Here is a 144,179-nt window from a genome sequence, read left to right as displayed (position 1 = left end):
AACGGATCTGCTATATTCAGGTCCGTATGTACTTTACAAATCTCTATGTCTCCATTTTGAACATTTTCACGAATGGAGTTGAAGCGACGCTTTATGTGCCTTGTCTTCTTGTGAAACCTGGGCTCCTTGGCAAGTGCAATAGCTCCAGTGTTGTCACAAAAGAGTTTGATTGGCCCCGACGCATTGGGTATGACTCCTAGGTCGGTGATGAACTCCTTCACCCATATTGCTTCATGTGCTGCCTCCGAGGCTGCCATGTACTCCGCTTCACATGTAGATCCCGCCACGACGCTCTGCTTGCACCTGCACCAGCTCACTGCTCCACCATTCAATATATACACGTATCCGGTTTGTGACTTAGAGTCATCCAGATCTGTGTCGAAGCTAGCGTCGACGTAACCCTTTACGACGAGCTCTTCGTCACCTCCATAAACGAGAAACATTTCCTTAGTCCTTTTTAGGTACTTCAGGATATTCTTGACCGCTGTCCAGTGTTCCTTGCCAGGATTACTTTGGTACCTTCCTACCAAACTTACGGCAAGGTTTACATCAGGTCTGGTACACAGCATGGCATACATAATAGAACCTATGGCTGAGGCATAGGGGATGACACTCATCTCTTCTATATCTTCTGCAGTGGTCGGGCATTGAGCCAAGCTCAATCTCACACCTTGCAAAACAGGCAAGAACCCTTTCTTGGACTGATCCATTTTGAATTTCTTCAAAAGCTTATCAAGGTATGTGCTTTGTGAAAGACCTATGAGGCGTCTCGATCTATCTCTATAGATCTTGATGCCTAATATATAAGCAGCTTCTCTAAGGTCCTTCATTGAAAAACTCTTATTCAAGTAGGCCTTGATGCTGTCCAAGAGTTCTATATCATTTCCCATCATGAGTATGTCATCTACATATAGTATGAGAAATGCTACAGAGCTCCCACTCACTTTCTTGTAAACGCAGGCTTCTCCATAAGTCTGTGTAAACCTAAACGCTTTGATCATCTCATCAAAGCGAATGTTCCAACTCCGAGATGCTTGCACCAGCCCATAAATCGAGCGTTGGAGCTTGCACACCTTGTCAGCATTCTTAGGATCGACAAAACCTTCCGGCTGCATCATATACAATTCTTCCTTAAGGAAACCATTAAGGAATGCCGTTTTGACGTCCATTTGCCATATTTCATAATCGTAGAATGCGGCAATTGCTAACATGATTCGGACGGACTTCAGCTTCGCCACCGGTGAGCAAGTCTCATCGTAGTCAACCCCTTGAACTTGTCGATAACCCTTAGCGACAAGCCTAGCTTTATAGATGGTCACATTACCATCCGCGTCTGTCTTCTTCTTAAAGATCCATTTATTTTCTATGGCTCGCCGTTCAACGGGCAAGTTAGTCAAAGTCCATACTTAGTTTTCATACATGGATCCTATCTCGGATTTCATGGCTTCCAACCATTTGTCGGAATCCGGACCCGCCATCGCTTCTTCATAGTTCGAAGGTTCACCGTTGTCTAACAACATGATTTCCAAGACAAGGTTGCCGTACCACTCTGGTGCGGAACGTGTCCTTGTGGACCTTCGAATTTCAGTAGGAGCTTGATCAGAAGTATCTTGATCATTATCATTAACTTCCTCTCTAGTCGGTGCAGGCACCTCAGGAACATTTTCTTGAGTTGCGCCATTTTCCGGTTCAAGAGGCAATACTTCATCAAGTTCTACATTCCTCCCACTTACTTCCTTCGAGAGAAACTCTTTCTCTAGAAAGAGTCCGTCTTTGGCAACAAAGATCTTGCCTTCGGATCTTAGGTAGAAGGTATACCCAATAGTTTCTTTAGGGTATCCTATGAAGACGCATTTTTCCGACTTGGGTTCGAGCTTTTCAGGTTGAAGTTTCTTGACATAAGCATCGCATCCCCAAACTTTTAGAAACGACAGCTTAGGTTTCTTGCCAAACCATAATTCATACGGTGTCGTCTCAACGGATTTAGACGGAGCCCTATTTAAAGTGAATGTAGCTGTCTCTAGAGCGTATCCCCAAAATGATAGCGGTAATCGGTAAGAGACATCATAGACCGCACCATATCCAATAGAGTGCGATTACGACGTTCGGACACACCGTTACGCTGAGGTGTTCCAGGCGGCTTGAGTTGTGAAACGATTCCACATTTTCTTAAGTGTGTGCCAAATTCGTGACTCAAGTATTCTCCTCCACGATCTGATCATAGAAACTTGATTTTCCTGTCACTGTTATTCTGAACCTCACTCTGAAATTCCTTGAACTTTTCAAAGGTTTCAGACTTGTGTTTCATCAAGTAGACATACCCATATCTACTCAAGTCATCAGTGAGGGTGAGAACATAACGACAGCCACCGCGAGCCTCAACACTCATTGGACCACACACATCAGTATGTATGATTTCCAATAAGTTGGTTGCTCGCTCCATTGTTCCTGAGAACGGAGTCTTGGTCGTTTTTCCCATGAGGCATGGTTCGCACGTGTCAAATGATTCATAATCAAGAGACTCTAAAAGTCCATCTGCATGGAGCTTCTTCATGCGTTTGACACCTATGTGACCAAGGCGGCAGTGCCACAAGTATGTGGGACTATCATAATCAACCTTACATCTTTTGGTACTCACACTATGAACATGTGTAGTAATACGCTCGAGATTCATTAAGAATAAACCATTGACTATCGGAGCATGACCATAAAACATATCTCTCATATAAATAGAACAACCATTATTCTCGGATTTAAATGAGTAGCCATCTCGTATTAAACAAGATCCTGATACAATGTTCATGCTCAAACATGGCACTAAATAACAATTATTGAGGTTTATAACTAATCCCGTAGGTAAATGTAGAGGTAGCGTGCCGACGGCGATCACATCGACCTTGGAACCATTCCCGACGCGCATCGTCACCTCGTCCTTCTCCAGTTTCCGTTTATTCCGCAGCTCCTGTGGTGAGTTACAAATATGAGCAACGGCACCGGTATCAAATACTCAGGAGTTACTACGAGTACTGGTAAGGTAGACATCAATTACATGTATATCAAATATACCTTTGGTGTTGCCGGCCTTCTTGTCCGCTAAGTATTTGGGGCAGTTCCGCTTCCAGTGACCCTTCCCTTTGCAATAAAAACACTCTGTCTCAGGCTTGGGTCCATTCTTTGACTTCTTCCCAGCAGCTTGCTTGCCGGGCGCAGAAACTTCCTTGCCGTCCTTCTTGAAGTTCTTTTTACCCTTGCCCTTCTTGAACTTAGTGGTTTTATTCATCATCAACACTTGATGTTCCTTCTTGACTTCTACCTCTGCTGATTTCAGCATAGCAAATACTTCAGGAATGGTCTTTACCATCCCCTGCATATTGAAGTTCATCACAAAACTCTTGTAGCTTGGTGGAAGCGACTGGAGGATTCTGTCAATGACCGCGTCATCCGGGAGATTAACTCCCAGCTGGGTCAAGCGGTTATGTAACCCAGACATAGTGAGTATGTGCTCACTGACAGAACTATTTTCCTCCATCTTACAGCTGAAGAACTTATGGGAGACTTCATATCTCTCGATCCGGGCATGAGCTTGAAAAACCATTTTCAGCTCTTCGAACATCTCATATGCTCCATGTCTCTCAAAACGCTTTTGGAGCCCCGGATCTAAGCTGTAAAGCATGCCGCACTGAACGAGGGAGTAGTCATCAGTACGTGTCTGCCAAGCGTTCATAGCGTCTTGGTTCTGTGGGATGGGTGGATCACCTAGCGGTGCTTGTAGGACATAATCTTTCTTAGCAGCTATGAGGATCATCCTTAGGTTCCGGACCCAGTCCGTATAGTTGCTGCCATCGTCTTTCAGCTTGGTTTTCTCTAGGAACGCGTTGAAATTGAATACAACGTTGGCCATTTGATCTACAGGACATATTGTAAAGATTTTAGACTAAGTTCATGATAATTAAGTTCATCTAATCAAATTATTAATGAACTCCCACTCAGATTAGACATCCCTCTAGTCATCTAACTATTACATGATCCGAGTGAACTAGACCATGTCCGATCATCACGTGAGACGGACTAGTCAACGTCGATGAACATCTTCATGTTGATCGTATCTTCTATACGACTCATGCTCGACCTTTCGGTCTTCTGTGTTCCGAGGCCATGTCTGTACATGCTATTCTCGTCAAGTTAACCCTAAGAGTTTTTGCATGTGTAAAACTGTCTTACACCCGTTGTATGTGAACGTAAGGATCTATCACACCCGATCATCACGGCGTGCTTCGAAACGACGAACTGTAGCAACGGTGCATAGTTAGGGGAGAACACTTCTTGAAATTGTTGTAAGGGATCATCTTATTTACTACCGTCGTTTTAAGTAAACAAGATGCAAAACATGATAAACATCACATGCAATCAAATAATAATAGTGACATGATATGGCCAATATCACATAGCTCCTTTGATCTCCATCTTGGGGCTCCATGATCATCCTGTCACCGTCATACTCATCGACATGTAAGTCGTGATTCCTATTACAAGAACATGATCAATCTCATACATCACATATATCATTCATCACATCCTTTTGGCCATATCACATCACATAGCATACCCTGCAAAAACAAGTTAGACGTCCTCTAATTGTTGTTTGCATGTTTTACGTGGCTGCTATGGGTTTCTAGCAGGAACGTTTCTTACCTACGCAAAGACCACAACGTGATATGCCAATTGCTATTTACCCTTCATAAGGACCCTTTTCATCGAATCCGATCCGACTGAAGTAAGAGAGACAGACACCCGCTAGCCACCTTATGCAACTAGTGCATGTCAGTCGGTGGAACCTGTCTCACGTAAGAGTACGTGTAAGGTCGGTCCGGGCCGCTTCATCCCACGATGCCGCCGAATCAAGATAGGACTAGTAACGGCAAGCATATTGAACAAAATCAACGCCCACAACTACTTTGTGTTCTACTCGTGCAAGTGAACTACGCATAGACCTAGCTCATGATGCCACTGTTGGTTAACCTTGCACAAAACAAAAATTTTCCTACTCGTTTCACCAAGATCCATCTAGGAGTTCATCTAGCAATGAGTGATTAGATGCATCTACGTACCTTGTAGATCGCGAGCGGAAGCGTTCAAAGAACGGGGATGAATTAGTCGAACACGACGTGATCCAAATCACCGATGATCTTAGCACCGAACGGACGGTGCCTCCCTGTTCAACACACGTACAGAACGGATGACGTCTCCTCCTTTCTTGATCCAGCAAGGGGGGAAGAGAGGTTGATGAAGATCCAGCAGCACGACGGCGTGCTGGTGGATGCAGGGCGTCACAGTAGCAGGGCTTCGCCTATACTACGAGAGAGAGACGTAACAGGGGAGAGGGAAGCACCAAAGGCTGAGGTATGAAGTCCTCCCTCTCCTCAACTATATATAGGAGGGCCAAGGGGGGGTGGTGCGCCAGCCTAGGAGATCCAATCTCCTAGGTGCGGCGGCCAGGGAAGGTTTCCCTCCCCCCCAAGGCACTCAGGGGTGCCTTCCACTAGTGGGACTCCTCCCCCATGGAAACCCTAGGCGCATGGGCCTATAGGGGCTGGTGCCCTTGGCCCATATAGGCCAAGGCACACCCCCTACAGCCCATGTGCCCCCCCGGGACAGGTGGCCCCACCCGGTGGGCCCCCGGGACCCCTCCGGTGGTCCCGGTACAGTACCGATAACCCCGAAACTTGTCCCGATGGCCGAAACAGCACTTCCTATATATAATTCTTTACCTCCGGACCATTCCGGAACTCCTCGTGACGTCCGGGATCTCATCCGGGACTCCGAACAACATTCGGGTTACTGCATATACATATCTTCACAACCCTAGCGTCACCGATCCTTAAGTGTGTAGACCCTACGGGTTCGGGAGACAAGCAGACATGACCGAGACGACTCTCCGGTCAATAACCAACAGCGGGATCTGGATACCCATTTTGGCTCCCACATGCTCCACGATGATCTCATCGGATGAACCACGATGTCGAGGATTTAATCAACCCCGTATACAATTCCCTTTGTCAATCGGTGTGTTACTTGCCCGAGACTCGATCCTTGGTATCCCAATACCTTGTTCAATCTCGTTACCGGCAAGTCACTTTACTCGTACCGTAATGCATGATCCCGTGATCAACCACTTGGTCACCTTGAGCTCATAATGATGATGTATTACCGAGTGGGCCCAGTGATACCTCTCCGTTATATGGAGTGACAAATCCCAGTCTCGATCCGTGTCAACCCAACAGACACTTTCGGAAATACCTGTAGTGCACCTTTATAGTCACCCAGTTACGTTGTGACGTTTGATACACCCAAAGCACTCTTATGGTATCCGGGAGTTACACGATCTCATGGTCAAAGGAAAAGATACTTGACATTGGAAAAGCTCTAGCAAACGAACTACACGATCTTGTGCTATGCTTAGGATTAGGTCTTGTCCATCACATCATTCTCCTAATGATGTGATCCCATTATCAATGACATCCAATGTCCATAGCCAGGAAATCATGACTATCTGTTGATCAACGAGCTAGTCAACTAGAGGCTTACTAGGGACATATTATGGTCTATGTATTCACACGTGTATTACGATTTCCGGATAATACAGTTATAGCATGAATAAAGACAATTATCATGAACAAAGAAATATAATAATAATGCTTTTATTATTGCCTCTAGGGCATATTTCCAAAAGTGCCATCATATGATTCGATGTTCACGGGTTTGAAACCCTCAGGGATTTTATGATCCATTACTTCATCTGTGAAGCATAGTGGGTGTGCAGCGCCTTTGTATTGGGCTATATCACGATGTAGCTCGAACGAGCTTTGTCTATTGTGTTCGGCCCGGCCGGAATTATTATATCCGGAGTGACGATCCCCGTCACGTGCCGTGGGGCACCCACATGATCCGTAGATCGATCTTGTTTGCCCTGCCTTGTCCTCCAGTATCTGTCGCAGGTCTGGCGCATTTTCCCGTGCCTTAGTATGTTTTGAGCGGCGCCAGGGCACGGCTTGAGTAGAGGGCCGAGAGGCCTCTCCGTCACGGCCACGAGGTGGTCGGTCGGCCATGTCATGCGCTAGTGATGTAGGTTTAGGTGCTTCCTCCTCTAATCGGGGTAGAAGCCTGCGCTTTGGGTTACTCTTGGAGGGGCGTTCGAGTTCATACTCTTCGGCAGCGAGGACTTCAGTCCATCTGTCGGCTAGCAAATCTTCATCAGCTCTAAGCTGTTGCTGCTTTTTCTTGAGGCTGCTTGCCGTGGCCATAAGCCTGCGTTTAAAATGCTCTTGTTCGACGGGATCCTCTGGCATGATGCATTCGTCATCGTCGAGGCTTGCCTCGTCTTCGGAGGGAGGCATATAATTATCATCCTCCACCTCTCTGTCTGCCGCTCTCTCATGAGGGCTGGCTTCTCCGTCCTCCTGTGCTGAATCTTGCTGGAGGGGGTGTTCTTAGGCGCTATCCGGAGTATTATTATCTCCTGTGCCGGAATCACCGTTTTTGCTTTGGCGGGATTTAGAGCGGCGGCGCTGACGCCGGCGCTTGGGCTGTTTCTTGGAGGGGTCATCCTCCGCTGTTCCATCGCCTTCTTTTGGGGTGTCCACCATGAATATGTCATATGATGAGGTGGCTTTCTAGTGCCCTATAGGTGTTGGTTCTTGGTCGTCTCCTGCATCGTCGTCCATACTGTCGATGTCTTCGGAGTCGTAGTCGAGCATGTCGGTTAAGTCACCGACAGTGGCTACGAAGTGGGTGGTGGGTGGGCTTTGAATTTCTTCATCGTCCGTATCCCAACCTTGCTGACCGTAGTCCGGCCAGGGCTCTCCTGATAAAGAGAGAGACTTTAGTGACTTCAGGATGTCGCCGAAGGGCGAGTGTTGAAAGATGTCCGCAGCGATGAACTCCATAATCGGCGCCCAATCGGATTCGATCGGCAGGCGCGCGGAGGGCTCGGAGTCCGGAGAGGAATCCAGCCCCTCAGAGTCACGGGCCTTGCGGAGTGCGGGGCTGGTGTTCGGCTCGATCGCCTTTGAGATCACAGCCCCCGAGGCAGCGTCCAACCACTCATCCTCGATCGGCGCAGTAGGCTCCGAATTAAGGGTCGGATCCGATGCGTGTGCGGCCTCCAGGGCACTATTCGGCGACAGAGCTAGATCATGCCCATCGAGACAGTGCGGCGCGCCCGGCTGTGGCTCGAATCCGTCGAAGATCAAATCTCCACGGATATCAGCCGTGTAGTTTAATCTTCCAAACTTGACCTGATGGCCAGGGGCGTAGCTTTCGATCTGCTCCAGATGGCCAAACGAGTTGGCCCGCAGTGCGAAGCCGCCGAAGACGAAGATCTGTCGGGGGAGAAAAGTCTCACCCAGGACAGCCTTGCTGTTGATGATCGTAGGAGCCATCGGGCCTAAAAGTGATGACACAGAGGAACTCTCAATGAAAGCACCAATGTCGGTGTCAAAACCGGCGGATCTCGGGTAGGGGGTCCCGAACTGTGCGTCTAGGCGGATGGTAACAGGAGACAAGGGACACGAAGTTTTACCCAGGTTCGAGCCCTCTTGATGAAGGTAAAACCCTACGTCCGGCTTGATTAATATTGATGATATGGGTAGTACAAGAGTAGATCTACCACGAGATCAAGGAGGCTAAACCCTAGAAGCTAGCCTATGGTATGATTGTTGTATGTTGTCTTGTCCTACGGACTAAAACTCTCCGGTTTATATAGACACCGGAGAGGGTTAGGGTTACACAAAGTCGGTTACAATGGTAGGAGATCTAAATATCCGCATCACCAAGCTTGCCTTCCACGCCAAGGAAAGTCCCTTCCAGACACGGGACGGAGTCTTCAATCTTGTATCTTCATAGTCCAGGAGTCTGGTTGATGGTATAGTCCGGCCATCCGGACACCCCCTAATCCAGGACTCCCTCAGCGGGAGCACCTCATACTCTCCCGTGCGAGAAAACATAAGGTGCTATCGCAGCTTGGATGCTACGGTGATACGAGCTTGGAGGTCATTTGATCTGAGATCCAATGGCATCTGAGCAATCTTTGTGCTTGTATGCAGTGGCCGAACTCTTTTGGAGCTTTTCTGCAAAAAACCATTCAAACCAGCGAGGAGGTGTTGGGACACAAATCCAACGCCTCCGAAGAGCTTGTATCACCAAAGCATCTAAGGTGTGGTAGCACATGATATTCTTACATACAGGAGAATATGATGTCCTCCTTCATCTTAGATGCTACGGTGATACGAGCTTCGAGGTCGTTAGATATGGGATCAAAGGGCATCTAAGTAGTTTTTTTACAAATTGTGTGCAATTCTCAAACTCATCAAGGTTTCCTGCAGAAATATTCTCAGATCTACAAGCTCCAAGCAACTCGTATCGGCATATAGCATCTAAGATATGGGGGCACATGATATTCTCCCGGGGAGGAGGGGTGGGGGTGCACAACCAATCGGTTGCTGGGAGGGTGGGGACAAATATAATCTAAACAACCCTAAACAGAGCTCCACAATTTTATCTAAGGTCGAGGGGTTGACCCCCGACAATCATAGCTCCGCCTAAAGAGAACATTTGCATGTACTGTAGTAATAGACTTAATATTCATGTTTCAGTTTCATGTTCACTTTAAATATTGAACTGAGGACCATGGATGTCTTACATTTTACTCCCTTCGTTCCCAAATATTAGTCTTTTTAGAGGCTTCAAATGGAGTGGCACATATGGATGTATATAGACATATTTTAGAGTCTAGATTCACTCATTTTGCTTCGTATGTAGTCACTTGTTGAACTCTCTAAAAGACTAATATTTAGGAATACAAGGAGCATTTTTGAATTCGTGTCATACATGCATGGTTTGGAAAAATAGATGCACTATAGTTATTGGATTGTTGTTGTGTTCGTGCGTGTGTGTCTTTGTGTGTGTGTGTGTGTGGTCATATGCTTGATACATACAAAGGTTTCTCACCTCCATATTGTTCATCTTTTCAATTTGAATTTGCATTGGAAAACTTACTAGGGATACCATGAAATGTGAAATCCAGGTTGAGATCACTATATCACAAACTCACTCTAATTCAACAACTCGTCATAAATCAATTACCATGTTGAGATTAGTATTTGCAAGGAAAATACGGGTATTGTAATACACATAGATTCGTTCGGCAATTTAAAAGGTTCCTTTCGTATTCTCGAATGGTAGGACCCAACGGCGTACCAGCTAGACCTTGGCTCATGTTGATCCTAAAAAAGCGGGCTCGTGTCCTTCGGTGGCGTGCGTGGTACGCACATTGGGCAACCCCATTACCCCTACCAGTCGAGCCTCAGCGTTTCAAGTCAAAATATCTGGCGGCCAGAATTCCAGCCCTAGGAAATTCCCCTCATGTCCCTGGTCCATAATGACTACCGATGAACAACGGAGGGATGCTTTAGTAACTAGACAATGTTACCTAGCGTGCCGAGCACGGTTCAATTCCCTCGGTCGCCGCTCGTCAAGGTCACCCGTCAACTGCATTGCCTCGTACTACTACTACTACTACACCAGGATGAGCACAGAATTGAGCCCGTTTGTTCGTGCCTAGTACTTGAGTTAATATATTAGGCAATGCACTGGTACGGAGGGATTATCCTTTTACTCTACATATATAACTTGTCTGAAGTCTAACTAAGAAAAATGTTTGACCAAATCCTTTCTTAAGAAATACAACAGGACAGATGTACGGCTTCAAAATTTATTGCATGATTCAGGTTATGATATTGTTTCGAATCCTGGATCTTAAATTTCAGAAAATCCAAAAGTGAGCATAAATTCTTGAAACTAAGCATGGTCACGTGATATGGCACAAATATTACTTCGTAAGTTTTTTCTTCAATTTGAGACAAGCTGCTTATGACAAGTTGCACAAATGAAGAGCCAAGGTATTTTGGAAGAAAGACCTGTCACGTTAAGGCGAACGCTTTCACTATTGAAACCGTGAGCGTTTACGTGCCGCCACGAGTCCCTGCTTCTCATCGGCAATCGGCAGGTGCCGTTCGAGCAAGCGTGTGAGTCGACGGGAGGCGTGTGAGCAGACCGATGCGCCGGCTGTCAGGGAGGCGTGCGAGCAGACCGCTGTGCAGGCTCACCGGGAGGCGAGCCCTTTGACCAGGCTCCGCCGCCCACCGTCGTCCCAACTGCTCCCACTTTTAATGTCGCTTGGGCCGCAGTTTAAAATCAACCCCGCACTACCCGGTACTCCCTCCTTTCTGGTTTATAGGGCTTATCTCAAAATATTAGTTTTTCCATTTTATAAGGCTCAATTTTGTTGTTTCCCATCACATGTTCAGATTCCAAGGTAAATTAAATCATTGCATGCAAGTATTAAGAGAAAATTGACCAACGCATGTAATTTATGCATGCATGCATTGCAATTAATGCATTGGTAAACATATTTTTTTAAGAAAAACAAGAGCATTAATTGGGTGCTTTTGCAAACTACAAAAAGTATTCCACCACTCACCATCTACCTTGGTTGGTGAGATTTTTGAATTGAGCCTTATAAACCGAAAAGGAGGGAGTATCGCTACAATCCTCTCTCTTCCTCTCCGATTCTCTTGTCGTCTACCTCCAACTAGCCTGACCTAAATGTACGCCATGCCGCATCACGATGGTCTGCCCTTAGTGTTCCAGTTTCCTGAGGAAGACACCCAGCCGGAGTCTCACGAACATAAGGCGCTTTGGGAGGAGATTGAAATGGCCTTGCGGGAAGACGCCGTGCCTGTCCCCGCTCCCGTTCCAGCTCCCGTCGCCCCGACTGCGCCAGCGCCCATCCCCGTGGCATTGATGGGCTGGGAGCCGCACATTGTCACCAAGCTTGATCCCACGGGGTTCCACGAGGTGCCCGCCGACTTTCACGCTCCCGTGCACCTGCCAGCGCATGCGCCTGCGCGTGCACTGACGCGCACGCCCGTGTCGGTGCCCGTGCACCTGCCAGCGCATGCGCCTGCATGTGCACTGACGTGCGCGCCCATGCCGGTGCCCGTGCACACGAATGTCTCCGCCGCGCCGTTGACAGCGCCTATCCCCGCGCGGGTGCCAGTGCCCCCCTCAGCGGCATGGATGGCCGCTGTCGACTGCTTCCTTGCACCAACGCCAGTCGCCTATCCCGCCAGTCGACTCGCTCCGAAGTCCAGAACATTTTGGCCTTCCTTGAAGCTAGGCCAACATCCAGGAGTATGCCAACAACGGCTCAAGACGCCGCCGTCGCCGTCGGTCAGTGGCCCGACGACACACAAAGCACGGCAGAGGAGCCGCTTCCCACCGCGAGACGCCCCCGCCGCCGCCACGTAATCTAAATTTGCCATGAAAAACGTTCGGATTGCCATGCTTAAAATCCGAACGTTTATCATTTCCGTTTATTTTATATCGATCGTCGTATAATTTAAAGTCGGAGTCAGACTGAACGAAATGTATGGTTTGATCGATTGAATGTTCTGCTAGAGCCGTATCAAATTAAATATAAAACGTCATCAAGCCACATGTATTCCTTGTCATCCAACGACCTAGACTGCTTCAATGTCGAGTGTTCAACATGTTTAGCGTGCAGTTAATTCCATGCCAAAAATAGTGCTAATCACATGACAACACGCAAATAATATCCTAGTAGTTAATATCTGCATGCACATAATATACATCCAAATTAACGTGCATTGCACGTACACACTGACTAGTGCTGCTAGTACGTGAAACTGGTGTCGTGAGTTATGAACACGTCCAGATATGGTCAACGACAACATCGCCCGCGAGTTCTTCCTGTTTGCCCGTGCATCTAAACGCAGAAGGGGAGGAGAGAGAGAGAGCACACATGGAACCCACCAGTAAGTGAAGGCGAATAGTACTAAAAATAATATTACATGTTATCCATTAATTAGGCTGTGGTAATATAAAAACATTATGTGAACAAAGGGGGTACAACAAACATTGCTATTCTACATATGTTGCCTACTCACTGGTAGAAAAAGGGCCTATAGTCCCGGTTCGTAAGGGCCTATAGTCCCGGTTCCGGAACCGGGACTAAAGTGTTGGTACTAATACCTCCCCCCTTTAGTCCCGGTTCAATCCAGAACCGGGACTAAAGGCCCTCCACGTGGGCAGTGCGCAGAGCCCAGTCAGGAGACCCTTTGGTCCCGGTTGGTGGCACCAACCGGGACCAATAGGCATTCACGCGTCAGCACTTCTGTGGCTGGGGTTTTTGTTTTTTTTTGAAAGGGGGGGGTTGGGGGTTTTGGGGGGTTAATTTAGGTGTTTCATATATTGTGTTAGCTAGTTGTAATTAATAGAGAGAAGTGTCCTCTCTTATGTCCGTGCTTGGTCGACGCTACGTACTATACATACGTATATAGAGAGGACTAGACACGCTAGCTAGCTAGTAAGCAAACGAAGGAAACAGAAGATCGTCATGAACATATATGCATATATACAGAGAGAAGTGATATCGACCACCTCTCCTTCTCCGAGAGATTGGTCGAACAACAAGTTCTCGTATATCTATCTGACACTACCGGCTACATATATACAATAATTATCTCTTACAAATATAATCATACGGACTCAGGGTCCACATAGAATTCTCCGTCTTCAGGGATCACGTGGTCAAGAAAGAATGCCGCCAATTCCTCTTGAATTGCTCGCATGCGAGCTGGTGCTAGGAGTTCATCCCGCTTCCGAAACATCTAATTTGAAGAAGGGGGTCAATACATATATATATATAAATGAATGAAACTCAACACAAATGATGGTAATAAAATAAAATTGTGAATGTTGTTATTTACGTACTTCATATTGTTCGTTAGAGTACCCGCCCCGCTCACAGGTCGTGTGGCGGATGGACTCGCAGATGTAGTATCCACAGAAATCATTCCCTTGTTCCTGCCACAACCACTTTACAAGAAATAGAGGTCAATCAAACTGATAAGCAAGAATGCTAAATGGTATTGATGAAACTAGCGCTTGAATCACTAGGAGATGCGCGGAACATGCTACTATAGTACTTACTTTCGGGTGTCTAAATTCCAGCTCCTTCGGCAGTCCCGGAACTGTTTTGGTGAATTTTCTCCAAACCCTGCCGGACAAAGAAAACAATTACTTGATATCAGGAAATGAACAAAGTTGCTGATATGCATATCATTGACATAAGACACCCCAGGGTCTTCTGTAGCCGGCTTAAACCATTGCTGGATGCTTATCGGGATCTTGTCCCTAACCAGAACCCCGCACTGAGCAACAAATGCGCTCTTTGTCCGGAGGGGTTCAATAGGTTGGCCGTCGGGCGCGATTGCTATGATCTCAAACTTTTCATCCGAGCTCAACTTTTTCTTCGGGCCTCGTCTCTTTACCGAAGTTGTGCTCGATTCGGAGGGCTAGAAAAAAGAACAAAGACTTAATTAATATGTGTACATACCAAAACAATGAATGCATCAATCAGCTAGTCAGCATAGGCTTAACTAATATATATACCTGGCCGGACTCGGCTCGGTCACCGGAGCTGTCATCATGGTCTCCTTCTTGCATCGGCATTGGGTCACCGGAGCCGTCCTCATGTTCTTCTTCTTGCACCGGCATTAGGTCACCGTAGCCAGCTTGTTCACCCTCTCCTTCCAGACCATCGGTTTCGTTGAGAAACAACGAGATGGCATCACTTCCTTCTGCGATTATGTCCCTCAACAACGCTTCTTTTGTTGCTTCGTCTAGGGCGGTGTCCATAGTTTCTACAAATATTTACAACATGGCAATTATTATTCAAACATGACAGATGGATATATTAGGATATATTAGTGCCAAACGTAGAACTAGCTACCTAATCATAGTAAGCTATCGGGAGGGGGTATATATCGACAACGACGACACTACATCTATGTCCCTCGACGACCCTTGTTCCCGATAAAAAAAAGAGGAAGAAGAAGAAAAAAAAGAGGAGAAGAAAGAATAGAGGAGATCTTCTCCTCTATTCTTTCTTCTCCTCTTATTTTTCTTCTTCCTCTTCTTTTTTTATCCTCTTCTTCCTCTCATGTTCGATAGGATCGCCGAGGGGTCGGGAGGTTGCCTAGTGTCAAGGGATTCAACAAAACCATGTCTTCATCATTAGGCGAAAGTAACATGTACATGATGGTACGAAGCTCTTCAAAGTTGTTCTGGAACGGAGTCCCAGATAGGATAATTCGCTTTTTGGTACAAAGTTTAGCAAGAGCCTTCCGAATATCGCTATTTGGAAGGCCTTTGCTAAATTCGTACCAAAAGGCGGATTATTCTATCCGGGACTCCATTCCAGAATAACTTTGCAGAACTTCGTACCAACATGCCCTGGTTACTTCCGGCTAATGATGAAGGCATGGATTTCTTCAATACTTTGACACTAGGAAACCTCTCTCTACTTCGGGCTAATAAGAAGAAGAAGAAGAAGAAGAAGAAAAGAAGAAAAAAAAAGAGGAGAAGAAGAAAGGAATAGTGGAGAAAAGAGAAAATAGAATATATTCTATTTTCTCTTCTTCTCCACTATTCCTTTCTTCTTCTCCTCTTCTTTTTCTTCTTTTTTCTTCTTCTTATTTATTTCTCCTCTTCTTTTCGGTAGAGGAAACCCTAAATAGCTAGCAAGTATCGTGGGTGTGAGATACATGTGGCCTTCGGTGTCGGACACTACATCCACGTCCCACAAGTGACGTGGGCGTCGAAGCCCGCGCCACTTGTGGGATGTGGGTGTAGTGTCCAACACCGACGGTACATGTATCTCACACCGACGATACTGTCTATTTAGGGTTTCTCCTCTACTGCTCCTCGACCTCTCGACGACCCTCGTTGCCGATAAAATAAAGAGGAAGAAGAAGAAAAAAAAGAGAAGAAAGATTAGAGGAGAGGACTTCCACTTCTTCCTCTCCTCTTCTTCTCCCTCTTCTTCCCCTTCTTCCTCGCCTCTCTCATGAATGTCCGGCGTTCTCGACCCCCCCCCCACGTGTCGAAGAAAAAAAAGAAGAAGAAAAATGAGGAGAAGAAGAAAGGAATAGAGGAGAAAAGAGAAAATAGAATATATTCTATTTTCTCTTCTTCTCCACTATTCCTTTATTCTTCTCCTCTTCTTTTTCTTCTTTTTTCTTCTTCTTATTTATTTCTCCTCTTCTTTTCCTCTCCTCTTCTTCTTTCTTTCCTCTTCTTATTTTCTTCTTTCCTATCCTTCTTTTTCTAAAATTGTAACTTTTGCATATATAAAACTTTTCTAAAATTGTAACTTTCTATATAAAACTTTCCTATCAGGAGGGGGAGAAGATCAAAGAAAAAAAAGAAGAAAAAAAGAGGAGAAGAAGAAAGGAATAGAGGAGAAGAAGAAAAAATAGAAAAAAACTTCTATTTTTTCTTCTTCTCCTCTATTCCTTTCTTCTTCTCCTCTTCCTTTTCTTCCTCTCCTCTTCTTCTCCTTTTTCCTCTTCTTATTTTCCTTTTTCCTCTCCTAAATATATAAAACTTTTCTAAAAATGAAACTAACCTAAAATGTACTAAATCAGAGAACATATATAGATAATCCTTTTCTAAATATTTAAACCTAACTTTTGCATATATGAACATATATACAAAGAGAACATAAAAACATATATACATTTTTATAAAAAAGCAAATACAAGCATATAATATATACACAGAGAACATACAAACATATATAAATATATATATAATCTGAAGCAAAAACAAGCATATAATATATGAAAAAGCAAAAAGCAAAACATATATACATATATACACAGAGAACATACAAACATATATACATATATATATAATCTGAAAAAAACAAGCATATGAAAAAACAGGGGAGGGGCGGCGCCGGCCGGACCAAGGGAGGGGCAGGGGTGCGGGTTCGGCGGCGAGGACGGCGACGGGGCAGGGGGCGCGCGTTCGGCGGCGAGGAATGGGGCGGGGCAGGGCGACGGCGATGACGGGGGCGCGCGGGCCGGGGCCGGAGATGGCGCACGCAGCGATGAGGAGGAGGCCGGCGACGGCGCAAGCAGCGACGGGAACAAGGCCTGCGGCGGCACGGGGCGACGGCGACGGGGAGCGGGGGGCGGCGACGACGACGACGAAGGGCCTAGGGGCGTCGGGGCGAATGGGAGCGGTTGGCCAAAATTTCGCAAGTGTTGGCTTATATAGCCAGAGCAATGGTCCCGGTTCGCGGCACGAACCGTGACCAATGCCCCCCTTTGGTCCCGGTTGGTGCCACGAACCGGGACCAAAGGCCAATTTTCAGCAGCCCAAAGGGCGGGAAGCGGCGGCCTTTGGTCCCGGTTGGTGGCACCAACCGGGACTAAAGGTGGGCATTGGTCCCGGTTGGTGCCACCAACCGTGACCAATGCCCCCTTTAGTCCCCGTTGGTGCCACCAACCGGGACCAATGGACTTTGCTGCCCCGCGCCCAAAAGTTTAGTCCCACATCGCTAGCTAAAGGGCACCGGCACTGGTTTATAAGCGCGGGTGTGCCTCCCCATTCGAGCTCCTCTCTAATGCAGGCTTTCGGGCCTAAACTTGCTACTGCCTGTGGGCCTATTGGGCCTTCTGCGGGCCTGAATCCTGGCCCATGTAGGGTTTCTAGTCATATTCAGGTCGTGGAGGCCCAGTAGGAGGCATTTTTTTTGGTTTTTTCTTTTTTATTTTTACATTTTTTTGGTTTTTTATTTTTTTATTTCTACTTACAACTAAATACTTACAGTTTTTTAGTGATTTCTTTTTCCTTTTAGGTCACAAAAATTATAAACTTTCTGTTAGTGCCATTAGTTTTAAATTTTGAATAGTTTAAATTTGAATTTTTAAAAATTTGTGTGAATCACTAGTTTATGAATAACTTTACTAGAAAAATAGAATTTTTTTCTATTTATTTTTTATTTATACTTACAACTAAATACTTATAGTTTTTTAGTGATTTCTTTTTGATTTTAGGTCACAAAAATTATAAACTTTCTGTTAGTGCCATTAGTTTTAAATTTTGAATAGTTTAAATTTGAATTTTTAAAAATTTGTGTGAATCACTAGTTTATGAATAACTTTACTATAAAAATAGAATTTTTTTTCTTCCTTGCTATTTATTTTTTATTTATACTTACAATTAAATACTTATAGTTTGATTTTAGGTCACAAAAATTAAATACTATAAAAATTCTTTTTGCTATTGAAGAATATTGTAGTTTTATTTTAGTTGATCATAACATAATATTTTAATTGATTGTTTTTATTTTCATAAAAGTTTTGTAGTTCATTCTGTTTGCTATTAATTCATTCTTTGAGCTAAATGACTCTGAAATTGGAAAGCATTTCAAAATGAACTCTGAAAAGGTTGAAAGTTGGCATGGTATCATCATTTCACCCACATAGCATGTTCCAAAAAGTAGAGAGGGTTACGACAAAAACTTGATGCACTTCGTGTACAAAATGGACAATCACTTTCGAAGTATCAAAGTTTCTAACCATAAGACATGAAAGCATTTCAAATGAACTCTGAAAAAGTTGAAAGTTGGGATGGTATCATAATTTCACCCACATAGCATGTGCATGTACAAAACGGACAATGGTAGCATGTTCGTCTGTTACAAATTTGGCATGGTATCATCATAATAGTTGCGGGAGAAAGTCTTCACTTTTTCTTCGCTTGTGTCATTTGCTTATTGCGCCGTAACCATGGATAATCTTCATTGTTTATCAGGATGCTTGTGTCAGCCTTGACATTGAAGGGAGGAATTTCATGAAACTTTTCATAATCTTCAGACATGTCTGTCTTGCCGTCCACTCCCAGGATGTCCCTTTTTCCTGAAAGAACTATGTGGCGCTTTGGCTCATCGTATGATGTATTCTCTTCCTTATCTTTTCTTTTTCTCGGTTTGGTAGACATGTCATTCACATAGATAACCTGTGCCACATCATTGGCTAGGACGAACGGTTCGTCAGTGTACCCAAGATTTTTCAGATCCACTGTTGTCATTCCGTACTGTGGGTCTACCTGTACCCCGCCGCCTAACAGATTGACCCATTTGCAGTTAAACAAAGGGACCTTAAAATCAGGTCTGTAGTCAAGTTCCCATATGTCCACTATGTAACCATAATATGTATCCTTTCCGCTCTCGGTTGCTGCATCAAAGCGGACACCGCTGTTTTGGTTGGTGCTCTTTTGATCTTGGGCAATCATGTAAAATGTATTCCCATTTATCTCGTATCCTTTATAAGTCAATACAGTCAAAGATGGTCCCCTCGACAACAAGTACAACTCATCACAAACAGTGTTGTCACCTCTGAGACGTGTTTCCAACCAACTGCTGAAAGTCCTGATGTGTTCACATGTAATCCAGTCGTCGCACTGCTCTGGGTGTTTGGAGCGCAGACTGTTCTTGTGTTCATCGACATACGGGGTCACCAAGGTAGAGTTCTGTAGAACTGTGTAGTGTGCTTGAGACCAAGAATATCCGTCCCTGCATATTATTGAGTCTCTTCCAAGAGTGCCTTTTCCAGTCAGTCTCCCCTCATACCGCGATTTAGGGAGACCTATCTTGTTAAGGCCAGGAATGAAGTCAACACAAAACCCGATAACATCCTTTGTTTGATGGCCCATGGAGATGCTTCCTTCTGGCCTAGCGCGGTTACGGACATATTTCTTTAGGACTCCCATGAACCTCTCAAAGGGGAACATATTGTGTAGAAATACGGGCCCCAGGATGACAATCTCGTCGACTAGATGAACTAGGACGTGCGTCATGATATTGAAGAAGGATGGTGGGAACACTAGCTCGAAACTGACAAGACATTGCGCCACATCACTCCTTAGCCTTGGTACGATTTCTGGATCGATCACCTTCTGAGAGATTGCATTGAGGAATGCACATAGCTTCACAATGGCTAATCGGACATTTTTCGGTAGAAGCCCCCTCAATGCAACCGGAAGCAGTTGTGCCATAATCACGTGGCAGTCATGAGACTTTAGGTTCTGAAACTTTTTCTCTGGCATATTTATTATTCCCTTTATATTTGACGAGAAGCCAGTCGTGACCTTCATACTGACCAGGCATTCAAAGAAGATTTCTTTCTCTTCTTTCGTAAGAGCGTAGCTGGCAGGACCTTTATACTGCTTCGGAGGCATGCCGTCTTTTTCGTGCAAACGTTGCAGGTCCTCTCGTGCCTCAGGTGTATCTTTTGTCTTCCCATACACGCCCAAGAAGCCTAGCAGGTTCACGCAAAGGTTCTTCGTCACGTGCATCACGTCGATTGAGGAGCGGACCTCTAGGTCTTTCCAGTAGGGTAGGTCCGAAAATATAGATTTCTTCTTCCACATGGGTGCGTGTCCCTCAGCGTCATTTGGAACAGCTAGTCCACCGGGACCCTTTCCAAAGATTACTTAGTGTAAATCAGTGACCATAGCAAGCACGTGATCACTGGTGCGCATGGCGGGCTTCTTCCGGTGATCTGCCTCGCCTTTGAAATGCTTGCCTTTCTTTCGACATTGATGGTTGGTCGGAAGAAATCGACGATGGCCCAGGTACACATTCTTCCTGCATTTGTCCAGGTATATACTTTCAGTGTCATCTAAACAGTGCGTGCATGCGTGGTATCCTTTGTTTGTCTGTCCTGAAAGGTTACTGAGAGCAGGCCAATCGTTGATGGTCACGAACAGCAACGCCTTAAGGTTAAATTCCTCCTGTCTGTGCTCATCCCACGTACGTACACCATTTCCATTCCACAGCTGTAAAAGTTCTTCAACTAATGGCCTTAGGTACACATCAATTTCGTTGCCGGGTTGCTTAGGGCCTTGGATGAGAACTGGCATCATAATGAACTTCCGCTTCATGCACATCCAAGGAGGAAGGTTATACATACATAGAGTCACGGGCTAGGTGCTGTGATTGCTGCTCTTTTCCCCGAAAGGATTAATGCCATCCGCTCTTAAAGCAAACCATACATTCCTTGGGTCCTTTGCAAACTCATCCCAGTACTTTCTCTCGATTTTTCTCCACTGCGACCCGTCAGCGGGTGCTCTCAACTTCCCATCTTTCTTTCGGTTCTCACTGTGCCATCGCATCAACTTGGCATGCTCTTCGTTTCTGAATAGACGTTTCAACCGTGGTATTATAGGAGCATACCACATCACCTTCGCAGGAACCCTCTTCCTGAGGGGCCCGCCGTCAACATCACCAGGGTCATCTCGTCTGATCTTATACCGCAATGCACCGCATACCGGGCATGCGTTCAGATCCTTGTATGCACTGCGGTAGAGGATGCAGTAATTAGGGCATGCATGTATCTTCTCCACCTCCAATCCTAGAGGGCATACGACCTTCTTTGCTGCGTATGTACTGTCGGGCAATTCGTTATCCTTTGGAAGCTTCTTCTTCAATATTTTCAGTAGCTTCTCAAATCCTTTGTCAGCCACAGCATTCTCTGCCTTCCACTGCAGCAATTCCAGTATGGTACCGAGCTTTGTGTTGCCATCTTCGCAATTGGGGTATAACCCTTTTTTGTGATCCTCTAACATGTGATCGAACTTCAGCTTCTCCTTTTGACTAATGCATTGCGTCCTTGCATCGACAATGACCCGGCGAAGATCATCATCATCGGGCACATCGTCTGGTTCCTCTTGATCTTCAGCAGCTTCACCCGTGGCAGCATCATTGGGCACATCGTATGGTTCCTCTTGATCTTCACCAGCTCCCCCCATTGCAGCATCACCGTATTCAGGGGGCACATAGTTGTCATCGTACTCTTCTTCTTCGCCGTCTTCCATCATAACCCCTATTTCTCCGTGCCTCGTCCAAACATTATAGTGTGGCATGAAACCCTTGTAAAGCAGGTGGGAGTGAAGGATTTTCCGGTTAGAGTAAGACCTCGTATTCCCACATTCAGTGCATGGACAACACATAAAACCATTCTGCTTGTTTGCCTCAGCCGCATCGAGAAACTCATGCACGCCCTTAATATACTCGCGGGTGTGACTGTCACCGTACATCCATTGCCGGTTCATCTGCGTGCATTATATATAATTAAGTGTCCAAATTAATAGAAGTGTACAAATCTCGAGGAAAATGGAGCTTGGAGGTCGAGCTTCGAGAGGAGAAAGCTTAAGTAGTGTGGCTCGGGCATTCCATCGAACACCTCATGTGCATAGGAGGTGAGCTAGAGCACCACAAAGCCCTCTCCCCCTTGGCCAGAAAAAATAGAGCACTGTGCTCTGCTCTTGCGCGAGGGGGTATATATAGGAACCTCATTGGTCCCGGTTGGTGGCATGAACCGGGACTAAAGGGGAGCCTTTGGTCCCGGTTCAAGCCACCAACCGGGACCAATGGTGGTGGGCCAGGAGCGAGGCCCATTGGTCCCGGTTCGTCCCACCAACCGGGACCAAAAGGTCCAGACGAACCGGGACCAATGGCCCACGTGGCCCGGCCGGCCCCCTGGGCTCATGAACTGGGACCAATGCCCACATTGGTCCCGGTTCTACACTGAACCGGGACTAATGGGCTGAGCCGGCCTGGACCATAGCCCTGTTTTCTACTAGTGACTCTTGACGTGCGGCTTGAAGGCCTGGTCGCATGTTTGATCTTCGTCCTTTATTTTTTAATTTGTATATGGGTCCAAATTTGTTTCATGACATGTGGGCCCCTTGGTGTGTAGTTTGTACCACTTTAATTTGTGGGTCGAAATTTGTTCCATTCCAAGTGGACTATCTGTGTGTAGTTTTGTAGCTTATTTATAGTAATTAAAGATAACAACATAGTTTTTTCAATAATACCATGGTGCGACGTTGAAGGCGAGAAAGGATGTGCGAGAGAGCGATGACCGAGACAGAGGGAAATCAACTAGGGCAGTTGCGTGGGTTACAACGGTGTTTGGAGTAGTTGTGGGCCGAATGCTACGAAAATATAATCTAAACCGACCGGAATAAATGCCTACACAAATTAATCCAAGGTTGGAGTGCCCCTCGCAATGTAAATAGCTCCGGCTTTGTGAGGGATGGAGAGGTAGTAGCTTCAACGCGTGGAAGATACGGTGTGAGAAAGCGAGGTCAATCGAGAGACATATAGATAGAGAGACAATGTGAGTGTGGTCCGACATTCATTGAACAAATATATATGCTCTTGAGAGATATTGTCCGATTGAGCTTTTTGGCAAGGGTGAGGGCTGTAAGATAGAGCTTGAGAGATGATCCGGTCACAGACGTGTAGATATATTTTGTGCGTGGGAGGAAGCAAGGTCAACTGATCACATAGGGTCGTCGTGCGATCGAAAGAGTGAGACGGGTTGGAGATAGTGACCTAGATATACGATGTGTGTGAGAGAGTATACAATGTGAATAGGTCGAATTGGGCTCAAACATGGTGATATATCGTTTTTGTCCGATAAAGAGCGAGGTCAATCGAGACATACGGAGAGAGAGAGAGAGAGAGAGAGATTGAGTGAGCGTGGCCCACCATGAGGTCGAAAGAGTGGTGGCGGCTTGGATGGACTGACTTAGATAGACAATCTGCGTGAGAGAGTATAGAGTGTGACGATCGAGGCCTGAACAGGGAGATATATCATTTGTGTGTGAAAGAAAACGAGGTTAAACGAGACTCGGATAAAGAGAGCGAGATTGAGCGAGTGTGGCCCGCCGTGCGGAAGAAAGAATGAGACGGTCTCGAGGGAGTGACCCAGATATACAACGTGCGTGCGTGCGCATGCACGAGAGGTTGGGGGCTAGATAGGCAATGCATGTATTTAGCGCAAGAGGGTGAGAGGGAGAGGGGGGGGGAGAGAGAGAGCTCGGCATGGGGTGCAATGGCGGGTGTGTGAGGTAAATACATTTGGTAACAGAGTGGGAAAAGGGGTTGTGTAGTTGAGAGACTTAGAGATCGAAACATGGAGAAAAAGAATGAACGTGTGTTGGAAACCGATAGCTTCCTAAGGTGGTTAGGAGAGGAAGATTGACCGATACAGGAAGTATGTAACGTTTGTGCGGGGGGGCTAAAAACAACATTTGAATATACATAGTACAAGAGTTAATATCAATGCTTTAATTCGGTGTACATTGTAAGATTTGAACCGAGGACCAGGCATACGGGTAATTATTTCGAATTCGTGCCATACTAAGTTTCGAAAAGTTGACATTGACTCAGTTTGTTGTGCTATTTTGTAGGTCATACGTTTGAATGCATCCAAAAGTTTTCTCACTACCATGGTGTTCATCATATACATATGAATTTGTATTAAAAAAGTAGCATGGATACAGTGAAATGCGAAATCCACGTTAGAATTGGAGATTGCTACGTGACACACACTCTAATTCAAATAACTAACAACGTGACACACACTCTAATTCAAATAACTAATTATGTGAGACACACTCTAATCCACATTAGCGTGGGTACCATTTTGATTTTTTTTTCAAATAACTCCTCATTAATTAATTTATAGTACTCCCTCTGTTCACTTTTATAAGACCTTGAAGACATTTCAGACAATGTGCAAAACAGTTCATTTTAAGTTGTTTGAAACGACTTACAAAAGTGAATGGATGGAGTATCTCGTTTCGAATGACTAATTATTGCAAGGAAAACACGGGCATGGTAATACATATAGATTCGTTTGCAAATGAAAGAAGATTCGTTTGCATTCTCAAACATAGGCGCACCAGGCAAACCAGGGTCGTGTCGGGGTGGACGTTGCTTCGGTGCCTTAAAGGCAACTGCCTTTGGGTCACTGACATGTGGGCCAGCCACCTGTTGGGCCCATATGTCATGGACAGAATGGCAGGTGCATCACCCTCAACGGCTCTGAAGTGACCCGCACTCTAGCTAGGCGAGCATGCCCAAACGCCGACCCGAACTAGGTATCCATACATCACTCCCTTGTGCACTATTCCGACAATGCTTGGATATCCTTTCACTGCTCTCTTAGCTTACATGCCTATGCAACTCTGACCTTAACTCTTATTTCTTCTGGAGATATCATCTGAAACAAGCAAATCCATATTTTAGTGAAGCATGACGGCGCTACAGTATCTGGTACACATCCTGCACACCCATATAACCTTGTAAGTATTTGTCCTCCAGTACAACATCAAGGTCGATTCCTCTTATTTGATCAACCATTCACCGCGTGAAAAATGTAGAGGGGGATGCAAGGAGCACAAGGCCCGCACATCCAAGCAAGTGGTAACATGGACTTGTACATGGAACATCCCAAGCGCAAGCAGAGCTGCAGTGAGCCTGTACAATGAGCTAGCGTAAGTCCCTGCATTTCATTTAATTCATACTGGAATTCATGTATGATTTGTGTGCAGTGGCTGATCCACGAATTCAAGTTACCAGGGGCGAACATTTAACTTAAAAAATACGAAGGCACTTGCACTCCGGAAATCAACATAACTTGAGAAATGTGAAGCTACATGCACTTTGAAAACCAGCTAATGATCCAAAGTAGTTCAGATTATAAACACTAAATGATGCAAGCACCAAAAAACACAAAATGCAACATGGTGTACAAGGACTACAAACATGGTCTGTACCTGCTTGAATTATTCGTTCTCTGGCTGAAAATATCAAAGTGTAATTGCACGTATAACCAGTGCGCAAACTGCATATCAATATATCTATCCTGCACAAGTATGCCAATAGTTTCAAACAACAGATTAGAAAAGTATTTATGCTATGTTTTCATGATACGGGGACATTCTGGAAGATGGCCTCGACGTTTCCTCAGGCTATGAAAATGCACTATAATTTGCTTGTCATCAATGCCTGCAAATCTCTGTCTCTCTCAACATAGTAGATCATCATTAGACACTAAATCCTTCAATGAGCTTGCAAAATGCTTGCATTAGATCCCTCATTAGACACTATATGTTCATCACCAGGAGCATGTAAAATGTTTGCATCAAATCCTTCATTAGCAGTATGTTCATTAGACACTTTAGGCTCAAGAACAACATGAGCTTGTATGTTTGCACCAGAAACTTGATTAGATACATCAGATTCAGTCAGTTCAGTATTGATTGGGGGAGTTATAAAATAAGTATAAATTGGTTTCATTTTCTCATAGATTTCATACATACAGGCAGTTTTACAACACCATCAGGTTTAACTATTGGCCAGAAACTGAAGAGTTGAATTAGATATAATCAGGGATGTGATGTAACTGCTTGTTGCACATGCTACTCTTGCAATTAGCGACTGTCCGTTTGCGCCAGCTCGATGCCGCCGCTACCTCCCACGCAGGCTACACCCAGGTTTGGATCTTCATCTTCTTGTCCTTCCGTTCGCTTGAAGCCTGGCGATAGTCCTCCAACGAGGGCGCGAGGAAGTGCTGTGTCGGTCTGTCCAGCGGCGGCTAGGTTAGGAGTGAACCAGACTTGAGGCTGGAGCAAATGAATTGGGATTTTTCCTGCTGTCGATCGATATGGGAGGCGCTCGTTTGGGCCGCGAGCCTACTATAGGGCCTGCCTTAAACTTATGTTATTGGCCCATCCAAATTGAAACATTTTTCTTCATTTTTTACATTGCCTGCTCGTGCGTTGGGACGAACAAAAACTAGCGCGGGCCAACCTGGGCGACTCAAACTAGGTGCACACTTTCCAGCCACCTGAGGCAGCCTCCCATACCAAGCCCCTATCGTGGCGTCGCCCCTTTTTGCGTGTATGATTGGATAGTGAAAAATATTCCAGTGGCGCTTTTGATTTACCAACAGAATGGTTGAATTGCTTGTTTCTATGAACTGAGTTCGCCAATAATGTGAAGGATGCCAGTCTTTTCATCCTATTGTAGATTGCTTAGAACTCGATATGCCAAAAGTAATCGCATGAAATATACAGTAAAAGCCAGTGTGATGTGTTTGGATACTACTAGTCTGACTACACGTCCTCATATAACATATAAAGGACGCACCATCTTACCAGATTAACCATTTGACTTACCCATGCAGTGTGGGAAGAAAGAAGTATTGGGACTGCATATCCAAGCAATTGATGCCATGGACTCCTTCGTACAACCTTGTAAGCGAAAAAGAAGTTGCAGTGTGCCTGTACAAAGAACTAGCATAAGTTCAGTTACCTGCTTCTCGGAATTTTAGTTAGCCACTTATTGCAAAATTGTTCAATTACGTTGCTTGGCTTAATTTAGTTTGCTACTGATTACATAATGGCACAGCCTATTAATCATATTGTAGACTGCGCCTATCTATGTGTTTGATACTTACTGTTAGAATTACCTGTTTGCCTTAACTTAAATATCTACTTGTTTGTTTAACTGCTTTGCTGCTGCAACAGCGGGTTACAATGATGTTAATAACTACTTTTCAGCATCCAATTGAAACTCTTTAATTCCTTGTTTGTTTAACTAGTTTGCTGTTATAACTCCCAGTTGAGATGTTTTGCTAACTTCAACTTTTCTGAATCCAATCGGAACTTTAATGGCAAAACAGGTTAGCCCAAGATCAAAGAGCAAGGTCCCCAAGGACATTGCATCATCCCACAGTAGTGGTACCGGCCCAATCGTGCATTATGAATTGCCAACTGCTGATGCTCTAGAGGCTAAACTAGTGGTAGAAAGAGATTCTGCTTCTGCATTAGAGATGAAGTTGACATGTTGAGGAAGCAAACAGCACAATCACAAGCAGTACTCAAGACAACCATTAAATATTTGGTGGATTTCAAAACGAAGCAAGCTGGGACTGACCAGATTGTTAAGGTCCTGAAGGAAAAAAGGAAATTAAATTCCTACTTGGTAAATCATAGGTGAAATGTTCTTTCCATAGTTGAATAACCTTTGTGTTGTCAGTTCATGTAATCAATCAAACCATTTGTTTTAGAGATCATGTAATAATTGTTTTTTTTGTTTGTAATTTTATTTGAGCACAAGTCTGTATTAATTGATAAGACTCGGAGACATTTCATTTGGATTGATGTGCCGGACCTACAAATATGCCAATCGGGCTGAATGTGCATTCAGCAATAGTAGTATAGATAGACCATAAGTGGCACGCATCGGAAAGGGCCAAGATGCTGGCTAAAAAAAGGATGCTGTTGTAGCCAAAAAAAAGTACAGCGGCCTGGCTTATGTATGTTAGTTGATATTATTGATCCATATACTCTATAAGTGTTTATATGTCCGTTAGTTGCGTACATTCTTGGTTGATTGACTCGGTATTTGAATCTTGATACATTGCTTGTGTACATATCTAAATGGGAGTACACATTATGCTGCATGTGACATTTGAGTTGGACATGAAGTGTTCCAAATATTCGAATTCACCTTAAACTAGACTCTAGTTTCTGAATTTGAGTATCGGCATTTGTAAACCATATTCATATATGACAGTGGAATACATCTTTGTCATCCTTTTGAAGATATATAAAAACACATAGAATGATTTATAAAGATTCATATAGGAATACAAAATGGATTCGAATTTAGTTGCCAGGGTAAATGTGGATGCTTATTGTCCCAAAATTCGAAAGAAATAGCAAAATGTCCACTCCCACATCGGCTGCCCGAAGCCAAGTGTTTGGGAGATGGAAATTACTGTCTACCCATTACACGGACAATCCATCGGCCCGATTTCCACTACTCTAAATAGGGGTAGGTTAGTAACTTCAATTAGACGTGACACGACCGCCTCTGAGCCCATTCCGACACAGTGGGCGTCAAACATGGGCGGCAAAACTCATTTGATTCAAGCTCGTCCGAAAGACCTCTGTTTCTCCCTCCATTCCCCATTCATACACGGTGGGCGCCAACCCTGGGCGGCAAAACAAACTCTCCTCGTCCGAAATAGATGTAGGCTAATATTTTAAATAGGGGCAGATGTGTAACTTCTATCAGACGTGACACAACCGCCCTACCTGTCAGCCCCGTTCATACACCGTGGGCGCCAACCGTGGGCGGCAAAACACCCTCTCCTTGCCCGAAATAGTTACCGGCAAATATTTGGGAGATGTGAGATTACCGTCCTATCCCCAACCGACAAGACGTCCAAATTTGAAACGGGGGATAAGTTCGTAACTTTCCCATATTTCAGACATGCGCGTCCCAAAAACATGGTTCCCCGTACCTCTCCCTCCATTTTCCCATTCATACACCATCCGCACTAGAATACCCCATTCCCACACCAGCCTCCTTCCGCCGCCCCATCCATCGTCGCCATCCTCCACCACATCCATCGCCACCGTCCTCCACCATGCCGGAGCGCCTACCAAGACCGCGTCGTCCACTGCTAGAGATGGACGTTTCTCATCCACGGCGATGGACCAATAGCCTTGCATCGCGTCCTCTTGCTTCATCGGCGTCGTCGTCCTCTTTGCCGGGGCCGCTCACACGACCTTCTCTTCCACCGCAATGGGACTTATCCCCGATGCACCCGTCTACCGTCACAGGTCTGCTTCAACACCACCGACAGCCATCGCACCCCCGATGCCTACACGGTGCCACAAGAGAGGTGGTACTTCATATCTCCTCAACTTTTTGATCTCAACCAGAAAATAGATCTTAACTTGGTTACTCTACTTTCTTTTCAGCCTTAGAATTTAGTTCTTAGTTCGAAGCAAACAATGGATGCTAAATATCATTTCTCCGGTTTGCAGCTTCAAATCTGCCATGGCACAGCCATAATACGGTTTAATTGATCATGCTTAGGGTTTAATTGACCATGTTGGTTCCGTGGTGGTTTCTTTAATAGAAATCAGAGGGGAAACCCTCTTTTGCTAAAAAATATATGCTTAGAGTTTCCCCCTTTTATGATCACTATATGATCAGAATACGTGCTTCGTGTCATAATAACACTGCTCCACCCATCAAGCTAAACAAGCTTAGTTGTTCAAATACGAATCTGATATTATTAAAACAGAGTTGTTTAATTGGTCAGCTAAATGTTCCTAAATTAGTTTCGAAAATGCATGTTCACCGCTCAGGTGTGTATCTCTGTGTGTGGTCTGGTCAGCATGGTTGGGGATGTGAACTTTGCATATGCAGGGGTTTATAGGGAGACACTCTCCGAGTTGAAACCGCAATGCATTCCATAGATAATCTGACTACTTTTTATGTTTTCATGAATCTCAGATTCTGAACAGCATCATAATGATTATGAGCTTGCGCGCATGAAAAGAATAAAGCAGAACAATGCCATGGCTGTCAAACTTGGCATTAAGGGACTGAAATCAAGTCTGGATGCAATGCAATGCAAACACTCTCCACCTACAGATTCATGCTCAGAATATGATCCTAACAGTGATTCTGAGCTAGAGGGAGACCTAAGTCAATGTAGCTCCCTAGTGGGGGAGTCAGAGGAAGATGCCCTATCTTATTCACCCATCAAGGTACTTGCTCTAACTTTCCAAGGTTACATTGCTCACACATATCTTGCAACTGATGCTTTGCATTGCTTCTACTTTGTTGAACTGCCATTAGCTTAGTTTACACATCGTGTATGTGAATACGCTCTGCCTATCCATTTTCAATACATATTCCATCTGTCATCATAACATATTTATCCATTCAAATGACGTTCTTGCGTATCAGACATTCAAAAGGAAGAGGGCGATAGCTGATCATGAAAGAGCACAAGCAAAGTATTTGGAAAAGGTAGTGGCACCTGATAAATCAAATAGCCCATTAGGTGTAGTTGCAATATCACCTGACCCACAAAATACCGCAACTCTAGCAGACTCTAGCCCTACTACACTGGTCATTTCTGATGCCCCAACTTAGCAGACCCCAACTGCAGCAAACAGTATGATTATGCCAGTTGACATAGCACCAGCTGTACGATGCAAAACCCTCATTCCAGCAAAGAGTACACCAAATCCAGTTGCCAAATCCCTTTTTGAACCAGAGAGAGCCCCAATTGCAGCAAATAGGACCCCTGTTCCATTTCTTCCCAGTTTAGAAGATGAAGTTTATGTTGTTGTCAGGAACTTTTTGTGCATCTTTCCTTCAGGCGTAAGTAATGTACTAATGTTATTCATGGTCATTACTGCATATGTTTCTGCTGACAGAACACACAAGATTTCATTCTTTTAAATAGGCGAGGCGCAAAGTGGATTGTGATGACGAGCAAGGGTTGGTTGCGCTTTTCAAGCACTCGTTGATGAAGTATCATTCCTACCTGAGGCAAGCGCACTTCAATGACAAGGCTCTGAACGAAATTTCTGTAAAGTCTCCGGTGCTACATTTATCCGACGGTGACTGGAATAATCTTGTTACACATTGGTCTCGGCTGCAGCGTAAGGTACTGTCTATGATAAGACATCACAATTTGAACTACATTTCTGCATTTGCCTTAATGGCTCACTTGTATGAAAACTGTTAGCAGAAGAACATTCGTTCTCAAGGGACCACAGAATCTTGCAACTATACTACACACTGCATTGCTCTTGTGAGTACCTCTTGCCCTGTATGACCATACTTGCTTTCATAGCTGTTTGATTACGTAGCATCACTGCACATGTTAGCCTCGTAATCGTCCATTTGGTGGACATTATAAGATCCGTATGGACTCTTACATAAATTTAGAATCAACCCAATGCTTTTAAAGATGTTTAGCTCTACAGTCCTCTTGTAAGGACTGAACGTGGTCTATCACTGTACTTACATTAACAGCTACTCCCTCCGTCCCATAATATAAGAACGTTTTGTACAGTACACCAGTGTTCAAAACACTCTTGTATTATGGGAAGAGGGATTGGTTCATTTTGTAGCATTCTGCATCTTATCTCCCTCGCCCACCATTTACTAAAAAAAGATTAGATCTATATTTAATCTTACCAACAAGTAGAATACACAGACAATGACAGTGCAGAAGTGTAGCCCATTTCTCTTGTCAGTACATTTTGTCCTGTAACGCTTTTACTTCCAGGGATTGGTAGTTGATTATGTAGCATCAGTCTGCATCTTATCTTCATTATCCTCTATCCCTTCCAGTATTACCATATCTATAATTACTCTCTACAAAATGTAGAGTACAGGCAATGCTTATGAAGAAGATTTTGTGCTGAAATTCTTGAGTTATCCTTCCCTTGACATGGAGAAGGGCATTATAAATCCGGTGTTAACTGTTAATGTAAGTCAGTCCTTCTAAAGCCTTTATCCTCAACTGCTGTTTAATTTGCTCATACTCCCTATCGTTTACTGATGTTTAGTTTGCTGTTTCTACCAAAATGCATGTTTGTAAGAACCGTAAGTTCTAAGTTTTACTTGTAAAACCAAATTCCTTATTCATACCATGCACATTACTTAATACAACCTATATGTATGCTTGTTTTTGTGGATCTATAATCCAGTGTGTGGTGAAGCAGCCCACGTTTGCACCTTGTCATCTCCTATTTTATCTTACTGATGTGGCTGATGATATGAACAACATGCCATGCACATTATCCAAAATAGATATAATGATTTTCTTTGCCCTTCATCTATGCTTGTTATGTTGACATGGTAATCTAGTAGTGTGGTGAAGCTCCCCGCATTATGAACAATGCCAAATTATGCTATTGATATTTTGAACATACTCTTTATTTTCTAATTTGAAATTGGATAGAATTGACAGAACAGTTATCATCTTTGTTTATACACGTGGAAAACCTGTCATCTCTCTGCTTTGTTTCAGGGTGATATGCCTGATGGCATGCACAAGTCTGCTGAAGGCTGTGAGACAAACCCAACATATATTGCAGCAATGAAGACAAAACATCTTGAAGATAGCGAGACAACCCCAAAGTCCTGTCTTGATGCAGTGTTCAAGTTACTTGAGGCTAACATTCCGACAAGCTCACAAAATTCGTTGTCTGAATCAGTTCGACTTCTTCAGTCCCAAGTTCTAGCAAAAAGGCATTCTGCAACTCAACTTTGACTTGAAGTCCTATCTCTAGGAAAGATTGCGGAGAACACCAATGAGAACCTCATCGCTAAACAGCTACACCTGGAAGCTATGATCGACATGCTAGGCTGGTCTCACAGCCTTGCTCAGCAGCTTGCGCAGCAGTTCCCCGCAAGGCTAACCTTTCTTGAACTGTCTTGGAAGTGGTCTCGGTTCAGTATTATTTTGTTACGCTGCAATGGTGCCCAGTTTTTGTAATCTGCTTCTTCGTTGCGCTTTATGATCACTGGTGGCGAACTTCGATGCCCAGTGGATGTAATATACCGTAAACCCTTTATTGTATAGTGTAGGTTTATTCTAAGTTACTATGCCGTACTTTCTTTATTGTATAGAGTAGGTTTGTTCTTAATTCATACTAGTTACGCAGCAGCCCGAAATGAACCCCGGCCCATGATTGTGCGAATCAAATCACAGTCTTTTAACAGGCCAAAATTGTCTCGGTCCTTGTTTGGCCCAATCAGATATCGGCTGCGAGCAGGCCGGATGCAAACAGGGTCGTAGTTAGGCCCAACTATATGACGGGCTTTTAAGAGGTCGAAATGTTAAACGGGCCCTTACCAGGCCAAAACTAATATCATGCCGAATTACTAAGTGGGCCTTTAGCAAGTGGGCCCAAAAGCATAGTGTCCAGTTGACGGGCCGAATCTGATATGGGCCATAATTGAGCCCAGAGCCTCTTAAAGGGCCGGACCTGATCTGGGCCGTAATTTGGCCCAGAACGTGGTAGGCTTTTAACGGGCTAGATCTCATATGGGCCACTATTAGGCCCGGAGCATGGCAGGCCGTTAATGGACCAGATCAAATATGGGCCGGCATTTGGCCCAAAACATGGCAGCCAGTTAATGGGCCGGCCTACTAGGGTCCTCAAAATCTTGTGGGCCTATAGCTGGGCCGGCCCATTAATGTCGGTGAAATCTCGTAGGCCTTTAGCTGGGCCGGCCCATTATGACCCGCAAGAATCTTGTGGGCTTTACCTGGGCCGGCCCATTATGGTACAAAAAAATCTTGTGGGCCTTTACCTGGTCCGGCCCATTATGGCCCGCAAAATCTTGTGGGCCTTTAGCTGGGCCAGCCCATTATGGTCCGCAAAATCTCGTGGGCCTTTAGCTGGGCCGGCCCATTATGGTCCGCAAAATCTTGTGGGCCTTCAGTTGGGCCAGGCCATTTAAACTTGATGGGCCGGTCCACGTGTCAAAATATCATAGGCGCGTCCCGCCCATTGGATGAGTTGACACGTGTCTCCTCCAGCCAATGATGATTTTACACATGGAAAATCCCCATTTTTCGGGGCTGTTAACGGGTTATCGGATCCAAAACCCGACCCGATAGCTTAACCGTGTTCCGTTATGGTGGATGCCACGTGTCGGTCACCCTTGACGAAAGCACTTCTGTGACGCGCGATTTATTGTCATGGGAGTGGACACTTCCGTGATGATAATTTTGGTAATGACATGGAACACTTCTACGACAGCACAGGTATGACTATCTTGATTCTGTCATAAATTTCTCATGGATGTACATGCATGACAAAAAAAGCGACCTACTGTGACAAACACGTATCATCACGGAAGTGTATTTTTTTTGTAGTGATGCCACAGTCGGACGTCTGAGCGACATCACATAAAGGGCTTATATCAAAAGTAAATAACAAGAATGCCACAGTCGGACGTCTGAGCGACATCACATAAAGGGCTTATATCAAAAGTAAATGACAAGAATGCCACAGTCGGACGTCTGAGCGACATCACATAAAGGGCTTATATTTCGTCATTCGAATTTAAGTAGCTCATGAATTTAAATCATCCCAAGGAAATACTTAGTACATAATAATAAACCGGTTAGTCCATCCATCGGAATAACATTCAGCCGGGTTTACCATTCTCGGTTTCATGTTCATTCTCCGGAGACTGTCACTGAGACTGATACTGAGACTGACACGGAGACTGACACTGATATGTTGATCAAAGTCCTTGACCATGGACATGGTTACTCGAATGGTTATGACTCTGCAGAGTTTGCACTGTTAATCCACAGCCAACAGATTTCAGTAGTCACAAAGGACTAGTTCCGTTTACGGTATTTTAGTAGAAACACATCTAACCAATACACACCCATTCCACATTCCGTTGCCAGGAATCACCCTAGGCAATGTTCAAGAAAAACTTTAAGACGGGGAGGCCACAACCTCGAATAGCATGGGATCAAATTTATATCGCGTGCTCTAAGGGGTGCCCCCCTCTCGGTCCCAACCGGAAACACCCATGCCCCCTGACCGGATGACGGGCTTTAATCCAAGGCCATGGAACCCTCATCACGGCCCCTCTATTTGGTGTGTACAAGGAGAGAGGTTTGCAACTTACTAAACCGCATTCTTTGCAGAAAACATGTGGTAGCACGGAAGGGGGCGAATGGGAACAAGACTTAATCCACGTTAACAATGGAGTTACACGGTTGACATAAGACTAGCATGCTTCAACAATACCAGCTTACAACCTATCATGCCACCATATGATCAGGTTTTCTTACCATCATATGAACACATCAAACTTCAAAGCTCACCTGTAGCTTGCCTTGCATGCAATATAACATTCACTAATGCTTATATAAACATGCCATGAGAAAACTACTCAAGCAAACATGCAAAACACTCATCATATCAAAGGTTCAAACATGCTTGCCTGGTTCGGAGTAGTCGGAGTCTAGCTCGACGAAGTTTGCGGTTCCGTCACTTCCTTCGGTATCTACGGTATAAAAAAATCGGATACTAACGAGAATACCGTGCGTTCATAAAAATTGCTCCAAATATTTTTCAAATAAATATGATAATAAAGTAGACAGAAAAATAAAGATGACAGAAAAAGAATCAACTCAAAATCATCTTTTGTTTAAAAGTTATGAAAGTTTTAGTCCAGGGACTAATCTATGATGAAACAGAAACTTTCCAGGGGCTAGTTTATAAAAACAGAAAACGCTTCGGTTGGAATACGCCTTCTAGAGGAGAAAACTCACCTGGGCCAAAGGCGCCAACAGAAAATGGTTTGAAATAGAGAGGAGAGGCTGACGAGGGGGTCCCAGCCGTCAGATTTAAAAATCAAAACAGAGCACACCGGCGCCCGAGGACCGCGGTGGTCGCCGGCGTCGATCCACGGCGAGGTAGGGGGAGGGGATGGTACCTACGGACTCACGGTGCTCTCCCGCGCCTGTGGGTGGTGAAGTTGGTCGTCGGCGAGCACCACGTCGACGGCGGCCTCCACTCCGGTGGACGGTGGTTCGGGCGGTGATGGATCTCACCGAGGGGGGTTGCAAATGTCAAATTGGGGCTCGGGATAGAAGAGTGGGTGCACTAGGAGGCTGCTGGCAAGGTTTGGGAGGAGGGGGTGTCCTCACCAGAGAGAACCTTGCCGGAGCCCGAGGCGGATCGGGGCGGCCGGAGTCGGGGAAGAAGGCATCCTCGAGGTCCTCCTAGTGGCTGGGCGCAGTACTGGCGAGGTGGAGGGCTGGTGCTGGGTCGAGAACGAGCTCGAGGCCTCCTTTTATAGCCGGTCCGAGGCGGTTGCCGAGAACGGGATATCTCCGGCGAGTGATTACGGCGAGGCAGTGGTCGGACAGGCGGTTTAGGTGACTGGACAGCTGCGGATTGGTCCACTGGCACCGTCCAACGCCTAACCTTGGTTGGATTTGATCTGCTCCCGTGGTTTCGACGGAACGGCCTCACGGGCTCGGTGGCGGCAGAGAGCCCGCTCTGCGCCTCTCAGGCCATGGCGATGGCTCTTCAGCACGCACAGGGGGAAAGGACGGCCACGCGGAGGCTCCTGGTGGTGTGGGCGGTGCTGGACGGCGCCGTTCTACAGGGCTGGCCCCTGTTGGCCGCCACGGGCGGTTCTGCCACCGCGGAAGACGCCAGCGTTGGCGAGACACGTCGCCACCGACGCTTGCGTCCGTCCAAACGACCGTGCGGCGCACTGGATAAGAAGGAGGAGCAGGGAGCAAGACGCCAGCGTGTGCACTGGCGAGATTGACGCCGCGGTTCTGAAGAAACGACACTGTCGTCTGAACTGAAACACTGAATTTTCTGAACTTGAACAGAAACAGTGCACACCAACTGTTCGACGAAATGATTTGGGCACGTGGAAAAGTTTTCTTGAGCTGGGAATTGGTGAGGTGATCTCTTGATGCATCTAGAGGCTGCCTGATTTATCTCAGATTTTTAGGAAAAGAAAAAGAATGAATTTCACCAAAAATGGCAAATCTGGTCCAAACTTGCAGCAGGAAAAATTTGAAAATTTTGAACTATGGACCAGCAGATCTTGATGGATCTAGGTTGAGGGTACTAAGGACTAGCCAGAGAAGTTTATTTGGGATCAAGATTCAAAGGAAATTTGGTAGTTCCTTTGTAAACCACCATAGTCCAAATAAATGACAGAAAATGATTTTGAGGTTAAAATAAATAGAAATAAAATTTAGAAGAGGTTGAAACTTGCTGGAATTGGATGCTTGGCTTGATCCAAAGTAGGGAGGTGGGTTTTGGAAGAAAATATTTTACATAGGTCATGGCAAGAGGATACTTTTTGAATGGGGAAGAACAAATCCAAAATTTAGGAATTCTTTTTCATAAAAAGAAATTGTAAAAAACCTTCCAACATTATTTGTGTTGAGCCAACACAAGATGAAAAACCCTCAAGACCAAAGATCAAGATTTGGATGAACCCAAAAAAAAATACTTGTCATAAAAGAAATTTTTTTGAAAAGGAGTCTTTTAGAAAAATTTTAAATAACCTCCTTCAAATCAAATAAAGAATTTGATAAAACCAAATCAAAATTTTTGGAGTGTTACAAGGCTCCTCTAGCACCACCTCCCCTCGGCTCGGTGCTCTCGCGGACAACACTTCAGCGTTGTCCATAGGGCGGGGGGTAGAAGCGGTCGGAAGTGAATCGCTCTTCATGTCCGACGAGCCCAAAGAATCACCTGACGAAGATACGTCGATTCGGGCTCTGGGCGGACTGCATAATCATGTTCGTCATGAGGAGAAGCAGCTCAATAAAGCAGACCAATAATCGTTATGATATTCGTATACTTACGACTTTGCCAAGGGCTTGTCCCTAAGCCGCCACTCATCGCCGCTGTCGGCGGCCGTCGTGGAGCAGTCCGGAAGGAGAGTTCTCCCCTTCTTGGACCCTTCGGCCCCCTGGTTGGGGCGGCTTTCCTTTTCTTGTCTCCCCCGGCTGCAGGGGGAGAACCTTCATCTTCCTCCTCCTCGCTTTCACGAGAGGAGTGCGTCTCGGAGTCATCGGGCGATGAGTCCGATACCACCTGACGCCGGGAACTCTTTCGGGTCCCCTTGGCCTTCTTCTTGGCCTCTTCTCCGGCACCTCATAAGGTGCCGGAGTCAACATCTCCGTCAGGAGAGCGTCCGCTGGATCTTCAGGCAAAGGAGCTGCGCAGTCAATCTGCTCTGCCGTCTCCACCCAGTCCTCTTAAAGGCAAGGGTAGCTGAGATCCCGCACATGATTAAACTAGGGAGAATAAATACCTTATAAAGAACTTACCGGTTTTGCGAGGCGCTTCGTGCTAAGTCCATGGTCCTCGGTTAGGAAAGGGGGAACCTCGGCGCCCTTGAACAGCACCTTCCATACATCCTTGTGCGTCGTGTCAAAGAGCTCGCGCAGAGTCTGGTGCCGGGCCGGGTCGAACTCCCATAGATTGAACGCCCGTTTTGACACGGGAATATCGGCGGAAGAGCATGACGTGGACCACGTTAACAAGCTTGATTTTCCTGTTTATCATGTTCTTGATGCAGGTCTAGAGTCCGGTCAGCTCTACCGGGTTACCCCAGGGCAGGCCCTTCTCTTTCCAGGAGGTGAGCCGCATAGGGATTCCGGATCGGAACTCGAGGGCCGCCACCCATTTGGGGTCGCGCGGCTCAGTGATGTAGAACCACCCAGATTGCCACCCCTTTATGGTCTCCACATAGGAGCCCTCGAGCCATGTGACATTGGGCATTTTTCCCACCATGGCGCCTCCGCATTCCGCTTGCTGGCCGCCTACAACCTTCGGCTTGACATTGAAGGTCTTCAGCCACAGGCGAAGTGGGGCCGGATGCGGAGGAAGACCTCGCACACGATGATAAACGCCGAGATGTTGAGGATAAAGTTCGGGGCCAGATCATGAAAGTCCAGCCCGTAGTAGAACATGAGGCCGTGGACGAACAGGTGGAGGGGAAATCCCAGTCCGCGGACGAAGTGGGTAAGGAAAACTACCCTCTCATGGGGCTCTGGAGTGGGGACGATCTGCCCCGCGTTTGGCAGCCGGTGCGCGATGTCCGCGTCCAAGTATCCGGCTCCCCGCAGCTTCTTGATATTATCCTCCGTAATGGAGGATCTCATCCACTTTCCTCCCGCTCCAGACATGATTGGGGCGGTGTGAGGAGAAAGGTGCGAACTTGGGCATTGGAGCTCGAGTGCGCGAGAATGGATAGGCAAAGAGGAAGAAGGCGTGGGTGAAAAAGGCGAACTCTTATCCCTTTATAAGAGTGGATGAAACTATACGCCCCCACTAGCCTGGTTAACTCACTTATTCCCCAAGCGCCGCGATTGATGCCGCGGTTGGGTTACCCACGCCCGTATTGATGAGAATCCCGTGATAAGGGGACATGATCTCTGCTTCGACAGGATGTGCCAAGGAAACCGCCTCGCGATATGCGCCAAGGCTGGTCGAGAAAAACGGTTCGATAATAATCGGGCCATGGCGTGATGTCATGATATCAAATATGTCCGCAGATCGGAAATATTATTCTCTCTACGGTGGTATGTGGAACTTGTTTTACAGAGCCGGACACTATCCTTGTGTTCAAAATCTTTTATGGAGTATTCGGAAGAGGAACCCGCCTTGCAATGTCGAAGACAATTCGCGCGCCGGACTCATCGTCATTGAAGCCTGGTTCAGGGGCTACTGAGGGAGTCCTGGATTAGGGGGTATCCGGACAGCCGGACTATACCCTTTGGCCGGACTGTTGGACTATGAAGATACAAGATTGAAGACTTCGTCTCCTGTACAGATGGGACTCTCCTTGTCGTGGAAGGCAAGCTTGGCGATACGGATATGTAGATCTCCTCCCATTGTAACCGACTCTGTGTAACCCTAGCCCCCTCTGGTGTCTATATAAACAAGAGGGTTTAGTTCATAGGACAACAACAATCATACCATAGGCTAGCTTCTAGGGTTTAGCCTCCACGATCTCGTGGTAGATCAACTCTTGTACTACTCATATCATCAAGATCAATCAAGCAGGAAGTAGGGTATTACCTCCATAGAGAGGGCCCGAACCTGGGTAAACATCGTGTCCCCCTTCCTCCTGTTACCATCCGCCTTAGACGCACAGTTCGGGACCCCCTACCCGAGATCCGCCGGTTTTGACGCCGACAGTTGGCCACAATGCCCGCGGTGGTAGCTTTTAACTTCTTTTTCCTTCACATCCTTGCTTGACTTGATTGATCTTCCACGTCTGCGCATGGTATGAGGAACAGAAGACATCGGAGGCTCTAACACCATGATCGATCAGAGGAGGATTTAATGAGACACGAAGACCGAGGCATATGGAGATGACCGCTGTACTGAGACATAATCGTTGGGGGCGATTATAGACAGTGAAGGACGGGAGAAGCACTTGGGAAGGCCCTTCATGGAGGAGATAGGAGAGGAGAAGGATTAATGAAGGAACACATGAGGCAGCCATGACATGAGGATTGCGCTTATATATTGGATAGATTACGGTACCTAAAACCTAAGGTGGAGAAGACGTGCCTCTTATGGAGTTTCTTTAGGCAGCATGTGAAAACATTTTCCAAAGAGGGATATAAAATTTTTTTTCTTTTATTACAAAGGGATGGGTTAACCTGCGCCGTAATAATTTGATCTCACCAGATTAACGGCTCCTAATTACTGATTATCATGGTAATTTCTAAGGAGTCCCTAATTAGTATAGAAGAAGGTATAGATAGATAGATACACTACTGGAATCTGGCACTTTGCCATCTGCCATGGCAGATGGCAAAGGCATGGTCGGCGGATGGCAAAGGCTTTGCCATCTGCCAGCAGATGGCAAACAGTTTGTCTGAAACCCTGCCAGCAAAGGCTTCTATGCCGTCTGCTGGCTGATGGCAAAGAGCCTGTGGCTTTGCCATCAACTGGCAGATGGCAAAGCCTCTTAACGGGGTTAGCCCCGTTAGAAGGCTAACGGCATACTTTGCCGTCAGCCAGCAGATGGCAAAGGCTGCAGGCTCTTTGCCGTCTGCCAGCAGATGGCAAAGTATGCAGGCTCTTTGCCATGCGCCAGCGGATGGCAAAGGCTGCATGCTTTGCCGTCTGCCAGCACATGGCAAAGAGCTTTGCCATCTGCTGGCAAATGGCAAAGAGCCCAAATAGGCCAGCCCAAATTTTACATGTAGATGACACGTGGCCTCTTTGCCATCTGCCAGCTGATGGCAAAGCTCTTTGCCATCTGCCAGCAGATGGCAAAGTGACTATATTGCCCCATTTAATTTTGGTATTTTCTTATATCAATTCATTTTCACAGAAAATCAAACACAAATATATTTATATGACCAATATAGCATATTCAACACATATTACCAATAGTCATGAACACATATATCCAATACATGTTACCAATAGTAGCAATTTCATCCGTACATATACATAGTTTCATCAATATTACACAGTTTCATCCATAGGTAGCAAGTTTCACAAGGTCAAAACAAAAACTAAATACAAGCACTCCATCAACCCAAGCTTCCGTGATCTTAAGCAAATCTGTAAAATGGGAAAGAAGAAAGTTAGAAGAAGAAGACTAGAAGAAGAAGATTATTATGATGCAACTAAAATGTGAAGATTATTATGATGCAACTTATATCTGTAAAATAGGTCATTTTGGAGCTAAGTAAGGTTATTATGTCATTTTGGAGCTAGTTAAGCATGTGAAGTCATTTAGGAGCTAAAATATGTCATTTCTTAAGCATAATATGTCATTTTGGAGTTAGCTAAGCATATTAAGTCATTTTGGAGGAAAAGATGCTAAGTATAGGTCATTTTAGAGCTATCCTAGGTTAAATAGGTCATTTTGAAGCTAGCTAAGCATATTAAGTTATTTTGAAGAAAAAATGCTAAGTATAGGTCATTTTAGAGATATCCTAGGTTAAATAGGTCATTTTGGAGCTAATTAAGCTTATTATGTAATTTTTGAGCTAGCTAAGCATATTGAGTCATTTTGGAGGAAAAAATGCTAAGTATAGGTCATTTTAGAGCTAGCCTAGGTTAAATATATAGGTCATTTTGGAGCTAAGTAAGGTTATTATGTCATTTTGGAGCTAGCTAAGCATATGAAGTCATTTAGGACCCAAAATATGTAATTTCTTAAGCATATTATATCATTTTCGAGCTAGCTAAGCATATTAAGTCATTTTGGAGGAAAAGATGCTAAGTATAGGTCATTTTAGAGCTATCCTAGGTTAAATATGTCATTTTTAAGATAGCTAAGCATATTAAGTCATTTTGGAGGAAAAATGCTAAGTATAGGTCATTTTAGAGCTATCCTAGGTTAAATATGTCATTTTGGAGCTAATTAAGCTTATTATGTCATTTTTGAGCTAGCTAAGTATATTGAATCATTTTGGAGGAAAAATGCTAAGTATATGATTATGTCACTAGTATCCATATGGCAGAGAACCCGGGCCGACATGACTAGTCATAGAACCAAGGTGGCACAAATGTACAGGGACAGGCATACATGACCCAGCAATGCACGTGTCGGTCATCAGCGAGTGCAACCAAGTCGTAGCAAGCTACAAGGACTTCGGTGATACACCGCGTGACATTTCCCCGTAGGGACAGACACAGGAGCAAAGAAGGACACATGCCGGTCAATCCATGTGTTCCGGAGCAGTAGGGAACTACCATGGCTCAGTGGAAGCACTAGGAGGCATTTCCCTGTATGGAAGGCTACCAAAGGCAGACGACTAGGTGTCGAATCCCACACATACAATACATTTCAAACATACACACATTATGCACGATATGTGTAGATACAACATGGCATCACAACAAAACTCTATTAAGCAAAACATTTGGGAAACTTACCGTCATCACGGAGGTGTAGGTGTAGGTGTAGGTGTAGGACCGGTCGCGCCAGTGGCAGACGGCGAAGGATCGGTCGATGCTTGTCGGGAGTGACGCTGCACCAAAGATTATTTCCAATGTATCGTTAGCATGATGCAACTCAAATGTGAAGACTAGTAACTAATGACCGTTCAAATGAAACTCATAATTCACAAATATATGACCTCGTCGGCCTCTAGAAGGCCGAAGAGCACCTTTTCGGTCAACAGGAGGCCGAAGAGGTGTCGGGTGTCGGGGGTGTCGTGTCTGTGTGTCGTGGACACACCGGTTTGTTCATCCAAATAAGCAGATATTACAAACTGCTTGCCATAGTTTACAATTTTTATGTGTTGTGGCCTTCTTGATTCAGTTTGGCAACCGACATATTTGAATGCCATCCACATGTCCAAAATTGATTACTTCATCTCTGTCCAAACTAAAGTTGTCAATATAGATCATGTCTGTGAGTTCTTTCTACCCTCGACTGTCAACTATTTTGAAACGCAAGGAGTAGCATCTAATTTCATCCTGTAGATGAAACCATGTCAGAAGTCACGATGATGGGTGCAGAGGAAGTCAAGATGCAAGTGGACATGTTCGTGGGGTGTCCACCATCATCCGCACTATTCACGAGGGCTAATGACGGAATTAATTAGCAGGTGCCCACGTACCAGAGTGTTTGCCTGGCCGCAACACCGAAACATGCTACGCAGCCACTCCATTCTTGTTTATTTTTTGCAAATTATAAGAGCTGCTTTTTTTCTTTCATGTACACTCATGGCGAAGCAGAGGCATGAGGCTTGTGGATGCTAATGTTGTCATCTACTCTAGTTAGCACCAACAAACGAAACAAAGCGGGTTTTAGTCTCAATTTGACAACTTTTCTTTTGCTCAATTTGCCAACTTTTCTAGGAGATTGATCACGATAACTATGACGATGGTGACGTACGTGCAGTCATTTTCTTTAATGCGGGTTTTAGTCTATCAATCAACTAAGCCAACCAGTTGTAAGTTGTGTGCTATACGCCGAGTGTAACACTTGGCGTACAGTTCGCCGAGTTTGAAACAGCTTTTGCCGTGTATGAAACATACACAGCTTACAAAGTTTTTCCTGTAGTGAGATTGCTATAATGTATATCCATGTAGTTGCATGAAGCAAACACAACTTCGATGTGCATGTCACTTATTTTCAAATACTTTACTAAATGCGCCATACTGTAGTTGACTTCTTATATAGGGAAAAGATGCGGAAGATCCTCCACGTGATTCCACTGTACGTTTTAACACTAGGTTGAACATGTTGGTTTGGCTGCTTCAGCACATCCACTGACAGGCATAAGCATGACGTGTGTAAACTGAAAATTCAGTCTATCCTCATGCTAAATTAGCATAAGCTTCTAACTTATTAGGACAATGATACTAGGCTTTAACTCAAAAGGTATACGTATAAAGGGTATTTTAATTTTATTGCCTTAAGAAAATAAATTATATATATATATATATGCATGGCATGTCTCTTGCGTAATATTGATTGTACCTTGCTTTTCAGGTGGTATCAAGCTTGATCATGAAATCTTGGAAAGTATAAACACCATTCTTGCATGTGTGTGAACTTACATGCAAACTCACCCAAGGTGCCAGGTACAATTATTTTTCACCAACCAGTTCAACGCCGCCTTCTTGACTGTTATTGGGAGTTTTGGACATATTCAGTACTGAAACCTAGATGAGTTCACATGCAGGTTTTCTTTCAGATTGCTTTGTATGTGTTGACTTCTACCCAGCTGCTGGGATGAACTTCCATCCAAGACATTTCAACTTTTTATAAAGATGCATCAAATATATTTTCCCAAAAAGGTCTACCATCTGCTGCTATTCATACATTAGTAGTAGTCGTAATTTAGTTCACCAACTTACAGGATTTGTGAAGCATTCTAACTAATTCACGAGTGCTCAGCCTTGCTCTGTTTCAATTTTCGAATCAAAAGTGTGTTAAATTTCCATTCCAATTAAGAGACATTTGCATGGATATGGGTAACCAATTGGTATATGTATGACAAGACAAAAACAAATCATATTGTTTGATTCATATAGCTGAATTGTTTTGGAGGGAAGTATTCTGGTGAGTCTGTAATCTGCCTGTGAACATGTTGTTTAGTTATGCATATTTACTCAGATGCGGTAGTACCCTAGGAGATAAAAAAGGAAAGAGATCAGGGCATATGCTGCATTCTTTGATGGATTTGACATTAAGTTGGGCCTATAAATATGAAGTAATCATTGAACTATCACACATGTTGCAAGGTGCTATATTATCCCAGGGAGTCAGGTACGCAAGCTATAGGAAGAGGACATAGATTCATAATGAAATAATCTTCGTGATAACATTATTTGAGAGAGAGAACAAAGTTCAGTCAACAATAACAGGGTGCAATCATCAAGTGTGCTTATGCACCGCTCTGCATGCAGCAATAAAATCTGTTGATTATTCAGCTCAATCGATTCTTGGTTTGTTACAGAACAATAACAATAGCTGCGAAGGATCATAATTTGTATGTACCTCTGGATTTCATATACTGTTGTTGATATTGACATGAACTATGTTCTGTGACGGGGTTTTTTATATTTTTTTGCTACATGAGTTGGTATAAATTTTAAATCAGAACAGTCAGAAGTTAGCAGATGGAGGCAATATAGGTTATTTCTTTCGAGCATGGAGTTTTTGCACAAGAGTTTAAATGCTCCCTCATGTACTGTAAATCAAAATAAATAGTACTAAAAAACAGGAAACACATAATTGTGCACGCCGTGTTCTACTAAACTCTAGAATCTCTCTTATATCAAAAACTATATGAGCAAAAATGGCATGAAACTTATGGATTAATTTTCTTTTTGCATACATGCCGAGCTAGGAGTCATAGGGTATTAAACTGTATAATCCCTCTTATAAGAAAAAATATGAGTTGAAATGTCATGAACCTAATGGATTAATTTTCCTTTTGCATACATGGTGAGCTGAGAGATCATAGGGTCTTATAGGACATTGATTGTTTGTATTCAGTCCAACTAGGACACATTTTTGCCATGTTATGGCCACTACTCACCTTCGCTAGCTCCTTCAAGGATGTTTTGACCTATACTCCTTTGTTATCTACAATGGGGTACTAATCCATCAGAGGCCATTCACTTTCCTTTCAATATATTAAAAGGTGGATCTCACCTTATTTTCAACAAATGTCAAAATAGAGAATCTAAAAATAACTTAGTCAACATGAAAAAAAATGAAAGGGTGCCTCATTCAGGTTTAACTATACTTTGTTGATATTCACACTGAACATTGTTGCCATTTACTTACAGTCTAAACCATCTGAACGATTTGTTGTTGTTAAGGAAAAATAGCTAGCCCGTGCAAGTTGCACGAGAAGAAATAGTGGTATTGGTACTGGTGTGATCATCAATTGTAAGTATAGTTTGGGTTGAAGATTTGTAGCTGATGTAAGTACCTCAAGGAGGAGGTTGCGGGGGAACTGCTTGACGGAGAGCACGTCGGCGACGATGGTGTCGGGGCGGAGCTTGGCGAGGGGGATGGCGCGGATGACGGACTCTGTGGAGAGGATGGAGCTGCAAACCAGTAGCACGTCCGGCTGCTCCTCGCACAGCGCCTCCAAGCTTCTGTTGTTGTCAGCATTTCACAGCATGATCGATCGATCCCCTTGCTGTTGCATCCCGACCGGAATCGAAGAAAGATAGGTTCGTGGGTTGGCATGGCTGGTCACCTGAAGAAGCGAATCCCGTGGGCGGAGCAGTAGTCGGAGTAGTCGAAGCTGGAGGTGGCCAGCACGGCGTGGCCCTCCCGCTGGATGCCCCTGGCGATGAACTGCCCGAAGTTGCCGAACCCGATGATCCCCACGCGCAGCGCCGCGGGATCTTGCGCCTCCGTCGAGGACACCGATGGTGATGGCGGCGGCTCCTCATAGGCGCCGCGCCACGAGGAGGCGAGTTGCTGCTCCTGCTCGGTGGAGGTCGTGGCGTCTCTCGGGGGCTTGGCGCCGGCGGTGGCCGGCCTGACCCATAGTTAGGCCGGGGGAGGCAGGGGCGTAACTACGTACAGCTAGCCGGTGTCACTGGCACCGGGTCCAATCTACACTTGCTTAGGATAATCCATTGATTTAGTGTGTGGGTCATTGCTTTTTTGATGTGTTCTTCTATGTGGACACCGGGTAATTTCCAGTCTGGTTCCGCCCCTGGGGGGAGGGCCGGCGACGGGGCGGGGGAGCGACGCGTCCGGCGACAGGGCGGGGGAGCGACGGGGCCGGCGACAGGGTGGCGGGGGAGGGCTGGCGACGGGGCGGGGGAGGGCCGGCGACGGGGCGGGGGAGTGACGCGACCGGCGACGGGGCGGGGGAGCGACGGGGCCGGCGACAGGGTGGCGGCGGGCAAGCCTAGAGCGCCATCGACGGGGCTGTTCGGTGTGTGGATGAGATGCGAAGGTCGTTTTTTTACCTGGATGGGTGGGGAGAGAGAGGGAGGGGATAACCCCACAGTTTTTTTTACCTGGAAAAAGATAACCCCATCTCTTTGCCATCTGCCAGCAGATGGCAAAGAGGTGGGGCTGGTATGCCGTTACACGCTTGACGGCCACAGGATTTGTCAACCTCTTTGCCATCTGCTGGCAGATGGCAAAGAATCTTTGCCATCCACTAGCATATGGCAAAGAATTGGCTGATGGCAATCATGTTCTTTGCCGTCTGTCAGTTCTTTGCCATCTGTTTTTTATAAGCAGATGGCAAAGGCGTTCTTTGCCATCAGCTGGCAGATGGCAAAGAGCTGGCTGATGGCAAATTCTCTGTTTCCAGTAGTGATAGATATAGATAGATTTTTGGTGTTGCTAATTTGTTTTTTTTGTCAGATGCAAAATCAAAAAGAACAGCTCCGTCTATGCATTGGACTACAGAAATGAAATCTGTAAAATTTATTCCACTAACTTTTATTGAAAAATATATGCATGTTTAAGTGGCAAGGACACTACAACAGCCAGGAACAAATGATGTAAATAATACAAGATCAATCTACTGTACGACAGAAGTATAGAGTGTACAGCACAAACGACAACTCTACATGACTAGTACAATGCCCGTGCGTTGCCACGGGCAAAATACAGGAAAATAAATCAAACTGATGACTAAGTGACATGAGTGAAGTCCTACGAATATATATCATATTTTATGAATTTCATTAGCAGATACTACAAGAGCAACTATGTATCGACCGCATGTTTTTTATCAGTGCTAAAATTTTGTGATCATCGTCTTCTTCCTCCTCTTTGTCTTCCTCCTTCCGTCCCAATGACCCATCCTCCGACTCTAGTCGTGGTCGATGTCAATATCGTGTGCCACCCTACCTGAGCCGCCTTAAGCTTCTTCATTGGTTCACCATTGCCCCGACACCGATCGAGGCCGGTGTCGATGCTGCCCTGCTCATTCTCAAAACAATTATGCAAATCTTAGATGATCTGTTAAACGAAACATGTTATCAGTGCTTAGCGAGATGGCATGTGCATAACTTATATGAAGCATGTGAAAGAGGGCATCATGTTTTTAGAGTTGTGGATTGATCAGTATCAGCATGCATGGAAACTTAATGCTTTCCAGAATTAAGCCATAATTTTTTCAAGCAACGCACCATATTTTTCTTATGCTCTAGAAGGATGAAGGAACTGAAATCAACCTTAATGTTTGGCACAATTTTTCGACAATGTATTGAAACTCGTAGACCCTTTGTTCTGTATTGAAACTCATAGACCTTTCACTCCAGCTATGTTTGGTTTCTCTGACCACCAATGACACATGAAGATAACCACAAGTGTCCCGTCTTCAGTGTGGCCATGACACAGTCCAGGAGCCTAAGCCAAATATCCTCAAGCATGAGTACAAGCCATGCCCGCTGCACTTTCTTGTATATCTCATATTAAATTATTAATAAAACAAGAAAATTGTAGTTTGATGCAGCTAGGATAGATAACTTTGGTAATTTCCAGTTAACATGAAAACTGTACACCTATACAGAACACAAGCAACTTTTGCAGGAACAAAATTGGATCCCAACGAATTTAGAGAGAAGCACTAAAAGAAGCATGGAGAATACCACCATACTTACCAACGGCAACACGGGGAGATGAGCGGGCAGAATGTATCTTGCCTGATCAAAGTCATTAAACCTTGATCCGTCGTTCTGTGTCCATAGGTGGTGCCAGACAGTGCAGATGACAGCGCAATGCGAGATTGCATCCAGTAGGTTCGAAGGGGCACGTGGACGCGGAGCCCGACGGCGGTGGCTGCGGAAAATAGGATGGTGTCAGCATCGAGGGCGCACATGAGAGGAGCAGCACGGCAGACCGGCGATCGTGGCATCAGCGAAGCGCTTGATCCGGCCTACGTACAAAGAATTAATGTAGAAACAATAAGATTATAGACCAATAACCATACTGATTAGCAAGTACTACTAAGAAGTGCAGTGTTACTAAAATAGAAGGGGGTGGCCATTCACTGAAGCATGTATGCATTTTTCTCTTTCAAAGAGAACTGCTTACAGACTTACAACTGAAGTACTCAATATGTTGGCAATGCCGGAAAACATTCCATGAATGATCGGATCGTCAAAGCTAGTGTAACTTCCTAACATAATTATTGTTCATATTTTATTTGGCAAGCAAAGGCATCCAGATCTGTGAACGTCTAGCACAGACAATGGTGATTAAATCAACGGACATATATAGTAGCCTGATGGCCTAGTTCCGCAAGAGCAGTTAAGAGTGAACCTCTTAATAGTGCATTCAGGTGACCCTCCCCAAAAGAAAATATATATTAGAGCACATGCACCCAGGCCCTCTGTATCTAGCCACCCAGCCCCTCTCAGAACCATAGGGATGCTAAGTCAAGAAAAACAATCACTCCAAAGCAAGAAAAGGAAGTACCGACTTAACTATATATATATAATACAAAACCTATGCAAAAATCCACTTTTCTATATATCAACTTGCAGTAGATATATTCTGTTTATTTAGCTAAACTTCTACAGTCACACCTTTAAAAGATGCATCTTGTTCAAATCCCGAGATCTCAATCATGAAATCATTGTAAGCAATGTGATTCACAAGAGAGGCTCCGGACATCTTGGGTTCAACCTACTGCAATTCATGAATTAGTGATTGTTTGAGAATCAAGTGGGATTGTACCTCGAGACAATGTATTCTGCATCTGTGAATGCTTGATATTCAAATCAGGGAATTCTATTCCAAATAGGTTAACCAGCCCAGGGTTACTGTGGAAATCCTCCCCCTGCAATAGTTTGAGTGTTCATGCTCAGATATTGACTACTTGAGAGTAAAAATAAACTTTGAAGCTGATATAGTATGATTAAAACCTAAATAACAACATTTGTCAAGTGAAATTGCATTGGAACCTGTTGTGTTCATTATAAGTTTTGGAAGTAAAAAAATCAATGGGAGGTACAGTAGAGCCTAGAGGATGGTTCGCCTGCTCTTTGCTTTCATAAGTTTTGAAAGTTGTTCAATATATGAAGAACTGAATGTGCCAACTTCAGTTGTGCATAAACACTCGATCATGTGAGCTTCAACGACACAACCACCACATGCAATCGAACATCATTAACATCCAGAAGAGAATGTGTCAGTTTCAGTCTTGCAAGAGCACAACACATAATCAGGGGTTTGATGATTTGAGGCATTTTCTTCATCAGTCAAATATGCATGTGTGTACAGAGGGACGATAGCAGCAGCAGGCTAATAGCATCTACAATGCAAGTCGCCTGTGCAAATGCTTAGAGATTAAGAAAATAGATACGAAGTCGTAAAATCTAAAATCATCTAAATGCCCTCTCTCAATGCTTGACGCTAAGTAGGGCGCTAATTACAGGCTGCAAACACCTTCAGTATTCTATGGTTTTCACTTTCAGTTTCAGAAAATTTTCATCACCAACCGAAACCACCTAAATTCAGTGAATTTCAGTGATTTTGGTTAGCGTTTCGACAAAAAGGCTGAAATATTCACGAGCTATCCTTAGTTAGTGGAGTACACGTACGGGGTAGTTAGTCCTGAGATGCCATCGGTTCATCAATCGATTCAAAAGAAAAGGATCTGACAAAGCATGCGAGTACATCCAAGGAGCTCCTATCATTGACTTGTAATGGTGGTGGGCAGTGGCCGCAGTTCTAGCCCCAAAAATTATATACATAGGAATCATAGGTTGAGATGAACCCATATTTAAACACTGCTAGTTGTATCTCTGTATATAATCATGTCAAATAACAAGTTTTCCCACCATGGAGAATTATTTTCCATATGAAGCTATCCTCCCACTACTAGTCCAGTCACATGAAGTTTTTTACAAGCCAATGCAACTTTTAACTGTCGGCCTGAAACCAAAAGCTTCAGGCCTGAAGAACAAAAGGCACAAATCTCAAATTAACTAATCGGCCACTTCTACTGGAAAAACATATCTCTCTCTACGGTATTATAGCATCATGTTAAACCAACCGGCACCCAACAAACCAGTTTTGACAGTTCAAAATTAGATCCCAGAGAAATCCCCAAATAAAAGCAGAGCAACACTGCACCAGCAAATTACAACCTTATCAGAGATTCCAGCTGAGCGGCAAGGAGAGGAGGGCATACCTAAACACTAATTAAATGGTCAAAAGCATCCGTCCTCTTAAGCTTTGACCCAGAGCGAACGTCTCCATAAGCAAGTCCCGCTGCAAAATCACATAGGAAAAGAAACTTTTTCGATCTGAGGCTATAGTTCCCCTTTTTTATTTGACATCAGGGATAGGGCCAATTTTTATGGTCTTTGTGATGAGCTCAACAGGTCAGATCATACAGAAGCAATGTAAAGTCCATACTGTGATAATCACAAATCTTCAGCATATCACCTTGATAAAGTATTAGTATAAAACTATAAATACTCTAAAGGAACGTCTTTTACTCAATGATAAGCAACTCAGTTTCTATTCATAACTTAACTGGCACTATAACTTGTTCATATGCGCTAAAACTTATCATGGAAATTACCACAAGATGTGTGGTCTGTTGCTTGTGTGCTCTCCTATATAACTAATTGGTAAATGCACAAGCAGCACATTTACCTACTCATCATGTGAAACTCTGCAGGAAGCTTCACAAATGCACTCACTTTTCTGATAAGCATAGTAGACACCACGACCCTTTACAACTACCTGCTCACCATGCAAAAATCTGAAGGAATCTCCCTGACTACATAGGATTTCTGAAAGCATAGTAGACACCACGGGATTCCCCCTTATTTCCTGGACCACGATGTCTGTCATGCTCCCATTTAGGGTCATCCTTCTTAGAACCCCCAACCAGTGTTCACATTTCTTTCAACCGGTTCTCTGAAATATAACCATGAACACAAAAATTAGTCGGCAATCAAGATGGTTCAGTGGAAGTACTTAAGAAGGTTATTGGTAAGCTATATGGCCTAGTGATGATATAACCATGGTAGCTTAAGAAACATGACTGAAGCCACATCACTTGTGTCATGATCCAACCAATATTCACCTTTTCAAATTGTAGATTGAAGCCACTGTGAACATACTGAGATACAAAGCATGAAGCTTCTAAATTCCATACCTATACAGCAATACAAAGCATGGGGAGCGCATGAAGCTTTTAAACTTCCGAACCTATACATCAATGCAAAGCATGGGGAGCAAACATATTCTTGTTTTTCTGTGATCTACGCTTCTGCCCGTTAACTCCTTCATCCTACTTGTTGCTTCCTTGAGCCTCTCATTTCTATGGAATTTAAGTAGTGAGTTTAATTTAGAACAATCAGTATCGACAGAAAAATATAATAAGGGAGATTTCAGTAGCTTTGGAGCAATTTAAGAACTAATTTAAATACATTGCAAATCTCAAGTTTGATATCAATCTTAATTTTCTTTGAAGAAATTGTGTACAGCTAGGTTATCATAAAAGCATATCACCTCATGCCGAGCTATGCTCCACATGGACATTAGGCAATCGCAGCACTGGCCACGGTCCTCCAGCTACACGAACCCATGGTACGGGCCTACTCCCATGCCAACCTTGCCAGCGATAGTCCACCAGAGAAATCCTCCCCGTGGTCTGAGCAGGTTCAGATTTACCTTTGGCATTAAAAACAACACACACAATATTAGTATAATGCAAATGCTTTATACATACGCATAGGCTTCATTTCTGATCCGAATTATGGAATATGAGCACATGTAAAGCCCAAAGAAGTCAAGTACAGTACGCTTCATGTGGAATTCAAGTTGTTAAATTAAATATCTACATGCACCAAGATGACAATATGTGTTTTTGTACATTAGTCCAGTTCATAAAATCTAGCAAAGTCGTATGCTCACTCATTTCTCTTTGGTTCCATTCCTATGTTCTTCCTTGGTGTAAAACATGAACTATTAACCACGTGAATCTTTTTCCGCCTATCATTGGCCATTTTAAATGTTTTCTTGCCCTTGTTCTTCCACTTCTGGTATTACTACAGATGTCTTGGCTTCCTATATTTCCCTTACCTTATGCATCCTACAGCTTAATGGAGTGTCATTCAGTTTTTGGAATGCTCAAACGGAAATATACATTATCTAGTAAGTTATTTAGTAATTTAAAAAATCATGTAAGTTCACTTTTCTTATTTTCTTAGACTGAAGATACTTGTGATATGTTACGAGTGGAAACTATGAGAGAAAAAAAGCAGTTGCATTCTTGAAAAGAACTGATTTCATGCGCTCGAACGTTTCGTCGGGGCCCAACTCCAAACCAAGGAAAGGCTCGAATCTGTTTTTAGAACATGGCTCTGCTGTTGTATAACTACCTATGAACTTACAAATCTAGAAGGCCATTCACCATATGCAATGAATACACAATGTTTTATTGATTGGTGACAACAAGTACAAAAAACAGTAAGCCTCATGTGGATAGAAAAGGATGACAGGCTTGCTACCGAGAACATACCGATTACAAAAAAAGGATGTCAGGCTTGCTTCTAGTTCTTGAGTTTTTGGTCAGATATCAGCTCATCAACCAAGATTCTTCAATGCAGGCTCAATAACCTCATTTCAGTTGCTTCTTTGTCAACTATTTCATCAATGCAGGCTCAATAACCGTCCAGACCTAAACCTGTTATCAATATACTCAGGATATTAGCTACCGATGAGCATCCACAAGCGAGATATCTAAAACATTTAATAAATCTCATGAGGTGAACACTTAGTGTTGTATTTACAAGACCTCTTGAAATGCCAGTAGGGTCATTACATGCCACATATGTAGAATATATGCCTGGCATATTGTGCTTAAGCCACCCAAGACTTAAAGTCTTGGGAATAAATAGTTGGTCGCGTCCAACATTGTGATTGATCATTAAAATAGTATTCCAACTAAAAATATTCAATTCTTAGTAGTAACACAGTTTTACCAGATTGCAATAATATCGAATAAGCCTCCAAATAGGTGCATGTTGACAAGAAAATATGACTGGTATACTAAGTATTCACTATACCATGCATGCTTTCTTAATGGTAATATTTATTGATTTCCCTATTCTGCAAATACGAACCACTGATGCTTTCCCACCACGAATACATTTTTTACTACCCCACACTAAATTATTGGAGTACTATGCAACCCCACACCAAAGTATTGGAGTAGTACCGACAAAAACACACTAAGAGTTTCTCAAGGTCTTTCTTTAACTCAGGAGCGTACTTCAGCCCTGAACATATCGAACCTGAACCTGAAAAACAAGGATTGTCAATTTAATAGATAGTGCATATGCACAACCATATGATAGTTTAACTGGATATCAAAATCCTATTGTCCACAGGCGTCATGTAAACCCTGCCAGGCATGAAGATCATGGCACACATGATCCTAAGAAAACTAAGAAATTTTATTTGTCGTGGATGTGGTGGTGAGAACACAAAACAACAGGGGCACACCAAGCACACGTTCACAGCAGCAGCAACCGGCAACGTCCACACACGCACCTTAGCAAGCAAGCATTGAGATTTGCCAAGGCCGTATGGGGCAAGATAAGCGATACATGATTGACCATACGTGCACGGGAGTGGGAATATGTCGAGGGCGCGGCGACGTACCTATCTTGTTAGCGTGGCCTCAAGCCTGTATCACGTTCGGACCTCCATGGACGACCTCGAGGTATGGCGGCCCGCCGGTTCGGCTGCGGATCTGGGCGCTGCCTTCCCTTGCCGCCGGATCCCTTCCATTCCCTTCCCTCCATTGGGAGAGGGAGAGAAGGTGAGGGGGAGGAGGAGGCCACCGGCGGTGTCACCATGGCTGGGCAGGGCTCCTCGCGCCTGCCTGCTAGGTCGCCATGGCATCGGGTAGGCTAGGGTTTTGCCCGAGCTGCTGGAGAGACGGGTTGACGGAGAGGGCGGGTAGAGGGAGGTCGCCGGCATGGATGGGGGAGAGGAGGCAGCCGGCGAGGCATGTCGCCGGGGAAGATGGGATCGGCGGCGGCGGTGGCGTTCAGTCCCTAGGAAACAGATCGAGAGAGGAGTCGAGGGGGCCTCATTCCTCTGGTTTTGTTTCGTGGGACGGGGCTCAGTTGGTTTTGGTTGGTTTTTTTTGGAACCGTAAGGTGGGATCGAGGACGAAAAATATCTACCAAGGTTAACCTACGAAAAAAACCGGACGAAAGTGATGGGACGAAAATTGACCGGCGGAGACTACCAACTGCTCCATTAGGAGTAGAGATGATCTCAACACACGAACCAATGTTACATAACCTAGAGTATCAAACCAGTCATCTTCATCCAAAATTACACTCCTTTTGCAAGCCCCGTGGCTGAATCAATCAATGTGTGGCTCTCGTCGGTAAGAACTTTTGGGCAGCCCCAGGCCTGCTGCAGCTGAAGTAGCTAACATCGCACTTGAATTTTTGGTTTGGTGTCTTCATCTCTGGTGGCTGTGGAAGGGCGTCGATGTCAGCTACGGACTGCACTCCGGCGTCACTTAGGATTGATTTATCGCCAACCATATAGCTATCATGGTCATGTTTGTCAGATGTATACATATTTGTGGAATACCCAGGAACAAACAAATGCTGGGTTTATTCTTGATAATATCAAACACACCTGTCCAAATCATTTTCTTGTGGAGGGAAGCAGTATAAGAGCCTCTGAAGGAGAAGGGTGGCCGTTTTGCGGTTTCGTGCTATTAGGACAGCGTTAGGCCCAGCATCAAATGTGTAGGCAACCTGCAATTACAAGAGATCAAATGCCAAATTTAGAAGTCTTCACACAAACGTTGGTTTCATTATCGGATCAATCGCACCATCCACTCCGGTACCAATTATTTGCAGTCTAGGTGAAGTGCATACCAGACAACACATACAGAAGAAACAATATCACCAAGATTGCAATGCAGTTTTATCTTTTGATGAAGGCAATAAACTAAGATATTTTGTATGCATTCTCTTTTCAAATTCAAACTTTAGAAGTTATTTAATAAACCTAATGGCAAGTTAGTTTGAATATGAGATCAATACCACGTACCAGTGTAATTTATTTGCAGTTTAGGTGAACGGCATGCCAGACACCACAAACAGACGAAGAAGTAATACTGCAAGATTGCACTAATTTTTTTTCTCTTTGATGACAGTAGTATACCAAGATACTTCTGCATCCCATTAGAATTTCAAACTTTTAGATGCTATTTAATACATATCATACCCAGTACAAATAATAGAAGTATTCAAAAAATTGACTGCTCCAGAAACCAATACTAGCAGTACTATGTTTTCATGATGAACTCTTCAAACTGGACTATATGTTCCCTAAGGGGCTGTTCGGATTCAGCCCACACCAGCCCGACCGAAACGACGGTTTTGGCGAAGGAAACAGACGCCTGGAACTCGCCCGCACGCTAGTGCGGAATCATAACGGCTGGCCAAAAAGTTGGCTGCGATCCAAACGCTGGCCCAACCTGTGGTCAACGACCAAAATTTTGGAAGGGCAGCTTGGAGCTGCCATCCAAACAGCCCCTAAAAACCAAAGGATTGGAAGCATAAAGCATAAGCATAAACTCGTATTTCCGGGATCTTTTTCAGAAAGATGGCAATAATTTTGTTGCTCTTTTAAATTAAGTAAAATTACTTCATCATGTGATGCTAGTTAAATATGTTTTATCAAGTGCAGTAAAAACTTATTGTACTGGCATGTCATAACAAAGCTTAACCAACCTTATTTTAGATCCCTATATGCAGCACCGATGCAGTTCAGAAGAATGGAAAACAAGGTAGCAAGTGTTAAACAGGAAAAGAATATACCTGTGGGGTTCCTTCTGAGTGGTTCCACTTCTCCACAAGGCTAATTATCCTGCAGTTGGTTGAAAGAGCGATCCTCAACTCTGGGATTTCAGTACTAACAGAACCACAAAATCAGGACTGCTAAAAAACTACCTGTGTGACGTATCATTCATGTAGAAGATGGGAGGACTCGTGTCCAAACATACAGCATGAAACTGGTTGCTATCTGCACAAGTTAACCTGGCAAAGGATTCAAAATCACGTTTCTTGATGGCCTCTTCCATTTTCAATATGCGACCTGGCACTACAGTCTGGAATACAAGAAAAAGTAGTGCAGTGCACAGTGAGAGCAAGAAACAGTAAGCTGCAGCTAAAGAGATAGATCAGTATAACTGCTAACAGACTTGATAAAAAAATGAAACCACAAAACTTGAGGGTCCACACAAGAGGAGGGATAAAACTACAATTCAGAATCAGAATTGCAGCTTCATGATTTTGTTCCCTCGATTATTCGTAAAAAAATTGTACAATATGTGCCAAAAACAAGTTAAAGATGAAAATGCAATCACCTGGGCCCTGTACTGCAAGAGGGGGCTTGTTTCAACAGTGTCCCGCATCCCACTGGTGCTACTGGTTTCCTTCTGCTTTGAACTGACCTAATTCCACAAAGCATCATAATAAGAAAAAGATGTTGGGATAAAAATGGTAAATCGGTGTCACTATGTAGTTAAGGATTGGTGTTAATGGAACCATGACTCGATGAGCAATATCCAATGATAAGTTAAATGAAATAGATCATGTTATACAACAGAGATCACATTGACATACCACTGCTATGATTATAACAAGATCATCCCAATGCGACTCGTCAACAAGCTGTACTGCCATACTGTCACTTCCATCATCATTCTACAAGTATAGAGTCAAACTCAATCGTTTTACAATAGAAAAACATGCATTTTAACCAATTCAGCTTCTCTGCCTTAACCAAGAGATAACTTACTTTCCCCATACACCATTTCACAAATCCACCATATATACTGCGGCATGCACTTCCAGACCCCTGCCTGCATTGAAATTTGTCAGCCCGAGAGAAGTATAAGTAAAGAGGGGACATAAGTACACTAGCTTATTATTTAGTAAAATGAAGTAAAACTGTTTCTATATCATCAAGCAAACATCACAAACAGGATAGAGCACAAACAGAGTGTTGCTACATAATGTATCAGTATAGAGTACAGACCTTGCTATTGAAGAAAGTTCTCCATAATCTTCATTCACATTCATTAGCTTTCCAAGGGTGAAAACTACAAACAGTATTCAAATTACTAATTTGTGCTGTAATATTGGTATGAAAGCAAGACCTTGCTTGGTATGTTTATGAGCAAAAAATAAAAGTAGTAGTGGACAATCATTTTGTGTTGGATAGCGTTATCAACCTTCCAAGCTATGAATAAAGTAATCAATATTTGTAGAAAGCAAGCATGCTGAGCAGTGGTACTCAATCAGGGCAAAACAACACTCAGGACCAGATTAGCACTATCATGGAACTTGGTAAGACCAGCCATTTTTTTTGCAAGGCTAGAATATTTATTGCAAAGATTAACCAGCAGGCCAGGACTAAACATAGCTTCTACGTCTTATTTTATTTTATTTTATTTTTTGCCTCTATACAACCAGATAATAAAGAACAAACTGCAGATAAGTTGGACAACCTTAATAGCAGGATCCAGGACAATTTTAGGTGACAGTTAGAAAACCATAATATTGTCCTATTATCATGAATAGCACACAGAGGTGTATTCGAAAGGTAAGAGCAACAGCTTTTGCTAGGATAACAGTCCACTTGTAGCAGAAATTCTTGTATCACCCTCAACAACAAATGTTTGCAGATTGCATCAGCAAGAGAACAATTCTATAAGAGAATAAGAAATACACCCCCTCTGCTACTAAACACAACCGAGGTGGGTCCAGAAGAGCAGAAAACAAAATGAAATCCAAGTCTAACCCGAAATATCCACAGTTTTAGTCACACATCTGTTTTTCTGACAAATAGCCATGGCATCAGAACCAGGAGACTTACCAAGACAAGCAAAGCCATCAGCTGAAGAGGCTAAACCGGCGGCGGTCGGGAAGTTGTTGTACGACGCTATGTGGACGTGCAACTTCTCCCAGTCCTCTTTCTTGATCTTGATCCCCTTTTTCTCGTCCTCGACGTCACGAGCCCGCTTACGGATCTCCCTCGGGCAGTTCTGGAACCTCCCGCCCGACAACGCAATCTCCTGCTCGATTCCACACCAAACGGACGATTAGATCACGCTGTCATCCAAGCAGACAATATTTTTTTTCTTTTTCTTGCAATTGCGTTACACCACATCCAGTTAAAGACCTGATTTAGTGCTGCTAGTACGTGAAACTGGTGTCATGACTTGTGAACGCGTCCAGATATGGTCATCGGCAACATCGCTCGCGAGTTCTTCCTGTTTGCCCGTGCATCTAAACGCAGAAGGGGAGGAGAGAGAGAGAGCACACATGGAACCCACCAGTAAGTGAAGGCGAATAGTACTAAAAATAATATTACATGTTATCCATTAATTAGGGTGTGGTAATATAAAAACATTATGTGAACAAAGGGGGTACAACAAACATTGCTATTCTACGTATGTTGCCTACTCTTGACGTGCGGCTTGAAGGCCCGGTCGCATGTTCGATCCTCGTCCTTTATTTTTTAATTTGTATATGGGTCCAAATTTGTTTCATGACATGTGGGCCCCTCGGTGTGTAGTTTGTACCACTTTAATTTGTGGGTCAAAATTTGTTCCATTCCAAGTGGACTATCTGTGTGTAGTTTTGTAGCTTATTTATAATAATTAAAGATAACAACATAGTTTTTTTAATAATACCATGGTGCGACGTTGAAGGCGAGAAAGGACGTGCGAGAGAGCGATGACCGAGCCAGAGGGAAATCAACTAGGCCAGTTGCGTGGGTTGCAACGGTGTTTTGAGTAGTTGTGGGCCAATGCTACGAAAATATAATCTAAACCGACCGGAATAAATGCCTACACAAATTAATCCAAGGTTGGAGTGCCCCTCGCAATGTAAATAGCTCCGGCTTTGCGAGGGATGGAGAGGTAGTAGCTTCAACGCGTGGAAGATACGGTGTGAGAAAGCGAGGTCAATCGAGAGATATATAGATAGAGAGACAAAGTGAGTGTGGTCCGACATTCATTGAACAAATATATATGCTCTAGAGAGATATTGTCCGATTGAGCTTTTTGGCAAGGGTGAGGGCTGTAAGATAGAGCTTGAGAGATGATCCGGTCACAGACGTGTAGATATATTTTGTGCGTGGGAGGAAGCAAGGTCAACCGATCACATAGGGTCGTCGTGCGATCGAAAGAGTGAGACGGGTTGGAGAGAGTGACCTAGATAGACGATGTGTGTGAGAGAGTATACAATGTGAATAGGTTGAATTGGGCTCAAACATGGTGATATATCGTTTTTGTCCGAGAAAGAGCGAGGTCAATCGAGACATACGGAGAGAGAGAGAGAGAGAGAGAGAGAGATTGAGTGAGCGTGGCCCACCATGAGGTCGAAAGAGTGGTGGCGGCTTGGATGGACTGACCTAGATAGACAATCTGCGTGAGAGAGTATAGAGTGTGGCGATCAAGGCCCGAACAGGGAGATATATCATTTGTGTGTGAAAGAAAACGAGGTTAAACGAGACTCGGATAAAGAGAGCGAGATTGAGCGAGTGTGGCCCGCCGTGCGGAAGAAAGAGTGAGACGGTCTCGAGGGAGTGACCTAGATATACAACGTGCGTGCGTGCGCATGCATGAGAGGTTGGGGGCTAGATAGGCAATGCACGTATTTAGCGCGAGAGGGTGAGAGGGAGAGGGGGGAGAGGAGAGAGAGCTTGGCATGGGGTGCAATGGCGGGTGTGTGAGGTAAATACATTTGGTAACAGAGTGGGAAAAGGGGTTGTGTAGTTGAGAGACTTAGAGATCGAAACATGGAGAGAAAGAATGAACGTGTGTTGGAAACCGATAGCTTCCTAAGGTGGTTAGGAGAGGAAGATTGACCGATACAGGAAGTATGTAGCGTTTGTGCGGGGGGGGGGGGGCTAAAAACAACATTTTAATGTACATAGTACGAGACTTAATATCAATGTTTCAATTCGGTGTACATTGTAAGATTTGAACCGAGGACCAGGCATACAGGTAATTATTTCGAATTCGTGCCATACTAAGTTTCGAAAAGTTGACATTGACTCAGTTTGTTGTGCTATTTTGTAGGTCATACGTTTGAATGCATCCAAAAGTTTTCTCACTACCATGGTGTTCATCATATACATATGAATTTGTATTAAAAAAAGTAGCATGGATACAGTGAAATGCGAAATCCATGTTAGAATTGGAGATTGCTACGTGACACACACTCTAATTCAAATAACTAACTACGTGACACACACTCTAATTCAAATAACTAATTATGTGAGACACACTCTAATCCACGTTAGCGTGGGTACCATTTTGATTTTTTTTAAATAACTCCTCATTAATTAATTTATAGTACTCCCTCTGTTCACTTTTATAAGACCTTGAAGACATTTCAGACAATGTGCAAAACAGTTCATTTTAAGTTGTTTGAAATGACTTACAAAAGTGAACGGATGGAGTATCTCGTTTCGAATGACTAATTATTGCAAGGAAAACACGGGCATGGTAATACATACAGATTCGTTTGCAAATGAAAGAAGATTCGTTTGCATTCTCAAATGTAGGCGCACCAGGCAAACCAGGGTCGTGTCGGGGTGGACGTTGCTTCGGTGCCTTAAAGGCAACTGCCTTTGGGTCACTGACATGTGGGCCAGCGACCTGTTGGGCCCATATGTCATGGACAGAAAGGCAGGTGCCTTAAGGCACCGAAGCATAGTCCTGTCGGGGTGGTCGCGTGTGTCGGACGAACGCATAGCACCCAGCCACCCACCCCCCCCAAAAAAAGGACGACGACAATATAAGTTCGCGCTTCCACGTTTCGGATTGAAATATCTGGCGGCTCCAATTCTAGCCCTGCAAAATCTCTCTTCTCCACCGTCCCCTTCCGCGCCCAGATTGCTCAAATCCCTAATTCGCCGCCAACCCTCGAATCGCCCCTCGTCTCGTCTCTTTCCCCACCATTCCCCACCTCTGTGCCGGATGACGACGACGAAGACGACGGTCGTGCTTCACCACCGCACCGGAGCTACCTCATCTATGCCCTCCTCCACCGCACCAGGTGGTCCACCGACAACGTCGGCCGCCGCAACCGACGTGCCTCACAGACACTGAGTTCCACCGCATCAGGTGCGCTTCACCGATGCCGTCTCCCAGCTCACCGGGGCTACTTCACCGAGCACATGGTCGCACCTCTGCCCCCCGAGGCTTTTGGGGCTTCACCAACGGTCTCGTCCACTGCATCGTAGCGCTCCGCTGCCACTCAAGATCTGCATCTGTGTGTGGCCAGCCAACGCCAGTGCATCACCCTCAACGGCTCTGAAGTGACCCGCACTCTAGCTAGGCGAGCATGCCCAAACGCCGGCCCGAACTAGGTATCCATACATCACTCCCTTGTGCACTATTCCGACAATGTTTGGATATCCTTTCACTGCTCTCTTAGCTTACATGCCTATGCAACTCTGACCTTAACTCTTATTTCTTCTGGAGATATCATCTGAAACAAGCAAATCCATATTTTAGTGAAGCATGACGGCGCTACAGGATCTGGTACACATCCTGCACACCCATATAACCTTGTAAGTATCTGTCCTCCGGTACAACATCAAGGTCAATTCCTCTTATTTGATCAACCATTCGCCGTGTCAAAAATGCAGAGGGGGGGTGCAAGGAGCACAAGGCCTGCACTCCAAGCAAGTGGTAACATGGACTTGTACATGGAACATCCCAAGCGCAAGCAGAGCTGCAGTGAGCCTGTACAACGAGCTAGCGTAAGTCCCTGCATTTCATTTAATTCGTACTGGCATTCATGTATGATTTGTGTGTAGTGGCTGATCCACGAATTAAAGTTACCAGGGGCGAACATTTAACTTAAAAAATACGAAGGCACTTGCACTCCAGAAATCAACATAACTTGAGAAATGTGAAGCTACATGCACTTTGAAAACCAGCTAATGATCCAAAGTAGTTCAGATTATAAACACTAAATGATGCAAGCACCAAAAAACACAAAATGCAACATGGTGTACAAGGACTACAAACATGGTCTGTACCTGCTTGAATTATTCGTTCTCTGGCTGAAAATATCGAAGTGTAATTGCACGTATAACCAGTGAGCAAACTGCATATCAATATATCTATCCTACACAAGTATGCCAATAGTTTCAAACAACAGATTAGAAAAGTATTTATGCTATGTTGTCATGATACGGGGACTTTCTGGTAGATGGCCTCGACGTTTCCTCAGGCTATGAAAATGCACTATAATTTGCTTGTCATCAATGCCTGCAAATCTCTGTCTCTCTCAACATAGTAGATCATCATTAGACACTAAATCCTTCAACGAGCTTGCAAAATGCTTGCATTAGATCCCTCATTAGACACTATATGTTCATCACCAGGAGCATGTAAAATGTTTGCATCAAATCCTTCATTAGCAGTATGTTCATTAGACACTTCAGGCTCAAGAACAACATGAGCTTGTATGTTTGCACCGGAAACTTGATTAGATACATCAGATTCAGTCAGTTCAGTATTGATTGGGGGAGTTATAAAATAAGTAGAAATTGGTTTCATTTTCTCATAGATTTCCTACATACAGGCAGTTTTACAACACCATCAGGTTTAACTATTGGCCAAAAATTGAAGAGTTGAATTAGATATAATCAGGGATGTGATGTACCTGCTTGTTGCGCATGCTACTCTTGCAATTAGCGACTGTCCGTTTGCGCAAGCTCGATGCCGCTGCTACCTCCCACGCAGGCTACACCCAAGGTTGGATCTTCATCTTCTTGTCCTTCCGTTCGCTTGAAGCCGGTGACCGTCCTCCAACGAGGGCGCAAGGAAGTGTTGTGTCAGTCTGTCCAGCGGCGGCTAGGTTAGGAGCGAACCAGACTGGAGGCTGGAGCGAATGAATTGGGATTTTTCCTGCTGTCGATCGATATGGGAGGCGCTCGTTTGGGCCGCGAGCCTGCTATAGGGCCTGCCTTAAACTTATGTTATTGGCCCATCCAAATTGAAACATTTTTCTTCATTTTTTACATTGCCTGCTCATGCGTTGGGACGAACAAAAACTAGCGTGGGCCAACCTGGGCGACTCAAACTAGGTGCACACTTTCTAGCCACCTGAGGCAGCCGCCCATACCAAGCCCCTATGGTGGCGTCGCCCCTTTTTGCGTGTATGATTGGATAGTGAAAAATATTCCAGTGGCGCTTTTGATTTACCAACAAAATGGTTGAATTGCTTGTTTCCATGAACTGAGTTCGCCAATAATGTGCAGGATGCTAGTCTTTTCATCCTATTGTAGATTGCTTAGAACTCGATATGCCAAAAGTAATCGCATGAATATACAGTAAAAGCCAGTGTGATGTGTTTGGCTACAAGTAGTCTGACTACACGTCCTCATATAACATATCAAGGACGCACCATCTTACCAGATTAACCATTCGACTTACCCATGCAGTGTGGGAAGAAAGAAGTATTGGGACTGCATATCCAAGCAATTGATGCCATGGACTCCTTCGTACAACCTTGTAAGCGAAAAAGAAGTTGCAGTGTGCCTGTACAAAGAACTAGCATAAGTTCAGTTACCTGCTTCTCGGAATTTTAGTTTGCCACTTATTGCAAAATTGTTCAATTACGTTGCTTGGCTTAATTTAGATTGCTACTGATTACATAATGGCACAGCCTGTTAATCATATTGTAGACTGCGCCTATCTATGTGTTTGATACTTACTGTTAAGAATTACCTGTTTGCCTTAACTTAAATATCTACTTGTTTGTTTAACTGCTTTGCTGCTGCAACAGCGGGTTACAATGATGTTAATAACTACTTTTCAGCATCCAATTGAAACTCTTTAATTCCTTGTTTGTTTAACTAGTTTGCTGTTATAACTCCCAGTTGAGATGTTTTGCTAACTTCAACTTTTCTGAATCCAATCGGAACTTTAATGGTAAAACAGGTTAGCCCAAGATCAAAGAGCAAGGTCCCCATGGACGTTGCATCATCCCACAGTAGTGGTACCGGCCCAATCGTGCATTATGACTTGCCAACTGTTGATGCTCTAGAGGCTAAACTAGTGGTAGAAAGAGATTCTGCTTCTGCACTTAGAGATGAAGTTGACATGTTGAGGAAGCAAACAGCACAATCACAAGCAGTACTCAAGACAACCATTAAATATTTGGTGGATTTCAAAACGAAGCAAGCTGAGACTGACCAGATTGGTAAGGTCCTGAAGGAAAAAAGGAAATTAAATTCCTACTTGGTAAATCATAGGTGAAATGTTCATTCCATAGTTGAATAACCTTTGTGTTGTCTGTTCATGTAATCAATCAAACCATTTGTTTTAGAGATCATGTAATAATTGTTTTTTTGTTTGTAATTTTATTTGAGCACAAGTCTGTATTAATTGATAAGACTCGGAGACATTTCATTTGGATTGATGTGCCAGACCTACAAATATGCCAATCGGGCTGAATGTGCATTCAGCAATAGTAGTATAGATGGACCATATGTGGCACGCATCGGAAAGGGCCAAGATGCTGGCTAAAAAAAGGATGCTGTTGTAGCCAAAAAAAAGTACAGTGGCCTGTCTTATGTATGTTAGTTGATATTATTGATCCATATACTCTATAAGTGTTTATATGTCTGTTAGTTTCGTACATTCTTGGTTGATTGACTCGCTATTTGAATCTTGATACATCGCTTGTGTACATATCTAAATGGGAGTAAACATTATGTTGCATGTGACATTTGAGTTGGACATGAAGTGTTCCAAATATTCGAATTCACCTCAAACTGGATTCTAGTTTCTGAATTTGAGTATCGGCATTTGTAAACCATATTCATATATGACAGTGGAATACATCTTTGTCATCCTTTTGAAGATATATAAAAACACATAGAATGATTTATAAAGATTCATATAGGAATACAAAATGGATTCGAATTTAGTTGCCAGGGTAAATGTGGATGCTTATTGTCCCAAAATTCAAAGAAACAGCAAAATGTCCACTCCCACATCGGCTGCCCGAAGCCAAGTGTTTGGGAGATGGAAATTACTGTCTACCCATTACACGGACAATCCATCGGCCCGATTTCCACTTCTCTAAATAGGGGTAGGTTAGTAACTTCAATTAGACGTGACACGACCGCCTCTGAGCCCATTCCGACACGGTGGGCGTCAAACATGGGCGGCAAAACTCATTTGATTCAAGCTCGTCCGAAAGACCTCTGTTTCTCCCTCCATTCCCCATTCATACACGGTGGGCGCCAACCCTGGGCGGCAAAACAAACTCTCCTCGTCCGAAATAAATGTAGGCTAATATTTTAAATAGGGGCAGATGTGTAACTTCCATTAGACGTGACACAACCGCCCTACCTGTCAGCCCCGTTCATACACCGTGGGCGCCAACCGTGGGCGGCAAAACACCCTCTCCTCGCCCGAAATAGTTACCGGCAAATATTTGGGAGATGTGAGATTACCGTCCTATCCCCAACCGATGAGACGTCCAAATTTGAAACGGGGGATAAGTTTGTAACTTTCCCATATTTCAGACATGCGCGTCCCAAAAACATGGTTCCCCGTACCTCTCCCTCCATTTTCCCATTCATACACCGTCCGCACTAGAACACCCCATTCCTACACCAGCCTCCGTCCGCCGCCCCATCCATCGCCGCCATCCTCCACCACATCCATCGCCACCGTCCTCCACCATGCCGGAGCGCCTACCAAGACCGCGTCGTCCACTGCTAGAGATGGACGTTTCTCATCCACGGCGACGGACCAATAGCCTTGCATCGCGTCCTCTCGCTTCATCGGCGTCGTCGTCCTCTTTGTCGGGGCCGCTCACACGACCTTCTATTCCACCGCAACGGGACTTATCCCCGATGCACCCGTCTACCGTCACAGGTCTGCTTCAATGCCACCGACAGCATCGCACCCCCGATGCCTACACGGCGCCGCAAGAGAGGTGGTACTTCATATCTCCTCAACTTTTTGATCTCAACCAGAAAATAGATCTTAACTTGGTTACTCTACTTTCTTTTCAGCTCTTAGAATTTAGTTCTTAGTTCGAAGCAAACAATGGATGCTAAATATCATTTCTCCGGTTTGCAGCTTCAAATCTGCCATGGCACAGCCATAATACGGTTTAATTGATCATGCTTAGGGTTTAATTGACCATGTTGGTTCCGTGGTGGTTTCTTTAATAGAAATCAGAGGGGAAACCCTCTTTTGCTAAAAAATATATTCTTAGAGTTTCCCCCTTTTATGATCACTATACGATCAGAATACGTGCTTCGTGTCATAATAACACTGCTCCACCCATCAAGCTAAACAAGCTTAGTTGTGCAAATACGAATCTGATATTATTGAAACAGAGTTGTTTAATTGGTCAGCTAAATGTTCCTAAATTAGTTTCGAAAATGCATGTTCGCCGCTCAGGTGTGTATCTCTGTGTGTGGTCTGGTCAGCACGGTTGGGGAGGTGAACTTTGCATATGCAGGGGTTTATAGGGAGACACTCTTCGAGTTGAAACCGCAATGCATTCCATAGATAATCTGACTACTTTTTATGTTTTCATGAATCTCAGATTCTGAACAGCATCATAATGATTATGAGCTTGCGCGCATGAAAAGAATAAAGCAGAACAATGCCATGGCTGTCAAACTTGGCATTAAGGGACTGAAATCAAGTCTGGATGCAATGCAAACACTCTCCACCTACAGATTCATGCTCAGAATATGATCCTAACAGTGATTCTGAGCTAGAGGGAGACCTAAGTCAATGTAGCTCCCTAGTGGGGGAGTCAGAGGAAGATGCTCTATCTTATTCACCCATCAAGGTACTTGCTCTAACTTTCCAAGGTTACATTGCTCGCACATATCTTGCAACTGATGCTTTGCATTGCTTCTACTTTGTTGAACTGCCATTAGCTTAGTTTACACATCGTGTATGTGAATACGCCCTGCCTATCCATTTTCAATACATATTCCATCTGTCATCATACCATATTTATCCATTCGAATGATGTTCTTGCGTATCAGACATTCAAAAGGAAGAGGGCGATTGCTGATCGTGAAAGAGCACAAGCAAAGTATTTGGAAAAGGTAGTGGCACCTGATAAATCAAATAGCCCATTAGGTGTAGTTGCAATATCACCTGACCCACAAAATACCCCAACTCTAGCAGACTCTAGCCCTACTACACTGGTCATTTCTGATGCCCCAACTTAGCAGACCCCAACTGCAGCAAACAATATGATTATGCCAGTTGACATAGCACCAGCTGTACGATGCAAAACCCCCATTCCAGCAAAGAGTACAGCAAATCCAGTTGTCAAATCCCTTTTTGAACCAGAGAGAGCCCCAATTGCAGCAAATAGGACCCCTGTTCCATTTCTTCCCAGTTTAGAAGACGAAGTTTATGTTGTTGTCAGGAACTTTGTGTGCATCTTACCTTCATGGAAAGATTATACCACAGACACGGAACAATTTCCAGTCTTCCTCCGCAACTTACGCGTAAGTAATGTACTAATGTTATTCATGGTCATTACTGCATATGTTTCTGCTGACAGAACACACAAGATTTCATTCTTTTAAATAGGTGAGGCGCAAACTGGATTGTGATGACGAGCAAGGGTTGGTTGCGCTTTTCAAGCACTCGTTGATGAAGTATCGTTCCTACCTGAGGCAAGCGCACTTCAATGGCAAGGCTCTGAACGAAATTTCTGTAAAGTCTTCGGTGCTACATTTATCCGACGGTGACTGGAATAATCTTGTTACACATTGGTCTCGGCTGCAGCGTAAGGTACTGTCTATGATATCACATCACAATTTGAACTACATTTCGGCATTTGCCTTAATGTCTCACTTGTACGAAAACTGTTAGCAGAAGAACATTCGTTCTCAAGGGACCATAGAATCTCACAACTATACTGCACACTCCATTGCTGTTGTGAGTACCTCTTGCCCTGTATGACCATACTTACTTTCATAGCTGTTTGATTATGTAGCATCACTATACATGTTAGCCTCGTAATCGTCCATTTGGTGGACATTATAAGATCCGTATGGACTCTTACGTAAATTTAGAATCAACCCAATGCTTTTAAAGATGTTTAGCTCTGGAGTCCTCTTGTAAGGACTGAACGTGGTCTATCACTGTACTTACATTAACAGCTACTCCCTCCGTCCCATAATATAAGAACGTTTTGTACAGTACACCAGTGTTCAAAACACTCTTGTATTATGGGAAGAGGGATTGGTTCATTTTGTAGCATTCTGCATCTTATCTCCCTCGCCCACTGAGGGAGTCCTGGATTAGGGGGTGTTCGGGTAGCCGGACTATACCTTTAGCCGGACTCCTGGACTATGAAGATACAAGATTGAAGACATTGTCCCGTGTCCGGATGGGACTTTCCTTGGCGTGGAAGGCAAGCTTGGCAATGCGGAGATTCAAGATCTCCTACCATTGTAACCGACTCTGTGTAACCCTGACCCTATCCGGTGTCTATATAAACCGGAGGGTTGTAGTCCGTAGGCAATCAACTCCATACACAACAATCATACCATAGGCTAGCTTCTAGGGTTTAGCCTCCTTGATCTCGTGGTAGATCTACTCTTGTACTACCCATATCATCAATATTAATCAAGCAGGAGTAGGGTATTACCTCCATCGAGAGGGCCCGAACCTGGGTAAAAACATCGTGTCCCTTGTCTCCTGTTACCATCCGGCCTTGACGCATAGATCGGGACCCCCTACCCGAGATCCGCCGGTTTTGACACTGACATTGGTGCTTTCATTGAGAGTTCCTCTGTGTCGTCGCCTTTAGGCCCGATGGCTCCTTTGATCATCAACAACGATGCGTTCCAGGGTGAGACTTTGCTCCCCGGACAGATCTTCGTCTTCGGCGGCTTCGCTCTGCAGGCCAATTCGCTTGGCCACCTTGAGCAGATCGATAGCTACGCCCCTGGCCATCAGGTCATGTTTGGTAGCCTAAACTACACGGTTGACATCCACGGGGACTTGATCTTCGACGGATTCGAGCCACAGCCAAGCGCGCCGCACTGTCTCGATGGACATGACATAGCTCTGCCGCCGAACAGCGCCTTGGAGGCCGCACACGCATCGATTTTGACCATTGATTCGGAGCCTACTGCGCCGATCGAGGAACAGCGGTTGGACGCTGCCTCAGGGGCTGCGATCTCAGAGGAAATCGAGCCGAACTCCAGCCCTGCACTCCGCATGGCCCGTTACTCCGAGGAGCCGGATTCCTCTCCGAACTCCGAGCCCCCCGCGCCCCTGCCGATCGAATCCGATTGGGCGCCGATAATGGAGTTCACCGCCGCGGACATCTTTCAGCACTCGCCTTTTGGCGACATCCTGAATTCTCTTAAGTCTCTCTCTTTATCAGGAGAGCCCTGGCCGGACTACGGTCAGCGAGGGTGGGATACGGATGATAAGGAAATTCAAAACCCACCCACCACCCACTTCGTAGCCACTGTCGACGATCTAACCGACATGCTTGCCTTCAGCTCCGAAGACATCGACGGCATGAACAATGATGTAGGAGACGAACAGGAACCAGCACCTATAGGGCGCTGGAAGGCCACCTCGTCATATGACATATATATGGTGCATACTCCAAAAGATGGAGACGGCGATGGAACAGTGGGGGATGATGCCCCCAAGAAACAGCCAAAGCGCCGGCGTCAGCGGCGCCGCTCTAAATCCCGCCAAAGCAAAAACGGTGATTCCGGCACGGGAGATAAAACTACCCCGGATAGCGCCGAAGAACACCCACCTCAGCAAGATTCGGCACAGGAAGATGGAGAAGCCAGCCCTCATGAGAGAGAGGCAGACCGAGAGGTCGAGGATGATAACTATACGCCTCCCTCCGAAGATGAGGCAAGCCTCGAGGACGACGAATTCGTCATACCATCAGACCCCGCCGAACAAGAGCGTTTTAAACGCAGGCTTTTAGCCACGGCCAGCAGCCTCAAGAAAAAGCAGCAACAGCTTAGAGCTGCCCAAGATTTTCTAGCTGACAGATGGACTGAAGTCCTTGCGGCCGAAGAGTATGAACTCGAACGCCCCTCCAAGAGTTACCCGAAGAGCAAGCCGCTACCCCGATCAGAGGAGGAAGCACCTACATCACTAGCGCATGACATGGCAGACCGGCCACCTCGCGGCCGCGACAGAGAGGCCTCTCGGCCCTCCACCCAAGCCATGCCCCGACGCCACTCAACTAAGGCACGGGAAAATGCGCCTGACCTGTGAGACATACTGGAGGATAAGGCAAGACAAACAAGATCGATCTACGGATCGCGCAGGCGCCCTACAACATGTGACAATGATCTTCACTCCGGATAAAACAAATCCGGCTAGGCCGAACACAATAGACATAGCTCTTCCGAGCTGTGTCGTGATATAGCCTAGTACAGAGGTGCCGCACACCCGCTATGCTTCACGAATGAAGTAATGGATCATAAAATCCCAGAGGGTTTCAAACCCGTAAACATCGAATCATACGATGGCACAACAGATCCGGCGGTATGGATCGAGGATTATCTCCTTCACATCCACATGGCACGCGGCGATGATCTACACGCCATCAAATACCTCCCGCTCAAACTTAAAGGACCGGCCCGGCATTGGCTTAACAGCTTGCCAATAGACTCAATCGGTTCTTGGGAGGACCTGGAAGCCGCATTCCTCGACAACTTCCAGGGCACTTACGTGCGACCGCTGGATGCCGACGACTTAAGCCACATAATTCAGCAGCCAGAGGAATCGGCCAGACAACTCTGGACACGGTTCCTAACAAAGAAAAACCAGATAGTCGACTGTCCGGACACAGAGGCCCTAGCAGCCTTCAAGCATAACATCCGCGATGTGTGGCTTGCCCGGCACCTGGGACAGGAAAAGCGGAAATCCATGGCAGCCCTCACGACACTCATGACCCGCTTTTGCGCGGGAGAAGACAGCTGGCTGGCTCGCAGTAACAATTTATCAAAGAACCCTGGTAATTCGGATACCAAGGACAAAAGTGGCAGGACACGTCGGAATAAGCAAAAACGCCGCGTTAACAGCGACAGCAATGAAGACACGGCAGTTAATGCCGGATTCAAAGGCTATAAATCCGGTCAGCGGAAAAAGGCATTCAAAAAGAATACTCAGCGCCCGTCCAGTTTGGACCGAATACTCGATCGCTTGTGCCAGATACATGGCACCCCCGAAAGGCCAGCCAATCACACTAACAAGGATTGTTGGGTGTTCAAGCAGGCAGGCAAGTTAAGGGCCAAAAACAGAGACAAGGGGCTGCATAGCGACGACGAGGAGCCCAAGCCGCCGAACAACAATGGACATAAGGGCTTTCCCCCACAAGTGCGGACGGTGAACATGATATACGCAACCCACATTCCCAAGCGGGAGCGGAAGCGTGCGCTACGGGACGTATACGCGATGGAGCCAGTCGCCCCAAAGTTCAACCCATGGTCCTCCTGCCCGATCACTTTTGATCGAAGGGACCATCCCACTAGCATCCGTCATGGCGGCTTCGCCGCATTGGTTCTCGACCCAATCATCGACGGATTTCATCTCACAATAGTCCGCATGGACGGCGGCAGTAGCCTGAACCTGCTTTACCAGGATATAGTGCGGAAAATGGGCATAGATCCCTCAAGGATTAAGCCCACAAGAATGACCTTTAAAGGCGTTATACCAGGTGTAGAAGCCAACTGTACAGGCTCAGTAACACTTGACGTGGTCTTCGGATCCCCGAACAATTTTCGAAGCGAAGAGTTAATCTTCGATATAGTCCCGTTTCGCAGTGGCTATCACGCCCTGCTCGGACGAACCGCATTCGCAAAGTTCTATGTGGTACCGCACTACGCATATCTCAAGCTCAAGATGCCAGGCCCTCGAGGAGTAATTACGGTCAACGAAAACACCGAACGCTCCCTCCGTATGGAGGAGCATACGGCGGCTCTCGCAGTGGAGGTACAAAGTAGCCTTCTCAGGCAATTCTCCAGTCCGGCCATTAAAAAGCCAGACACTGCCAAGCGCGCCCGGAGTAACCCATAGCAGGACCGCCTGGCACACTGTGAGCAAGCGTAGCAATGCGGACCCAACCCCAGCTTTCGCGACATAGCGAAACCAGTACCTCGCGTACATAACTACGCCCTTGAAATACCATGGGCACAGGGGAAGGGGCACAATAACGGCACGCCCAAAATACGGCTTAAAGCGTACTAGGGGCTGTCGGATTCTTTTTTTAATTTTTTCTTACTTTCAGGACTCCACACTTCGGACGACCTGTTCGGCAATTCAACTGCCGCACAAACGATGCAAGATCCAGGGAGGCAGACAAGCCATGCCGCATTATGGAACTCCCAGGTGGTCTCTGTTACGAGCGGTATACCTGTTTTAAATACAATTCCGTGGCCTGCCCCTGGTCAGGACATACTGAATAGTCCAATATCTTTTGCTTACCGCACTATTTGTATCGTTCGACTTTGATAAATAGCCTCTCTATAAACAATGCTTAGCTTCTTGTCTATTTTTTGCATTATTTTCTTTTCATATATATGTTTATCAAATGACATGTTGCACCCGTACACCATGGTACGGCAAACACGCCAGGGGATTCAGTACCCCTCAATATGGTGCGAGAAGCCCGTACACTTTCACAAGTACGGCACCCCGAACTTATAGCACTATATGCATCGGCTCCGAATCATGATTTGGGTCAATAGTTGGGTTTGCCCGGCTCCTATGTTTTGGTGCCTTACGTTCCGCTCTATCGGCTAAGGTAGCACTAGGAGAACCACTACGATTGTGCCCCGGTTGAGCTGGGTTAAGCACCTCAGTGGAGAAAGCTAAAACTGACTGTCATGATGTGGCGAGAGACCGGTCGCTGTTCGAGAGGTTTTTCGAGTCCCTAAAGGCTTATGCCTCTTCGAGCGAGGAGCTGGCTTTGTCCGGCGAAGGCATGGATAGCGCCCCGAACTCGGTCTTCCGAACTAGGGGCTTCTCCGAAATTTAAAATTATAGAGTTCTATGGCTAAGTGAGAGTGTTCAAGCATTATAGTCCGATTGCCTGGTTCGTTGTGCTGAGCGCCTCCCTCAAAGGACCCAACTATGGGAAAAAGAGCGCTCAGGTTTATCCCGAACACCCCAGCACTAGTGGCATGGGGGCAGAAGCCGACGACTGGCCATCTCTCAATTTTTTGATAAACGGCCGCACAGAAAGTAATATTTTAAATTCAATAAGCATTGCTTAGCGCATATGAACAAGTTTTCAGTGCACGGGATAAACACGAGCGAGTTCATTCAAATATCACATCCTTGGTACATTCATCCGCCACAAGGCGGGCACCTGCAAGAACATCCTTGTAGTAGTTCTCAGGCTTGCGATGCTCCTTCCCCGGCGGCGGCCTGTCCTTCACAAGCTTCTCACCGTCCAGCTTACCCCAGTGCACCTTTGCACGGGCAAGGGCCCGTCGGGAACCTTCGATGCAGACAGAGCGCTTGATGACCTCAAGCCTCGGACAGGCCCCCACCAGCCGCCGCACCAGCCCGGAATAGCTCCCAGGAAGGGCCTCTCCGGGCCACAGCTGAACTATGAAGCCCTTCATGGCCTATTCGGCCGCCTTGTGGAGCTCGACTAGCTGCTTCAGCTGGTCGCTCAAGGGCACAGGGTGTCCGGCCTCAGCGTACTGAGACCAGAACACCTTCTCCGTCAAGCTGCCTTCCTTGGCTCGGTAGAATGCGGCGGCATCGGATACGCTGCGGGGAAGATCTGTGAATGCCCCTGGAGTGCTCCGGATTCGGGTAAGTAACAAGTATTTTACTTTTATATGTCTGCTTTGCATATAGAATGCCTTACCCGCCGCTATCTTTTTCACCGCATCCAATTCCTGGAGGGCCTTCTGGGCTTTGGCCTGGGGAGATTTGGCAGTTTTAAGGGCCGCAGCAAGCTCGGACGCTCGCGTCTTCGAGTCAAGCTCCAAACTCTCATGTTTTTGCATGAGAACCTGAAGCTCTTGCCACACCCCGCCGACCTGCGCCTCAAATTTCTCCCGCTCGGCGCGCTCCGTGGCCACTTTCTTCTCGGCCTCGAACAGCGCCTGCTTGAGGGTCGCCACCTCAGTTGTGGCCCCTACAATAAGCAGTATACTCCTGTCATTTTTTGCAATTGCGCCTTCCTATAGGCATTTTTTTCTTTAAGGTATTTCTTACCTTCTTTCTCCTTGCTCTGCCGCTTGGCAAGGCCGAGCTCTTGCTCGGCCCGCTCGAGTCCCTGTTTCAGGGCACCCACCTCCGCAGTCAGTGCGGCGGTGGCTAGCAGCGAAGCCTGGATACGCATATTGACTCTTTGTTGTTAGACTCCTGTGAAATTTAATAGATCCTCTATTCGGCTTTTCTTTTGAACGCCAAACAGAGCATCAGGGGCTACTGTCTATACGGTTATATTCTTACATATTTTTTACTTACCTCGAATCTTGTTAAAAGGCTAGTGCAAGCTTCACTCAGCCCGCTCTTGGCGGACTGAACCTTCTGGATCACCGTACTCATAATAGTACGGTGCTCCTCGTCGATGGAGGCGCCGTCAAGCACCTCTAGCAGATTGTCTGGCACCTCCAGTTGGACGGAGGCTGCCGGCTCAGAAGGCTTGCTCCTCTTGGAAGGAGTTCGCCTACCGCGGTCCGGAACTGTTGAAGATTCCGGCGCGGTGTCCGGCTCAAAGCCGGACTTGGAGCCCTGGGGGGTCTTGTCCCCTTTACTCCTGGGGTCCGGGAGGTCGCCTTGCGGCTCCTCCAGGACCACCTCCTCCTGCCCTGGAGCTTGTTGCGACGCCACTTTGGCATCGTCCACAGTGCGGGGGGAGACAGCGGGCGGAACTGAGTTCATGTCCGATGAATCCAGGGAGCCGCTCGACGACTCGTTGAGTTCGGCCCGGGGCGGGCTGCATAATTATGATTCGACATTAGGGAAAGCTGTGCAACAAAGGAACGTCATGAGTTACTTTGATATCCGAATACTTACGATTTCGCCGGACGCTTGGCTCTATCTGGCCACTCCTCTTCGTCCTCTTCAGCGTCGGGGGAGTAGTTCGGCGGAGGGGTCTTCCTCTTCCTGGACCCTTCGGTCTCCCCCGTTGGGGCGGCCTTCCTTTTCTTTCCTCCCCCTGCTGGAGGGGGAGAGTTTTCTTCTTCCTCCTCCTCGTTCTCACGGGAGGAGAGCGTCTCGGACTCGTCGGATGACGAGTCCGACACCATCACATTACGGGCACTCTTTCGAGTCCCCGTGGCCTTCTTCTTCTTGTCCTTCTTCTCCGGCACCACATAAGGCGCCGGAACCAGCAGCTTCACTAGGAGAGCAAGGGCTGGATCTTCGGGCAAGGGAGCCGGACAGTTAATCGATCCGGACTTCGCCCGCCAAGCTTGTCAAAGGTGAGGGAGCTTAGATCCCGCATAGAGTCAAACTATGAAAAAACTTAACATCCTGTAAAAGGTAAAAATAGCTTACCTCGCTAGCGTGCCAATGCGAGCTGTATCCGCGGTCCTCGGAAGGGAATGTGGGAGCCTCGGCGCCTTTGGTTAGCACCTTCCAGACGTCTTCATATGTCGTGTCGAAGAGCCTGTTAAGGGTTTGGTGCTGCGCCGGGTCGAACTCCCACAGAGTAAAGTCCCGTTGTTGACACGGGAGGATCCAGCGGACGAGCATGACCTGGACTACATTGACAAGCTTGATCGGCTTGCTCACCAGGGACTAGATGCATGTCTGCAATCCGGTCACTTCTTTTTCGTCGCCCCACGACAGACCCGTCTCTTTCCAGGACATAAGCCGCGTGGGGGGTCCAGATCAGAACTCGGGGGTTGCGATCCATTTCGGATCGCGCGGCTCGGTGATGTAAAACCACCACGATTGCCACCCCTTCAGGGTCTCCACGAAGGAACCCTCGAGCCATAGGACGTTGGCCATCTTGCCCGCCATGGCGCCTCCGCACTCCGCCTGGCTGCCGCGCACCACCTTGGGCTTTACGTTGAAGGTCTTGAGCCAGAGGCCGAAATGGGGGCGGACCCGGAGAAAAGCCTCGCACACGACGATAAACGCCGAGATGTTGAGGATGAAGTTCGGAGCCAGATCATGGAAATCCAGGCCGTAGTAGAACATGAGCCCCCGGACAAATGGGTGGAGTGGAAAACCCAGTCCGTGGAGGAAGTGGGGGAGAAATACTACCCTCTCATGGGGCCTTGGGGTGGGGAGAAGCTGCCCCTCCTTAGGAAGTCGGTGCGCGATGTCTTTGGACAAGTATCCGGCCTTCCTTAACCTTTTGACATGGCCCTCCGTGACGGAGGAGACCATCCACTTGCCTCCCGCTCCGGACATTGTTGGAGAGGGTTGAGGTAGGAAGTGCAGGCTCGGGCGCTGGAGCTCGGGTGCGCAGAAGATGGATAGGCAAAGGAGGAAGAAGGCGTCGGTAAAAAGGTGGATCCTTATCCCCTTATATGGGTGGATGCGACTATGCGTCCCCACCAGCCTAGTAAACTCGCTGCCTCCCAAGCACCGTGATAAGTGGCGCGGTTGGGTTACCCACGTCTGTATTAACGAGAATCCCGTAAACAAAGGGGACACGATCTCTGCTTTGACAAGACGTGCCAAGGAAACCGCCTCGCAAAACACACTGAGGTGGAGAAGTGAAAACGATTTTAATAAAGGCTTCGCCGTAGTGTGATGTCACGCTGCGGAATACGTCAGCAGATTAGATTTGTGTTAATATTATTCTCTCTATGGCAATACGTGGAAGCTTATTTTGCAGAGTCGGACACTACTCTTGGTGGTTACAAACTTTTATGAAGAATTTGGAGGAGGAACCCGCCTTGCAATGCCGAAGACAATTTGCGCGCCGGACTCGTCGTCATTGAAGCCTGGTTCAGGGGCTACTGAGGGAGTCCTGGATTAGGGGGTGTTCGGGTAGCCGGACTATACCTTCAGCCGGACTCCTGGACTATGAAGATACAAGATTGAAGACTTCATCCCGTGTCCGGATGGGACTTTCCTTGGCGTGGAAGGCAAGCTTGGCGATGCGGATATTCAAGATCTCCTACCATTGTAACCGACTCTATGTAACCCTGACCCTATCCGGTGTCTATATAAACCAGAGGGTTGTAGTCCGTAGGCAATCAACTCCATACACAACAATCATACCATAGGCTAGCTTCTAGGGTTTAGCCTCCTTGATCTCGTGGTAGATCTACTCTTGTACTACCCATATCATCAATATTAATCAAGCAGGAGTAGGGTATTACCTCCATCGAGAGGGCCCGAACCTGGGTAAAAACATCATGTCCCTTGTCTCCTGTTACCATCCGGCCTTGACGCACAGTTCGGGACCCCCTACCCGAGATCCGCCGGTTTTCACACCGACATTGGTGCTTTCGTTGAGAGTTCCTCTGTGTCGTCGCCTTTAGGCCCGATGGCTCCTTTGATCATCAACAACGATGAGGTCCAGGGTGAGACTTTGCTCCTCGGACAGATCTTCGTCTTTGGCGGCTTCGCTCTGCGGGCCAATTCGCTTGGCCACCTTGAGCAGATCGGTAGCTAAGCCCCTGGCCATCAGGTCAGGTTTGGTAGCCTAAACTACACGGCTGACATCCACGGGGACTTGATCTTCGACGGATTCGAGCCACAGCCAAGCGCGCCGCACTGTCTCGATGGGCATGATATAGCTTTGCCGCCGAACAGCGCCTTGGAGGCCGCACACGCATCGGTTTCAACCATTGATTCGGAGCCTACTGCGCCGATCGAGGAACAGCGGTTGGACGCTGCCTCAGGGGCTGCGATCTCAGAGGCAATCGAGCTGAACTCCAGCCCTACACTCCGCATGGCCCGTGACTCCGAGGAGCCGGATTCCTCTCCGAACTCCGAGCCCCCCACGCCCCTGTCGATCGAATCCGATTGGGCGCCGATAATGGAGTTCACCGCCGCGGACATCTTTCAGCACTCGCCTTTTGGCGACATCCTGAATTCTCTTAAGTCTCTCTCTTTATCAGGAGAGCCCTGGCCGGACTACGGTCAACGAGGGTGGGATACGGATGATAAGGAAATTCAAAACCCACCCACCACCCACTTCGTAGCCAGTGTCGACGATCTAACCGACATGCTTGACTTCAGCTCCGAAGACAGCGACGGCATGGACGACGATGTAGGAGACGAACAGGAACCAGCACCTGTAGGGCGCTGGAAGGCCACCTCGTCATATGACATATATATGGTGGATACTCCAAAAGATGGAGATGGAGATGGAACAGTGGGGGATGATGCCCCCAAGAAACAGCCAAAGCGCCGGCGTCAGCGGCGCCGCTCTAAATCCCGCCAAAGCAAAAACGGTGATTCCGGCACGGGAGATAAAACTACCCCGGATAGCGCCGAAGAACACCCACCTCAGCAAGATTCGGCACAGGAAGATGGAGAAGCCAGCCCTCATGAGAGAGAGGCAGACCGAGAGGTCGAGGATGATAACTATACGCCTCCCTCCGAAGACGAGGCAAGCCTCGAGGACGACAAATTCGTCATACCATCAGACCCCGCCGAACAAGAGCGTTTTAAACGCAGGCTTTTAGCCACAACCAGCAGCCTCAAGAAAAAGCAGCAAGAGCTTAGAGCTGCCCAAGATTTGCTAGCTGACAGATGGACTGAAGTCCTTGCGGCCGAAGAATAAGAACTCGAACGCCCCTCCAAGAGTTACCCGAAGCGCAGGATGCTACCCCGATCAGAGGAGGAAGCACCTACATCACCAGCGCATGACATGGCAGACCGGCCACCTCGCGGCCGCGACAGAGAGGCCTCTCGGCCCTCCACCCAAGCCATGCCCCGACGCCACTCAACTAAGGCACGGGAAAATGCACCCGACCTGTGAGACATACTGGAGGATAAGGCAAGACAAACAAGATCGATCTACGAATCGCGCAGGCGCCCTACGGCATCTGACAATGATCTTCACTCCGGATAAAACAAATCCGGTCGGTCCGAACACAACAGACATAGCTCTTCCGAGCTGCGTCGTGATATAGCCCAGTACAGAGGCGCCGCACACCCGCTATGCTTCACGAATGAAGTAATGGATTATAAAATCCCAGAGGGTTTCAAACCCGTAAACATCGAATCATACGATGGCACAACAGATCCGGCGGTATGGATCGAGGATTATCTCCTTCACATCCACATGGCACGCGGCGATGATCTACACGCCATCAAATACCTCCCGCTCAAACTTAAAGGACCGGCCCGGCATTGGCTTAACAGCTTGCCAACAGACTCAATCGGTTCTTGGGAGGACCTGGAAGCCGCATTCCTCGACAACTTCCAGGGCACTTACGTGCGACCGCCGGATGCCGACGACTTAAGCCACATAATTCAGCAGCCAGAGGAATCGTCCAGACAATTCTAGACACGGTTCCTAACAAAGAAAAACCAGATAGTTGACCGTCCGGACGCAGAGGCCCTAGCAGCCTTCAAGCATAACATCCGCGACGAGTGGCTGGCCCGGCACCTGGGACAGGAAAAGCCGAAATCCATGGCAGCCCTCACGACAATCATATCTATAATTACTCTCTACAAAATGTAGAGTACAGGCAATGCTTATGAAGAAGATTCTATGCTGCAATTCTTGAGTTATCCTTCCCTTGACATGGAGAAGGGCATTATAAATCCGGTGTTCACTGTTAATGTAAGTCAGTCCTTCTAAAGCCTTTATCCTCAACTGCTATTTAATTTGCTCATACTCCCTATCGTTTACTGATGTTTAGTTTGCTGTTTCTACCAAAATGCATGTTCGTAAGAACCATATGTTGTATGTTTTACTTGTAAAACGAAATTCCTTATTCATACCATGCACATTACTTAATACTCCCTATATGTATGCTTGTTTTTGTGGATCTACAATCCAGTGTGTGGTGAAGCAGCCCACGTTTGCACCTTATCATCTCCTATTTTATCTTACTGATGTGGCTGATGATATGAACAACATGCCATGCACATTATCCAAAATAGATATAATGATTTTCTTTGCCCTTCATCTATGCTTGTTATGTTGACATGGTAATCTAGTAGTGTGGTGAAGCTCCCCGCATTATGAACAATGCCAAATTATGCTATTGATATTTTGAACATACTCTTTATTTTCTAAATTGAAATTGGATAGAATTGACAGAACAGTTATCATCTTTGTTTATACACGTGGAAAACCTGTCATCTCTCTGCTTTGTTTCAGGGTGATATGCCTGATGGCATGCACAAGTCTGCTGAAGGCTGTGAGACAAACCCAACATATATTGCAGCAAAGAAGGCAAAACATCTTGAAGATAGCGAGACAACCCCAAAGTCTTGTCTTGATGCAGTGTTCAAGTTACTTGAGACTAACAGTCAGACAAGCTCACAAAATTCGTTTTCTAAATCAGTTCGACTTCTTCAGTCCCAAGTTCTAGCAAAAAGGCATTTTGCAACTCAATTTCGACTTGAAGTCCTATCTCTAAGAAAGATTGCGGAGAACACCAATGAGAACCTCATCGCTAAATAGCTACACCTGGAAGCTATGACCGACATGCTAGGCCGGTCTCACAGCCTTGCTCAGCAGCTTGCGCAGCAGTTCCCCGCAAGGATAACCTTTCTTGAACTGTCTTGGAAGTGGTCTCGATTCAGTATTATTTTGTTACGCTGCAATGGTGCCCAGTTTTTGTAATCTGCTTCTTCGTTGTGCTTTATGATCACTGGTGGCGAACTTTGATGCCCAGTGGATGTAATATACCTTAAACCCTTTATTGTATAGTGTAGGTTTATTCTAAGTTACTATGCCGTAATTTCTTTATTGTATAGAGTAGGTTTGTTCTTAATTCGTACTAGTTACGCAGCAGCCCGAAATGAACCCCGGCCCATGATTGTGCGAATCAAATCACGGGCTTTTAACAGGCCAAAATTGTCTCGGTCCTTGTTTGGCCCAATCAGATATCGGCTGCGAGTAGGCCGGATGCAAACAGGGTCGTAGTTAGGCCCAACTATATGACGGGCTTTTAACAGGCTAAAATGTTAAACGGGCCCTTACCAGGCCAAAACTAATATCAGGCCGAATTACTAAGTGGGCCTTTAGCAACTGGGCCCAAAAGCATAGTGTCCAGTTGACGGGCCGAATCTAATATGGGCCATAATTGAGCCCAGAGCCTCTTAAAGGGCCGGACCTGATCTGGGCCGTAATTTGGCCCAGAACGTGGTAGGCTTTTAACGGGCTGGATCTCATATGGGCCACTATTAGGCCCGGAGAGTGGCAGGCCATTAATGGACCAGATCAAATATGGGCCGGCATTTGGCCCAAAACATGGCAGCTAGTTAATGGGCCGGCCTACTAGGGTCCTCAAAATCCTGTGGGCCTACAACTGGGCCGGCCCATTAATGTCGGCGAAATCTCGTGGGCCTTTAGCTGGGCCGGCCCATTATGACCCGCAAGATTCTTGTGGGCTTTACCTGGGCCGGCCCATTATGGTACAAAAAATCTTTTGGGCCTTTACCTGGGCCGGCCCATTATGGCCCGCAAAATCTTGTGGGCCTTTAGCTGGGCCAGCCCATTATGGTCTGCAAAATCTCGTGGGCCTTTAGCTGGGCCGGCCCATTATGGTCCGCAAAATCTTGTGGGCCTTCAGTTGGGCTAGGCCATTTAAAGTTGATGGCCGGTCCACGTGTCAAAATATCATAGGTGCGTCTCGCCCATTGGGTGAGTTGACACGTGTCTCCTCCAGCCAATGATGATTTTACACGTGGAAAATCCCCATTGGTCGGGCTGTTAACGGGTTATCGGATCCAAAACCCGGCCCGATAGCTTAACGGTGTTCCGTTATGGTGGATGCCACGTGTCGGTCACCCTTGACGAAAGCACTTCTGTGACGCGCGATTTATTGTCATGGAAGTGGACACTTCTGTGATGATAATTTTGGTAATGTCATGGAACACTTCTACGATAGCACAGGTATGACTATCCTGATTCTGTCATAAATTTGTCATGGATGTACATGCATGACAAAAAAAGTGACCTACTGTGACAAACACGTATCATCACGGAAGTGTATTTTTTTTGTAGTGATGCCACAGTCGGACGTCTGAGCGACATCACATAAAGGGCTTATATCAAAAGTAAATAACAAGAATTCCACAGTCGGACGTCTGAGCGACATCACATAAAGGGCTTATATCAAAAGTAAATGACAAGAATGCCATAGTCGGACATCTGAGCGACATCACATAAAGGGCTTATATTTCGTCATTCAAATTTAAGTAGCTCATGAATTTAAATCATCCCAAGGAAATACTTAGTACATAATAATAAACCGGTTAGTCCATCCACCGGAATAACATTCAGCCGGGTTTACCATTCTCGGTTTCATGTTCATTCTCCGGAGACTGTCACTGAGACTCATACTGAGACTAACACGGAGACTGACACTGATATGTTGATCAAAGTCCTTGACCATGGACACGGTTACTCGAATGGTTATGACTCTGCAGAGTTTGCACTGTTAATCCACAGCCAACGGATTTCAGTAGTCACAAAGGACTAGTTCCGTTTACGGTATTTTAGTAGAAACACATCTAACCAATACACACCCATTCCACATTCTGCTGCCAGGAATCACCCTAGGCAACGTTCAAGAAAAACTTTTGGACGGGGAGGCCACAACCTCGAATAGCATGGGATCAAATTTATATCGCGCGCTCTAAGGGGTGCCCCCCTCTCGGTCCCAACCGGAAACACCCATACCCCCTGACCGGATGACGGGCTTTAATCCAAGGCCATGGAACCCTCATCACGGCCCCTCTATTTGGTGTGTACAAGGAGAGAGGTTTGCAACTTACTAAACCGCATTCTTTGCAGAAAACATGTGGTAGCACGGAAGGGGGCGAATGGGAACAAGACTTGATCCATGTTAACAATGGAGTTACACGGTTGACATAAGACTAGCATGCTTCAACAATACCAGCTTACAACCTATCATGCCACCATATGATCAGGTTTTCTCACCATCATATGAACACATCAAACTTCAAAGCTCACCTGTAGCTTGCCTTGCATGCAATATAACATTCACTAATGCTTATATAAACATGCCATGAGAAAACTACTCAAGCAAACATGCAAAACACTCATCATATCAAAGGTTCAAACATGCTTTCCTGGTTCGGAGTAGTCGGAGTCTAGCTCGGCGAAGTTTGCGGTTCCGTCACTTCCTTCGGTATCTACGCTATAAAAAATCGGATACTAACGTGAATACCGTGCGTTCATAAAAATTGCTCCAAATATTTTTCAAATAAATATGATAATAAAGTGACAGAAAAATAAAGATGACAGAAAAAGAATCAACTCAAAATCATCTTTTGTTTAAAAGTTATGAAGGTTTTAGTCCAGGGACTAATCTGTGATGAAACAGAAACTTTCCAGGGGCTAGTTTATAAAAACAGAAAACGCTTCGGTTGGAATACGCCTTCCAGAGGAGAAAATGCACCCGGGCCAAAGGCGCCAACAGAAAATGGTTTGAAATAGAGAGGAGAGGCTGACGAGGGGGTCCCAGCCGTCAGGTTTAAAAATCAAAACAGAGCACACCGGTGCCCGAGGACCGCGGTGGTCGCCGGCGTCGATCCACGGCGAGGTAGGGGGAGGGGATGGTACCTACGGACTCACGGTGCTCTCCCGCGCCTGTGGGTGGTGGAGTTGGTCGTCGGCGAGCACCACGTCGACGGCGGCCTCCACTCCGGCGGACGGTGGTTCGGGCGGTGATGGATCTCACCGAGGAGGGTAGCAAATGTCAAACTGGGGCTCGGGTTAGAAGAGTGGGTGCACTAGGAGGCTGCTGGCAAGGTTTGGGAGGCGGGGGTGTCCTCACCAGAGAGAACCTTGCCGGAGCCCGAGGTGGGTCAGGGCGGACGGAGTCGGGGAAGAAGGCCTCCTCGAGGTCCTCCTAGTGGCTGGGCGCAGTACTGGTGAGGTGGAGGGGTGGTGCTGGGTCGAGAACGAGCTCGAGGCCTCCTTTTATTGCCGGTCCGAGGCGGTTGCCGAGAACGGGATATCTCCGGCGAGTGATTACGGCGAGGCAGTGGTCGGACAGGCGGTTTAGGTGACTGGGCAGCTGCGGATTGGTCCACTAGCACCGTCCAACGCCTAACCTTGGTTGGATTTGATCTGCTCCCATGGTTTCGACGGAACGGCCTCACGGGCTCGGTGGCGGCAGAGAGCCCGCTCTGCGCCTCTCAGGCCACGGCGACGGCTCTGCAGCACGCACAGGGGGAAAGGACAGCCACACGGAGGCTCCTGGTGGTGTGGGCGGTGCTGGACGGCGCCGTTCTGCAGGGCTGGCCCCTGTTGGCCGCCATGGGCGGTTCTGCCACCGCGGAAGACGCCAGCATTGGCGAGACACGTCGCCACCGACGCTTGCGTCCGTCCAAACGACCGTGCGGCGCACTGGATAAGAAGGAGGAGGAGGGAGCAAGGCGCCAGCGCGTGCACTGGCGAGATTGACGCCGCGGTTCTGAAGAAACGACACTGTCGTCTGAACTGAAACACTGAATTTTCTGAACTTGAACAGAAACAGTGCACACCAACTGTTCGACGAAATGATTTGGGCACGTGGAAAAATTTTCTTGAGCTGGGAATTGGTGAGGTGATCTCTTGATGCATCTAGAGGCTGCCTGATTTATCTCAGATTTTTAGGAAAAGAAAAAGAATGAATTTCACCAAAAATGGCAAATCTGGTCCAAACTTGCAGCAGGCAAATTTTGAAAATTTTGAACTATGGACCAGCAGATCTTGATGGATCTAGGTTGAGGGTACTAAGGACTAGCCAGAGAAGTTTATTTGGGATCAAGATTCAAAGGAAATTTGGTAGTTCCTTTGTAAACCACCATAGTCCAAATAAATGACAGAAAATGATTTTGAGGTTAAAATAAATAGAAATAAAATTTAGAAGAGGTTGAAACTTGCTGGAATTGGATGCTTGGCTTGATCCAAAGTAGGGAGGTGGGTTTTGGAAGAAAATATTTTACATAGGTCATGGCAAGAGGATACTTTTTGAATGGGGAAGAATAAATCCAAAATTTAGGAATTCTTTTTAATAAAAAGAAATTGTAAAAAACCTTCCAACATTATTTGTGTTGAGCCAACACAAGATGAAAAACCCTCAAGACCAAAGATCAAGATTTGGATGAACCCAAAAAAATACTTGTCATAAAAGAAAAAAATTTGAAAAGGAGAGTATTTTAGAAAAATTTTAAATAACCTCCTTCAAATCAAATAAAGATTTTGATAAAACCAAATCAAAAATTTTGGAGTGTTACAAGGCTCCTCTAGGACCACCTCCCCTCGGCTCAGTGCTCTCGCGGACAACACTTCCATAGGGCGGGGGTAGAAGCGGTCGGAAGTGAATCGCTCTTCATGTCCGACGAGCCCAAAGAATCACCTGACGAAGATACGTCGATTCGGGCTCTGGGCGGACTGCATAATCGTGTTCGGCATGAGGAGAAGCAGCTCAATAAAGCAGACCAATAATCGTTATGATATTCGGATACTTACGACTTTGCCAAGGGCTTGTCCCTAAGCCGCCACTCGTCGCCGCTGTCGGCGGCCGTCGTGGAGCAGTCCGGAAGGAGAGTTCTCCCCTTCTTGGACCCTTCGGCCCCCCTGGTTGGGGCGGCTTTCCTTTTCTTGTTTCCCCCGGCTGCAGGGGGAGAACCTTCATCTTCCTCCTCCTCGCTTTCACGAGAGGAGTGCGTCTCGGAGTCATCGGGCGATGAGTCCGATACCACCTGCCACCGGGAACTCTTTCAGGTCCCCTTGGCATTCTTCTTGGCCTCTACTCCGGCACCTCATAAGGTGCCAAAGTCAACATCTCCGTCAGGAGAGCGTCCGCTGGATCTTCAGGCAAAGGAGCTGCGCAGTCAATCTGCTCTGCCGTCTCCACCCAGTCCTGTTAAAGGCAGGGGTAGCTGAGATCCCGCACATGATTAAACTAGGGAGAATAAATACCCTATAAAGAACTTACTGGTTTTGCGAGGCTCTTCGTGCTAAGTCCACGGTCCTCGGTTAGGGAAGGGGGAACCTCGGCGCCCTTGAACAGCACCTTCCAGACATCCTTGTGCGTCGTGTCGAAGAGCTCGCACAGAGTCTGGTGCCGAGCCGAGTCGAACTCCCATAGATTGAACGCCCGTTTTGACACGGGAGGATCCGGCGGAAGAGCATGACCTGGACCACGTTAACAAGCTTGATTTTCCTGTTCATTATGTTCTTGATGCAGGTCTGGAGTCCGGTCAGCTCTACCGAGTTACCCCAGGGCAGGCCCTTCTCTTTCCAGGAGGTGAGCCGCATAGGGATTCCGGATCGGAACTCGGGGGCCACCACCCATTTGGGGTCGTGCGGCTCGGTGATGTAGAACCACCCATATTGCCACCCCTTTATGGTCTCCACATAGGAGCCCTCGAGCCATGTGACATTGGGCATTTTGCCCACCATGGTGCCTCCGCATTCTGCTTGCTGGCCGCCTACAACCTTCGGCTTGACATTGAAGGTCTTCAGCCACAGGCGAAGTGGGGCCGGATGCGGAGGAAGGCCTCGCACACGACGATAAACGCCGAGATGTTGAGGATAAAGTTCGGGGCCAGGTCATGAAAGTCCAGCCCGTAGTAGAACATGAGGCCGCGGACAAACGGGTGGAGGGGAAATCCCAGTCCGCGGACGAAGTAGGTAAGGAAAACTACCCTCTCATGGGGCTCTGGAGTAGGGACGATCTGCCCCGCGTTTGGCAGCCGGTGCGCGATGTCCGCGTCCAAGTATCCGGCTCCCCGCAGCTTCTTGATATTCTCCTCCATAATGGAGGATCTCATCCACTTTCCTCCCGCTCCGGACATGATTGGGGCGGTGTGAGGAGAAAGGTGCGAACTTGGGCATTGGAGCTCGAGTGCGCGAGAATGGATAGGCAAAGAGGAAGAAAGCGTGGGTGAAAAAGGCGAACTCTTATCCCTTTATAAGGGCGGATGAAACTATACGCCCCCACTAGCCTGGTTAACTCGCTTATTCCCCAAGCGCCGCGATTGATGGCGCGGTTGGGTTACCCACGCCCGTATTGATGAGAATCCCGTGATAAGGGGACATGATCTCTGCTTCGACAGGACGTGCCAAGGAAACCGCCTCGCGATATGCGCCAAGGCTGGTCGAGAAAAACGGTTCGATAATAACCGGGCCATGGCGTGATGTCATGATATCAAATATGTCAGCAGATCGGAAATATTATTCTCTCTACGGTGGTATGTGGAACTTGTTTTACAGAGCCGGACACTATCCTTGTGTTCAAAATCTTTTATGGAGTATTCGGAAGAGGAACCCGCCTTGCAATGTCGAAGACAATCCGTGCGCCGGACTCATCGTCATTGAAGCCTGGTTCAGGGGCTACTGAGGGAGTCCTGGATTAGGGGGTATCCGGACAGCCGGACTATACCCTTTGGCCGGACTATTGGACTATGAAGATACAAGATTGAAGACTTCGTCTCCTGTCCGGATGGGACTCTCCTTGGCGTGGAAGGCAAGCTCGGCGATACGGATATGTAGATCTCCTCCCATTGTAACCGACTATGTGTAACCCTAGCCCCCTCCGGTGTCTATATAAACCGGAGGGTTTAGTTCGTAGGACAACAACAATCATACCATAGGCTAGCTTCTAGGGTTTAGCCTCCACGATCTCGTGGTAGATCAACTCTTGTACTACTCATATCATCAAGATCAATCAAGCAGGAAGTAGGGTATTACCTCCATAGAGAGGGCCCGAACCTGGGTAAACATCGTGTCCCCCTTCCTCTTGTTACCATCCGCCTTAGACGCACAGTTCGGGACCCCCTACCCGAGATCCGCCGGTTTTGACACCGACAGTTGGCCACAATGCCCGTGGTGGTAGCTTTTAACTTCTTTTTCCTTCACATCCTTGCTTGACTTGATTGATCTTCCACATCTGCACATGGTATGAGGAACAGAAGACACCAGAGGCTCTAACACCATGATCGATCAGAGGAGGATTTAATGAGACACGAAGACCGAGGCACATGGAGATGACGGCTGTACTAAGAGACATAATCGTTGGGGGCGATTATAGACAGTGAAGGACGGGAGAAGCACTGGGGAAGGCCCTTCACGGAGGAGATAGGAGAGGCGAAGGATTAATGAAGGAACACATGAGGTAGCCATGACATGAGGATTGCGCTTATATATTGGATAGATTACGGTACCTAAAACCTAAGGTGGAGAAGACGTGCCTGTTGTGGAGTTTCTTTAGGCAGCACGTGAAAACATTTTCCAAAGAGGGATATAAAAGTTTTTTTCTTTTATTACAAAGGGATGGGTTAACCTGCACCGTAATAATTTGATCTCACCAGATTAACGGCTCCTAATTACTGATTATCATGGTAATTTCTAAGGAGTCCCTAATTAGTATAGAAGAAGGTATAGATAGATAGATACACTACTGGAATCTGGCACTTTGCCATCTGCCATGGCAGATGGCAAAGGCATGGTCGGCGGATGGCAAAGGCTTTGCCATCTGCCAACAGATGGCAAACAGTTTGTCTGAAACCCTACCAGCAAAGGCTTCTTTGCCGTCTGCTGGCTGATGGCAAAGAGCCTGTGGCTTTGCCATCAGCTGGCAGATGGCAAAGCCTCTTAACGGGGTTAGCCCCGTTAGAAGGCTAAAGGCATACTTTGCCATCGGCCAGCAGATGGCAAAGTATGCAGGCTCTTTGCCATGCGCCAGCGGATGGCAAAGGCTGCATGCTTTGCCGTCTGTCGGCACATGGCAAAGAGCTTTGCCATCTGCTGGCAGATGACAAAGAGCCCAAATAGGCCAGCCCAAATTTTACATGTAGATGACACGTGGCCTCTTTGCCATCTGCCAGCTAATGGCAAAGCTCTTTGCCATCTGCCAGCAGATGGCAAAGTGACTATATTGCCCCATTTAATTTTGGTTTTTTCTTATATCAATTCATTTTCACAGAAAATCAAACACAAATATATTTATATGACCAATATAGCATATTCAACACATATTACCAATAGTCATGAACACATATATCCAATACATGTTACCAATAGTAGCAATTTCATCCGTACATATACATAGTTTCATCAATATTACACAGTTTCATCCATAGGTAGCAAGTTTCACAAGGTCAAAACAAAAACTAAATACAAGCACTCCATCAACCCAAGCTTCCGTGATCTTAAGCAAATCTGTAAAATGGGAAAGAAGAAAGTTAGAAGAAGAAGACTAGAAGAAGAAGATTATTATGATGCAACTAAAATGTGAAGATTATTATGATGCAACTTATATCTGTAAAATAGGTCATTTTGGAGCTAGGTATGGTTATTATGTCATTTTTGAGCTAGCTAAGCATACTAAGTCATTTGGTGTAAACCATGCTAAGGTCATTCTAGAGCTAAGTAAGGTTATTATGTCATTTTGGAGCTAGCTAAGCATGTGAAGTCATTTAGGAGCTAAAATATGTCATTTCTTAAGCATAATATGTCATTTTGGAGTTAGCTAAGCATATTAAGTCATTTTGGAGGAAAAGATGCTAAGTATAGGTCATTTTAGAGCTATCCTAGGTTAAATAGGTCATTTTGAAGCTAGCTAAGCATATTAAGTTGTTTTGAAGAAAAAATGCTAAGTATAGGTCATTTTAGAGCTATCCTAGGTTAAATAGGTCATTTTGGAGCTAATTAAGCTTATTATGTAATTTTTGAGCTAGCTAAGCATATTGAGTCATTTTGGAGGAAAAAAAATGCTAAGTATAGGTCATTTTAGAGCTAGCCTAGGTTAAATATATAGGTCATTTTGGAGCTAAGTAAGGTTATTATGTCATTTTGGAGCTAGCTAAGCATATGAAGTCATTTAGGACCTAAAATATGTAATTTCTTAAGCATATTATATCATTTTAGAGCTAGCTAAGCATATTAAGTCATTTTGGAGGAAAAGATGCTAAGTATAGGTCATTTTAGAGCTATCCTAGGTTAAATATGTCATTTTTAAGCTAGCTAAGCATATTAAGTCATTTTGGAGGAAAAATGCTAAGTATAGGTCATTTTAGAGCTATCCTAGGTTAAATATGTCATTTTGGAGCTAATTAAGCTTATTATGTCATTTTTGAGCTAGCTAAGCATATTGAGTCATTTTGGAGGAAAAATGCTAAGTATATGATTATGTCGATAGTATCCATATGGCAGAGTACCCGGGCCGACATGACTAGTCATAGAACCAAGGTGGCACAAACGTACAGGGACAGGCATACATGACCCAGCAATGCACGTGTCGGTCATCAGCGAGTGCAACCAAGTCGTAGCAAGCTACAAGGACTTCGGTGATACACCACGTGACATTTCCTCGTAGGGACAGACACAGGAGCAAAGAAGGACACATGCCGGTCAATCCATGTGTTCCGGAGCAGTAGGGAACTACCATGGCTCAATGGAAGCACTAGGAGGCATTTCCCTGTATGGAAGGCTACCAAAGGCACACGACTAGGTGTCGAATCCCACACATACAATACATTTCAAACATACAAACATTATGCACGATATGTGTAGATACAACATGGCATCACAACAAAACTCTATTAAGCAAAACATTTGGGAAACTTACCGTCATCATAGAGGTGTAGGTGTAGGTGTAGGACCGGTAGCGCCAGTGGCAGACGGCGAAGGATCGGTCGATGCTTGTCGGGAGTGACGCTGCACCAAAGATTATTTCCAATGTATCGTTAGCATGATGCAACTCAAATGTGAAGACTAGTAACTAATGACCGTTCCAATGAAACTCATAATTCACAAATATATGACCCCGTCGGCCTCTGGAAGGTCGAAGAGCACCTTTTTGGTCAACAAGAGGCCGAAGAGGTGTCGGGTGTCGGGGGTGTCGTGTCTGTGTGTCGTGGACACACCGGTTTGTTCATCCAAATAAGCAGATATTACAAACTGCTTGCCATAGTTTACAATTTTTATGTGTTGTGGCCTTCTTGATTCAGTTTGGCAACCGACATATTTGAATGCCATCCACATGTCCAAAATTGATTACTTCATCTCTGTCCAAACTAAAGTTGTCAATATAGATCATGTCTGTGAGTTCTTTCTACCCTCGACTGTCAACTATTTTGAAACGCAAGGAGTAGCATCTAATTTCATCCTGTAGACGAAACCATGTCAGAAGTCACGATGATGGGTGCAGAGGAAGTCAAGATGCAAGTGGACATGTTCGTGGGGTGTCCACCATCATCCGCACCATTCACGAGGGCTAATGACGGAATTAATTAGCAGGTGCCCACGTACCAGAGTGTTCGCCTGGCCGCAACACCGAAACATGCTACGCAGCCACTCCATTCTTGTTTATTTTTTGCAAATTATAAGAGCTGCTTTTTTTCTTTCATGTACACTCATGGCGAAGCAGAGGCATGAGGCTTGTGCATGCTAATGTTGTCATCTACTCTAGTTAGCACCAACAAATGAAACAAAGCGGGTTTTAGTCTCAATTTGCCAACTTTTCTTCTGCTCAATTTGCCAACTTTTCTAGAAGATTGATCATGATAACTATGACGATGGTGACGTACGTGCAGTCATTTTCTTTAATGCGGGTTTTAGTCTATCAATCAACTAAGCCGACCAGTTGTAAGTTGTGTGCTATACGCCGAGTGTAACACTTGGCGTACAGTTCGCCGAGTTTGAAACAGCTTTTGCCGTGTATGAAACATACACAGCTTACAAAGTTTTTCCTGTAGTGAGATTGCTATAATGTATATCCATGTAGTTGCATGAAGCAAACACAACTTCGATGTGCATGTCACTTATTTTCAAATACTTTACTGAATGCGCCATACTGTAGTTGACTTCTTATATAGGGAAAAGATGCGGAAGATCCTCCACGTGATTCCACTGTACGTTTTAACACTAGGTTGAACATGTTGGTTTGGCTGCTTCAGCACATGCACTGACAGGCATAAGCATCACGTGTGTAAACTGAAAATTCAGTCTATCCTCATGCTAAATTAGCATAAGCTGCTAACTTATTAGGACAATGATACTAGGCTTCAACTCAAAAGGTATACGTATAAACGGTATTTTAATTTTATTGCCTTAAGAAAATAAATTATATATATATATATATGTATGCATGGCATGTCTCTTGCGTAATATTGATTGTACCTTCCTGAAATCATATTTTTATATACTTCCGTGTCAGGTGGTATCAAGCTTGATCATGAAATCTTGGAAAGTATAAACACCATTCTTGCATGTGTGTGAACTTACATGCAAACTCACCCAAGGTGCCAGGTACAATGATTTTTCACCAACCAGTTCAATGCCGCCTTCTTGACTGTTATTGGGAGTTTGGGACATATTCAGTACTGAAACCTAGATGAGTTCACATGCAGGTTTTTCTTTCAGATTGCTTTGTATGTGTTGACTTCTACCCAGCTGCTGGGATGAACTTCCATCCAAGACATTTCAACTTTTTATAAAGATGCATCAAATATATTTTCCCAAAAAGGTCTACCATCTGCTGCTATTCATTCATTAGTAGTAGTCGTAATTTAGTTCACCAACTTACAGGATTTGTGAAGCATTCTAACTAATTCACGAGTGCTCAGCCTTGCTCTGTTTCAATTTTCAAATCAAAAGTGTGTTAAATTTCCATTCTAATTAAGAGACATTTGCATGGATATGGGTAACCAATTGGTATATGTATGACAAGACAAAAACAAATCATATTGTTTGATTCATATAGCTGAATTGTTTTGGAGGGAAGTATTCTGGTGAGTCTGTAATCTGCCTGTGAACATGTTGTTTAGTTATGCATATTTACTCAGATGCGGTAGTACCCTAGGAGATAAAAAAGGAAAGAGATCAGGGCATATGCTGCATTCTTTGATGGATTTGACATTAAGTTGGGCCTATAAAGATGAAGTAATCATTGAACTATCACACATGTTGCAAGGTGCTATATTATCCCAGGGAGTCAGGTACGCAAGTTATAGGAAGAGGACATAGATTCATAATGAAATAATCTTCGTGATAACATTATTTGAGAGAGAGAACAAAGTTCAGTCAACAATAACAGGGTGCAATCATCAAGTGTGCTTATGCACCGCTCTGCATGCAGCAATAAAATCTGTTGATTATTCAGCTCAATCAATTCTTGGTTTGTTACAGAACAATAACAATAGCTGCGAAGGATCATAATTTGTATGTACCTCTGGATTTCATATACTGTTGTTGATATTGACATGAACTATGTTCTGTGACGGGGTTTTTTATATTTTTTTGCTACATGAGTTGGTATAAATTTTAAATCAGAACAGTCAGAAGTTAGCAGATGGAGGCAATATAGGTTATTTCTTTCGAGCATGGAGTTTTTGCACAAGAGTTTAAATGCTCCCTCATGTACTGTAAAATCAAAATAAATAGTACTAAAAAACAGGAAACACATAATTGTGCACGCCGTGTTCTACTAAACTCCAGAATCTCTCTTATATCAAAAACTATATGAGCAGAAATGGCATGAAACTTATGGATTAATTTTCTTTTTGCATACATGCCGAGCTGGGAGTCATAGGGTATTAAACTGTATAATCCCTCTTATAAGAAAAAATATGAGCTGAAATGTCATGAACCTAATGGATTAATTTTCCTTTTGCATACATGGTGAGCTGAGAGATCATAGGGTCTTATAGGCCATTGATTGTTTGTATTCAGTCCAACTAGGACACATTTTTGCCATGTTATGGCCACTACTCACCTTCGCTAGCTCCTTCAAGGATGTTTTGACCTATACTCCTTTGTTATCTACAATGGGGTACTAATCCATCAGAGGCCATTCACTTTCCTTTCAATAAATTAAAAGGTGGATCTCACCTTATTTTCAACAAATGTCAAAATAGAGAATCTAAAAATAACTTGGTCAACATGAAAAAAAATGAAAGGGTGCCTCATTCAGGTTTAACTATACTTTGTTGATATTCACACTGAACATTGTTGCCATTTACTTACAGTCTAAACCATCTGAATGATTTGTTGTTGTTGTTTAGGAAAAATAGCTAGCCCGTGCAAGTTGCACGAGAAGAAATAGTGGTATTGGTACTGGTGTGATCATCAATGGTAAGTACAGTTTGGGTTGAAGATTTGTAGCTGATGTAAGTACCTCGAGGAGGAGGTTGCGGGGGAACTGCTTGACGGAGAGCACGTCGGCGACGATGGTGTCGGGGCGGAGCTTGGCGAGGGGAATGGAGCGGACGACGGACTCCGTGGAGAGGATGGAGCTACAAACCAGCAGCACGTCCGGCTGCTCCTCGCACAGCGCCTCCAAGCTTCTGTTGTTGTCAGCATTTCACAGCATGATCGATCGATCCCCTTGCAGTTGCATCCCGACCGGAATCAAAGAAAGATAGGTTCGTGGGTTGGCATGGCTGGTCACCTGAAGAAGCGAATCCCGTGGGCGGAGCAGTAGTCGGAGTAGTCGGATCTGGAGGTGGCCAGCACGGCGTGGCGCTGCCGCTGGATGCCCCTGGTGATGAACTGCCCGAAGTTGCCGAACCCAATGATCCCCACGTGCAGCGCCGCGGGATCTTGCGTCTCCGTCGAGGACACCGATGGTGACGGCGACGGCTCCTCATAGGCGCCGCGCCACGAGGAGGCGAGCTGCTGCTCCTGCTCGGTGGAGGTCGTGGCGTCTCTCGGGGGCTTGGCGCCGGCAGCGGCCGGCCTGACCCACAGTTAGGCCGGGGGAGGCAGGGGCGTAGCTACGTACAGCTAGCCGGTGTCACTGGCACCGGGTCCAATCTACACTTGCTTATGATAATCCATTGATTTAGTGTGTGGGTCATTGGGTTTTTGATGTGTTCTTCTATGTGGACACCGGGTAATTTTCAGTCTGGGTCCGCCACTGGGGGAGGGCCGGCGACGGGGCGGGGGAGCGACGCGTTCGGCGACACGGCGGGGGAGCGACGGGGCCGGCGACAGGGTGGCGGGGGAGGGCCGGCGACGGGGCGGGGAGGGCCGGCGACGGGGCGGGGGAGTGACGCGGCCGGCGACAGGGCGGGGGAGCGAGGGGGCCGGCGACAGGGTGGCGGCGGGCGAGCCTAGAGCGCCATCGACGGGGCTGTTCAGTGTGTGGATGAGATGCGAAGGTCGTTTTTTTTACCTGGATGGGTGGGGAGAGAGAGGGAGGGGATAACCCCATAGTTTTTTTTACCTGGAAAAAAATAACCCCATCTCTTTGCCATCTGCCAGCAGATGGTAAAGAATCTTTGCCGTCTGCTGGCAGATGGCAAAGAGGTGGGGCTGGTATGCCGTTACACGCCTGACGGCCACAGGATTTGCCAACCTCTTTGCCATCTGCTGGCAGATGGCAAAGAATCTTTGCCATCCCCTAGCAGATGGCAAAGAATTGGCTGATGGCAATCATGTTCTTTGCCGTCCGTCAGTTCTTTGCCATCTGTTTTTTATAAGCAGATGGCAAAGACGTTCTTTGCCATCAGCTGGCAGATGGCAAAGAGCTGGCTGATGGCAAATTCTCTGTTTCCAGTAGTGATAGATATAGATAGATTTTTGGTGTTGCTAATTTGTTTTTTTTGTCAGATGCAGAATCAAAAAGAACAGCTCCGTCTATGCATTGGACTACAGAAATGAAATCTGTAAAATTTATTCCACTAACTTTTATTGAAAAATATATGCATGTTTAAGTGGCAAGGACACTACAACAGCCAGGAACAAATGATGTAAATAATACAAGATCAATCTACTGTACGACAGAAGTATAGAGTGTACAGCACAAACGACAACTCTACATGACTAGTACAATGCCCGTGCGTTGCCACGGGCAAAATACAGGAAAATAAATCAAACTGATGACTAAGTGACATGAGTGAAGTCCTACGAATATATATCATATTTTATGAATTTCTTTAGCAGATACTACAAGAGCAACTTTGCATCGACCGCATGTTTTTTATCAGTGCTAAAATTTTGTGATCATCATTTTCTTCCTCCTCTTTGTCTTCCTCCTTCCGTCCCAATGACCCATCCTCCGACTCTGGTCGTGGTCGATGTCAATATCGTGTGCCACCCTACCTGAGCCGCCTTAAGCTTCTTCATTGGTTCAACATTGCCCCGACACCGATCGAGGCCGGTGTCCATGCTGCCTTGCTCATTCTCAAAACAATTGTGCAAATCTTAGATGATCTGTTAAACGAAACATGTTATCAGTGCTTAGCGAGATGGCATGTGCATAACTTATATGAAGCATGTGAAAGAGGGTATCATGTTTTTAGAGTTATGGATTGATCAGTATCAGCATGCATGGAAACTTAATGCTTTCCAGAATTAAGCCATAATTTTTTCAAGCAAAGCACCATATTTTTCTTATGCTCTAGAAGGATGAAGGAACTGAAATCAACCTTAATGTTTGGCACAATTTTTCGACAATGTATTGAAACTCGTAGACCCTTTGTTCTGTATTGAAACTCATAGACCTTTCACTCCAGCTTTGTTTGGTTTCTCTGACCACCAATGACACATGAAGATAACCACAAGTGTCCCGTCTTCAGTGTGGCCATGACACAGTCCAGGAGCCTAAGCCAAATATCCTCAAGCATGAGTACAAGCCATGCCCGCTGCACTTTCTTGTATATCTCATATTAAATTATTAATAAAACAAGAAAATTGTAGTTTGATGCAGCTAGGATAGATAACTTTGGTACTTTCCAGTTAACATGAAAACTGTACACCTATACAGAACACAAGCAACTTTTGCAGGAACAAAATTGGATCCCAACGAATTTAGAGAGAAGCACTAAAAGAAGCATGGAGAATACCACCATACTTACCAACGGCAACACGGGGAGATGAGCGGGCAGAATGTATCTTGCCTGATCAAAGTCATTAAACCTTGATCCGTCGTTCGGTGTCCATAGGTGGTGCCAGACAGTGCGGATGACAGCGCAATGCGAGATTGCATCCAGTAGGTTCGAAGGGGCACGTGGACGCGGAGCCTGACGGCGGTGGCTGCGGAAAATAGGACGGCGTCAGCATCGAGGGCGCACATGAGAGGAGCAGCGCGGCAGACCGGCGATCGTGGCATCGGCGATGCGCTTGATCCGGCCTACGTACAAAGAATTAATGTAGAAACAATAAGATTACAGACCAATAACCATACTGATTAGCAAGTACTACTAAGAAGTGCAGTGTTACTAAAATAGAAGGGGGTGGCCATTCACTGAAGCATGTATGCATTTTTCTCTTTCAAAGAGAACTGCTTACAGACTTACAACTGAAGTACTCAATATGTTGGCAATGCCGGAAAACATTCCATGAATGATCGGATCGTCAAAGCTAGTGTAACTTCCTAACATAATTATTGTTCATATTTTATTTGGCAAGCAAAGGCATCCAGATGTGTGAACGTCTAGCACAGACAACGGTGATTAAATCAACGGACATATATAGTAGCCTGATGGCCTAGTTCCGCAAGAGCAGTTAAGAGTGAACCTCTTAATAGTGCATTCAGGTGACCCTCCCCAAAAGAAAATATATATTAGAGCACATGCACCCAGGCCCTCTGTATCTAGCCACCAAGCCCCTCTCAGAACCATAGGGATGCTGAGTCAAGCAAAACAATCACTCAAAAGCAAGAAAAGGAAGTACCGACTTAACTATATATATATATAATACAAAACCTATGCAAAAATCCACTTTTCTATATATCAACTTGCAGTAGATATATTCTGTTTATTTAGCTAAACTTCTACAGTCACACCTTTAAAAGATGCATCTTGTTCAAATCCCGAGATCTCAATCATGAAATCATTGTAAGCAATGTGATTCACAAGAGAGGCTCCGGACATCTTGGGTTCAACCTACTGCAATTCATGAATTAGTGATTGTTTGAGAATCAAGTGGGATTGTACCTCGAGACAATGTATTCTGCATTTGTGAATGCTTGATATTCAAATCAGGGAATTCTATTCCAAATAGGTTAACCAGCCCAGGGTTACTGTGGAAATCCTCCCCCTGCAATAGTTTGAGTGTTCATGCTCAGATATTGACTACTTGAGAGTAAAAATAAACTTTGAAGCTGATATAGTATGATTAAAACCTAAATAACAACATCTGTCAAGTGAAATTGCATTGGAACCTGTTGTGTTCATTATAAGTTTTGGAAGTAAAAAAATCAATGGGAGGTACAGTAGAGCCTAGAGGATGGTTCGCCTGCTCTTTGCTTTCATAAGTTTTGAAAGTTGTTCAATATATGAAGAACTAAATGTGCCAACTTCAGTTGTGCATAAACACTCGATCATGTGAGCTTCAACGACACAACCACCACATGCAATCGAACATCATTAACATCCAGAAGAGAATGTGTCAGTTTCAGTCTTGCAAGAGCACAACACATAATCAGGGGTTTGATGATTTGAGGCATTTTCTTCATCAGTCAAATGTGCATGTGTGTACAAAGGGACGATAACAGCAGCAGGCTAATAGCATCTACAATGCGAGTCGCCTGTGTAAATGCTTAGAGATTAAGAAAATAGATACGAAGTCGTAAAATCTAAAATCATCTAAATGCCCTCTCTTAATGCTTGATGCTAAGTAGGGCGCTAATTACAGGCTGCAAACACCTTCAGTATTCTATGGTTTTCACTTTCAGTTTCAGAAAATTTTCATCACCAACCGAAACCACCTAAATTTAGTGAATTTCAGTGATTTTGGTTAGCGTTTCGACAAAAAGGATGAAATATTCACGAGCTATCCTTAGTTAGTGGAGTACAATTACGGGGTAGTTAGTCCTGAGATGTCACCGGTTCATCAATCGATTCAAAAGAAAAGGATCTGACAAAGCATGCATGAGTACATCCAAGGAGCTCCTATCATTGACTTGTAATGGTGGTGGGCAGTGGCCGTAGTTCTAGCCCCAAAAATTATATACATAGGAATCATAGGTTGAGATGAACCCATATTTAAACATTGCTAGTTGTATCTCTGTATATAATCATGTCAAATAACAAATTTTCCCACCATGGAGAATTATTTTCCATATGAAGCTATCCTCCCCCTACTGGTCCAGTCACATGAAGTTTTTTACAAGCCAATGCAACTTTTAACTGTCGGCCTAAAGAACAAAAGGCACAAATCTCAAATTAACTAACCGGCCACTTCTACTGGAAAAACATATCTCTCTCTACGGCATTATAGCATCATGTTAAACCAACCGGCACCCAACAAACCAGTTTTGACAGTTCAAAATTAGATCCCAGAGAAATCCCCAAATAAAAGCAGAGCAACACTGCACCAGCAAATTACAACCTTATCAGAGATTCCAGCTGAAGGGCAAGGAGAGGAGGGCATACCTAAACACTAATTAAATGGTCAAAAGCATCAGTCCTCTTAAGCTTTGACCCAGAGCGAACGTCTCCATAAGCAAGTCCCGCTGCAAAATCACATAGGAAAAGAATCTTTTTCGATCTGAGGCTATAGTTCCCCTTTTTTATTGGACATCAGGGATAGAGCCAATTTTTATGGTCTTTGTGATGAGCTCAACAGGTCAGATCATACAGAAGCAATGTAAAGGCCATACTGTGATAATCACAAATCTTCAGCATATCACCTTGATAAAGTATTAGTATAAAACTATAAATACTCTAAAGGAACGTCTTTTACTCAATGATAAGCAACTCAATTTCTATTCATAACTTAACTGGCACTATAACTTGTTCATATGCACTAAAACTTATCATGGAAATTAGCACAAGATGTGTGGTCTGTTGCTTGTGTGCTCTCCTATATAACTAATTGGTAAATGCACAAGCAGCACATTTACCTACTCATCATGTGAAACTCTGCAGGAAGCTTCACAAATGCACTCACTTTTCTGATAAGCATAGTAGACACCACGACCCTTTACAACTACCTGCTCATCATGCAAAAATCTGAAGGAATCTCCCTGACTGCATAGGATTTCTGAAAGCATAGTAGACACCACGGGATTCCCCCTTATTTCCGGGACCACGCTGTCTGTCATGCTCCCATTTAGGGTCATCCTTCTTAGAACCCTCAACCAGTGTTCACATTTCTTTGAACCGGTTCTCTGAAATATAACCATGAACACAAAAATTAGTCGGCAATCAAGATGGTTCAGTGGAAGTACTTAAGAAGGTTATTGGTAAGCTATATGGCCTAGTGATGATATAACCACGGTAGCTTAAGAAACATGACTGAAGCCACATCACTTGTGTCATGATCCAACCAATATTCACCTTTTTAAATTGTAGATTGAAGCCACTGTGAACATACTGAGATACAAAGCATGAAGCTTCTAAATTCCATACCTATACATCAATACAAAGCATGGGGAGCGCATGAAGCTTTTAAACTTCCGAACCTATACATCAATGCAAAGCATGGGGACCAAACATATTCTTGTTTTTCTGTGATCTACGCTTCTGCCCGTTAACTCCTTCATCCTACTTGTTGCTTCCTTGAGCCTCTCATTTCTATGGAATTTAAGTAGTGAGTTTAATTTAGAACAATCACTATCTACAGAAAATATAATAAGGGAGATTTCAGTAGCTTTGGAGAAATTTAAGAACTAATTTAAATACATTGCAAATCTCAAGTTCGATATCAATCTTAATTTTCTTTGAAGAAATTGTGTACAGATAGGTTATCATAAAAGGATATCACCTCATGCCGAGCTATGCTCCACATGGACATTAGGCAATCGCAGCACTGGCCACGGTCCTCCAGCTACACGAACCCATGGTACGGGCCTACTCCCATGCCAACCTTGCCAGCGATAGTCCACCAGAGAAATCCTCCCCGTGGTCTGAGCAGGTTCAGATTTACCTTTGGCATTAAAAACAACACACACAATATTAGTATAATGCAAATGCTTTATACATACGCATAGGCTTCATTTCTGATCCGAATTATGGAATATGAGCACATGTAAAGCCCAAAGAAGTCAAGTACAGTACGCTTCATGTGGAATTCAAGTTGTTAAATTAAATATCTACATGCACCAAGATGACATATTGTGCTTAAGCCACCCAAGACTTAAAGTCTTGGGAATAAATAGTTGGTCGCGTCCAACATTGTGATTGATCATTAAAATAGTATTCCAACTAAAAATATTCAATTCTTAGTAGTAACACAGTTCTACCAGATTGCAATAATAGCGAATAAGCCTCCAAATAGGTGCATGTTGACAAGAAAATATGACTGGTATACTAAGTATTCACTATACCATGCATGCTTTCTTAATGGTAATATTTATTGATTTCCCTATTCTGCAAATACGAACCACTGATGCTTTCCCACCACGAATACATTTTTTACTACCCCACACTAAATTATTGGAGTACTATGCAACCCCACTCCAAAGTATTGGAGTAGTACTGACAAAAAAACACTAAGAGTTTCTCAAGGTCTTTCTTTAACTCAGGAGCGTACTTCAGCCCTGAACATATCGAACCTGAACCTGAAAAACAAGGATTGTCAGTTTAATAGATAGTGCATATGCACAACCATATGATAGTTTAACTGGACATCAAAATCCTGTTGTCCACAGGCGTCATGTAAACCCTGCCAGGCATGAAGATCATGGCACACATGATCCTAAGAAAACTAAGAAATTTTATTTGTCGTGGATGTGGTGGTGAGAACACAAAACAGCAGGGGCACACCAAGCACACGTACACAGCAGCAGCAACCGGCAACGTCCACACACGCACATTAGCAAGCAAGCATTGAGATTTGCCAAGGCCGTATGGGGGAAGATAAGCGATACATGATTGTCCATACGTGCACGGGAGTGGGAATATGTCGAGGGCGCGGCGACGTACCTATCTTGTTGGCGTGGCCTCAAGCCTGTATCACGTTCGGACCTCCATGGACGACCTCGAGGTATGGCGGCCCGCCGGTGTGGCTGCGGATCTGGGCGCTGCCTTCCCTTGCCGCCGGATCCCTTCCATTCCCTTCCCTCCCTTGGGAGAGGGAGAGAAGGTGAGGGGGAGGAGGAGGCCACCGGCGGTGTCGCCATGGCTGGGCAGGGCTCCTCGCACCTGCCTGCTAGGTCGCCGTGGCATCGGGTGGGCTAGGGTTTCGCCCGAGCTGCTGGAGAGATGGGTTGACGGAGAGGGCGGGTAGAGGGAGGTCACCGGCATGGATGGGGGAGAGGAGGCAGCCGGCGACGCATGTCGCCGGGGAAGATGGGATCGACGGCGGCGGCGGCGTTCAGTCCCTAGGAAACAGATCGAGAGAGGAGTCGAGGGGGCCTCGTTCCTCTGGTTTCGTTTCATGGAACGGGGCTCAGTTGGTTTTGGTTGGTTTTTTTGGAACCATAAGGTGGGATCGAGGACGAAAAAAATCTACCAAGGTTAACCTACGAAAAAAAACCGGACGGAAGTGGTGGGACGAAAATTGACCGGCGGAGACTACCAACTGCTCCATTAGGAGTAGAGATGATCTCAACACACGAACCAATGTTATATACCAAACCAGTCATCTTCATCCTAAATTACACTCCTTTTGCAAGCCCCGTGGCTGAATCAATCAATGTGTGGCTCTCGTCGGTAAGAACTTTTGGGCCAGCCCCAGGCCTGCTGCAGATGAAGTAGCTAACGTCGCCCTTGAATTTTTGGTTTGGTGTCTTCATCTCTGGTGGCTGTGGAAGGGCCTCGATGTCAGCTACGGACTGCACTCCGGCGTCACTTAGGATTGATTTATCGCCAACCATATAGCTATCATGGTCATGTTTGTCAGATGTATACATATTTGTAGAATACCCAGGAACAAACAAATGCTGGGTTTATTCTTGATAATATCAAACACACCTGTCCAAATCATTTTCTTGTGGAGGGAAGCAGTATAAGAGCCTCTGAAGGAGAAGGGTGGCCGTTTTGCGGTTTCGTGCTATTAGGACAGCGTTAGGCCCAGCATCAAATGTGTAGGCAACCTGCAATTACAAGAGATCAAATGCCAAATTTAGAAGTCTTCACACAAACGTTGGTTTCATTATCAGATCAATCGCACCATCCACTCCGGTACCAATTATTTGCAGTCTAGGTGAAGTGCATACCAGACAACACATACAGAAGAAACAATATCACCAAGATTGCAATGAAGTTTTATCTTTTGATGAAGGCAATAAAATAAGATATTTTGTATGCATTCTCTTTTCAAATTCAAACTTTAGATGTTATTTAATAAACCTAATGCCAAGTTAGTTTGAATATGAGATCAATACCACGTACCAGTGTAATTTATTTGCAGTTTAGGTGAACTGCATGCCAGACACCACAAACAGACGAAGAAGTAATACTGCAAGATTGCACTAATTTTTTTTCTCTTTGATGACAGCAGTATACCAAGATACTTCTGCATCCCATTAGAATTTCAAACTTTTAGATGCTATTTAATACATATCATACCCAGTAGAAATAATAGAAGTATTCAAAAAATTGACTGCTCCAGAACCAATACCAGCAGTACTATGTTTTCATGATGAACTCTTCAAACTGAACTATATGTTCCCTAAGGGGCTGTTCGGATTCAGCCCACACCAGCCCGACCGAAACGACGGTTTTGACGAAGGAAACAGACGCCTGGAACTCGCCCGCACGCTAGTGCGGAATCACAACGGCTGGCCAAAAAGTTGGCTGCGATCCAAACGCTGGCCCAACCTGTGGTCAACGACCAAAATTTTGGAAGGGCAGCTTGGAGCTGCCATCCAAACAGCCCCTAAAAACCAAAGGATTGGAAGCATAAAGCATAAGCATAAACTCGTATTTCCGGGATCTTTTTCAGAAAGATGGCAATAATTTTGTTGCTCTTTTAAATTAAGTAAAATTACTTCATCATGTGATGCTAGTTAAATATGTTTTATCAAGTGCAGTAAAAACTTATTGTACTGGCATGTCATAACAAAGCTTAACCAACCTTATTTTAGATCCCTATATGCAGCACCGATGCAGTTCAGAAGAATTGAAAACAAGGTAGCAAGTGTGAAACTGGAAAAGAATTTACCTGTGGGGTTCCTTCTGAGTGGTTCCACTTCTCCACAAGGCTAATTATCCTGCAGTTGGTTGAAAGAGCGATCCTCAACTCTGGGATTTCAGTACTAACAGAACCACAAAATCAGGACTGCTAAAAAACTACCTGTGTGACGTATCATTCATGTAGAAGATGGGAGGACTCGTGTCCAAACATACAGCATGAAACTGGTTGCTATCTGCACAAGTTAACCTGGCAAAGGATTCAAAATCATGTTTCTTGATGGCCTCTTCCATTTTCAATATGCGACCTGGCACTACAGTCTGGAATACAAGAAAAAGTAGTGCAGTGCACAGTGAGAGCAAGAAACAGTAAGCTGCAGCTAAAGAGATAGATCAGTATAACTGCTAACAGACTTGATAAAAAAATGAAACCACAAAACTTGAGGGTCCACACAAGAGGAGGGATAAAACTACAATTCAGAATCAGAATTGCAGCTTCATGATTTTGTTCCCTCGATTATTCGTAAAAAAATTGTACAATATGTGCCAAAAACAAGTTAAAGATGAAAATGCAATCACCTGGGCCCTGTACTGCAAGAGGGGGCTTGTTTCAACAGTGTCCCACATCCCACTGGTGCTACTGGTTTCATTCTGCTTTGAACTAACCTAATTCCACAAAGCATCATAATAAGAAAAAGATGTTGGGATAAAAATGGTAAATCGGTGTCACTGTGTAGTTAAGGATTGGTGTTAATGGAACCATGACTCGATGAGCAATATCCAATGATAAGTTAAATGAAACAGATCATGTTATACAACAGAGATCACATTGACATACCACTGCTATGATTATAACAAGATCATCCCAATGCGACTCGTCAACAAGCTGTACTGCCATACTGTCACTTCCATCATCATTCTACAAGTATAGAGTCAAACTCAATCGTTTTACAATAGAAAAACATGCATTTTAACCAATTCAGCTTCTCTGCCTTAACCAAGAGATAACTTACTTTCCCCATACACCATTTCACAAATCCACCATATATACTGCGGCATGCACTTCCAGACCCCTGCCTGCATTGAAATTTGTCAGCCTGAGAGAAGTATAAGTAAAGAGGGGACATAAGTACACTAGCTTATTATTTAGTAAAATGAAGTAAAACTGTTTCTATATCATCAAGCAAACATCACAAACAGGATAGAGCACAAACAGAGTGTTGCTACATAATGTATCAGTATAGAGTACAGACCTTGCTATTGAAGAAAGTTCTCCATAATCTTCATTCACATTCATTAGCTTTCCAAGGGTGAAAACTACAAACAGTATTCAAATTACTAATTTGTGCTGTAATATTGGTATGAAAGCAAGACCTTGCTTGGTATGTTTATGAGCAAAAAATAAAAGTAGTAGTGGACAATCATTTTGTGTTGGATAGCGTTATCAACCTTCCAAGCTATGAATAAAGTAATCAATATTTGTAGAAAGCAAGCATGCTGAGCAGTGGTACTCAATCAGGGCAAAACAACACTCAGGACCAGATATTAGCACTATCATGGAACTTGGTAAGACCAGCCATTTTTTTTGCAAGGCTAGCAGATTTATTGCAAAGATTAACCAGCGGGCCAGGACTAAACATAGCTTCTGCGTCTTATTTTATTTTATTTTATTTTTTGCCTCTATACAACCAGATAATAAAGAACAAACTGCAGATAAGTTGGACAACCTTAATAGCAGGATCCAGGACAATTTTAGGTGACAGTTAGAAAACCATAATATTGTCCTATTATCATGAATAGCACACGGAGGTGTATTCGAAAGGTAAGAGCAACAGCTTTTGCTAGGATAACAGTCCACTTGTAGCAGAAATACTTGTATCACCCTCAACAACGAATGTTTGCAGATTGCATCAGCAAGAGAACAATTCTATAAGAGAATAAGAAATACACCCCCTCTGCTACTAAACACAACCGAGGTGGGTCCAGAAGAGCAGAAAACAAAATGAAATCCAAGTCTAACCCGAAATATCCACAGTTTTAGTCACACATCTATTTTTCTGACAAATAGCCATGGCATCAGAACCAGGAGACTTACCAAGACAAGCAAAGCCAGCAGCTGAAGAGGCTAAACCGGCGGCGGTCGGGAAGTTGTTGTACGACGCTATGTGGACGTGCAACTTCTCCCAGTCCTCTTTCTTGATATTGATCCCCTTTTTCTCGTCCTCGACGTCACGAGCCCGCTTCCGGATCTCCCTCAGGCAGTTCTGAAACCTCCCGCCCGACAACGCAATCTCCTGCTCGATTCCACACCAAACGGACGATTAGATCACACTGCCATCCAAGCAGACAATAATTTGTTTTTCTTTTTCTTGCAATTGCGTTACACCACATCTAGTTGAAGACCTGATGTAGTGCTGCTAGTACGTGAAACTGGTGTCATGACTTGTGAACGCGTCCAGATATGGTCATCGGCAACATCGCCCGTGAGTTCTTCCTGTTTGCCCGTGCATCTAAACACAGAAGGGGAGGAGAGAGAGAGCACACATGGAACCCACCAGTAAGTGAAGGCGAATAGTACTAAAAATAATATTACATGTTATCCATTAATTAGGGTGTGGTAATATAAAAACATTATGTGAACAAAGGGGGTACAACAAACATTGCTATTCTACGTATGTTGCCTACTCTTGACGTGCGGCTTGAAGGCCCGGTCGCATGTTCGATCCTCGTCCTTTATTTTTTAATTTGTATATGGGTCCAAATTTGTTTCATGACATGTGGGCCCCTCGGTGTGTAGTTTGTACCATTTTAATTTGTGGGTCAAAATTTGTTCCATTCCAAGTGGACTATCTGTGTGTAGTTTTGTAGCTTATTTATAATAATTAAAGATAACAACATAGTTTTTTTAATAATACCATGGTGCGATGTTGAAGGCGAGAAAGGACGTGCGAGAGAGCGATGACCGAGCCAGAGGGAAATCAACTAGGGCAGTTGCATGGGTTGCAACGGTGTTTGGAGTAGTTGTGGGCCAATGCTACGAAAATATAATCTAAACCGACCAGAATAAATGCCTACACAAATTAATCCAAGGTTGGAGTGCCCCTCGCAATGTAAATAGCTCCGGCTTTGCGAGGGATGGAGAGGTAGTAGCTTCAACGCGTGGAAGATACGGTGTGAGAAAGTGAGGTCAATCGAGAGACATATAGATAGAGAGACAAAGTGAGTGTGGTCCGACATTCATTGAACAAATATATATGCTCTGGAGAGATATTGTCTGATTGAGCTTTTTGGCAAGGGTGAGGGCTGTAAGATAGAGCTTGAGAGATGATCCGGTCACAGACGTGTAGATATATTTTGTGCGTGGGAGGAAGCAAGGTCAACCGATCACATAGGGTCGTCGTGCGATCGAAAGAGTGAGACGGGTTGGAGAGAGTGACCTGGATAGACGATGTGTGTGAGAGAGTATACAATGTGAATAGGTCGAATTGGGCTCAAACATGGTGATATATCGTTTTTGTCCGAGAAAGAGCGAGGTCAATCGAGACATACAGAGAGAGAGAGAGAGAGAGAGATTGAGTGAGCGTGGCCCACCATGAGGTCGAAAGAGTGGTGGCGGTTTGGATGGACTGACCTAGATAGACAATCTGCGTGAGAGAGTATAGAGTGTGGCGATCGAGGCCCGAACAGGGAGATATATCATTTGTGTGTGAAAGAAAACGAGGTTAAACGAGACTCAGATAAAGAGAGCGAGATTGAGCGAGTGTGGCCCGCCGTGCGGAAGAAAGAGTGAGACGGTCTCGAGGGAGTGACCTAGATATACAACGTGCGTGCGTGCGCATGCACGAGAGGTTGGGGGCTAGATAGGCAATGCATGTATTTAGCGCGAGAGGGTGAGAGGGAGAGGGGGGAGAGAGAGAGAGAGAGAGAGACCTTGGCATGGGGTGCAATGGCGGGTGTGTGAGGTAAATACATTTGGTAACAGAGTGGGAAAAGGGGTTGTGTAGTTGAGAGACTTAGAGATCGAAACATGGAGAGAAAGAATGAACGTGTGTTGGAAACCAATAGCTTCCTAAGGTGGTTAGGAGAGGAAGATTGACCGATACAGGAAGTATGTAGCGTTTGTGCGGGGGGGGGGGGGGGGGCTAAAAACAACATTTGAATGTACATAGTACGAGACTTAATATCAATGTTTCAATTCGGTGTACATTGTAAGATTTGAACCGAGGACCAGGCATACAGGTAATTATTTCGAATTCGTGCCATACTAAGTTTCGAAAAGTTGACATTGACTCAGTTTGTTGTGCTATTTTGTAGGTCATACGTTTGAATGCATCCAAAAGTTTTCTCACTACCATGGTGTTCATCATATACATATGAATTTGTATTAAAAAAAGTAGCATGGATACAGTGAAATGCGAAATCCACGTTAGAATTGGAGATTGCTACGTGACACACACTCTAATTCAAATAACTAACTACGTGACACACACTCTAATTCAAATAACTAATTATGTGAGACACACTCTAATCCACGTTAGCATGGGTACCATTTTGATTTTTTTTCAAATAACTCCTCATTAATTAATTTATAGTACTCCCTCTGTTCACTTTTATAAGACCTTGAAGACATTTCAGACAATGTGCAAAACAGTTCATTTTAAGTTGTTTGAAACGACTTACAAAAGTGAACGGATGGAGTATCTTGTTTCGAATGACTAATTATTGCAAGGAAAACATGGGCATGGTAATACATACAGATTCGTTTGCAAATGAAAGAAGATTCATTTGCATTCTCAAATGTAGGCGCACCAGGCAAACCAGGGTCGTGTCGGGGTGGACGTTGCTTCGGTGCCTTAAAGGCAACTGCCTTTGGGTCACTGACATGTGGGCCAGCGACCTGTTGGGCCCATATGTCATGGACAGAAAGGCAGGTGCCTTAAGGCACCGAAGCATAGTCCTGTCGGGGTGGTCGCGTGTGTCGGACGGACGCATAGCACCCAGCCACCCACCCCCCCTCCCCCCCAAAAAAAGGACGACGACAATATAAGTTCGCGCTTCCACATTTTGGATTGAAATATCTGGCGGCTCCAATTCCAGCCCTGCAAAATCTCTCTTCTCCACCGTCCCCTTCCGCGCCCAGATTGCTCAAATACCTAATTCGCCGCTAACCCTCGAATCGCCCCTCGTCTCGTCTCTTTCCCCACCATTCCCCACCTCTGTGCCGGATGACGACGACGAAGACGACGGTCGCGCTTCACCACCGCACCGGAGCTACCTCATCTACGCCCTCCTCCACCGCACCGGGTGGTCCACCGACAACGTCGGCCGCCGCAACCGACGTGCCTCACAGACACTGAGTTCCACCGCATCAGGTGCGCTTCACCGATGCCGTCTCCCAGCTCACCGGGGCTACTTCACCGAGCACATGGTCGCACCTCTGCCCCCCGAGGCCGTTGGGGCTTCACCAACGGTCTCGTCCACCGCATCTTAGCGCTCCGCTGCCACTCAAGATCTGCATCCGTGCGTGGCCAGCCAACGCCAGTGCATCACCCTCAACGGCTCTGAAGTGACCCGCACTCTAGCTAGGCGAGCATGCCCAAACGCCGACCCGAACTAGGTATCCATACATCACTTCCTTGTGCACTGTTCCGACAATGTTTGGATATCCTTTCACTGCTCTCTTAGCTTACATGCCTATGCAACTCTAACCTTAACTCTTATTTCTGTTGGGTTTCGTAGTAATTTCAAAAAATTTCCTACGCACACGCAAGATCATGTGATGCATAGCAATGAGGGGGAGAGTGTTGTCTACGTACCCAACGCAGACCGACTGCGGAAGCGCTGACACGACGTAGAGGAAGTAGTCGTACGTCTTCACGATCCAACCGATCAAGCACCGAAACTACGGCACCTCCGAGTTCGAGCACACGTTCAGCTCGATGACGATCCCTGGACTCCGATCCAGCAAAGTGTCGGGGAAGAGTTCCGTCAGCACGACGGTGTGGTGACGATCTTGATGTACTACAGCAGCAGGGCTTCGCCTAAACTCCGCTACAGTATTATCGAGGAATATGGTGGCAGGGGGCACCGCACACGGCTAAGGAATAGATCACATGGATCAACTTGTGTGTCTAGAGGTGCCCCCTGCCTCCGTATATAAAGGAGTAGAGGGGGGAGGCTGGCCGGCCAAGGAGGAGGGCGCAGGAGAGTCCTACTCCCTCTGGGAGTAGGATTCCCCCCCCCCAATCCTAGTCGGAATAGGATTCGCGGAGGGGGAAAAGAGGAGGAGGGGGCCGGCCACCTCTCCTAGTCCTAATAGGACTAGGGGAAGGGGGAGGCGCGCAGCCCATCTAGGGAAGCCCCTTCTCTTCTCCACTAAGGCCCACTATGGCCCATATAGCTCCCGGGGGGTTCCGGTAACCCTCCCGGTATTCCGGTAAAATCCCGATTTCACCCGGAACACTTCCGATATCCAAACATAGGCTTCCAATATATCAATCTTTATGTCTCAACCATTTCGAGACTCCTCGTCATGTCCATGATCACATCCGGGACTCCGAACAACATTCGGTACATCAAAATGCATAAACTCATAATATAACTGTCATCGTAACCTTAAGCGTGCGGACCCTACGGGTTCGAGAACAATGTAAACATGACCGAGACATGTTTCGGGTCAATAACCAATAGCGGGACCTGGATGCCCATATTGGCTCCTACATATTCTACGAAGATCTTTATCGGTCAGACCGCATAACAACATACGTTGTTCCCTTTGTCATCGGTATGTTACTTGCCCGAGATTTGATCGTCGGTATCCAATACCTAGTTCAATCTCGTTACCGGCAAGTCTCTTTACTCGTTCCGTAATACATCATCTCACAACTAACATATTAGTTGTAATGCTTGCAAGGCTTATGTGATGTGTATTACCGAGAGGGCCCAGAGATACCTCTCCGACAATCGGAGTGACAAATCCTAATCTCGAAATACGCCAACCCAACATCTATCTTTGGAGACACCTGTAATGCTCCTTTATAATCACCCAGTTACGTTGTGACGTTTGGTAGCACCCAAAGTGTTCCTCCGGCAAACGGGAGTTGCATAATCTCATAGTCATAGGAACATGTATAAGTCATGAAGAAAGCAATAGAAACATACTAAACGATCGGGTGCTAAGCTAATGGAATGGGTCATGTCAATCAGATCATTCAACTAATGATGTGACCTCGTTAATCAAATAACAACTCATTGTTCATGGTCAGGAAACATAACCATCTTTGATTAACGAGCTAGTCAAGTAGAGGCATGTCTATGTATTCACACATGTATTATGTTTCCGGTTAATACAATTCTAGCATGAATAATAAACATTTATCATGATTATAAGGAAATAAATAATAACTTTATTATTGCCTCTAGGGCATATTTCCTTCAGTCTCCCACTTGCACTATAGTCAATAATCTAGATTACACTGTAATGATTCTAACACCCATGGAGCCTTGGTGCTGATCATGTTTTGCTCGTGGAAGAGGCTTAGTCAACGGGTCTGCAACATTCAGATCCGTATGTATCTTGCAAATCTCTATGTCTCCCACCTAGACTAGATCCCGGATGGAGTTGAAGCGTCTCTTGATGTGTTTGGTCCTTTTGTGAAATCTGGATTCCTTTGCCAAGGCAATTGCACCAGTATTGTCACAAAAGATTTTCATTGGACCCGATGCATTAGGTATGACACCTAGATCGGATATGAACTCCTTCATCCAGACTCCTTCGTTCGCTGCTTCCGAAGCAGCTATGTACTCCGCTTCACATGTAGATCCCGCTACGACGCTTTGTTTAGAACTGCACCAACTGACAGCTCCACCGTTTAATGTAAACACGTATCCGGTTTGCGATTTAGAATCGTCCGGATCAGTGTCAAAGCTTGCATCAACGTAACCTTTTACGGTGAGCTCTTTGTCACCTCCATATACGAGAAACATATCCTTAGTCCTTTTCAGGTATTTCAGGATGTTCTTGACCGCTGTCCAGTGATCCATTCCTGGATTACTTTGGTACCTCCCTGCTAAACTTATAGCAAGGCATACGTCAGGTCTGGTACACAGCATTGCATACATGATAGATCATATGGCTGATGCATAGGGAACAACTTTCATATTCTCTCTATCTTCTGCAGTGGTCGGGCATTGAGTCTTACTCAACTTCACACCTTGTAACACATGTAAGAACCCTTTCTTTGCTTGATCCATTTTGAACTTCTTCAAAATTTTGTCAAGGTATGTGCTTTGTGAAAGTTCAATTAAGCGTCTTGATCTATCTCTATAGATCTTAATGCCTAATATGTAAGCAGCTTCACCGAGGTCTTTCATAGAAAAACTCTTATTCAAGTATCCCTTTATGCTATCCAGAAATTCTATATCATTTCCAATCAGCAATATGTCATCCACATATAATATCAGAAATGCTACAGAGCTCCCACTCACTTTCTTGTAAATACAGGCTTCTCCAAAAGTCTGTATAAAACCAAATGCTTTGATCACACTATCAAAACGTTTATTCCAACTCCGAGAGGCTTGCACCAGTCCATAAATGGATCGCTGGAGCTTGCACACTTTGTTAGCTCCCTTTGGATCGACAAAACCTTCCGGTTGCATCATATACAAATCTTCTTCCAGAAATCCATTCAGGAATGCAGTTTTGACATCCATCTGCCAAATTTCATAATCATAAAATGCGGCAATCGCTAACATGATTCGGACAGACTTAAGCATCGCTACGGGTGAGAAGGTCTCAACGTAGTCAATCCCTTGAACTTGCCGAAAACCTTTTGCGACAAGTCGAGCTTTGTAGACAGTAACATTACCATCAGCGTCAGTCTTCTTCTTGAAGATCCATTTATTCTCAATTGCTTTCCGATCATCGGGCAAGTCAACCAAAGTCCATACTTTGTTCTCATACATGGATCCCATCTCAGATTTCATGGCTTCAAGCCACTTTGCGGAATCTGGGCTCACCATCGCTTCTTCATAGTTCGTAGGTTCATCATGATCTAGTAGCATGACTTCCAGAACAGGATTACCGTACCACTCTGGTGCGGATCTTACTCTGGTTGATCTACGAGGTTCAGTAGTATCTTGATCTGAAGTTTCATGATCATTATCATTGGCTTCCTCACTAACTGGTGTAGGCGTCACTGAAACAGTTTTCTGTGATGAACTACTTTCCAGTAAGGGAGCAGGTACAGTTACCTCGTCAAGTTCTACTTTCCTCCCACTCACTTCTTTCGAGAGAAACTCCTTATCTAGAAAGGATCCATTCTTAGCAACGAATGTCTTGCCTTCGGATCTGTGATAGAAGGTGTACCAAACAGTTTCCTTTGGGTATCCTTTGAAGACACATTTCTCCGATTTGGGTTCGAGCTTATCAGGTTGAAGCTTTTTCACATAAGCATCGCAGCCCCAAACTTTAAGAAACGACAACTTTGGTTTCTTGCCAAACCACAGTTCATAAGGCGTCGTCTCAACGGATTTTGATGGTGCCCTATTTAACATGAATGCAGACGTCTCTAGAGCATAACCCCAAAACGATAGCGGTAAATCAGTAAGAGACATCATAGATCGCACCATATCTAGTAAAGTACGATTACGACGTTCGGACACACCATTACGCTGTGGTGTTCCGGGTGGCGTGAGTTGCGAAACTATTCCACAGTTTTCAAATGTACACCAAACTCGTAACTCAAATATTCTCCTCCACGATCAGATCGTAGAAACTTTATTTTCTTGTTACGATGATTTTCAACTTCACTCTGAAATTCTTTGAACTTTTCAAATGTTTCAGACTTATGTTTCATTAAGTAGATATATCCATATCTGCTTAAATCATCTGTGAAGGTGAGAAAATAACGATATCCGCCACGAGCCTCAATATTCATCGAACCACATACATCGGTATGTATGATTTCCAACAAATCTGTTGCTCTCTCCATAGTACCGGAGAACGGTGTTTTAGTCATCTTGCCCATGAGGCACGGTTCGCAAGTACCAAGTGATTCATAATCAAGTGGTTCCAAAAGTCCATCAGTATGGAGTTTCTTCATGCGCTTTACACCGATATGACCTAAACGACAGTGCCACAAATAAGTTGCACTTTCATTATCAACTCTGCATCTTTTGGCTTCAACATTATGAATATGTGTATTACTACTATCGAGATTCAATAAAAATAGACCACTCTTCAAGGGTGCATGACCATAAAAGATATTACTCATATAAATAGAACAACCATTATTCTTTGATTTAAATGAATAACCGTCTCGCATTAAACAAGATCCAGATATAATGTTCATGCTCAACGCTGGCACCAAATAACAATTATTTAGGTCTAATATTAATCCCGAAGGTAGATGTAGAGGTAGCGTGCCGACCGCGATCACATCGACTTTGGAACCGTTTCCCACGCACATCGTCACCTCGTCCTTTGCCAGTGCCCGCCTATTCTGTAGTCCCTGTTTCGAGTTGCAAATATTAGCAATAGAACCAGTATCAAATACCCAGGTGCTACTGCGAGCTCTAGTAAGGTACACATCAATAACATGTATATCACATATACCTTTGTTCACCTTGCCATCTTTCTTATCCGCCAAATACTTGGGGCAGTTCCGCTTCCAGTGACCAGTCTGCTTGCAGTAGAAGCACTCAGTTTCAGGCTTAGGTCTAGACTTGGGTTTCTTCTCCTGAGCAGCAACTTGCTTGCCGTTCTTCTTGAAGTTCCCCTTCTTCTTCCCGTTGCCCTTTTTCTTGAAACTAGTGGTTTTGTTAACCATCAAAACTTGATGCTCCTTCTTGATTTCTACCTCTGCAGCTTTCAGCATTGCGAAGAGCTCGGGAATAGTCTTGTTCATCCCTTGCATATTATAGTTCATCACGAAGCTCTTGTAGCTTGGTGGCAGTGATTGGAGAATTCTGTCAATGACGCAATCATCTGGAAGATTAACTCCCAATTGAATCAAGTGATTATTATACCCAGACATTTTGAGTATATGCTCACTGACAGAACTGTTCTCCTCCATCTTGCAGCTATAGAACTTATTGGAGACTTCATATCTCTCAATCCGGGCATTTGCTTGAAATATTAACTTCAACTCCTGGAACATCTCATATGCTCCATGACGTTCAAAACGTCGTTGAAGTCCCGATTCTAAGCCGTAAAGCATGGCACACTGAACTATCGAGTAGTCATCAGCTTTGCTCTGCCAGACGTTCATAACATCTGGTGTTGCTCCAGCAGCAGGCCTGGCACCCAGCGGTGCTTCCAGGACGTAATTCTTCTGTGCAGCAATGAGGATAATCCTCAAGTTACGGACCCAGTCCGTGTAATTGCTACCATCATCTTTCAACTTTGCTTTCTCAAGGAACGCATTAAAATTCAACGGAACAACAGCACGAGCCATCTATCTACAATCAACATAAACAAGCAAGATACTATCAGGGACTAAGTTCATGATAAATTTAAGTTCAGTTAATCATATTACTATAGAACTCCCACTTAGATAGACATCCCTCTAATCTTCTAAGTGATTACGTGATCCAAATCAACTAAACCATAACCGATCATCACGTGAGATGGAGTAGTTTTCAATGGTGAACATCGTTTATGTTGATCATATCTACTATATGATTCACGCTCGACCTTTCGGTCTCCGTGTTCCGAGGCCATATCTGCATATGCTAGGCTCGTCAAGTTTAACATGAGTATTCTGCGTGTGCAAAACTGGCTTGCACCCATTGTAGATGGACGTAGAGCTTATCACACCTGATCATCACGTGGTGTCTGGGCACGATGAACTTTAGCAACGGTGCATACTCAGGGAGAACACTTCTTGATAATTTAGTGAGAGATCATCTTATAATGCTACCGTCAATCAAAGCAAGATAAGATGCATAAAAGGATAAACATCACATGCAATCAATATAAGTGATATGATATGGCCATCATCATCTTGTGCTTGTGATCTCCATCTCCGAAGCACCGTTATGATCGCCATCGTCACCGGCGCGACACCTTGATCTCCATCGTAGCATCGTTGTCGTCTCGCCAATCTTATGCTTCCACGACTATCACTACCGTTTAGTAATAAAGTAAAGCATTACATCGCGATTGCATTGCATATAATAAAGCGACAACCATATGGCTCCTGCCAGTTGCCGATAACTCGGTTACAAAACATGATCATCTCATACAATAAAATTCAGCATCATGCCTTGACCATATCACATCACAACATGCCCTGCAAAAACAAGTTAGACGTCCTCTACTTTGTTGTTGCATGTTTTACGTGGCTGCTACGGGCTTAAGTAAGAACCAATCTCACCTACGCATCAAAACCACAACGATAGTTTGTCAAATAGACTTCGTTTTAACCTTCGCAAGGACCGGGCGTAGCCATACTTGGTTCAGCTAAAGTTGGAGAGACAGTCGCCCGCAAGCCATCTATGTGCAAAGCACGTCGAGGGAACCGGTCTCGCGTAAGCGTACGCGTAAGGTTGGTCCGGGTCGTCTTGTCCAACAATGCCGCCGAACCAAAGTATGACATGCTGGTAGGCAGTATGACTTGTATCGTCCACAACTCACTTGTGTTCTACTCGTGCATATAACATCAACATAAATAACCTAGGCTCGGATGCCACTGTTGGGTTTCGTAGTAATTTCAAAAAATTTCCTACGCACACGCAAGATCATGTGATGCATAGCAACGAGGGGGAGAGTGTTGCCTACGTACCCAACGCAGACCGACTGCGGAAGCGCTGACACAACGTAGAGGAAGTAGTCGTACGTCTTCACGATCCAACCGATCAAGCACCGAAACTACGGCACCTCCGAGTTCGAGCACACGTTCAGCTCGATGACGATCCCCGGACTCCGATCCAGCAAAGTGTCGGGGAAGAGTTCCGTCAGCACGACGGCGTGGTGACGATCTTGATGTACTACAGCAGCAGGGCTTCGCCTAAACTCCGCTACAGTATTATCGAGGAATATGGTGGCAGGGGGCACCGCACACGGCTAAGGAATAGATCACGTGGATCAACTTGTGTGTCTAGAGGTGCCCCTTGCCTCCGTATATAAAGGAGTAGAGGGGGGAGGCTGGCCGGTCAAGGAGGAGGGCGCAGGAGAGTCCTACTCCCTCTGGGAGTAGGATTCCCCCCCCTCCCCCAATCCTAGTCGGAATAGGATTCGCGGAGGGGGAAAAGAGGAGGAGGGGGCCGGCCACCTCTCCTAGTCCTAATAGGACTAGGGGAAGGGGGACGCGACAGCCCATCTAGGGCAGCCCCTTCTCTTTTCCACTAAGGCCCACTATGGCCCATATAGCTCCCGGGGGGTTCCGGTAACCCTCCCGGTATTCCGGTAAAATCCCGATTTCACCCGGAACACTTCCGATATCCAAACATAGGCTTCCAATATATCAATCTTTATGTCTCGACCATTTCGAGACTCCTCGTCATGTCCATGATCACATCCGGGACTCCGAACAACATTCGGTACATCAAAATGCATAAACTCATAATATAACTGTCATCGTAACCTTACGCGTGCGGACCCTACGGGTTCGAGAACAATGTACACATGACCGAGACATGTTTCCGGTCAATAACCAATAGCGGGACCTGGATGCCCATATTGGCTCCTACATATTCTACGAAGATCTTTATCGGTCAGACCGCATAACAACATACGTTGTTCCCTTTGTCATCGGTATGTTACTTGCCCGAGATTTGATCGTCGGTATCCAATACCTAGTTCAATCTCGTTACCGGCAAGTCTCTTTACTCGTTCCGTAATACATCATCTCACAACTAACATATTAGTTGTAATGCTTGCAAGGCTTATGTGATGTGTATTACCGAGAGGGCCTAGAGATACCTCTCTGACAATCGGAGTGACAAATCCTAATCTCGAAATACGCCAACCCAACATCTATCTTTGGAGACACCTGTAATGCTCCTTTATAATCACCCAGTTACGTTGTGACGTTTGGTAGCACCCAAAGTGTTCCTCCGGCAAACGGGAGTTGCATAATCTCATAGTCATAGGAACATGTATAAGTCATGAAGAAAGCAATAGCAACATACTAAACGATCGGGTGCTAAGCTAATGGAATGGGTCATGTCAATCAGATCATTCAACTAATGATGTGACCTCGTTAATCAAATAACAACTCATTGTTCATGGTTAGGAAACATAACCATCTTTGATTAACGAGCTAGTCAAGTAGAGGCATGTCTATGTATTCACACATGTATTATGTTTCCGGTTAATACAATTCTAGCATGAATAATAAACATTTATCATGATTATAAGGAAATAAATAATAACTTTATTATTGCCTCTAGGGCATATTTCCTTCAGTCTCCCACTTGCACTATTTATCATGACAACATCAAGGTCAATTCCTCTTATTTGATCAACCATTCGCCGTGTCAAAAATGCAGAGGGGGATGCAAGGAGCACAAGGCCTGCACATCCAAGCAAGTGGTAACATGGACTTGTACATGGAACATCCCAAGCGCAAGCAGAGCTGCAGTGAGCCTGTACAACGAGCTAGCGTAAGTCCCTGCATTTCATTTAATTCGTACTGGCATTCATGTATGATTTGTGTGCAGTGGCTGATCCACGAATTCAAGTTACCAGGGGCGAACATTTAACTTAAAAAATACGAAGGCACTTGCACTCCGGAAATCAACATAACTTGAGAAATGTGAAGCTACATGCACTTTGAAAACGAGCTAATGATCCAAAGTAGTTCAGATTATAAACACTAAATGATGCAAGCACCAAAAAACACAAAATGCAACATGGTGTACAAGGACTACAAACATGGTCTGTACCTGCTTGAATTATTCGTTCTCTGGCTGAAAATATCGAAGTGTAATTGCACGTATAACCAGTGCGCAAACTGCATATCAATATATCTATCCTGCACAAGTATGCCAATAGTTTCAAACAACAGATTAGAAAAGTATTTATGCTATGTTGTCATGATACGGGAACTTTCTGGTAGATGGCCTCGACATTTCCTCAAGCTATGAAAATGCACTATAATTTGCTTGTCATCAATGCCTGCAAATCTTTGTCTCTCTCAACATAGTAGATCATCATTAGACACTAAATCCTTCAATGAGCTTGCAAAATGCTTGCATTAGATCCCTCATTAGACACTATATGTTCATCACCAGGAGCATGTAAAATGTTTGCATCAAATCCTTCATTAGCAGTCTGTTCATTAGACACTTCAGGCTCAAGAACAACATGAGCTTGTATGTTTGCACCGGAAACTTGATTAGATACATCAGATTCAGTCAATTCAGTATTGATTGGGGGAGTTATAAAATAAGTAGAAATTGGTTTCATTTTCTCATAGATTCCCTACATACAAGCAGTTTTACAACACCGTCAGGTTTAACTATTGGCCAGAAATTGAAGAGTTGAATTAGATATAATCAGGGATGTGATGTACCTGCTTGTTGCGCATGCTACTCTTGCAATTAGCGACTGTCCGTTTGCGCAAGCTCGATGTCGCCGCTGCCTCCCACGCAGGCTACACCCAGGGTTGGATCTTCATCTTCTTGTCCTTCCGTTCGCTTGAAGCCCAGCGACCGTCCTCCAACGAGGGCGCGAGGAAGTGTTGTGTCAGTCTGTCCAGCGGCGGCTAGGTTAGGAGCGAACCAGACTGGAGGCTGGAGCGAATGAATTGGGATTTTTCCTGCTATTGATCGATATGGGAGGCGCTCGTTTGGGCCGCGAGCCTGCTATAGGGCCTGCCTTAAACTTATGTTATTGGCCCATCCAAATTGAAACATTTTTCTTCATTTTTTACATTGTCTGCTTGTGCGTTGGGATGAACGAAAACTAGCGTGGGCCAACCTGGGCGACTCAAACTAGGTGCACACTTTCCAGCCACCTGAGGCAGCCGCCCATACCAAGCCCCTATGGTGGCGTCGCCCCTTTTTGTGTGTATGATTGGATAGTGAAAATATTCCAGTGGCGCTTTTGATTTACCAACAGAATGGTTGAATTGCTTGTTTCTATGAACTGAGTTCGCCAATAATGTGAAGGATGCCAGTCTTTTCATCCTATTGTAGATTGCTTAGAACTCGATATGCCAAAAGTAATCGCATGAAATATACAGTAAAAGCCAGTGTGATGTGTTTGGCTACAACTAGTCTGACTACACGTCCTCATATAACATATCAAGGACGCACCATCTTACCAGATTAACCATTCGACTTACCCAGGCAGTGTGGGAAGAAAGAAGTATTGGGACTGCATATCCAAGCAATTGATGCCATGGACTCCTTCGTACAACCTTTTAAGCGAAAAAGAAGTTGCAGTGTGCCTGTACAAAGAACTAGCATAAGTTCAGTTACCTGCTTCTCGGAATTTTAGTTTGCCACTTATTGCAAAATTGTTCAATTACGTTGCTTGGCTTAATTTAGTTTGCTACTGATTACATAATGGCACAGCCTGTTAATCATATTGTAGACTGCGCCTATCTATGTGTTTGATACTTACTGTTAAGAATTACTTGTTTGCCTTAACTTAAATATCTACTTGTTTGTTTAACTGCTTTGCTGCTGCAATAGCGGGTTACAATGATGTTAATAACTACTTTTCAGCATCCAATTGAAACTCTTTAATTCCTTGTTTGTTTAACTAGTTTGCTGTTATAACTCCCAGTTGAGATGTTTTGCTAACTTCAACTTTTCTGAATCCAATCGGAACTTTAATGGCAAAACAGGTTAGCCCAAGATCAAAGAGAAAGGTCCCCATGGACGTTGCATCATCCCACAGTAGTGGTACCGGCCCAATCGTGCATTATGAATTGCCAACTGCTGATGCTCTAGAGGCTAAACTAGTGGTAGAAAGAGATTCTGCTTCTGCACTTAGAGATGAAGTTGACATGTTGAGGAAGCAAACAGCACAATCACAAGCAGTACTCAAGACAACCATTAAATATTTGGTGGATTTCAAAACGAAGCAAGCTGAGACTGACCAGATTGTTAAGGTCCTGAAGGAAAAAAGGAAATTAAATTCCTACTTGGTAAATCATAGGTGAAATGTTCTTTCCATAATTGAATAACCTTTGTGTTGTCTGTTCATGTAATCAATCAAACCATTTGTTTTAGAGATCATGTAATAATTGTTTTTTTGTTTGTAATTTTATTTGAGCACAAGTCTGTATTAATTGATAAGACTCGGAGACATTTCATTTGGATTGATGTGCCAGACCTACAAATATGCCAATCGGGCTGAATGTGCATTCAGCAATAGTAGTATAGATGGACCATATGTGGCACGCATCGGAAAGGGCCAAGATGCTGGCTAAAAAAAGGATGCTGTTGTAGCCAAAAAAAAGTACAGTGGCCTGTCTTATGTATGTTAGTTGATATTATTGATCCATATACTCTATAAGTGTTTATATGTCTGTTAGTTCCGTACATTCTTGGTTGATTGACTCGCTATTTGAATCTTGATACATCGCTTGTGTACATATCTAAATGGGAGTACACATTATGTTGCATGTGACATTTGAGTTGGACATGAAGTGTTCCAAATATTCGAATTCACCTTAAACTGGATTCTAGTTTCTGAATTTGAGTATCGGCATTTGTAAACCATATTCATATATGACAGTGGAATACATCTTTGTCATCCTTTTGAAGATATATAAAAACACATAGAATGATTTATAAAGATTCATATAGGAATACAAAATGGATTCGAATTTAGTTGCCAGGGTAAATGTGGATGCTTATTGTCCCAAAATTCGAAAGAAACAGCAAAATGTCCACTCCCACATCGGCTGCCCGAAGCCAAGTGTTTGGGAGATGGAAATTACTGTCTACCCATTACACGGACAATCCATCAGCCCGATTTCCACTGCTCTAAATAGGGGTAGGTTAGTAACTTCAATTAGACGTGACACGACCGCCTCTGAGCCCATTCCGACACGGTGGGCGTCAAACATGGGCGGCAAAACTCATTTGATTCAAGCTCGTCCGAAAGACCTCTGTTTCTCCCTCCATTCCCCATTCATACACGGTGGGCGCCAACCCTGGGCGGCAAAACAAACTCTCCTCGTCCGAAATAAATGTAGGCTAATATTTTAAATAGGGGCAGATGTGTAACTTCCATCAGACGTGACACAACCGCCCTACCTGTCAGCCCCGTTCATACACCGTGGGCGCCAACCGTGGGTGGCAAAACACCCTCTCCTCGCCCGAAATAGTTACCGGCAAATATTTGGGAGATGTGAGATTACCGTCCTATCCCCAACCGACGAGACGTCCAAATTTGAAACGGGGGATAAGTTTGTAACTTTCCCATATTTCAGACATGCGCGTCCCAAAAACATGGTTCCCCGTACCTCTCCCTCCATTTTCCCATTCATACACCGTCCGCACTAGAACACCCCATTCCTACACCAGCCTCCGTCCGTCGCCCCATCCATCGCCGCCATCCTCCACCACATCCATCGCCACCGTCCTCCACCATGCCAGAGCGCCTACCAAGACCGTGTCATCCACTGCTAGAGATGGACGTTTCTCATCCACGGCGACGGACCAATAGCCTTGCATCGCGTCCTCTCGCTTCATCGGCGTCGTCGTCCTCTTTGCCGGGGCCGCTCACACGACCTTCTATTCCACCGCAACGGGACTTATCCCCGATGCACCTGTCTACCGTCATAGGTCTGCTTCAACGCCACCGACAGCCATCGCACCCCCGATGCCTACACGGCGCCGCAAGAGAGGTGGTACTTCATATCTCCTCAACTTTTTGATCTCAACCAGAAAATAGATCTTAACTTGGTTACTCTACTTTCTTTTCAGCTCTTAGAATTTAGTTCTTAGTTCGAAGCAAACAATGGATGCTAAATATCATTTCTCCGGTTTGCAGCTTCAAATCTGCCATGGCACAGCCATAATACGGTTTAATTGATCATGCTTAGGGTTTAATTGATCATGTTGGTTTCGTGGTGGTTTCTTTAATAGAAATCAGAGGGGAAACCCTCTTTTGCTAAAAAATATATTCTTAGAGTTTCCCCCTTTTATGATCACTATACGATCAGAATACGTGCTTCATGTCATAATAACACTGCTCCACCCATCAAGCTAAACAAGCTTAGTTGTTCAAATACGAATCTGATATTATTAAAACAGAGTTGTTTAATTGGTCAGCTAAATATTCCTAAATTAGTTTCGAAAATGCATGTTCGCCGCTCAGGTGTGTATCTCTGTGAGTGGTCTGGTCAGCACGGTTGGGGAGGTGAACTTTGCATATGCAGGGGTTTATAGGAGACACTCTCCGAGTTGAAACCGCAATGCATTCCATAGATAATCTGACTACTTTTTATGTTTTCATGAATCTCGGATTCTGAACAGCATCATAATGATTATGAGCTTGCGCGCATGAAAAGAATAAAGCAGAACAATGCCATGGCTGTCAAACTTGGCATTAAGGGACTGAAATCAAGTCTGGATGCAATGCAATGCAAACACTCTCCACCTACAGATTCATGCTCAGAATATGATCCTAACAGTGATTCTGAGCTAGAGGGAGACCTAAGTCAATGTAGCTCCCTAGTGGGGGAGTCAGAGGAAGATGCCCTATCTTATTCACCCATCAAGGTACTTGCTCTAACTTTCCAAGGTTACATTGCTCGCACATATCTTGCAACTGATGCTTTGCATGGCTTCTACTTTGTTGAACTGCCATTAGCTTAGTTTACACATCGTGTATGTGAATACGCCCTGTCTATCCATTTTCAATACATATTCCATCTGTCATCATACCATATTTATCCATTCGAATGATGTTCTTGCGTATCAGACATTCAAAAGGAAGAGGGCGATTGCTGATCGTGAAAGAGCACAAGCAAAGTATTTGGAAAAGGTAATGGCACCTGATAAATCAAATAGCCCATTAGGTGTAGTTGCAATATCACCTGACCCACAAAATACCCCAACTCTAGCAGACTCTAGCCCTACTACACTGGTCATTTCTGATGCCCCAACTTAGCAGACCCCAACTGCAGCAAACAGTATGATTATGCCAGTTGACATAGCACCAGCTGTACGACGCAAAACCCCCATTCCAGCAAAGAGTACACCAAATCCAGTTGCCAAATCCCTTTTCGAACCAGAGAGAGCCCCAATTGCAGCAAATAGGACCCCTGTTCCATTTCTTCCCAGTTTAGAAGATGAAGTTTATGTTGTTGTCAGGAACTTTGTGTGCATCTTTCCTTCATGGAAAGATTATACCACAGACACGGAACAATTTCCAGTCTTCCTCCGCAACTTACGCGTAAGTAATGTACTAATGTTATTCATGTTCATTACTGCATATGTTGCTGCTGACAGAACACACAAGATTTCATTCTTTTAAATAGGTGAGGCGCAAACTGGATTGTGATGACGAGCAAGGGTTGGTTGCGCTTTTCAAGCACTCGTTGATGAAGTATCGTTCCTACCTGAGGCAAGCGCACTTCAATGGCAAGGCTCTGAATGAAATTTCTGTAAAGTCTCCGGTGCTACATTTATCTGACGGTGACTGGAATAATCTTGTTACACATTGGTCTCGGCTGTAGCGTAAGGTACTGTCTATGATATCACGTCACAATTTGAACTACATTTTTGCATTTGCCTTAATGTCTCACTTGTACGAAAACTGTTAGCAGAAGAACATTCGTTCTCAAGGGACCACATAATCTCGCAACTATACTGCACACTGCATTGCTCTTGTGAGTACCTCTTACCCTGTATGACCATACTTACTTTCATAGTTGTTTCATTATGTAGCATCACTGCACATGTTAGCCTCGTAATCGTCCATTTCGTGGACATTATAAGATCCGTATGGACTCTTACATAAATTTAGAATCAACCCAATGCTTTTAAAGATGTTTAGCTCTGCAGTCCTCTTGTAAGGACTGAACGTGGTCTATCACTGTACTTACATTAACAGCTACTCCCTCCGTCCCATAATATAAGAACGTTTTGTACAGTACACCAGTGTTCAAAACACTCTTGTATTATGGGAAGAGGGATTGGTTCATTTTGTAGCATTCTGCATCTTATCTCCCTCGCCCACTGAGGGAGTCCTGGATTAGGGGGTGTTCGGGTAGCCGGACTATACCTTCAGCCGGACTCCTGGACTATGAAGATACAAGATTGAAGACTTCGTCCCGTGTCCGGATGGGACTTTCCTTGGCGTGGAAGGCAAGCTTGGCGATGCGGATATTCAAGATCTCCTACCATTGTAACCGACTCTGTGTAACCCTGACCCTATCCGGTGTCTATATAAACCGGAGGGTTGTAGTCCGTAGGCAATCAACTCCATACACAACAATCATACCATAGGCTAGCTTCTAGGGTTTATCCTCCTTGATCTCGTGGTAGATCTACTCTTGTACTACCCATATCATCAATATTAATCAAGCAGGAGTAGGGTATTACCTCCATCGAGAGGGCCCAAACCTGGGTAAAAACATCGTGTCCCTTGTCTCCTGTTACCATCCGGCCTTGACGCACAGTTCGGAACCCCCTACCCGAGATCCGCCGGTTTTGACACCGACATTGGTGCTTTCATTGAGAGTTCCTCTGTGTCGTCGCCTTTAGGCCCGATGGCTCCTTTGATCATCAACAACGATACGGTCCAGGGTGAGACTTTGCTCCCCAGACAGATCTTCGTCTTCGGCGACTTCGCTCTGCAGGCCAATTCGCTTGGCCACCTTGAGCAGATCGATAGCTACGCCCCTGGCCATCAGGTCAGGTTTGGTAGCCTAAACTACACGGCTGACATCCACGGGGACTTGATCTTCGACGGATTCGAGCCACAGCCAAGCGCGCCGCACTGTCTCGATGGGCATGATATAGCTCTGCCGCCGAACAGCGCCTTGGAGACCGCACACGCATCGGTTTCGACCATTGATTCAGAGCCTACTGCGCCGATCGAGGAACAGCGGTTGGACGCTGCCTCAGGGGCTGCAATCTTAGAGGTAATCGAGCCGAACTCCAGCCCTGCACTCCGCATGGCCCATGACTCCGAGGAGCCGGATTCCTCTCCGAACTCCAAGCCCCCCGCGCCCCTGCCGATCGAATCCGATTGGGCGCCGATAATGGAGTTCACCGCCACGGACATCTTTCAGCACTCGCCTTTTGGCGACATCCTGAATTCTCTTAAGTCTCTCTCTTTATCAGGAGAGCCCTGGCCGGACTACGGTCAGCGAGGGTGGGATACGGACGATAAGGAAATTCAAAACCCACCCACCACCCACTTCGTAGCCACTGTCGACGATCTAACCGACATGCTTGACTTCAGCTCCGAAGACATCGACGGCATGAACGACGATGCAGGAGACGAACAGGAACCAGCACCTGTAGGGCGCTGGAAGGCCACCTCGTCATATGACATATATATGGTGGATACTCCAAAAGATGGAGATGGCGATGGAACAGTGGGGGATGATGCCCCCAAGAAACAGCCAAAGCGCCGGCGTCAGCGGCGCCGCTCTAAATCCCGCCAAAGCAAAAACGGTGATTCCGGCACGGGAGATAAAACTACCCCGGATAGCGCCGAAGAACACCCACCTCAGCAAGATTCGGCACAGGAAGATGGAGAAGCCAGCCCTCATGAGAGAGCGGCAGACTGAGAGGTCGAGGATGATAACTATACGCCTCCCTCCGAAGACGAGGCAAGCCTCGAGGACGACGAATTCATCATACCATCAGACCCCGCCGACCAAGAGCGTTTTAAACGCAGGCTTTTAGCCACGGCCAGCAGCCTCAAGAAAAAGCAGCAACAGCTTAGAGCTGCCCAAGATTTGCTAGCTGACAGATGGACTGAAGTCCTTGCGGCCGAAGAGTATGAACTCGAACGCCCCTCCAAGAGTTACCCGAAGCGCAAGCCGCTACCCCGATCAGAGGAGGAAGCACCTACATCACCAGTGCATGACATGGCAGACCGGCCACCTCGCGGCCGCGACAGAGAGGCCTCTCGGCCCTCCACCCAAGCCATGCCCCGACGCCACTCAACTAAGGTACGGGAAAATGCGCCCGACCTGTGAGACATACTGGAGGATAAGGCAAGACAAACAAGATCGATCTACGGATCGCGCAGGCGCCCTACGGCATGTGACAATGATCTTCACTCCGGATAAAACAAATCCGGCCGGGCCGAACACAACAGACATAGCTCTTCCGAGCTGCGTCGTGATATAGCCCAGTACAGAGGCGCCGCACACCCGCTATGCTTCACGAATGAAGTAACGGATCATAAAATCCCAGAGGGTTTCAAACCCGTAAACATCGAATCATACGATGGCACAACAGATCCGGCGGTATGGATCGAGGATTATCTCCTTCACATCCACATGGCACGCGGCGATGATCTACACGCCATCAAATACCTCCCGCTCAAACTTAAAGGACCGGCCCGGCATTGGCTTAACAGCTTGCCAACAGACTCAATCGGTTCTTGGGAGGACCTGGAAGCCGCATTCCTCGACAACTTCCAGGGCACTTACATGCGACCGTCGGATGCCGACGACTTAAGCCACATAATTCAGCAGCCAGAGGAATCGGCCAGACAATTCTGGACACGGTTCCTAACAAAGAAAAACCAGATAGTCGATTGTCCGGACGCAGAGGCCCTAGCAGCCTTCAAGCATAACATCCGCGACGAGTGGCTTGCCCGGCACCTGGGACAGGAAAAGCCGAAATCCATGGCAGCCCTCACGACACTCATGACCCGCTTTTGCGTGGGAGAAGACAGCTGGCTGGCTCGCAGTAACAATTTATCAAAGAACCCTGGTAATTCGGATACCAAGGACAAAAGTGGCAGGACAGTCGGAATAAGCAAAAATGCCGCATTAACAGCGACAGCAATGAAGACACGGCAGTCAATGCCGGATTCAAAGGCTATAAATCCGGTCAGCGGAAAAAGGCATTCAAAAAGAATACTCAGGGCCCGTCCAGTTTGGACTGAATACTCGATCGCTTGTGCCAGATACATGGCACCCCCGAAAGGCCAGCCAATCACACTAACAAGGATTGTTGGGTGTTCAAGCAGGCAGGCAAGTTAAGGGCCGAAAACAGAGACAAGGGGCTGCACAGCGACGACGAGGAGCCCAAGCCGCCGAACAACAATGGACAGAAGGGCTTTCCCCCACAAGTGCGGACGGTGAACATGATATACGCAACCCACATTCCCAAGCGGGAGCGGAAGCGTGCGCTACGGGACGTATACGCGATGGAGCCAGTCGCCCCAAAGTTCAACCCATGGTCCTCCTGCCCGATCACTTTTGATCGAAGGGACCATCCCACTAGCATCCGTCATGGCGGCTTCGCCGCATTGGTTCTCGACCCAATCATCGACGGATTTCATCTCACAATAGTCCTCATGGATGGCGGCAGTAGCCTGAACCTGCTTTACCAGGATACAGTGCAGAAAATGGGCATAGATCCCTCAAGGATTAAGCCCACAAGAATGACCTTTAAAGGCGTTATACCAGGTGTAGAAGCCAACTGTACAGGCTCAGTAACACTTGACGTGGTCTTCGGATCCCCGAACAATTTTCGAAGCGAAGAGTTAATCTTTGATATAGTCCCGTTTCGCAGTGGCTATCACGCCCTGCTCGGACAAACCGCATTCGCAAAGTTCTATGTGGTACCGCACTACGCATATCTCAAGCTCAAGATGCCAGGCCCTCGAGGAGTAATTACGGTCAACGAAAACACCGAACGCTCCCTCCGTATGGAGGAGCATACGGCGGCTCTCGTAGCGGAGGTACAAAGTAGCCTTCTCAGGCAATTCTCCAGTCCGGCCATTAAAAAGCCAGACACTGCCAAGTGCGCCCGGAGTAACCCATAGCAGGACCGCCTGGCACACTCTGAGCAAGCGTAGCAATGCGGACCCAACCCCAGCTTTCGCGACATAGCGAAACCAGTACCTCGCGTACATAACTACGCCCTTGAAATACCATGGGCACAGGGGAAGGGGCACAATAACGGCACGCCCAAAATACGGCTTAAAGCGTACTAGGGGCTGCCGGATTCTTTTTTTAATTTTTTCTTACTTTCAGGACTCCACACTTCGGACGACCTGTTCGGCAATTCGACTGCCGCACAAACGATGCAAGATCCAGGGAGGCAAACAAGCCATGCCGCATTATGGAACTCCCAGGTGGTCTCTGTTACGAGCGGTATACCTGTTTTAAATACAATTCCGTGGCCTGCCCCTGGTCAGGACATACTAAATAGTCCAATATCTTTTGCTTACCGCACTATTTGTATCATTCGGCTTTGATAAATAGCCTCTCTATAAACAATGCTTAGCTTCTTGTCTATTTTTTGCATTATTTTCTTTTCATATATATGTTTATCAAATGACATGTTGCACCCGTACACCATGGTACGGCAAACACGCCAGGGGCTTCAGTACCCCTCAATATGGTGTGAGAAGCCCGTACACTTTCACAAGTATGGCACCCCGAACTTATAGCACTATATGCATCGGCTCCGAATCATGATTTGGGTCAATAGTTGGGTTTTCCCGGCTCCTATGTTTTGGTGCCTTACGTTCCGCTCTATCGGCTAAGGTAGCACTAGGAGAACCACTACGATTGTGCCCCGGTTGAGCTGGGTTAAGCACCTCAGTGGAGAAAGCTAAAACTGACTGTCATGATGTGGTGAGAGACCGGTCGCTGTTCGAGAGGTTTTTCGAGTCCCTAAAGGCTTATGCCGCTTCGAGCGAGGAGCTGGCTTTGTCCGGCCAAGGCGTGGATAGCGCCCCGAACTCGGTCTTCCGAACTAGGGGCTTCTCCGAAATTTAAAATTATAGAGTTCTATGGCTAAGTGAGAGTGTTCAAGCATTATAGTCCGATTGCCTGGTTCGTTGTGCTGAGCGCCTCCCTCAAAGGACCCAACTATGGGAAAAAGAGCGCTCGGGTTTATCCCGAACACCCCAGCACTAGTGGCATGGGGGCAGAAGCCGACGACTGGCCATCTCTCAATTTTTTGATAAACGGCCGCACAGAAAGTAATATTTTAAATTCAATAAGCATTGCTTAGCGCATATGAACAAGTTTTCAGTGCACAGGATAAACACGAGCGAGTTCATTCAAATATCACATCCTTGGTACATTCATCCGCCACAAGGTGGGCACCTGCAAGAACATCCTTGTAGTAGTTCTCAGGCTTGCCATGCTCCTTCCCCGGCGGTGGCCCGTCCTTCACAAGCTTCTCACCATCCAGCTTACCCCAGTGCACCTTTGCACGGGCAAGGGCCCGACGGGAACCTTCGATGCAGACAGAGCGCTTGATGACCTCAAGCCTCGGACAGGCCTCCACCAGCCGCCGCACCAGCCCGAAATAGCTCCCAGGCAGGGCCTCTCCGGGCCACAGCTGAACTATGAAGCCCTTCATGGCCTGTTCGGCCGCCTTGTGGAGCTCGACCAGCTGCTTCAGCTGGTCGCTCAAGGGCACAGGGTGTCCGGCCTCAGCGTACTGAGACCAGAACACCTTCTCCGTCGAGCTGCCTTCCTCGGCTCGGTAGAATGCGGCGGCATCGGATACGCTGCGGGGAAGATCTGTGAATGCCCCTGGAGAGCTCTGGATTCGGGTAAGTAACAAGTATTTTACTTTTATATGTCTGCTTTGCATATAGAATGCCTTACCCGCCGCTATCTTTTTCACCACATCCAATTCCTGGAGGGCCTTCTGGGCTTTGGCCTGGGCAGATTTGGCAGTTTTAAGGGCCGAAGCAAGCTCGGACGCTCGCGTCTTCGAGTCAAGCTCCAAACGCTCATGTTTTTGCATGAGAACCTGAAGCTCTTGCCACACCCCGCCGACCTGCGCCTCAAATTTCTCCCGCTCGGCGCGCTCCGTGGCCGCTTTCTTCTCGGCCTCGAACAGCGCCTGCTTGAGGGTCGCCACCTCAGTTGTGGCCCCTACAATAAGCAGTATACTCCTGTCATTTTTTGCAATTGCGCCTTCCTATAGGCATTTTTTTCTGTAAGGTATTTCTTACCTTCTTTCTCCTTGCTCTGCCGCTTGGCAAGGCCGAGCTCTTGCTCGGCCCGCTCGAGTCCCTATTTCAGGGCACCCACCTCCGCAGTCAGTGCGGCGGTGGCTAGCAGCGAAGCCTGCATACGCATATTGACTCTTTGTTGTTAGACTCCTGCGAAATTTAATAGATCCTCTATTCGGCTTTTCTTTTCGAACGCCAAACAGAGCATCAGGGGCTACTGTCTATACGGTTATATTCTTACATATTTTTTACTTACCTCGAAGCTTGTTAAAAGGCTAGTGCAAGCTTCACTCAGTCCGCTCTTGGTGGACTGAACCTTCTGGATCACCGTACTCATAATAGTATGGTGCTCCTCGTCGATGGAGGCACCGTCAAGCACCTCCAGCAGATTGTCCGGCACCTCCGGTTGGACGGAGGCCGCCGGCTCAGAAGGCTTGATCCTCTTGGAAGGAGTTCTCCTACCGCGGTCCGGAACTGTTGAAGATTTCGGCGCAGTGTCCGGCTCAAAGCCGGACTTGGAGCCCTGGGGGGTCTTGTCCCCTTTACTCCTGGGGTCCGGGAGGTCGCCTTGCGGCTCCTCCAGGACCACCTCCTCCTGCCCCGGAGCTTGTTGCGACGCCACTTCGGCGTCGTCCACAGTGCGGGGGGAGACGGCGGGCAGAACTGAGTTCATGTCCGATGAATCCAGGGAGCCGCTCGACGACTCGTTGAGTTCGGCCCGGGGCGGGCTGCATAATTATGATTCGACATTAGGGAAAGCTGTGCAACAAAGGAACGTCATGAGTTACTTTGATATCCGAATACTTACGATTTCGCCGGACGCTTGGCTCTATCTGGCCACTCCTCTTCGTCCTCTTCAGCGTCGGGGGAATAGTTCGGCGGAGGGGTCTTCCTCTTCCTGGACCCTTCGGTCTCCCCCGTTGGGGCGGCCTTCCTTTTCTTTCCTCCCCCTGCTAGAGGGGGAGAGTTTTCTTCTTCCTCCTCCTCGTTCTCGCGGGAGGAGAGCGTCTCGGACTCGTCGGATGACGAGTCCGACACCATCACATTACGGGCACTCTTTCGAGTCCCCGTGGCCTTCTTCTTCTTGGCCTTCTTCTCCGGCACCACATAAGGCGCCGGAACCAGCAGCTTCACTAGGAGAGCAGGGGCTGGGTCTTCGGGCAAGGGAGCCGGACAGTTAATCGATCCGGACTTCGCCCGCCAAGCTTGTCAAAGGTGAGGGAGTTTAGATCCCGCATAGAGTCAAACTATGAAAAAACTTAACATCCTGTAAAAGGTAAAAATAGCTTACCTCGCTAGCGTGCCGCTGCGAGCTGTATCCGCGGTCCTCGGAAGGGAATGTGGGAGCCTCGGCGCCTTTGGTTAGCACCTTCCAGACGTCTTCATATGTCGTGTCGAAGAGCCTGTTAAGGGTTTGGTGCTGCGCCGGGTCGAACTCCCACAGAGTAAAGTCCCGTTGTTGACACGGGAGGATCCGGCGGATGAGCATGACCTGGACTACATTGACAAGCTTGATCGGCTTGCTCACCAGGGACTGGATGCATGTCTGCAATCCGGTCACTTCTTTTTCGTCGCCCCACGACAGGCTCGTCTCTTTCCAGGACATAAGCCGCGTGGGGGGTCCGGATCGGAACTCGGGGGTTGCGATCCATTTCGGATCGCGTGGCTCAGTGATGTAAAACCACCACGATTGCCACCCCTTCAGGGTCTCCACGAAGGAACCCTCGAGCCATAGGACGTTGGCCATCTTGCCCGCCATGGCGCCTCCGCACTCCGCCTGGCTGCCGCGCACCACCTTGGGCTTGACGTTGAAGGTCTTGAGCCAGAGGCCAAAATGGGGGCGGACGCGGAGAAAAGCCTCGCACACGACGATAAACGCCGAGATGTTGAGGATGAAGTTCGGAGCCAGATCATGGAAATCCAGGTCGTAGTAGAACATGAGCCCCCGGACAAATGGGTGGAGTGGAAAACCCAGTCCGTGGAGGAAGTGGGGGAGAAATACTACCCTCTCATGGGGCCTTGGGGTGGGGAGAAGCTGCCCCTCCTTAGGAAGTCGGTGCGCGATGTCTTTGGACAAGTATCCGGCCTTCCTTAACCTTTTGACATGGCCCTCCGTGACGGAGGAGACCATCCACTTGCCTCCCGCTCCGGACATTGTTGGAGAGGGTTGAGGTAGGAAGTGCGGGCTCGGGCGCTGGAGCTCGGGTGCGCAGAAGATGGATAGGCAAAGGAGGAAGAAGGCGTCGGTAAAAAGGTGGATCCTTATCCCCTTATATGGGTGGATGCGACTATGCATCCCCACCAGCCTAGTAAACTCGCTGCCTCCCAAGCACCGTGATAAGTGGCGCGGTTGGGTTACCCACGTCCGTATTAACGAGAATCCCGTAAACAAAGGGGACACGATCTCTGCTTTGACAAGACGTGCCAAGGAAACCGCCTCGCAAAACACGCTAAGGTGGAGAAGTGAAAATGATTTGAATAAAGGCTTGGCCGTAGTGTGATGTCACGCTGCGGAATACGTCAGCAGATTAGATTTGTGTTAATATTATTCTCTCTATGGCAATACGTGGAAGCTTATTTTGCAGAGCCGGACAGTACTCTTGGTGTTTAAAAACTTTTATGAAGAGTTTGGAGGAGGAACCCGCCTTGCAATGCCGAAGACAATTTGCGCGCCGGACTCGTCATCATTGAAGCCTGGTTCAGGGGCTACTGAGGGAGTCCTGGATTAGGGGGTGTTCGGGTAGCCAGACTATACCTTCAGCCGGACTCCTGGACTATGAAGATACAAGATTGAAGACTTCGTCCCGTGTCCGGATGGGACTTTCCTTGGCGTGGAAGGCAAGCTTGGCGATGCGGATATTCAAGATCTCCTAGCATTGTAACCGACTCTGTGTAACCCTGACCCTATCCGGTGTCTATATAAACCGGAGGGTTGTAGTCCGTAGGCAATCAACTCCATACACAACAATCATACCATAGGCTAGCTTCTAGGGTTTAGCCTCCTTGATCTCGTGGTAGATCTACTCTTGTACTACCCATATCATCAATATTAATCAAGCAGGAGTAGGGTATTACCTCCATCGAGAGGGCCCGAACCTGGGTAAAAACATCGTGTCCCTTGTCTCCTGTTACCATTCGGCCTTGACGCACAGTTCGGGACCCCCTACCCGAGATCCGCCGATTTTGACACTGACATTGGTGCTTTCATTGAGAGTTCCTCTGTGTCATCGCCTTTAGGCCCGATGGCTCCTTTGATCATCAACAACGATGCGGTCCAGGGTGAGACTTTGCTCCCCGGACAGATCTTCATCTTCGGCGGCTTCGCTCTGCGGGCCAATTCGCTTGGCCACCTTGAGCAGATCAATAGCTACGCCCCTGGCCATCAGGTCAGGTTTGGTAGCCTAAACTACACGGCTGACATCCACGGGGACTTGATCTTCGACGGATTCGAGCCACAGCCAAGCGCGCCGGACTGTCTCGATGGGCATGATATAGCTCTGCCGCAGAACAGTGCCTTGGAGGCCGCACACGCATCGGTTTCGACCATTGATTCGGAGCCTACTACGCCAATCGAGGAACAGCGGTTGGATGCTGCCTCAGGGGCTGCGATCTCAGAGGCAATCGAGCCGAACTCCAGCCCTGCACTCCGCATGGCCCGTGACTCCGAGGAGCCGGATTCCTCTCCGAACTCCGAGCCCCCCGCACCCCTGCCGATCGAATCCGTTTGGGCGCCGATAATGGAGTTCACCGCCGCGGACATCTTTCAGCACTCGCCTTTTGGCGACATCCTGAATTCTCTTAAGTCTCTCTCTTTATCAGGAGAGCCCTGGCCGGACTACGGTCAACTTGGGTGGGATACAAACGATAAGGAAATTCAAAACCCACCCACCACCCACTTCGTAGCCACTGTCGACGATCTAACCGACATGCTTGACTTCAGCTCCGAAGACATCGACGGCATGGACGACGATGTAGGAGACGAACAGGAACCAGCACCTGTAGGGCGCTGGAAGGCCACCTCGTCATATGACATATATATGGTGGATACTCCAAAAGATGGAGATGGCGATGGAACAGTGGGGGATGATGCCCCCAAGAAACAGCCAAAGCGCCGGCGTCAGCAGCGCCGCTCTAAATCCCGCCAAAGCAAAAATGGTGATTCCGGCACGGGAGATAAAACTACCCCGGATAGCGCCGAAGAACACCCACCTCAGCAAGATTCGGCACAGGAAGATGGAGAAGCCAGCCCTCATGAGAGAGCGGCAGACCGAGAGGTCGAGGATGATAACTATACGCCTCCCTCCGAAGACGAGGCAAGCCTCGAGGACGACGAATTCGTCATACCATCAGACCCCGCCGAACAAGAGCGTTTTAAACGCAGGCTTTTAGCCATGGCCAGCAGCCTCAAGAAAAAGCAGCAACAGCTTAGAGCTGCCCAAGATTTGCTAGCTGACAGATGGACTGAAGTCCTTGCGGCTGAAGAGTATGAACTCGAACGGCCCTCCAAGCGTTACCCGAAGCGCAGGCCGCTACCCCGATCAGAGGAGGAAGCACCTACATCACCAGCGCATGACATGGTAGACCGGCCACCTCGCGGCTACGACAGAGAGGCCTCTCGGCCCTCCACCCAAGCCATGCCCCGACGCCACTCAACTAAGGCACGGGAAAATGCGCCCGACCTGCGAGACATACTGGAGGATAAGGAAAGACGAACAAGATCGATCTACGGATCGCGCAGGCGCCCTACGGCATGTGACAATGATCTTCACTCCGGATAAAACAAATCCGGCCGGGCCGAACACAACAGATATAGCTCTTCCGAGTTGTGTCGTGATATAGCCCAGTACAGAGGCGCCGCACACCCGCTATGCTTCACGAATGAACTAATGGATCATAAAATCCCAGAGGGTTTCAAACCCGTAAACATCAAATCATACAATGGCACAACAGATCCGGCAGTATGGATCGAGGATTATCTCCTTCACATCCACATGGCACGCGGCGATGATCTACATGCCATCAAATACCTCCCGCTCAAAGTTAAAGGACCGGCCCGGCATTGGCTTAACAGCTTGCCAACAGACTCAATCGGTTCTTGGGAGGACCTGGAAGCCGCATTCCTCGACAACTTCCAGGGCACTTACGTGCGACCGCCGGATGCCGACGACTTAAGCCACATAATTCAGCAGCCAGAGGAATCGGCCAGACAATTCTGGACACGGTTCCTAACAAAGAAAAACCAGATAGTTGACCGTCCGGACGCAGAGGCCCTAGCAGCCTTCAAGCATAACATCCGCGACGAGTGGCTTGCCCGGCACCTAGGACAGGAAAAGCCGAAATCCATGGCAGCCCTCACGACAATCATATCTATAATTACTCTCTACAAAATGTAGAGTACAGGCAATGCTTATGAAGAAGATTCTATGCTGAAATTCTTGAGTTATCCTTCCCTTGATATGGAGAAGGGCATTATAAATCCGGTGTTAACTGTTAATGTAAGTTAGTCCTTCTAAAGCCTTTATCCTCAACTGTTGTTTAATTTGCTCATACTCCCTATCGTTTACTGATGTTTAGTTTGCTGTTTCTACCAAAATGCATGTTCGTAAGAACCATAAGTTCTAAGTTTTACTTGTAAAACCAAATTCCTTATTCATACCATGCACATTACTTAATACTCCCTATATATATGCTTGTTTTTGTGGATCTACAATCCAGTGTGTGGTGAAGCAGCCCACGTTTGCACCTTGTCATCTCCTATTTTATCTTACTGATGTGGCTGATGATATGAACAACATGTCATGCACATTATCCAAAATAGATATAATGATTTTCTTTGCCCTTCATCTATGCTTGTTATGTTGACATGGTAATCTAGTAGTGTGGTGAAGCTCCCCGCATTATGAACAATGCCAAATTATGCTATTGATATTTTGAACATACTCTTTATTTTCTAATTTGAAATTGGATAGAATTGACAGAACAGTTATCATCTTTGTTTATACACGTGGAAAACCTGTCATCTCTCTGCTTTGTTTCAGGGTGATATGCCTGATGGCATGCACAAGTCTGCTGAAGGCTGTGAGACAAACCCAACATATATTGCAGCAAAGAAGGCAAAACATCTTGAAGATAGCGAGACAACCCAAAAGTCTTGTCTTGATGCAGTGTTCAAGTTACTTGAGACTAACAGTCAGACAAGCTCACAAAATTCGTTGTCTGAATCAGTTCGACTTCTTCAGTCCCAAGTTCTAGCAAAAAGGCATTCTGCAACTCAATTTCGACTTGAAGTCCTATCTCTAAGAAAGATTGCGGAGAACACCAATGAGAACCTCATCGCTAAATAGCTACACCTGGAAGCTATGACCGACATGCTAGGCCGGTCTCACAGCCTTGCTCAGCAGCTTGCGCAGCAGTTCCCCGCAAGGCTAACCTTTCTTGAACTGTCTTGGAAGTGGTCTCGGTTCAGTATTATTTTGTTACGCTGCAATGGTGCCCAGTTTTTGTAATTTGCTTCTTCGTTGTGCTTTATGATCACTGGTGGCGAACTTTGATGCCCAGTGGATGTAATATACCTTAAACCCTTTATTGTATAGTGTAGGTTTATTCTAAGTTACTATGCCGTAATTTCTTTATTGTATAGAGTAGGTTTGTTCTTAATTCATACTAGTTACGCAGCAGCCCGAAATGAACCCCGGCCCATGATTGTGCGAATCAAATCACGGGCTTTTAACAGGCCAAAATTGTCTCGGTCCTTGTTTGGCCCAATCAGATATCGGCTGCGAGTAGGCCGGATGCAAACAGGGTCGTAGTTAGGCCCAACTATATGACAGGCTTTTAACAGGCTAAAATGTTAAACGGGCCCTTACCAGGCCAAAACTAATATCAGGCCGAATTACTAAGTGGGCCTTTACCAAGTGGGCCCAAAAGCATAGTGTCCAGTTGACGGGCCGAATCTGATATGGGCCATAATTGAGCCCAGAGCCTCTTAAAGGGCCGGACCTGATCTGGGCCGTAATTTGGCCCAGAACGTGGTAGGCTTTTAACGGGCTGGATCTCATATGGGCCACTATTAGGCCCGGAGCATGGCAGGCCATTAATGGACCAGATCAAATATGGGCCGGCATTTGGCCCAAAACATGGCAGCTAGTTAATGGGCCGGCCTACTAGGGTCCTCAAAATCTTGTGGGCCTACAGCTGGGCTGGCCCATTAATGTCGGCGAAATCTCATGGGCCTTTAGCTGGGCCAGCCCATTATGACCCGCAAGAATCTTGTGGGCTTTACGTGGGCCGGCCCATTATGGTACAAAAAAATCTTGTGGGCCTTTACCTGGGCCGGCCCATTATGGCCCGCAAAATCTTGTGGGCCTTTAGCTGGGCCAGCCCATTATGGTCTGCAAAATCTCGTGGGCCTTTAGCTGGGTCGGCCCATTATGGTCCGCAAAATCTTGTGGGCCTTCAGTTGGGCCAGGCCATTTAAACTTGATGGGCCGGTCCACGTGTCAAAATATCATAGGCGCGTCTCGCCCATTGGATGAGTTGACACGTGTCTCCTCCAGCCAATGATGATTTTACACGTGGAAAATCCCCATTGGTCGGGGCTGTTAACGGGTTATCGGATCCAAAACCCGACCCGATAGCTTAACGGCGTTCCGTTACGGTGGATGCCACGTGTCGGTCACCCTTGACGAAAGCACTTCTGTGACGCGCGATTTATTGTCATGGAAGTGGACACTTCTGTGATGATAATTTTGGTAATGTCATGGAACACTTCTACGATAGCACAGGTATGACTATCTTGATTCTGTCATAAATTTGTCATGGATGTACATGCATGACAAAAAAAGCGACCTACTGTGACAAACACGTATCATCACGGAAGTGTATTTTTTTTGTAGTGATGCCACAGTCGGACGTCTGAGCGACATCACATAAAGGGCTTATATCAAAAGTAAATAACAAGAATGCCAAAGTCGGACGTCTGAGCGACATCACATAAAGGGCTTATATCAAAAGTAAATGACAAGAATGCCACAGTCGGACGTCTGAGCGACATCACATAAAGGGCTTATATTTCGTCATTCGAATTTAAGTAGCTCATGAATTTAAATCATCCCAAGGAAATACTTAGTACATAATAATAAACCGGTTAGTCCATCCACCGGAATAACATTCAGCCGGGTTTACCATTCTCGGTTTCATGTTCATTCTCCAGAGACTGTCACTGAGACTCATACTGAGACTGACACGGAGACTGACACTGATATGTTGATCAAAGTCCTTGACCATGGACACGGTTACTCGAATGGTTATGACTCTGCAGAGTTTGCACTGTTAATCCACAGCCAACGGATTTCAGTAGTCACAAAGGACTAGTTCCGTTTACGGTATTTTAGTAGAAACACATCTAACCAATACACACCCATTCCACATTCCGCTGCCAGGAATCACCCTAGGCAACGTTCAAGAAAAACTTTAGGACGGGGAGGCCACAACCTCGAATAGCATGGGATCAAATTTATATCGCGCGCTCTAAGGGGTGCCCCCCTCTCGGTCCCAACCGGAAACACCCATACCCCCTGACCGGATGACGGGCTTTAATCCAAGGCCATGGAACCCTCATCACGGCCCCTCTATTTGGTGTGTACAAGGAGAGAGGTTTGCAACTTACTAAACCGCATTCTTTGCAGAAAACATGTGGTAGCACGGAAGGGGGCGAATGGGAACAAGACTTGATCCATGTTAACAATGGAGTTACACGGTTGACATAAGACTAGCATGCTTCAACAATACCAGCTTACAACCTATCATGCCACCATATGATCAGGTTTTCTCACCATCATATGAACACATCAAACTTCAAAGCTCACCTGTAGCTTGCCTTGCATGCAATATAACATTCACTAATGCTTATATAAACATGCCATGAGAAAACTACTCAAGCAAACATGCAAAACACTCATCATATCAAAGGTTCAAACATGCTTGCCTGGTTCGGAGTAGTCGGAGTCTAGCTCGGCGAAGTTTGCAGTTCCGTCACTTCCTTCGGTATCTACGGTATAAAAAAATCGGATACTAACGTGAATACCGTGCATTCATAAAAATTGCTCCAAATATTTTTCAAATAAATATGATAATAAAGTAGACAGAAAAATAAAGATGACAGAAAAAGAATCAACTCAAAATCATCTTTTGTTTAAAAGTTATGAAGGTTTTAGTCCAGGGACTAATCTGTGATGAAACAGAAACTTTCCAGAGGCTAGTTTATAAAAACAGAAAACGCTTCGGTTGGAATACGCCTTCCAAAGGAGAAAACGCACCCGGGCTAAAGGCGCCAATAGAAAATGGTTTGAAATAGAGAGGAGAGGCTGACGAGGGGGTCCCAGCCGTCAGGTTTAAAAATCAAAACAGAGCACACCGGCGCCCGAGGACCGCGGTGGTCGCCGGCGTCGATCCACGGGGAGGTAGGGGGAGGGGATGGTACCTACGGACTCACGGTGCTCTCCCGCGCCTGTGGGTGGTGGAGTTGGTCGTCGGCGAGCACCACGTCGACGGCAGCCTCCACTCCAGCGGACGGTGGTTCGGGCGGTGATGGATCTCACCGAGGAGGGTTGCAAATGTCAAACTGGGGCTCGGGTTAGAAGAGTGGGTGCACTAGGAGGCTGCTGGCAAGGTTTGGGAGGCAGGGGTGTCCTCACCAGAGAGAACCTTGCCGGAGCCCAAGGCGGGTCGGGGCGGCCGGAGTCGGGGAAGAAGGCCTCCTCGAGGTCCTCCTAGTGGCTGGGCGCAGTACTGGCGAGGTGGAGGGGTGGTGCTGGGTCGAGAACAAGCTCGAGGCCTCCTTTTATAGCCGGTCCGAGGCGGTTGCCGAGAACGGGATATCTCCGGCGAGTGATTACGGCGAGGCAGTGGTCGGACAGGCGGTTTAGGTGACTGGGCAGCTGCGGATTGGTCCACTGGCACCGTCCAACGCCTAACCTTGGTTGGATTTGATCTGCTCCCATGGTTTCGACGGAACGGCCTCACGGGCTCGGTGGCGGCAGAGAGCCCGCTCTGCGCCTCTCAGGCCACGGCGACAGCTCTGCAGCATGCACAGGGGGAAAGGACAGCCACACGGAGGCTCCTGGTGGTGTGGGCGGTGCTGCACGGCGCCGTTCTGCAGGGCTGGCCCCTGTTGGCCGCCACAGGCGGTTCTGCCACCGCGGAAGACACCAGCGTTGGCGAGACACGTCGCCACCGACGCTTGCGTCCGTCCAAACGACCGTGCGGCGCACTGGATAAGAAGGAGGAGCAGGGAGCAAGGCGCCAGCACGTGCACTAGCGAGATTGACGCCGCAGTTCTGAAGAAACGACACTGTCGTCTGAACTGAAACATTGAATTTTCTGAACTTGAACAGAAACAGTGCACACCAACTGTTCGACGAAATGATTTGGGCACGTGGAAAAAATTTCTTGAGCTGGGAATTGGTGAGGTGATCTCTTGATGCATCTAGAGGCTACCTGATTTATCTCAGATTTTTAGGAAAAGAAAAAGAATGAATTTCACCAAAAATGGAAAATCTGGTCCAAACTGCAGTAGGCAAATTTTGAAAATTTTGAACTGTGGACCAGCAGATCTTGATGGATCTAGGTTGAGGGTACTAAGGACTAGCCAGAGAAGTTTATTTGGGATCAAGATTCAAAGGAAATTTGGTAGTTCCTTTGTAAACCACCATAGTCCAAATAAATGACAGAAAATGATTTTGAGGTTAAAATAAATAGAAATAAAATTTAGAAGAGGTTGAAACTTGCTGGAATTGGATGCTTGGCTTGATCCAAAGTAGGAAGGTGGGTTTTGGAAGAAAATATTTTACATAGGTCATGGCAAGAGGATACTTTTTGAATGGGGAAGAATAAATCCAAAATTTAGGAATTCTTTTTAATAAAAACAAATTGTAAAAAACCTTCCAACATTATTTGTGTTGAGCCAACACAAGATGAAAAACCCTCAAGACCAAAGATCAAGATTTGGATGAACCCAAAAAAAATACTTGTCATAAAAGAAAAAATTTGAAAAGGAGAGTCTTTTAGAAAAATTTTAAATAACCTCCTTCAAATCAAATAAAGAATTTGATAAAACCAAATCAAAAATTTTGGAGTGTTACAAGGCTCCTCTAGGACCACCTCCCCTCGGCTCGGTGCTCTCGCGGACAACACTTCCATAGGGCGGGGGTAGAAGCGGTCAGAAGTGAATCGCTCTTCATGTCCGACGAGCCCAAAGAATCACCTGACGAAGATACGTCGATTCGGGCTCTGGGCGGACTGCATAATCGTGTTCGGTATGAGGAGAAGCAGCT

General features: G+C 45.8%; 1 protein-coding gene, 2 long non-coding RNA genes and 1 pseudogene across 4 annotated transcripts; all 4 read right to left on the bottom strand.

The window, feature by feature from the left end:
• Window positions 1-41,598: 41,598 nt before the first annotated feature.
• On the bottom strand, window positions 41,599-43,223 carry LOC147982314 (uncharacterized). The gene is made up of 2 exons (XR_015600028.1): window positions 43,054-43,223; window positions 41,599-41,730 (listed from the first exon to the last, which is right to left on the bottom strand). It is a non-coding gene; the product is annotated as an uncharacterized LOC147982314 (long non-coding RNA).
• Window positions 43,224-55,926: 12,703 nt separating this feature from the next.
• On the bottom strand, window positions 55,927-98,848 carry LOC125527628 (diphosphomevalonate decarboxylase MVD1, peroxisomal-like; annotated as a pseudogene). Its single transcript, XR_015599410.1, has 12 exons — window positions 98,595-98,848; window positions 96,185-96,472; window positions 95,912-96,080; window positions 59,510-59,723; window positions 58,670-58,733; window positions 58,430-58,493; window positions 58,255-58,335; window positions 57,996-58,082; window positions 57,580-57,737; window positions 57,448-57,496; window positions 56,255-56,376; window positions 55,927-56,161 (listed from the first exon to the last, which is right to left on the bottom strand). The product of XR_015599410.1 is annotated as a diphosphomevalonate decarboxylase MVD1, peroxisomal-like (transcript).
• A 5,417-nt stretch (window positions 98,849-104,265) lies between these two features.
• Window positions 104,266-106,656, bottom strand: LOC147982313 (diphosphomevalonate decarboxylase MVD2, peroxisomal-like). The gene is made up of 6 exons (XM_087516270.1): window positions 106,597-106,656; window positions 106,338-106,424; window positions 105,922-106,079; window positions 105,790-105,838; window positions 104,598-104,719; window positions 104,266-104,504 (listed from the first exon to the last, which is right to left on the bottom strand). The coding sequence occupies exons 1-6, from the start codon at window positions 106,654-106,656 to the stop codon at window positions 104,282-104,284; spliced, it is 699 nt and encodes a 232-aa protein (XP_087372396.1). The 3' UTR covers window positions 104,266-104,281.
• Window positions 106,657-106,722: 66 nt separating this feature from the next.
• On the bottom strand, window positions 106,723-108,054 carry LOC147982312 (uncharacterized). The gene is made up of 3 exons (XR_015599150.1): window positions 107,854-108,054; window positions 107,012-107,075; window positions 106,723-106,835 (listed from the first exon to the last, which is right to left on the bottom strand). It is a non-coding gene; the product is annotated as an uncharacterized LOC147982312 (long non-coding RNA).
• Window positions 108,055-144,179: the final 36,125 nt, after the last annotated feature.

Source organism: Triticum urartu, chromosome 3A (genome assembly GCF_056163025.1).
Source record: "Triticum urartu cultivar PI428250 chromosome 3A, HENAU_Tu73, whole genome shotgun sequence".
NCBI lineage: Eukaryota > Viridiplantae > Streptophyta > Magnoliopsida > Poales > Poaceae > Triticum > Triticum urartu.
Note: the sequence above shows the minus strand (reverse complement) of the source record. Positions and strands in the feature narration are given on the sequence as shown.

Bases quoted from the DNA above. Each gene is read 5' to 3' on its own strand.
- LOC147982313 (XM_087516270.1), bottom strand. From the start codon at position 106,656: ATGGCAGTACAGCTTGTTGACGAGTCGCATTGGGATGATCTTGTTATA. The intron at 105,839-105,921 runs GTAGTTTTTTAG...AACCAACTGCAG, and splicing joins ATGAATGATACGTCACACAG to GATAATTAGCCTTGTGGAGA. The intron at 104,720-105,789 runs GTAAATTCTTTT...TTGTAATTGCAG, and splicing joins ACTCAGAAGGAACCCCACAG to GTTGCCTACACATTTGATGC.